The following is a 121017-nucleotide window of genomic DNA, read 5'->3' as shown; positions in this document are numbered from 1 at the left end:
ACAGGTGCGCCGCACAGACCGGGGACGGAATCGTTGTCGCCACGGTATACGTCCTTTCGGAAACATCGAATAGCGACATCGAGCACTTAATGAGCGACAAATTTGGGTGGATCACCACGGTTGACCGCACTCCCGTCGTCATTGTGGGTGATTTCAACGTCGACGAGTCACACCCTGATGGAGAGTGGTTAGTGGCGTTTCTCTGGGGATGGCTCGGTCTTCATTGTTACACGAACATCGACGTTGGCCAAGAACCTTTCCAGTGCCATCGCAGAGTCCATGGCCGTCTATCATGGTGACTACAAATCCATAGTCACGTGCGTCACGAAATAAAAAGGATAATGTTAAAAGAGTACGTTGTGTTACATAGATGTGTGTATTTCGTTCTCTTCATTGTCTGTAAATAGAACCTACGATGCTCATGCAGATTTCCTGGACAGCCACCTTCGTGGAGTGGAAAGGCTGAATATTTTTGTATCTTATTTGCGAAATATGAATACCGTAAGAACGATTGCATGAGATAACTTTATCGCGCAGTGCGTACGTCGTTCTCTTGAAATGTCGTGTGGCGGTAAGAGCGGAGCAAGAGGTCGTGGCAGGGGTGTTTGTGAGCCGGAAAAACTGTGAGACGACGCGGCGGCTTTTGGCTACCTCGAAGTGGCGGGATTCTTTGACGACGGCGTCGACTGTAGAAACGTCGTTATCACCATCATCATCATCATCATCAGCCTGGTTACGCCCACTGCAGGGCAAAGGCCTCTCCCATACTTCTCCAACAACCCCGGTCATGTACTAATTGTGGCCATGCCGTCCCTGAAAACTTCTTAATCTCATCCGCCCACCTAACTTTCTGCCGCCCCCTGCTACACTTCCCTTCCCTTGGGATCCAGTCCGTAACCCTTAATGACCATCGGTTATCCTCCCTCCTCATTACATGTCCTGTCCAGGCCCATTTCTTTTTCTTGATTTCAACTAAGATGTCATTAACTCGCGTTTGTTACCTCAACCAATCTGCTCTTTTCTAATCCCTTAACGTTACACCTATCATTCTTCTTTCCATAGCTCGTTGCGTCGTCCTCAATTCGAGTAGAACCCTTTTCGTAAGCCTCCAGGTTTCTGCCCCGTACGTGAGTACTGGTAAGACACAGCTATTATACACTTTCCTCTTGAGGGATAATGGCAACCTGCTGTTCATGATCTGAGAATGCCTGTCAAACGCACCCCAGCCCATTCTTATTCTTCTGATTATTTCCGTCTCATGATCCGGATCCGCCGTCACTACCTGCCCTAAGTAGATGTATTCCCTTACTACTTCCAGCGCCTCGCTGCCTATAGTAAATTGCTGTTCTCTTCCGAGACTGTTAAACATTACTTTAGTTTTGTGCAGATGAATTTTCTGCAGATTAATAGACGTCGTTATAGACGAGCAAATTGAAGGCTTCTTCCGCGATGCCTTTTAGGATATGGCCCAACTTGTCAACTTCTGTCGGGGGCTCGTCGTCTCCGGCAAAACGCGAGCGCTTCCTGTATGCAGGCGACATACGATTCGGTGGACGATTGGACACGGGTGGCAAACTTTTTTCGCGCAGCCTGTTGGCGACTTGACGGATTGCCAAATAAGTCGCGTAGCCGGTCTTTGAAAATTTCCAGGATGGAGAGCTCGATCTCATGGGGGCGAAACCAGACACGCGGTGTCCCGTACAGATAAAAGATCACATTGGCAAGCATGATGGTAGGGTCCCAGTGGTTGCTTTGGCTAACACGCTCATACATGCTGAGGCAGTCGTGGATGTCAACGTCATTTCGGGTGGAGAATGTCCCATGATTAGGGAGACTAGGAACCGTAACGCACTTTGTGGCTGGCGCCGCAGGTGTAGGTGGCGCGGGGTGGTTCAATCGGAAGCCATGGCTAAGAAGACGACTGCGCGGCCTCTGCTACGTGGCGAGAACGAGGAACGTTCCACCTCCACTATAATATTACGCGAAGGACGAGTCAGTAAGACGAGTAATTATTCACAGGTTAAATTTACAACAGCGGCTGCAGCGCTGACCGGTTAGATTCAGAGCGCGAGCCCAGTTGGTTCTTCCTCCTCTTTTCTCGAGAGATGGTGCCCACGCGCTTCTTTCAAACAATGAAATACCACACGTGTGTAGCACACACACACACACACACACACACACACACATATATATATATATATATATATATATATATATATATATATATATATATATATATATATATATATATATATATATATATATATATATATATATATATATATATATATATATATATACGTGGCTACTACAGAATAGCGACCTTCATAATATTATTGTTCATAACATGGCGGAGCAAGCGCCTAAATGCTGGAAACTATGTTAAAACTCACTCGTTACCACCAGAATAAATTTCGGTGTGTTTGTGTTTTAACAATTTCTTTCAAGACGTGGTATCGCAGCGTATACCGCGGTACCTGAAGTTACAGCCTGACCAGTGCTATCTCTACTGCAAATAAAGCGGTGAGAGTTTGTCAGACATCTTTGCAAATTCTTATCTGAAACTTCGAAGAAGCAGCTCAAGCAAGACGAACGAATGTAATAATTTACTGTTCCTGATATAAGTGCTGATACTCTATATACAAAAATATGGAATCTCCAAGAAATTACCTGGTTCCTTGTCTCCAACTTTTGTAAGTGCGATTAGGAAAAAATAATATTGTTACAAGCACGGCGAAAAGGGGTTTATTTAGGCGTGCGAGAGCAGGAACGGCAGGCTACGAACAACAGGAATGGCCGCTGCACAGTCTTCGTTCTCCTCTTCCCCTCTCTTCTTGATCCCCGCGTCCCTTTGACGCGCTTGGACGTAACATACCTCCCCTCGCAGACAAAGCCCCCTGGGCGAGTCAAGTAGCTTGTCGTGGCGTGCATGATTTCAACCGTGCGACATGCGCGACGTGTGTCCTAGCAGAACGTCTACCAGTGTTCGTGAGGCGCGCGAGAGTATAGTTCACTTCGCTGACTTTGTCGATGACAACATACGGTCCATCGTAGTTTGCCAGCAGCTTTTGAGACAAACCGCGCTTCCTTGTGGGAGTCCAAAGCCAAACGAGATCACCAGGGTTATATGTAACTGGCCGATGTCGTGCGTCGTAGCGGGCTTTGGAGTTTTCTTGTGATGCCAAAGTCCGAAGACGTGCAAGTCTCCGAGCCTCTTCAGCGAGGCACAGCGTATCGGCGACCGTAGGATTGTCGTGGTGGTAAAAAGGGAGGACAGTGTCGAGCGTATACCGGGGCGGCCGAGCATATAGAAGGAAGAAGGGGCTGCAGCCGGTTGTCTCGTGCTTGGCGGTGTTATATGCGTAAGTAATAAACGGTAGAACTTCATCCCAATTCTTGTGATCGGACGCAACATACATGGAAAGCATATTTGTGATCGTTCGATTAGTGCGCTCAGTGAGGCCGTTCGTTTGCGGATGATATGGCGTCGAGTGCCTGAGGTGCGAGTGACACAAACGCGCAAGCTCTTCCACTATATCCGCCGTGAATTGACGTCCCCGGTCGCTTATGATAACACCAGGTGGTCCATGTCGTAGAACAATAGCGTGAAGTAAGAAAAGTAACACTTCGGTGGCAGTTGCTGATGGTATAGCCGCCGTCTCGCAATAGCGTGTGAAATAGTCGGCGCAGACAATTATCCAGCGGTTCCCCTTAGATGACTTTGGAAAAGGGCCTAACAGATCAATTCCAACTTGCCGAAAGGGTGAGCTGGAAGGCGGCACACGTTGAAGGAGACCTGATGGGGCAGTGGTTGGGCGTTTCCGACGTTGGCACTGTATGCAGCTGGCGACATAAAACTCAACCGAATGTCGCATCCGGGGCCAGTAAAAGCGTTCTTGAATGCGATAAAGTGTGCGCACAGTGCCTAAGTGCCCGGAGGTAGGGTCATCGTGCATAGCCTGAAGGATTGCTGGCCGGAGACGCTCCGGCACCACTAGAAGGAAGCGTGCACCCGTGCTTGAGTAGTTCCTTTTGTACAGGAGCCCGTCACGTACACTCTAAAAACAAAGGGAGTGCCGGGCACTCTCTTTGAGGGAGTAGCGGCTTGTCCCATATTTCACTCTCTTTTCGAGAGTAGATCGACCCTCTTTGAGAGAGAGTAGGTCAACTCCTGTTGACAGAGTTTTGTTACTCCATCGCCAGGGATTGCTAGTACTCTTCCGCAGAGTGATAATACTCTTCCCACAGGGAGTGCTAGTACTCTTCCGCAGAGTGCTAATACTCTCACCGCAGGGGTAATGGCACTCCACCAGACCGAGTACTTCTACTCCCCCAAACAGAGTGCTAGTACTCTTCCCAATACCCTCTTAGCGAAGTCCTGGCCACACATGCAGGCAGGAAATCAGATCAAATTAGGGTCGCTGATATACCGTTCCCTAGGCGGCTCCCCAGAGTCAGTAGCCCAATTCCAAGCGGCCTACAGAATAGGCGTGAGCAAAGTTATGCAGGATTTTAAAGTCATTTTTCCTGTCTATTTGCTGCCTACCATGAGGCGTGACTGCTCGGAATCAGCCTATGCGTATGCGTCGCGAACGCCACTGCGGACGAAAAAAAGCTAATTAACATTTAATCCGCAATTATCTCCGCACATTTCACAATCAGGAGACACATAGTCTAATTAGAACACAATAGTCGAGGGAATCACATAGTTATGGAGAACCACATTGCTCTATACATCACGTGGATTCGAACCCGCGTACACTCGCATCTATACAATTCAAAGCACACATCCTAACCATTACACCACAGAGCCACCACGCTCAGTCGTGTTGTTTTAGAGGTTATATATATAACAAATGTATTTGAGGAATCGGCTGCGGTGGGTGGAGTTTCTCAGCAGTGTGCTGTGCTGTTGTGTACTGGAATACGTTTGCGTTTGCATCATTTCCATTCCTTGCTACGACTAACGAAGGAATACAACGTAGACGACGACGTGAGAACTATTCACGGCTTGTCGTCACCCCAGGAAAATAACAAATGTGCCGTTCAGCTCACGATCGAGTGCTTTTTCAGTCCATGCATTATATGTTCTCCGAAAATACGCGCATACAAAGTATCGTGCCAACCATCCACGTATGTGAATTTAAGTCACGCGTATACTGGTGAGCATGTCTGTTTATTTTTTCCGCCAGTTCCATTCGTATGTGGTTAACTGCGACGCCAGTACCAGGCATATCGACGAGCCTCACGCTGCCGTGTAGGCGTTCTTTTCAAGTGCATTAGTTTAAAGTTCGGTTCAGTCCGCTGTAAGCTATTGTCCTGCATTAGCAGCGGATCGTTAGCGTTTTGAAGAGCATGCATTCCAGCATTTGGAGACTGCTTATGCCGATAGCCGCGTCACATGCATTGGCACGCATGTTTAGATGACTAATGTGTCCACTTGTTACGCGTGCACTGCTCGTATCCTGTGGCAGTGCTCGTTCTAAAAGCTTCGAAGACCATCTACATTCATACGTGTGTTGAATATATATGCACAGGATGGACTTGTCGGCTAGTTGGTTGAGCATTTTAGATGAAACAGCACAACGCAAGGACGACGCAAAAACATGGACCACACCACGAAGCACTGGTGTGGTTGATGCTTTTTTTCGTCCTGGTGTTTGCGCTGTTCCTTCTTGCACGATACACGCACACCACAGGTAGGCAAAAGTTTAGGAGCATAGGGCGTTAACTTTGTTAACCCGTTTCCTCTCAGTGTCAATGGCACAATGCGTTGCCCGGAATTGCGCACGCTTACCCTCATATTCAGAAATGCATCATAACTTGAAGCCCATGCTTGACTTGATCTAAATGACGCAAGCCGTGAACGCACCAAAAGAAAGGCAGTGAGCGTCTAGGGGACGTTCGCACCAGGCGTCGTTTATATGAAGTCAAGCATGAGCTTTGTATTAAGATACATTTCTGAATATGGGGGTTAGTCATCTACTTCTCACAGAAAATGTCGAAGAAACGCCCACCAAAACCAGGCACATTCGTAAACTTAACTAGGCAATACGAAGCTCCATAGAAAAAGAGTGGTATTAAAAGCTTTCAGTATTTTGCTTTACTCCAAAATGGTTGCGCTCTCGTGGCTTCAATGTACAGAGATAGTGCAGCGTTAGCTAAAAAGCATGAATTTCCAAACTCCACGCCAAAATAAGCTTGTAAAATTATTTAGGTGCTAGAATCCAGGGTTTGTAGCGATCCTTGAAAACCCTTTATTTCTAAAATGCCATTTTCAAGGCATTGAAAACCCTGGAATTTTTAGAAGTACTGGAAAGTCCTTAAATTTGTACACTTGGCTAGACTTAGCAGACATTGCCAAGCGTTTTTTTTCCCCTTCTGTGACACTCTTCGCATGTCACAGAGAATTTTCTGTGGAGGTAATAGAAAGAAAGCGACATCGTTAAAGTTGAAATTACAAAGGAGCTGCAGATACCAGTTTTAGGCACACGGAACCGGCGACAAATGTACCTGGAGGAGCAGAAGCAGGAAGCTCAACAGTTGAGGCATTCAAAGAAAAGCCGTGATGAGTAAATCGAGAGCTACAGACACAATAAAAGGAAATTACAAACGACTTGCTTATTTGGTGGTGAAAAGCTGAGGCAACAGATGACATCACATACACTGTCAAACCAGACAGTATTCAAAAACTGCAAATGTTGCAGGCCCAAGTAGTTAATTGTGCTATTGCAGAAAAACTTTGAGCGCTTTTTTGAAATGCTTCCTTGTGTGCGTTTAGTGTGAAAGGCAAATTAGCAGTCTTTCAAATGTTTGAAATCAGTGAAATGCGATTTGTTTTGTTTTCTTTTGTTTGCATTAAAGTTAACGATGCTGTTGAACAAGTTATTGCCTGTCCAAACTACTAAAAAAATTGCACGAGGTCCTTGAAGTTACTGTGTTGGGGCCTCGAAAGTTCTTGAAAACCATTGCATTTTTTTCTTCAATAGTGCTACGAACCCAGTAGAACAACTGTCATGGAGTAAAAACCTTGGCTGAACAGGGGCTTATACGAAGAGCACAGGAAGACTAGAAATGCAGTAGTAGGCATGGAGGGCCCTGAAAAAAATGTGCCACATCTGCTCGTCTGCCTTATGTTTCTGCATTGACTATCCCATTTTTAATAGAAGTGCACTTACTGTTCTACTCCAATAAACGCAACATTACCAACTCCAGTGTGGGGCAGTCCTTCAGCCAGTGCAGAACTCTTTTTGTATATCCCTGTCAGCTCTGTCATTTTTCCAGCATTGTAGTACAAGATTTGTTAAACTGGTTTCGCAGAATATGAGCAGTATACTCTTAAATTAGCTGTTTATTTGTATGCACAAGTTCAGGTCCTCAGTTTGGTTGCATGACAAATTGCCATACCTCAATAGATACAAGAAAAAATGTTATTAGAGTTTAATAACATCCAAACAGTAATAATCACAACAATATAATGACATACATTTCTTTTGGTACGTATACAGCCCATGTCTTGGCACTGTGTAAATTCAACTATACATCGCAAGTACTGTGTCCTGACCACTGTTATTCACATGTGTAAAACCAATACTGCAATTCTTCAACAAATATCACAGTGATTAGTGACATACACTTTGTAACTGCTTTACATGAGCATAATGTATACAAATGGTCCCTGTGTACCTACACACGACTAGTGCCACCCGAGTACTATTACTCACAGGTGTAAAACCAACAAAGCAGTTCTTTAAAAATATCACAGCGCTTAGTGACGTACATGCTGTAACTCCCTTGTAAAAGCTTAATACAAACACGTGAGCACACAGAAAGCTAGCAGTGCGCCTACATGGAAATACCACCGCCTCAATACTAATTCACAAGTGTACAACCAACCAAGCAGTTCTTTAAAGAATATCACAATGCTTAGTGACATACAATTTGTAACTTGCTCATATAAGATTTATACAAACATGAGAACATACCCAAAGCTATCGGTGCACCTACATGGAAGTGCGGCCATCTGAACACTATTATTTGCAAGTGTAAGCTCAACAGAAAAGTTCGTTATAGTGACGCCCATTTTGTAACTGCCTTATACAAGCTTAGTGCAAGCACAAGAATGCGGAAAAAATAAATTAAAATTAAAAACTTGCTCTATGAATACACAAACAGATCAACACAAATGGTAAACACCGCTTTGAAGACACGTGACCGTGACAAAGCGCAGTGCTGTGCCGGTTGAAACTGCCATCCACAAAAGTATTGAGCAATGCTTAAACCACACGCAATAAAGTGCTGAAAGACTGCATCTGTAACGTACCTATTTTAATTCAAATTTCTTGAATATAGGGCTCTCTTGCAGATAAGGCATCTGATCCAACTGACCTGATTTTACACCTGCTAAATGCATACAATGCACTCAGGTATAACTGGTAATAATAATTATAAAAGGCATTTAAAAACTTGATAGTATGATGAAGATGCATGACTAGAAAAGTTCTGTCCCCCTCGTACTTGATAAAAAGGTGTAAGTACGACACATGTTCTTTTTTTCCGCAATTTTTGCATTAATGGACACCCGGGAACCTCGAACCCACAAAAAAAGAAGATACTGCTGTGTTAATAGTGTTGTGAATAATTTTTTGTGAAAGTTTTTTACAGACAAGTTGCAGTCGTTTCTGGAGGTTGAGCTGTATCATGCAAAATAACATGGAAAGTCGTCACATGGGAGCATGACACTACGCCATAATGTTCGTTTCAGTTGGCTCTCTTGCCCTACAAGTCAGTGCTCACTGTGACCAGTGATGGAACAGCAGTGTCTGTGTGATTTTCATCACACTTCTGTCCTATCCCATCTTTACCAGAGTTGGTGGCACATAGATACCCAAATTTCGACAGTGTTGCTTTCTCAGAAGGTTGTTTTTGATTTGCTCAATATCAGTTGGCACTTCAGCTGCATCAAACTTCTTTTTTACCTCTTCAACAACAACATAAACAACAATCTCATGACACCTGTGTTGTCCTTCTAGTTGCCTACAAAGAAAAGTTAATCTAGCAACAACACTGACAGTCTCTACTATCTTCTAATGGAGAAGAGGTGTGTCCCACCATGTGTTCCACGTTGTTGTCGCTATGTGGGCTGGCTGGGGAGGCAACAACTGTAATATGTTTGCATATTTTAAAGTGATGCTTGTACTGTGTTATAACAGCTAACTTAGTCTTGCACTTGCTGCACAAGAACACTGGCTTACAGTCGTGGTGAAAAGCTTTTGTATGTTGAGCAAATGAGCTGTATGCACTACAAAAAAAGTCACAGTGATAGCACACATGTTGCTCTACCAGGCCTGGTGCGGTTCCTTCTGACACTGCTGCTGATGCTGACACACTGCTGCTTGCCTCGTACACTGTTGCAGCTGCAGTAGACATGGCCCTCTCTGTATCTATTGCTGCCGTGCCACCTGTCATGGTAACTTCAGGTGGTATCGGGCTCACTTCTGCAACAGAGATGTCGTTTGCCCCTTGAGGGCTCTCGTCATCAGGGCCAATAATTTCGTAGGCATTGTCTCCTGCATCGAAGAACCAATAAGAAAAGCCTGAATTAATAAACATAGCTCTAAAAAGTACGGACATCAAAACTTAACCACAAGCTTTGCACATCAGTGACCAGGCTTAAGGAATAATACTTGCAGGAGGAGTTACACAATTGTGTGCATACATTACAGTTAAGCCTCATTAGAAGAGATACTCAAGAGGCACGGGAAACATGTCTCTCGAAACCAAAAATTTTAAAACACTGAGGAGCCAGACTAGATCACCTTATTATGCATCATCACTAAAGTATGTTTAAATATATCTGAAGGAATAATTGCTCAGGGTGGCTTAAAGGGCCCCTAAACCACTTCTTGATTCATATGACATAACTCTGACACGCCAACTCATATTAGCAAATGCACAGGCATGTCCAAAACAATAAGCGTATGCAAAGAAGCGCCCTTGCAATTGTAATTCCACACAGCGGCCGTTATATTCGATGCCGATGCACAACTAGCTGCTCGACAATTCACCGAGTTCGTAGACATAAGCATCCTTTCAGTTTCGCACCATGCACGAAAACTGCAACAGGAGACAAAACCAGACCTACCTATAATTACACCATTTCAATACATGAGCAAAAACAGTTCAGTCTTAGGGATAAACACTGTGAGAGCGATTTAGTGCGCGACGGCGACGAGCGACAAAACGGGCCGTCGCTTGAACAGATGTCTCGGTTCTGGAAATCTAGAAATCATCGCTCGTCGCCCAAAAGTGCTATGAGCGACTAGCCAATAGCACGAAGCCGGAACTAGATGTATATCGCTCAAATACTACCGATTGTAGCGCGGAACGAGCAAATGATTCAATTTTTATACGTGCAAGGATAAGAACCAACGGCAAGACCTCCGGAAATATTTTATGCTACTTTTTTAGTAAAATACATCAACGTAAATTACTAAAGCACGCGTCACGCGTGATCGCAGCCCTCATGCCGGCAACAGCGGGGAGGCGTCGCTCAATATCGTCGCTCGCACGAAGTACGACTTGTAGGCGACGAGCGAAAGCGACAGCCATCTCCATCGCGTCGCTTGTAGCTGCCGCGCGCAAGATCGCTTATATGGGGTTCATACTATTTTCAGCATAAAACATGGATTCCTCATGCGTTTTCAGTAAGTTCAAGATAACGCGCCCAACTGACCTCTTGCAGCATGCAGCTGAATGCCTGCGGCAAAGTTTCTAACTAGCACTGGTGCTGCACGTAACTTCAGTGGTCGCAGATTCCCCCTGCACGAGACACCGTCAAGCGCGCGGTTTATTTATAAAAAAAGCATGCTGCCAGCAAAATGACGCCTTCTGTTATGTGATTCCTTAGTTCAACAGCGTTCCGTGCACAGTAGACTGCTAAACTGAATAAATTCAAACACACAAAACGCACGCTAATCACGCTCCGCATAGGCTCGGAATCACGGGCTGGTGAACGAACCATTTTAAGCGTCCTCTCGCCTGGAGTCTTATTGAACATACCATAGTTCTGGCAGCGTTTGCGATCTTTAAAGCTCTTACGGACAACGGCAACGTGATAAAATCACATGCAGTTATCGCGACGACTGGCTTTTTCGATTGACATGGAGAGACACAGCGCGTATGCCTAGTCCTTTGTCAATCGCGTCGGCTAAGCGCAGCGACGACTTCCTGGCGATAGCATGACATATACGGAGAATGTGCACCTAAGTTAGAATTCACTTACCGTGTAGGATTTGCTGTTATATCCAAGGCATGGCGAACGACTGTCGTGTTTTCGTAGCGACACGAGATGGCTGACATACGATCTCCGTTGGCTGGCCTTCGCGGCGGCGGTGCAGCTCGCTGTACGGATCACCTTTCTCCGGTGCTGTGCTGTTCCGCGATCCTGAGCGCGCGCGCGCGGTGGAGCAAATCCGAGTGAAAAAGTAGAGCGCTCGCTACGCGTTCCTTTGAACTGCGGCGGCCTGTTCTCTTAGAAGCAACTGCATGTAATAAAGCCACAATTAGGTTTCTGGCCTCCTGTAACAAAATCCCGCCGGACAGATGTCCTATTCTGCCGTCTAAGAATAGGACACACTTTTGGCACACATAACTTCTTACACACGGGAAACGAGCCTCCAACCTGTGGTAGATGCGGGGAGAGGCTGACCGTCCTCCACGTCCTACTGGAGTGTCGGGAAGCCGAATCCGAAAGAAAAAAACATTTTCTCTTAGCATACCGGCACCACATCCCCCTTCATCCTGTTATGTTACTTGGCCCAGAACCACTCTTTGACACCAACGCCGTCCTAGGTTTTTCGAAAGATGTTGTGTTGCATATTATTAGCCCCACACGTTCGTAGCGCTTCCTCTCTTCAGAGGATGCCGCTGCGATAATTATTTTGAATAGCACGTGCCTCTAGGCCCTTGTGATTCAAGGACTCTGGCGAGGCAGTAGTACTGTAAGCAATTTAACATCTCGCATATTTTAAACAATGCATCATTCCTTTACGATGGATTTTAATGTTCATAGTATTCGTCATTAGTCATCGCCATAATTTTATAGCACGTAGATTTTACGCACTTTACAGCGACTATTTTTAGGCCACTTTACAGCCAAGTCACATCTTCCATAATACATCGTTAACATTACCACTTGTCATGGCGCTCTTTGGCCAAACCTGGCCCTTGGGCCACAAAACACCACACAGCATCATCATCTTAGAAGCAAAACGATGTGTTCTTTGCTCAGCGTGTATGAATGATACATTGCCATGTTCGGGGCCAGCCACCTACAGTTGAAGCAGAAGATTACGCTACGTTTTGTTCTCTATTGCCGCAAGAGTAGTTCTACTCTCTCTCTCTTAAGGGGAGAGTGAAAAGCACATTTCACTCTCTCCTTGGTGACAGAGTGAACAATGCATTTCACTCTCCTCGACATTTTGCGAGAGTAAAACGACGCTTTGAAGAGTGAACCGGCCGCTTCACTCCCGCGATACCCTTCCTAGTTTTTATAGTGTACACAGTAGCTGCTTGTTGCACTTGAATGGGCAGAAGTAAAGAGTGGCTTCAATTTAGTGTCTGTCCGTTGTTCTGTTTTGAACGCATCGATATCTGGGAAGGCGGGTGTCACAGAAGCGACGAGATGATCAAAATCGTCTGCGTCGCAGTCCGTCGTGGCAAGCGGCATACGGGAAAGGCAGTCTGCGTCAGCGTGTTTTCGGCCACTCTTGTAGGAGACAGTGAAGTTATATTCCTGCAACCTCAAAGCCCAGCGCGCAAGGCGACCACAAGGGTCGCGAAGGTTCACGAGCCAGCACAGGGAATGGTGGTCTGTGACGACTTGGAATGGGCGTCCGTACAAGTACGAGCGAAATCGCTGAACCGCAAAGATTACAGCGAGGCATTCTTGCTCTGTCACCGTGTAATTCCGTTCAGGTTTGCTTAATGAGCGACTTGCATAAGCAATCACGTGCTGACGGTCGTCATAGCGTTGGACCAATACGGCACCCAGACCAACGCCACTAGCATCTGTGTGGATTTCTGTCGGCGCAGTAGGATTGAAGTGGCGAAGGATAGGTCGAGAGGTTAACAGGAACTTCAGCTGACGAAATGCAGAATCGCACTCGGGTGTCCACTCAAACCGTGCGTCTTTATGTAGCAGATTTGTCAGAGGATAAGCGACGTCAGAAAAACCAGGAATAAATCGGCGAAAGTAAGAGCAAAGACCCAGAAAACTACGAAGTTGCTTCACTGACTGCGATGCACTGAATGCCTCGACAGCTGCCGTCTTGAGGGGATCAGGCCGGATACCGTCTTTGTCAACAAGATGACCCAGCACAAGGGTTTGACGGTCACCAAATTTACATTTCTTGGAGTTCAGAACCAGGCCGGCGTTTTTGATGCAGTCGAGCACAATATCCAGGCGCGTATTGTGCTCATTGAATGTGCGCCCGAATATAACAACGTCGTCAAGATAGCACATACAGATGTTCCATTTTAACCCACGCAGAATGGTGTCCATGAACCTTTCAAAGGTTGCTGGAGCATTGCACAACCCAAATGGCATCACATTGAATTCGAATAATCCATCCGGTGTTATGAAGGCTGTTTTCTCTCTGTCTGTCGGGTGTATCGGGATTTGCCAATATCCTGAGCGCAGGTCCACTGAAGAAAAATAAGAGGCCGAATGAAGGCAATCGATTGCATCATCAATCCGGGGCAGCGGGTAGACATCCTTCTTAGTCACGGCGTTTAATCTTCGATAATCGACGCAAAATCTCCAGTTACCGTCTTTCTTTCTGACGAGTATGACCGGAGCTGCCCAAGGACTCGAGGACTCTTGTATTATCCCATTTTTCATCATGTCACTCACTTGTTCCCCGATTATCTTGCGCTCGTTAGGCGACACGCGATAAGGCTTTTGCCTGATCGGGCGCGCAGATCCCGTATCGATAGTATGGCGTGTTCGTGACTCGGGAATCGAGAACGCTTTGTCCGGCTGCGCAAAGTCAAACATTGACAGATGCTTAGAAAGCGTATCCACCAAGGTATGGCGCTCCCTTGTGCTGAGCGACTTGTTTATCATAGACAGAAGCTTTTTGTTTGAGACTTGGCGAAGGTCATCAGGTTCACACGGCGAGTCTGTTAGTACGGCTACGGACGAAGACGTGTATTCTGTAAAGTAGGCGAGTTTCAAGCCGTCTGGAAGCAGGACGGGTTCTGCCGAGCAGTAGGCCGTCCACAAGCCAGCACGCCCGTTGCCGATGGATACCACACAATGAAGGACAAAAACGTTCTTCTTCACACAATTTAGATGCATTGGCTCTACCGAGGCATCGAAACTGTCTCGAACTTCACCGCGACATACAACCGGCACGCACACCGAACTGGACGCAGGCACAACAGTATCTGCACACACACAAAGTTCACCTTGACTGCAAGTCTCCTCTAAGAGCCCGGACGAAACATGACCATCTACGCAAACTTCCCCCGTGCGACAATCAACGGTCGCACCACACTGCCGCAAAAAGTCGATGCCCAAAATCACTTCGTGCGTCGATCGGGGAATAACTACAAACTCCGTCGCGAAAACTCCACCAGCCAGGGACACTTCAGCAGTGCACACACAAACAGGGCGCAACGACTCGCCGCTCACTCCACAAAACGTTGCAGCCTGGTCCCACGGAAATACAACTTTGCGCCCCAACCGACCTTTAAAACCGAGACTCATTACGGATACAGTTGCCCCGGTATCCACTAAAGCCATTGTAGGAACACCATCCACAAGTACATGCACTTTGTTCTTAATCATAGCAACTGCAGGGGGCATTTCTGTCGATAGCACGTGTCGAGCGACCTCACCCCCATCGGCCGCGCTAGATATAGTTTTCCGGTTGTGAAGGCGAGGCTGAGCGGCGCACTGGCGATGGAGATTGACGTAAACGCGGTGCACGAGAAGTTGGCGGTGGCGTCAAACTCCTGTCAGATGCCGGCGAGCGGCTCCGGAAGCTTCTCTGCCAGTAATCGTTGCCAGGAGGGACGCCAGCTGACCAAGAGGTGGTGTATGGATGTTGAATTGTCCTCGTAGGAGGTGTGGTCCTTGTTGAAGGCCCCGATCGACGATTCCGCGTTGTTGGGCGACGATTGCAAAATCTCGCTATGTGGCCCACGACACCGCATTGGAAACACACCGGCAGATGCCGCAAATTTCGATGTTCCTGCACGTAGTCACGCATGTTGCTGTCGACTGCATAGCCAGCAGGTGGGTCCCATTCATCGTGGCTAGGCATCTGCCGCCCGGAGGCGTGCGTGCGGCGAGGGCGTTGGTCGTAGTCATGATCTTGATAGCTTAGGGTCCCTCTCGTTTGAGGGGTAGACCTATACTCGACGGTCGCTGAGTGAACCGTGGGTTGCCATGCGGTCGAAACGGCCGTGTTTCGCATCTCGTGTGGTAAGTACGCACCAGCGATGCCGGGTGTGCTACGATACATTTCTTCCCGATGGAGCAACTCTTCGCGAACAATCTGCCGTATTGTTGATGGAAGGTCAACACACGAACTCGGGTCTGCACTTGTCACCGTTGTGACATTAGCCAGGCGACCAAACTTCGGTATTATCCGTCGCATCTTCAGCGTCTCAAAGGTCCTGCAGTGGCGAATGACGTCAGACACGGAATCCAAGCTTTCTTTGCTGATCAAAAAATTGTAGACGTCTTCGGCTATCCCTTTCAACAAATGTCCAACTTTGTCCTCTTCAGACATTTGAGAGTTCATTATTTTGCACAGTTTCAGCACTTCTTCGATATAAGTCGTACAGATCTCGCCGGGAATCTGAGCTCTTTGCGAAAGCGTCTGTTCGGCGCGTTTCTTTTTTGCGCTGGAGTCTCCAAAACACGCTCTGAGCTCCTCTACGAAAAGCTCCCATGAAGTGAGCGTGTCTTCGTGATTCTGATACCAGACGAGTGCTGTGTCGGTAAGAGAAAACACAACATTTGACAACTGTGCGGTCGAGTTCCAACCGTTAGATCGGCTCACCCTTCGGTAGTTTGTGAGCCACTCGTCGACATCTTCTCCGGCTTTTCCTCCGAAAGTGAGTGGCACCCGGTAGTATTGCCACGGAACGCCAGGTGCTGGCCTTGAAGCCGCGTCAGAACCTTCGGGAATCTGGCAGGCGTATTCAGTCATGTCAGGCGATGGTGGCGGAAGTCCGGCAAGTCGACGGCTTCGGCGAAGTTGTAGCAGCGTAGGCTCCGTGGTTACGAGGTGTACCCCGCACCTCCACCAATTTGGTACAAGCACGGGGAAAAGGGCTTTATTTAGGCGTGCGAGAGCAGGAATGGCAGGCTACGAACAACAGGAATGGCCGCTGCACAGTCTTCGTTCTCCTCTTCCCCTCTCTTCTTGATCCCCGCGTCCCTTTGACGCGCTTGGACGTAACAATATTATGAAGATTTGTTGTCAATTCTTACCATGCTAGTTAGTACGCGGGAGAGCAGTAGCTTCGCAAATGGTTACTCATCGCAGTAGTGAGCTAGTTTGTGCTTTACTGCATTCTCTAATCGTGGCGAGCAAACGTTGTCAGGTGACGGAGCATGCAGAAGCCTCCTCATACTTGATTATTGCACTAGATTACATTTTTTGCACTACATAATTGGTTTAGTGTGCATGACACTGGAGCTCTTGCCTCCTAATGCTAGGTTCAGTTGCTTTACAGTGCGAAACGATAATGTGGAGGTTTTCACATAATGGCAGAGTAATGCAGAGGGGCACTTGCACGGGTTGTGTTAACAATCTAAGAGAATGTAACGCTTCTCATGTCTTGGTCGAAGGTAAGTTATAAATCAAACTCTTGCTCTTGTGGAATCGAAAAACTCTATGCGACAGAAAGGAGTGCTTGTAGTAACTGGTACATACGCGGTTGGTGTAAACAATACATGTTTAAACACATAATGTAGCACTTGATTAGTCGAACAAAACTATAAAAATAACACGAATTCATGATCATCTGCCCTTATTTCAGGCGATGTTAAGGCGTCCTGGTCATCGGATAAGAAAATAACACAATCCGAGCGAAAGTTAGGTGTTCTTTTAGGTGTAGAAGCTTAGGTTTCTTTTTTCCACACTCCCAAATCTGTAAATATGCTCGAATCTGACATACCGTTAAAATTTAGCCGCCATTTAAGACGGTGCATGTTATTGCTAGTAGAAGAAAGGCAACGGAAATAATTCCAATGGAAACTCAGTGAACGGAAATTATTAGAATGCCAACTGAAATACAGAGAGTAGATACACTGTCAAATTCACCGGTTTCTATAGGTGCTGTGAGGAAAGAGATAAGCAGGGGTTACGTAATATTCATTGGAAGTGCACAATAAGAACCCAAATTGGACAACATGTGTTTGCGTTAAGCGCCGCTTTCCGTTGTGCACAATCACGTCAGTCATTATGACAACTAAATTTTATTACAATAGCCATTGCAGCATACAAATAGTCAACAATAAGGCGTTTCCTTAAACGAATAGACATTGCTCGTGACTTCGGCTAACACACACGGTAAAGTCTACGGCAACATTATGAAAGTTGCAGTTCCGAATAAGTGACGAAAAGAAAAAGGAAACCCATTTTTTTAAAAACGTTTGCGAAAATGCTTGGTAACATTGCGTTGCACTGCTAGGCCGTGCAAACATGTGCGAGAAGTTTGTTATCAGCTCTTGAAAATGCTTAATTTAGATTACCATCAAACAAACATCAAGCTATACCCAAAGCAGTCTTCTCGGTGGTAAATCACGCCATGTATTCGAGGCACCACGTTCCGACACAATAGACATTGTGATGTTCAGTAGCTCACACGATTACTCCGCCAACAGACAACATTACGACTTTAGTCTCAGCCGCCAGCCACTGTTAAGCTCAGCCCGCTGATTCATCTTCGCTGCAATATATCTGGCACAGCCTGAGATCGCGCACTTGCTGTCAGCTGCAACTGCGCCTGCTTGCAAAATCGCAAGCGCGTTTGTTCACCTCTCTCTTGCAACTCGGCCACAATTCGTTTGACAGCCCATCTGGTGCACTTCGGCCCGAATTCCAGCTACTGGGTCTACACGTGGAATACCCACGCAAGGCATCTTTGTTGGTTCTCTTCCGGTGATTCTACGCATCCGTTACAAAAGATTCGATAGCATTGCAAATAAAAAAAAACTCTCAGTTGCGACTAGAAGAACTATAGGACATAGGCGCTGTCCAGGACGTAATATCGCTTAACTGCGAAGCTATGCATTGATTAGTGTAGAGTGAAGTATTATGCAACTTCTTCCTTGACCCCCGATTTTGTTATGAAAACACAAAGCAAATTCGTTGCGGCTATAACAAAACCCCTCGCGCAATTCAGGCGCAATTGCATTTCCGGGACCATGGAAGAAGACAGAGCGCCACGTCTCGGTGCGAATGCACGCGGTGCGCAAAAATTAAAAAGGAATATGCACGTGTGATGGTAACATGTCAGACCAAGCGTTCTCCAACTCTATCATTGCCCGCTTGCCTATTCTTGTTCTCGCATTTGCAGAGCGCTCTATGCCTCTTGTTTTTCTTTTCGCTAGCTGTTTGTGCAATACACGTACGATAACCTCATTGATGAAAGAAGTGAAAATGGCGATGGCGTGAGAAGAGCAGTGGCCGCCGAGGTCAAATCCATGTCTGAATAGGGAAATATGATGGTGGTTTTGCTAACGACGTGTTATTGAAATGCATTGGTCACTCGTGCACTGCAGCAAAAAGTGCATCATATTGAACTTTGACTGTGCGAGAGGTTCTCGAGCGCTTCCGGAACACGGCAACTCGTGTATTTCTTTATATTTTAAACACAGGTGCAAAATCATAACGCGAACAGTGTATTGATAAATACCACTGAAATGAATGCTGATTTATTTGAATTATTATGAATGCAGCTCATCCTCCTGTGTCCCTTTTCGAAAGCTTTGCAAGTTTAGAAGAGGGCTGGGGAAGAGTTTGATTTTCTCAACATGCTCAACGCGCATGGCGAGTGGAAAGGGCCAGAAAAAGGTATAATTAGAAAAACCAGACAGTGAGCCCATCCAGATAAGTAAGAGGCCGTATTCTCATCATCATCATCAGCCTGATTACGCCCACTGCAGGGCAAAGGCCTCTCCCATACTTCTCGAACTACCCCGGTCATGTACCAATTGTGGCCACGTTGGCCCTGCAAACTTCTTAATCTCATCCGCCCACCTAACTATCTGCCGCCCCCTGATGCGCTTCCCTTCTCTTGGAATCCAGTCCGTAACCCTTAATGACCATCGGTTATCTTCCGTCCTCATTACATGTCCTGCCCATGCCCATTTCTTTTTCTTCATTTCAGATAAGATGTCAGTAACTCGCGTTTGTTCCCTCACCCAATCTGCTCTTTCCTTTTCCTTTAACGTTACACCCATCATTTTTCTTTCCATAGCTCGTTGCGTCGTCCACAATTTAAGTAGAACCATCTTCGTAAGCCTTCCGGTTTCTGCCCCGTAGGTGAGTACTGATTCCCGTTTAATATGTCATTTCTTCTAGGTTGTAACATCAATCGTAGTACTGAATATGCCCTTCAATTAAAAATATATTGCGAGCTTCCATACGGAAGAGGCAACACTTCGCACACGTCACGTCCGCCACGTCTGAAGCCTATGCAGGCACCACTTATTCGCCGTGGTGGCGTAGTGAATTTGGTGTTGCATTACTACGCGCGAGGGTGCGGGAACAAATTTCGGCCGCGTCGGCCGCATTTCTGCGGAGGCTAAACGCGAAAGATGCGCGTGTACCGTGCATTGGGCGCACGCTGTAGAAACCCGGGTGATCAAAATTATTTCTGAGTCTCCCACTACGGCGTGCCTCATAATAATGCCGTGGTTTTGGCACGTAAAACGCCAGAAATACATTCTACAAGCACTGTGAAGCTAGTATTCCTGTGTCGGTAATATATAACCACCCTTAAATATCAGTCAATACCAACCATCTATAATGTCGCAATAGGCTCAATGAACTGGAAACGGAAGATATCACACACGTGCGTAATTATTGCGTTTCTTGGAGGCCATATAGTTATGTCAACCGCTGTATATTGGTGTTGTATATGGCGCCATTGATTGCATGAACATCTACTTTCTTTATGAATACAAAACATTTCTTAGCACGAGCTGACACGAAAGGGCGTAATGTTAACAAAATATTCAATAAACAGCACGTCGGGAGAACTTCGGGTAAAGGCATATTTCAAGGACAGGGTCCAGCACTGAATCTAGCTTAATTAGGGGCTGTGATATGCCGTATTTATGAGAGTTATTTGGGACGCCTAATTCAATTATATAGTTGCTGTTTTAAGTTCATTCAAGTTTTCGCTGAGATGTACTTTTATTGTTTATGACGACCTGCCTTTCTGCAGCGCAACGGCATTTGCATTGAGTCCTGCGTGACCACAATTCTTTTTTTATGTATTTTTAGCAAAAGTGGATGAACTTTTAGATACGTCTTCTTTCTCTTTTTTTGGGTGGGGGATGGTTTAAAGATATTTGGGTAAGTTGATGATTTTTAGTACTTTTAAAAAGCAGACGGCCTTCACTACCTCTCTGCACTAGGGGCAGTTATAAACACATTTGATAAAGATGGACTTGGGCTCAATTTTACCCATGAACAACCTAACGCAGATGTTTTTAAAATGTTTTGACCTGTGACTAACCTTTCGTAAAAAGCACGTTTGTTGGGGCTACTTCCCTCTAGCAAAAAAGCATTTGTTACCACATGATTCGGCTAATTTCCAAAACTGTAAAAAGATCTATAGCGTCGCACTGTTTGCAATCGTCTCTTCAAAAATCGTGCCCGCGTCTAATGCAGAAAAGTTACGAGAATCAGACCAGCCGAATTTAGGCGGCGGGGTTCCCCTATTCGGTCTTGACTGCTGCGTCTGAGACCCTCCTTCAAAAGCTAAAACTATGAGCACGAAGAAAAGATGATTGTCGCAAGACCGACAAGCTTTTGGTGGTGCCGCACCTGCACAATACTTCGCAAAATCTCAAGAAGGTCGCCAACAGGCGTGGTGTGTCCGTTGTTTTTTCGGCACCCAACAAGCTGGCAGAGTTATGCCCAAGCATCTGCAACTCTAAAAAAAGAGATTGTCAGCTAAAACATGACAAGTCGTTCATCAAGTGTTCCACAGGAGGGGTTTACGCCATTCCCTTGAAGTGTGGAAACGTTTGTGGCGGCCAAACCGGCCGTTGCATTAATGAACACTTTGGGGAACTGGCCCGAAATAAGGATTTAAAGGACCAGTACGCACCTTTGGGCGCTCATGGTATCAAATGCAGAGGTTTGAGAGGCTCGAGTGGGTGACACAAAGAGTCTCGGTAAGAGTGCCGACACGAAGGCGCACGTCAGTTTCGAAGCGTTCCACATAAAGAAATGTGGCAGCAAGTGCGTAAGCACTCCCTCTGTATCACTTCCTCCTGCAGAGCTTCAATTTTTGGAAGCGACCGCCTACTGATTTGATTGTATGTTAGTATCCCTCGCCTTTTTCAGTTTTGTCAAGGTGTTCATTGACAGGCTGTGCAAGGAGAGAGAGGTCGAACACGGTGTGGTAGTCAAGACCTTGCGAGCAGTCAGAGCCAGCCCCGTACGTCAAGCGCTGGTGATGCGCCTGACTGACCGGCACTTCTTCGTCACACTTCATATGCTGGAGATGCGCCGAGCTAAACGGCGCTTCTTCGTTACAGTTTCCTTTTATGCGTCTATTTCCGTTGATTCCCGGCACGTACGTTCATCGATTCGCAATGTCATTTTTTTCCGATTGTATCGCTCCCTTCCACTTCATATCTGGATTTGCCTTTATATAAGGTATCCGTCTTCCGTCAATAAAATTCAGCGCTTGTGTCTCGTTCTTGTTACTTTGCGGATGCATGCGTTAGCGCTTTTATAATTTTCCAAATAAATATACACAGCCGCCTGCATACTTCACCGAGCAGCTTAGAAAAGAGCAACTGCATGCCTCGCACAACTAACAAAAATTTTAAGAATACATGGATCGAGTAAGTGTTTTGAAAGCACAGAATTATTGCACACACATTAAACTTTCGGTACACATCAACAATGCAGTGTCCTCTATTAACTTTAAGTACGCAATGACCGCTATGTACGGTCCTCCCAAGAAGATGGCGTACTTTTTCAGCGTTCTATAGAAGGCCCCTAAGCGGGCCAAAGACTACGGCTTGGCAATTTTAATTTGACCCGTAAATGAGAGACCCACACTGAAAGTTCGGCTGTGCATAGCTTCCAAATTTTTACATTTTTCTTTAATTTATACACCACTTGGTGACTAATTTAGGCTTTTCGGAAAACTGCAAATTGGCATACAAATATTTTGGCCGCTTCTTGTCGCATAAATAGCTTCACTGTAAATTTAGGTGTCCAACGCAGTTCTCTCAGAGTACCAAAATAACTTCTAGAGACGTTGTTGAATGCATGAAATGTGAAGGAAAAGTGCATTCTATAACTCTTTGCGAAGCCTATAATTAGTGAATAAAACATAACTTTATATACTTTACCCTTCGTAAGGCCCTCAATTACATCAAATGGGAAGAAAACATCACGCATTGTTATTTTACGGCACTGGAATATAATATGGGTAACTTTGAAGCACTTGATAGGCAAAAGGATATGGGTAAGATATGGGTAACTTTGAAGCACTTGATAGGCAAAATTGTGGCAGCTTGAGGATTTTTAAGACATTGGTGAAACGCCTCTGTGGTTCGTAAATTATGGTTCAGACACTCCGGAACGCCGTAATTAATAGTCACAAATATACACGCAAGGCAACTCATTTAGTATATGGAAGAAACAAGGAGTACGAACAGCGCACATTGCATGACGAACGAAAATAGGAATATAAAACGAGTCATGTCCAAGTGTTCTTAGTTGTCATAATTCACCAATGCCCACTTGAAACGTTCGCCACACGTCCTCCGTAACGCTGCCCCCGTTCCCTTCAAATAAAATACTGCCACCTTTGATTTTCCCACGGCAACGGGTAAATTGCGCTAGCGTTTCGTGCAACTTCTTTAAGCTGGCAAAAAAAACTGCACTGGCGAATTGAACAGTGAGGTGCAGCACCTTGTGAACTAATCCAGTGAGCATAGGCGAATCGAATTCCCGTCGTGTAGCTTCTGGAAAAGAAGCAGGCCAAAAAGGAAAGTGAGCCGTGTTGAAACACATCTTACCGCTTGTTCGATTCCATTGAGCCCATAGAATCTAGCAATCAGTGAAGTGGGTCGGATATTTTTTTTTGAACAGTGAGTGACATTGCATATGCTCTTCCCTTTTTTACAGACACGCGTTATCTTCAACGTCAACAGGAAAGCGAATCGAAGTGAGGAACGTGAGAGACTCGCTTTCTCATTTGAACACGGAGCGCACCTTCGGCGTGTGAATCGATTCAGCGATGAGTACCTACAGTCCATTCATGGCAGCTCCTTTAGATGTCTTGGCGCAGCGACTCGAAGTCCTGGAATGTGTCGGGTACCACTGTGTTTATAAGGTAAGTTGCAAACGTGCTGAAGAATTGTCGCACAGCTAATCACGCCTCTATAAATGAAAGGCGATGTTGAGCTGCAGATTGTTGCGTTACGCAGCTGCAAGAGTAAATGCCTAGGCTTACGTGGCGTGAGCATAAGCTTGGCAAAAGAAAAGTTAGAAACAGCAAAAACGTTTCGCAAAGTCTATTAAAAAATGTGATATTGTTTTCAGGTTCATTTAGCGATTGGTGCCGCTTATATTGCGGGTTGACGAAGTCATGCAAGCAACGCGAAAGCACTGAGTGTTCCTCGGAAGCCCTTATTTGTGCTTCGGATTTGTAGCCATATGCAATTACGTTGTCGAGTGTAAGATGTCGCCGAGAAAAGGGTCGCACAGCTTTGCAGCATGAATCGAGCACTGTGCGCCAGCTCAAATCTAGTAGCACTTCCGACAGCTGATCGCGCAGAAACTGTGCAGTAGCAGCAAACCTTTCGTATTCGTGCGCTTTCGATGAGGCAACGTGCAACGCGCCGCCGAAAGCGCCATCTCGTATCTCGAGAACGAACAACTCCGTGAAAAGAGTCAATAGATGCATTGAACCGGATGTGTTAATGGCGTGCTCTCTCTCTGATCAGATTTTGTAACAGGTTCTTTAGGTAACAATCTTTTTGAAAGCTTGGTATATTTCCTCAATAGATAGGCTTATTATTTATGTTTACTATTCTGTTTCTTCATTTAGCTGTTTTTATTTTTTTGTTTCTGTGACCGATCTCCCTGGCGCGTATTTGGGACGTTGAAGATGAACCAACATCGACATGCTTGATTCAAGGTTACTTGGTGACCGAGTCGGACCCGTGAAAATCGAATTAGTGTTTTCTTTTTGTAAAGGCGTCGATTCCTTTCTCTCCGTTCACAATTTACATAGGTTCTAATGCTGCAGCGACAGCGCCTCCCTCCCCCTTCCTCCTTACCCCCGCCGTATTTTCTTAAAGAGCATTACAGCCGGTTCCTTGTTGCTGCTGGCAACACAACACGTTCAGCGCGGAGCTCTTTATCTGTTCCGCACAAAAGTCAGCAGAGTACTGCGATTCTTTTGGCTATGAAATCATTTACAGTGACGGCAGCAGTTTTCCGCAGTGATCCCTGCCGTTTTAATTTCGCTTGCCTACTTTTTCTTCGTACTTTCACCGACTGCGGTGAACGGTACAAGAATGCAGCTCTTATACGCGGCTTGTTGTGGGGGAGGCGTTCCATCGTATAAAATCAATAAGTAATAATAAATATTTCACATAATAAATCATTATTATTAAAGAAAACGTTTCTGATTACTTAAAATATTGTTACGTAAGAAGACGCAGATGAAAAGCTCTATACAAGTATATTTACAACGTAATACGCCGCACTTGACCAAGAGGCAACAGCCCGCGCTAGCCTCCAATCGTCGTCGTCGTCCTCTTACTGCTCGCCTCTTCGTCATTGGAAATACTATTCCGCAGCAACACGCCCGGCGGCAAAAGCGCCGTCCCGGAGCGAATAAAGCCCGGACTCGGAAGCAGTGTAGTAGGTCTTGAGCCTACTGACGTGCACGACATCACTATATGCCCGAGTAGATGACGAGGTTGAGCTCACGGGAGCAATTTCCTACGTCACAGGCGTTACCTGGCGCAGCACGCGGTAGGGCCCTGTGTATCGCGAAAGGAGCTGTTCTTAAAGTCCGACGTGACGACAGGGTGACCGCAGGAGCACGAGCGCACCAGGCGGAAACTGTACGTCACGGTGGCAGGCGTTGTACTGACGCTGCTGCGTGGTTTGCGAGTCCGTCAGTCGAGCACGGGCAAGCTGGCGTGCATGGTCGGCGAGGGCGATGGCTTCGCGCGCATACTCGCTTGTTGAGATCGCAGCAGGAGGAAGTGCAGTGTCAAGGGGCAAGGTCGGTTCGCGACCGTAGAGTAGATAAAATTGAGAAAATCCGGCGGTGTCGTGCCGGGAAGAATTATATGAAAATGTGACATAAGGAAGGGCAATGTCCCAGTCGTGGTGGTCCTCGGAAACGTACTTGGACAGCATATCGGTAATAGTACGGTTCAGCCGCTCTGTCAGGCCATTGGTTTGAGGATGGTATGAGATAGTCAGCTTGTGTTGAATGCAGCAGGAACTCGCAATGTCGGCGATAACTTTCGAAAGGAAGTTACGACCACAGACAGTAAGCAGCTGTCGCGGGGCGCGATGAAGTAAGATAATGTCACGCAAGAGAAAGTCCGCGACGTCAGTGGCGCAACTGGTAGGGAGAGTGCGCGAGTCCCCCGTAAGGATGCTATCGACTTAAGTAATGTTAAAAAAAACTTTTTGATATGAAAGACAAATTCGTATGGCGGCTATTACCGTAGTGAAAATATGCATACTACACGTTTATGCTGCAAGAAATGTAATGTACAAGAAATGCATGGTATCCCTTCTACGGGGATAGTAAGAAATGAAGAAAAGTGTTCCTACCACTAGGACCCACTCACAAATCTGCAGTATAGCAATAAGTACAGCGTGCGCATTGCACCGTTTATGCTGCCAGAAATCCCCCCATTTGAAGGACACTACTTACGCCCTATTTACCTAACAAACATGCAAGGAAAGACTTTTGGCTTTAAGAGCCGAATTCGCATGGGAGGGTTGAAACCTCTGTAGACAGTAACCCAAGGCAGAACGCTACTTGGAAATATTGTCACGTGGTAGTGACGGCGAAGAAAGAAGCAGTACGGTGGAATACAAAACTAGCTTTTATTGGGCGAACCTGTGCCCACAAAACAGGCTACACTTATAGCACAACGAAAGCGGCGAACACAGTCGGCGATTGTCGAAAATCTGATCAGCGGGTCAAGCGCGTCGGCTTTTATAGAGCAGTCGTCGAATGTTCCAGACTAATCGTTCGGACCCGCGTGCCTTCCACAAAGTTCTACACCATTCGCGTTACGCGATGAAATCAGATAACACAAGGTTCGGCGACAACAGACAGCCGGGTAGAAGCATCGATAACTTTGCAGAAACATCGGATACATTCAGGCGCGTCCCTCGCTGTGCGATTACAGTTGTTAAGTGGCGAAACGTGGTCGCCCGATAAAGATAAGTACACGTGTCAATGCCCCCCTCTTAAAAAGCATCGACCCGATGCTACATACAAGCGAAATAAAAACACCCGTAGCAAAGAAAACAACAACAAAAGAAAATAAGGAATTTCGTCAGCGTCCGTAAAACGGTTTAAGGCGCACCACGTGGACCACTTCAGATCCTGCGCGGCGCCGCTGTGAATGCGAAATGCCGTCTGGCACGACCTCATAGTCCAGAGCGCCAATACGTCGGATGACCTTGTAAGGTCCGAAATAGCGTCGGAGTAGTTTCTCACTGAGTCCTCGTCGGCGTATCGGTGTCCAAACCCAAACACGGTCGCCGGGCTGGTACTCAACAAAGCGTCGTCGGAGGTTGTAGTGTCGGCTGTCGGTCCTCTGTTGGTTCTTGATCCGTAGGCGGGCGAGCTGTCGGGCTTCTTCGGCGCGCTGGAGATAGCTAGCGACGTCAACATTCTCTTCGTCAGTGACGTGGGGCAGCATGGCGTCGAGCGTCGTCGTCGGGTTCCTGCCGTAAACCAGCTTAAATGGCGTGATCTGTGTTGTTTCTTGCACCGCCGTGTTATAAGCGAATGTTACGTACGGCAGGACGGCATCCCAGGTCTTGTGTTCGACGTCGACATACATCGCTAGCATGTCGGCGAGGGTCTTATTCAGCCGCTCCGTAAGACCATTCGTCTGCGGGTGGTAAGCCGTTGTCCTCCTGTGCCTTGTCTGACTGTATTTCAGAATGGCTTGGGTGAGCTCTGCTGTAAAGGCCGTTCCTCGGTCGGTGATGAGGACTTCTGGGGCGCCATGTCGCAGCAGGATGTTTTCGACAAAGAATTTCGCCACTTCGGCTGCGCTACCTTTCGGCAGTGCTTTTGTTTCAGCGAAGCGGGTGAGGTAGTCCGTCGCCACGACGATCCACTTATTTCCGGTTATTGACGTCGGAAAGGGTCCCAGCAAGTCCATCCCGATCTGCTGGAATGGTCGGCAAGGAGGCTCGATTGGCTGTAGTAATCCGGCTGGCCTTGTCGGCAGTGTCTTGCGTCGCTGACAGTCTCGGCATGTTCTGACATAACGGGCGACGTCGGCGGTCAGGCGCGGCCAATAGTACTTTTCTTGTATCCTCGATAGTGTCCGGGAAAATCCGAGGTGTCCAGCGGTCGGATCGTCATGTAGGGCATGCAATACTGACGGGACAACAAGAAGGTAATTGGCGCGGACTGGCGAGAAGTTCTTCACGAGTAGACTGTCTTGAAGCGTGAAGGAAGATAATCCGCGCTTAAATGCCCTGGGGACAACGTCGGTGTGCCCTTCCAAATAATCGACGAGGCCTTTAAGTTCCGGGTCCGCTCGTTGTTGTTCGGCGAAGTCTTCCGCGCTTATTATTCCAAGGAAGGCGTCGTCATCCTCGTCATCTTGCGGCGGCGGGTCAATGGGGGCGCGGGATAGGCAATCGGCGTCTGAGTGTTTTCGTCCGGACTTGTATGTTACGGTGATGTCGTATTCTTGTAGTCTGAGGCTCCACCGTGCCAGCCGTCCTGAGGGATCCTTTAAATTCGCTAGCCAACACAAGGCGTGATGGTCGCTGACGACTTTGAATGGCCTGCCATATAAGTAAGGGCGAAATTTCGCTGTAGCCCAAACGATGGCGAGGCATTCCTTTTCGGTTGTAGAATAATTGCCTTCCGCTTTTGACAACGACCGGCTAGCGTAAGCTATGACGTGATCATGTCCATCTTTTCTCTGGACCAGGACGGCGCCGAGGCCTAGGCTACTGGCGTAAGTGGATTTCGGTATCGGCGTGATCGTCGAAGTGCGCAAGTACGGGCGGCGACTGCATGCGTCGTTTGAGTCCTTGAAATGCCTCGGCCTGCGGCGTTTCCCACTTGAACTCGACGTCACATTTAGTTAGCTGCGTCAGCGGCTCAGCGATGCGTGAAAAGTTCTTGACAAATCGCCTGTAGTAGGCACACATGCCAAGAAATCTACGCACTGCCTTCTTGTCGATGGGCTGTGGGAACTTTGCTATGGCAGCTGTCTTCTGCGGGTCGGGGCGGACTCCAGATTTGCTGATGACATGGCCTAAAAATAGAAGCTCCTCGTAAGCGAAGCGGCACTTTTCCGGCTTCAGAGTAAGTCCTGATGACCTGATGGCCTCTAGTACTGTTGCCAGCCGCCTAAGGTGAACGTCGAAATTTCCGGCGAAGACGACGACGTCATCCAAGTATACGAGACAGGTCTGCCACTTCAATCCTCCTAAAACCGTGTCCATCACGCGCTGGAACGTTGCAGGCGCCGAGCACAGTCCGAATGGCATAACCTTGAACTCGTAGAGGCCGTCTGGGGTGATGAAGGCGGTCTTTTCGCGATCTCTTTCGTCGACTTCTATTTGCCAATAGCCAGACTTTAGGTCCATGGACGAGAAGTATTTAGCGTTGCAGAGCCGATCCAATGCGTCGTCTATCCGTGGGAGGGGGTATACGTCCTTCTTCGTGATCTTGTTCAGACGACGATAATCGACGCAGAAACGTAGGGTTCCGTCCTTTTTCTTTACCAGAACAACAGGTGATGCCCATGGGCTTTTGGACGGCTGGATGATGTCGTCGCGCAGCATTTCGTCGACTTGTTCTCTTATAGCTTCACGTTCTCGCGCCGAAACTCGGTAAGGGCTCTGACGGAGTAGGCGAGCGCATTCCTCGGTGATTATGCGATGCTTGGCGACTGGTGTTTGTCGAATCCTCGATGACGTCGAAAAGCAGCCTTTGTATCGTCGGAGCAGACTTCTGAGCTGCTGTTGCTTAATCATAGGGAGATTTGGATTAATGTCGTAGTCTGGTTCGGGAACCATGGTCGTCGGCGTAGATGCGGCGGAATCCGAGAGGACAAACGCATTACTTGTTTCCAGAATTTCCTCGGTGTACGCGATCGTCGTGCCCTTGTTGATGTGCTTGAACTCCTGGCTGAAGTTTGTCAGCAACACTTCAGTTTTCCCTCCATGCAGTCGAGCGATCTCTCTTGCAACGCAAATTTCATGGTCTAGCAGTAGACGTTGGTCGCCTTAAATGACGCCTTCCACGTCAGCGGGTTTTTCGGTGCTGACCGAAATAACGATGCTGCAGCGAGGCGGGACGCTCACTTGATCTTCGAGCACACTCAAGGCGGGGTGACTACGAGGGCTCTCCGGCGGCATTGCTTTATCTTCCGACAGCGTTACTGACTTCGACTTCAGGTTGATGATTGCGCCGTGTTGGTCCAGGAAGTCCATACCGAGAATGACGTCTCGTGAACACTGTTGGAGCATAACGAAGGTGGCAGGATAAGTCCGGTCATGAATTGTTATTCTTACCGTGCAGATCCCAGTCGGCGTGATGAGGTGTCCTCCAGCGGTGCGAATCTGAGGGCCTTCCCATGCGGTCTTAACTTTCTTCAACTGGGCGGCGATGTGTCCACTCATTACGGAGTAATCGGCCCCTGTGTCGACTAAGGCAGCGACTGCGTGGCCGTCGAGAAGCACGTCGAGGTCGGTTGTTCTTTGTCTGGCATTGCAGTTAGGTCTTGGCGTTGGATCACGGCTGCGTCGTGTTGAACTGAGGTTGGAACGTCGCGTCGTCAAGTCGTCTTTCGTCGGTGTAGTTTTGGCTTCCAGACTTCGTCGGGACGGCGGCGTGTCGTTATGTCGTCGAGATGGTCTCTTCGTCGTCTTCGTCGGCGGCGGAGGATCTTCGTCAGTTCGACGAACAGCAACCGCACCTCCATCGGTTGCTGCTTTTAGTTTTCCGGGTATGGGCTCGCAGAGCGGCCCCGGGCTGGGCCAGTGTATGGACGGCGCTGCGGCGACAGGTAGCGGCCTGGTGACGGCGAACGGGACGGTCGTCGAGAGTTTCACTGAGTGGCGGCTAGGTAATCGGCAATGTCACGTGGGCGCTCCCCAAGCTGTGGACGCGGCGCGTTGACGGCGAACCCTCTCAGTCCCATGTCGCGGTATGGGCATCGGCGGTACACATGGCCGGCTTCTCCGCAGTGATAGCAGAGCGGGCGGTGGTCGGGGGCTCGCCAAATGTCCGTCTTCCTCGTATAGGTGCGCTGGGTGACGGGTGGGCGCGCTGGCGGCGGCGGCGGTGGACGACGGAATTGCGGTGTTGCAGGACCTTGGCGCGGTCGCGCAGGGGGGCCTTGACGGCGGGCGACGGCGGCGGCGTAGGTCATTGCTTCAGGCTGCGGTGGTTCTGGATGCACCTCAGGAACTCCAAGGGATCGGTGCACCTCTTCCTTCACGATGTCGGCGATAGAGGCCACTTGAGGCTGCGACGAAGGCAGGACCTTGCGCAGTTCTTCGCGCACAATGGCCCTGATGGTCTCTTGAAGGTCGTCCGAACCTAGTCCTTGGATGGCATACTGCGGCGTGTGCCCCTGGCGGTTATATTGCCGGGTGCGCATCTCGAGAGTTTTCTCGATCGTCGATGCCTCTGCAGAAAACTGAGCCACAGTCTTCGGTGGGTTACGAATAAGTCCGGCGAAAAGGTCTTGCTTGACGCCGCGCATCAGGAAGCGAACTTTTTTCTCCTCCGACATTTCCGGGTCGGCGTGCCGGAAAAGACGGGCCATCTCCTCCGTGAAGATTGCGATCGTCTCGTTTGGCAGCTGCACTCTGGTTTCTAGTAGAGCTTGGGCTCGCTCTTTTCGCACGACGCTTGTAAACGTATGCAAGAAGCCGCTTCGGAAAAGGCCCCACGTCGTTAAGGTGGCTTCCCGATTCTCGAACCACGTCCTGGCGGCGTCTTCCAATGCGAAATAGACATGCCGCAGCTTGTCGTCGCTGTCCCAACTGTTAAACTTAGCGACCCTCTCATACGTTTCGAGCCAGGTTTCCGGGTCCTCGAATGTTGATCCGCGGAACGTCGGAGGTTCCCTGGGCTGCTGCAGCACGATGGGGGATGCTGGGGCTGCCATTGGGGTTGCCTTGTCCACAATCTTCTTGGTCTTCTCAGGTAAAAGTCCGTGCTCCGGGGGCAGCTGTTGAAGACGGCGGCTTGCTCGATGTTCCGGGACGGCGCTGGTGTTGTCTTTGCGGTCCGGGCTTGTATTACGGCTTGTCGGGGGCGTCCGGTACATGGACGTAAAGCACCTCCACCAGATGTCACGTGGTAGTGACGGCGAAGAAAGAAGCAGTACGGTGGAATACAAAACTAGCTTTTATTGGGCGAACCTGTGCCCACAAAACAGGCTACACTTATAGCACAACGAAAGCGGCGAACACAGTCGGCGATCGTCGAAAATCTGATCAGCGGGTCAAGCGCGTCGGCTTTTATAGAGCAGTCGTCGAATGTTCCAGACTAATCATTCGGATCCGCGTGCCTTCCACAAAGTTCTACACCATTCGCGTTACGCGATGAAATCAGATAACACAAGGTTCGGCGACAACAGACAGCCGGGTAGAAGCATCGATAACTTTGCAGAAACATCGGATACATTCAGGCGCGTCCCTCGCTGTGCGATTACAGTTGTTAAGTGGCGAAACGTGGTCGCCCGATAAAGATAAGTACACGTGTCAATATAATCCCTATACCGTTCCGGAGGTTGTCTATGGCGTGTAGACCTAAGGAGGACTGGTTCAGGTTGAAGAAGAGGAACAGCGGAAGTGTTACTCGTACAGGGACTGGAAGGTGTGTCAGTGTCGTGAGTGCCTTCAGCGTTAGTGTCTTGGGGAGGAATGTCGCACGGACGTTCAGGAGACTTTTCTGTACGGGGTGAACCCGGTGGTGGTGAGACAGGTGGTTGCGAAGAAATGGCTGCAGCAGGAAAATGGGTACCAGTAGGAACTGGAAGGTGTAAAACTATCGTCAAAGAATGTGTCGTCATTGAAATGACTCCTTTCATTTGTTGCACTTCTCCAGTTTACACGCATTCCAACGCTTGCCGTTTTCAGGCTGAAAAGTACTTCGACCTACTTTGCAATAAATCTTGAACGGACCGGAGTATTTAGTACCCGATTTCCGTGAAGTACGCACCCTAACCAGATCGCCTGGCTGAAACTGAGGACATTTGGTTGCGCGACGACGATCCACCTACTTTTTAGTATTTTCTTGTTTTTCACGCACTCTACTCTGCATTCATGGAGCAACTTTGGGGAAGCAAATTCAGGATGAATTGGAGGCATGTTTGCAACGTCCGGTCGAGTTCGTGGTTGTCGACTATGGAGCAGCATAGCTGGAGACACACCGGTAGTCATATGTGGAGTAAACCTGGAAATTGCTAAGTATTCTAAGACCGCAAGCCTGAGGCCTCGCTGTTCCAAAATAGCAATCTCTGTGAATTCTTTAAGGACACGGTCAAATCTTTCTGCCTGGCCATTGGCTTAATTTTGGCTAGTAAAGAGAAGATAAAAAAATGCTTAATGCCTCTTTCCTTCAGGAAGTTTTCGAACTGTGTAGAAACAAACTGTGGTCCATTGTCGGACACCATAGCATCAGGAAATCCTTCTCTACTTATTATGGACATGAGACTGCGCATGATGGCTTCGGATGTGACCGGAGGCATAAAGGCAACTTCGGGCCACTTGGAATGATAGTCAACCATGACCAATGCAAAGTGTGCGTAATGTGGAGCATGATCAATAGGGCCTATTATGTCTATGGCTAACTTCTCCCACGGTCTTAATGGCCATTCGACAGGTTGTAATGGAGCAAAAGACGGTTTGGCAGATTTATCTACTTGTTGGCACACAAAGCATTTTCCCACAAGTTCCTCAGCTTTCCTATCCATGTGAGGCCACCAGTAGGTGCCTCTGAGCCTGAGCTTGGTTTTCGTGATGCCTAAGTGACCGTCATGAGCAAAAGACAGGAGTGTCTCACGCAAGGAAGCAAGAGGAACGATACGTTCGCCTCGGAGAAGCAGATTATCCATGTAGGACAATTCGCACTGTACAGCAGCATATGCCGGTAACTTTGGCGGACGGTCCGCCGCAGCTCTCCATGCCTTTACTATTTCTTCTTTTAATGCTTGGTACACTGGATCTGCTTGTGTGGCTGCTTGGAATTCATCCTTTGTAATACAAGATGAAACTAAAGACACTATTTCCTCATCTAGTGCTGGTTCACATTCGGGAGGGACAGGTAGGCGTGACAATGCGACCGCAATGACATTTTGCTCACCTTTACAGTACTCAATGGTGAAATTGTAATGTAGCAATCTTGCATTCCACCTTGAAATTCCTAATGGTCGCTGTCCAGGACCCTTTGAAGATAGCAATGCGACTAGAGCTTGGTGATCAGTTCGTACAGTGAACTGTCAACCCCAGAAGTGAACATGCTAGTGTTCACAGGCAAACAGATATGCCAATGCTTCCCGTTCGTCTACGGGGTACCGTAGTTCTTCAGAAGATAACGCACGAGAAGCAACAGCTACTGTAAAGAGTTCATTTCCGCATTTTTGCTGTAGGACGGCTGCTATGCCAACGTCAGAAGCATCAACCGTCACAAGAATAGGCACATGCGGTTGAAACATGCGTACCACCGGGTGTGATGCAAGTACGTCTTTAATCGCCTGAAAGCTGCATTCAGTATCCCGATTCCAGAAAAAGGCTTGTCTTTGCCTTAGGGCTTTCCTTAGCGGTTCCACTACGTCCGCATACCGCGGGATAAATTTAGCATAATTTTCCGTGAGGCCCAGAAATTAATGTAGAGCCTTTTTGTCCTTAGGCTGTGGTGCCTTCACGATTGCCTGAATTTTACTATCCATCGGCGGAATGCCGTTTGCGGAAATTTTATGTCTGAAGAAAGTTAATTCTGGGACACTGAATACGCACTTGTGGTTAAGCTGCATGCCTGCATTACTTATCCTAGACAGGACGGCTTGCAATTTCTGTCGTGGTCACGTTGAGTTTTACGCCATACAAGAACATCATCAAGGCAGCACAAGGTGCCTGGACAGTCTTTTATAACAGATGACATGATCTGCTGGAAAGCGGATGGCGGAGATGCGAAACCGAAACGCACACGCTTGAAGCGAAAGAGACCGTCATGAGTTATAAAAAGCAGTAACTTCACGGCTTTTCTCGGACAATAAAGCCTGATGATAAGCAGACTGCAAGCCCAACTTACTAAAGACAGTAGCACCAGCGAGTCGATGCAACAGTTCATCAGCTCTCGGTAGTGGAAAGGCGTCGATGATGATAGCCTTGTTGGGGCCTCGAAGATCGACGCAAAGTCGAATGGAATTGTCCTTCTTTCGAACGACGACGAGCGGAGAACTACACTCGGACGCAGTGACTCGTTCGATGACATCCGCTGATTCCAGCCGTTGCAGCTCGGCGGAGACTTGCTCACGGAGAACCAGAGGTAGAAGACGCAGTTTCACCAAGACTGGTTGCACTGAAGCTCGGGGACGAACGTCGTGGATGAAGCTTTTACAAGTCCCAGTTTTCCTGAGAACAGATGGGCGAACTCTGTTGAAGCGTTGTGGGGAAGAGACGGAGGCTGAACGCTTGGGTCAGCTGGAAGTCCTGATACTTCATGACATGTTTAGCGAAGACCCTTGAATGTCAATGCCCAACGCTTGAAGGGCGTCTAAACCCAGAAGTACCTTGGTTCGTGACGTGAAATGTCGAAAGAAAAGCCGGACTGCTTCAGTCGGGGAGCAGACCAATAATGATTTTATTTCCGCGAGGGGAAACGCTGCAGGCAACTTACAGCGTTTGGCGCTGAGTGGCGCACTGACGTAAACTACCCAAAACCGAAACCAGAAGTCAACACAGGATACCAAAGTAATACCCCTGTCACACTGGGAGTTTTAATGTCATTCGAATCGAATGGCATTCGATGCAACGAATGTCATTCGCCCCCCGGAGCTGCTACACTCGAAAAATTAATGTCATTCGGTGGCGATATCAATGGCGATGATTCCGAAAAAAACGTCGTAACTAAAGTAGAACAAGGTAGGTATAAAGTGCTTGCATAAGGATTCCATAACTTTAAATACATTTTTGGAACGTCACTTCACTGAAAAAAAATATTTTAGTAATGCGTATAAAAAAAGTTGTTCTATTTCAGACTATGTGGCCACTATAAGCCAAAACAAGGCTTAGCCACCTGAGTACCCGATAAATTGAAAACAAACAAAATGGCTGACATGTCGACGCTGGACGACGACGCTAAGTTGCAGGAGGTGAATCGATAAGTTGCTGCGTACTTTGCATTACGAGCAAGGCGTAATACTCAGAGGAAGCGATTAGACGTTCTATGACCGACGAGCAGAGTGGCGGCGGCATGGACGGCGGCATGGACGGCGGCCAGACGCTACTGAGCTGGAGAGTAACAACATTTTGCGACAGCCTGCCGCACAGATTTTGTCTCTTTAGAGTAACAAGTCCATTAAAACACGCAAACGTTATTGTTTCTATACGAGTACGGTTTTCAATTTGCAAATACTATGTCCTGTTTTGCTTTGTTTCTGGGGTTGAGAGTACACATTCGCTCCGAGTGCGAAGCCGAATGAGTTTCTCGAACTCATTCGATTGCCGAAGTCATTCGGTGCTAATGACATTAAATATCGCTGTGTAGCAACCGAATAATGTCATTCGATGCTAATGCCATTCGGTTCGAATGACATTAAAACTCCCAGTGTGACAGGGGTATAACTATGTCGGTCGTCCGTACATTTATATACAAAATACTCATATTTGGGCGCCTTTAGCACTCCTAGCGGAAAGAATACGAATAAAGTATATAAAAACTAAATTATGAGGTTTTATGAGCGAAAACCACGATTTGATTATGAGGCACGCTGTAGTGGGAGACTCCTGAAGATTGGACTACCTGGCGTTCTTTAACGTGCACCTAAATTTAAGTACACGGGTGTTTTTGCATTTCGCCCCATCGAGTCGCGGCCGCCATGGCCGAGATTCAATCCCGCGACCTCGCGCTTAGCAGCCCAAAACCATAGCCAGTAAGTAACCACGGCGGCTAAAGTATACCACCAAATTACAGTAGCTCCACTTATGCGCTTCATATTAGATTGCGCCGCACTTAATTTTGCCCTCTGTGGCAATCGCTGTAACTTGACAGTGTGCGGGGCCTGGTGACGTTCGAAATTTGCCATCCTTCTGGGCCTCGACTCTTGGGCATAGCTAAAGGAAAGTTTTCAACGCCATCCAGCATGTTCTTTCAGGGTCACTAAGATTCAGACTAGAAAATGAGACCCTAAAGTTTCTATTGCTTTACACCGCATTGTATCTGATTGCTTTTATTTCGAATTTAATTTATTCCTTCATTTTAGTGTATTAAGCACTACATCCTACCGCTTGGTTATTATTTACGGATTTTCAAGCTTTTTTTCATTCTTTGATACTCATTACTACACTTACGCTTGCAGGGGCACGAAAGCTTGCGCTGACGCGCTTCGCGCATGCGCAGATACTGCATGACAGATAGTACGTGCCGATGCTCGGCGCGCACACAGATATCTTCTTCAGACAAATATCGATGTTCTGCATGTCTCACAAAAGTACGAAACAATGTCTGCAAAAATGGAAACAGTGAGCCCAGTGGGCGTGTGCTGGTGCGCGTCATCTAGGTTCAAACCATTAGTCCTCGCGAGGTGCGGCCAACGCGAGGCGCGTGGCCCCGAGCTTTCTCGTGCCGGAAAACGTACCTGTAGTTAGGCAGCTACATTATGTTAAACTATGTGGTCGGCTAGTTGATACAAAGAGAGTCTGTGCGTCCAATAATCTCTGAGCTTTGCATTAGTGCCTAAATTGCGCAGTAGGTGCTTGAAAAACGTGTGTGACGTCCACCGCAGCTGCGGGCAGCTTGGTTTGTTTTCGAACAAAATGTACGGTAGTTAGCAAATGATGTGATTATTGAATGGAATAGATTTGAGTGGGCTTCGCAATGCTACTCCCCAAAAACCGATATTGCTGAGGTATGTATGGTTGCGAAACGCGCATGATATTGTTCAGAAATATAGGCTGGAGATGTAGATCAATACTTTCTAGGAATCCAAATACATCTGCGAAATCATTTCAAACTGCACATGTTTCCTTTCTAGAATTTGTTACTTTGTTACATTATCGAAAAATGATGAAAAAGTATTTCAGAACCAGTCTAAATGAACATTCGATAACATTCGCCTAAACCACTCTTTTTTTTTACACCGCTCACAACGTGCTTTCCAAGTATGGCCGAGTCAATTCAATGGAAATGACTTCCGACTTTGATCCCCCATTCACCAGCGGCATCACCTTTCGAGTGTTCTTCTACAGGCCAGATGACAAGTAAGCATATTGTTGATATTTATATGAAAATAAGTGTATCAGGAATGATCGAATGGCTTCTGGAATGATTGATGATCATTCGATCAGTGCAAGACGCCTGCACATGCTGCGCAACCATGCTATTGTTCCAAGGTTTTGTGCCTATTTGTTATATCCTGGAGCAAGGGCCAGGTAGGGCCAAAACGAGCCACGCTACTAGATACGATTTATCAGTGAAGTTTTGTTCAGATGGAACGATGTTTGATAGGCGGATCAAATACGGTCGTAAAAAGGCCTAAATACGAGTCACACAAAGTTTGTGAAATTTGTAAGTATTAAAATATTGACAATGGAAGCGGGCTGCACTATGACTATGAAATACATGTTTACAAAGGGACGCTGCACGAAAATGAGTTAGTCGCAGTACCACCAACGCCTCTCCAGAGCCGTCACACTCAAAGGCCCGGAGCCAGTGCTCTACAAGAACGATTATGTGAGAGGGTGTACTAAGAGCATATTGGACTGACATGTAGCACAACATCATTAAAATGTACAACTTTCTTTCATTTCCAAAAATGGTTCTGAGCCAAAGAACAATGGCGCATGAAGGGGTACATAGTGCTGGTACGCGAGCGGAAAGTGCTTTTTCCTTTCTGCTTCTGAGTGCCTACACCCCACAAGGAAGACGGGGAGGGCGCTCTGCTTTTCACCACATCTAACGCAAAACGGAGCTTGGCCACCAGGAAAAAACTAATTGTGTGTGCCTGTGATGTGTGAAGTGCGCAATACAAAGTCGTGGTAGGAGAAGAAAAGAAGAGAAGCAGAAAGAGTGCAAACGCGGTGGCCAATCCCGTGCTGAATGGAAGACGAACGACGTCGACGAGCGTCAAAGACGAGAACGCGCAGCGCAAAAAATAAAACAAAATCACAGCCCCTTCCACTCCGTAAAGATGATCGAACACTGAACCTGTGTTAGTTCAACGAGGGGCGCTGAACCCGCAATTGAACGAGGGGCGCCGAAAGGCGAGGGCTCGAGCACTGCTAAAATCGACCCCAACTGCCCGGGACTGGTGGCATTTGTAGACGCGGCCCAGTACGGGCGCAGTGACCCGTACACGGCCATCTCGATACACTGGGATGGTACGATCATCAACGCAGCATCGGTCAAGGGGATAACGTCCGAGGTGGCTGAACAAGTGGCAATAGCCATGGCAATGAGGGACCCCGAACGTCCTTACGTGTACACGGATTCGCGATCGGCGGCCAGAGCATTCGCCTCGGGCTCGATATCGCGGGAAGCGGCGGCCGTGCTCGGCAGCGAGGGAGCCGTGGGTCAGCACATCGTCAAATGGTTTCCAGCCCACATGGGGGCCGATGTGCACCCCGACTTTCCCAACACCAACGAGCTGGCGCACGGACGCGCACGAGGACTCACGCACCGTGGCGATCGTGGCGAGCGAAGTGGCGGGGAGGTAGGGGAGCACCGAGACCCGCTGCTCACCTTCAACGAAATAACAACGCACTATCAGCTGTCGAGGAGGACCTTCCTGCTCCCCCACGCTAAACTCACTAGACCACCGTCGTCTATATTCAGAATGCTTCAGACAGGGTCGTTCCCCTCGAGAGGCAGACTGAGCCTTTATTCACGAGAAGTAGAGCGGCATTGTCCGGATTGTGGCGAATCGTACCGTGTTAAGCGGCACGGCGTTCAGTAAAGAAGAATACTGGGTTGACGCCCTGCGAAGCGACGGCCACCAGAGCCAGCTCCGGGCAGTCCAGGTGGCTCACGAAAGGTCGCAGGCTCACGGGCTTCCCGTCCCAACGTGGGTGCGTGCGGTCCGCGACCCGTGCCGACCACTATACCAAGAGTGGGTGGGGACGGGTCTCTCAGGACACAATAAAATTATTTCCTGCATTATTGCTATCTTGGGAACCGGCGTATCGTCAAATTTCAGCGGCTCAACAACGGTCACATGACGGAATGACAGAAAACCCTCGGCCGTAACGAACATCTGCTCGTTGAGGCTTTAAAAATTACATAGCACACCGTTTTTTTATAATGTAACGAATTTCTTAAGGGCTAACAAGAAATTGAATAAGCAGTGCAGTATAACAGTAAAATATGGGGCTCAAGAAAATTAAAAAAAAAATAGCATAAACTCAACGACACGTTGCGAATTCAGGCGAGTTAGTAATTGCCAATAGAACTACAAAAGCGCAATAGAGGCCACACGAAAGCTGTTGTTGTTTTCCTAAGTGTCTGTGGCGCATACCCACAGTGGGGGATTTGCCCTGAATCGGGTGGATAAGTTATGTGTATGAAAAGAAAACAAGGGAGTTAACAATTTCAACGTTGGAGCTTCGAAAGTAAACTTTTTTCGTTAGGGAAAAAACCAATCAGAAGAAAATTGTGGATAAGAAAGTTCTAATGATAAACCAATAAAAATTAAATGGTAATTAGTCAGTGATCATTAAGACGGACGTATTTGATGGTCCTAATTTGACAAATGACAGCACCGCTGCCAAGAATTCAGCTAAAAAAGATCGGTATAAAATCTGGCAGCCGTAGTGAAAATGTCCAATTAATAATAAGGGAAAATATCCTACACCTGACTTTTCTTCACGTTCTGAAGCATCTATCGCATTTACGATGTTTATTTGAAGGTTCTTCAGACGTTCTTGTATTGTACTGTCTAGACTATGATTTGGAAGTAATTCTGCATTACTAGGAGAAATGTCAGTGAATTGAATATCTATAGTAACAGCCCTTGCTGAAATTGGAAGTACATTGCATATGTGCTCGTCCAAAGAGTGAAGTAATTTTTAATTTTTGCACGAATGCGATTTGCGGAGTACGTAATCGCGTCCAGATGACACAGAAATACAGCGCACGCTGTGAAATAAATATTGTTTAATGTCGCAGCAGTGATTCATAAATTCTCAAGAACATCTGTACTGTCAAATACTAGAAACTGCACGAAGGAGGACGAACACAGGATTCTAGATAAAGAACAGAATTTGCGACAAATTTAAGAAGACTTAAGCAAAAACGTAATGCTTCTCTTTCTAAGAGGATTAAATGACGGGACTTGCAGGCTGTAACTCCAGAGAAGAACACACAACTAAATTCAAATTCAGAATGGGCGTACATACGACATATCATTACGAGGCTATCCCTTCTCACTCTTATTCGACGATTGCTCAGCCTACTCAATATGCCAATTGCACGGGTTCCTTTTCCAGTTACACCATCTATGTGTGGGCGCCAGTTGACAGGGTCGTGTTAAGAATGGCCAGCTGCCGTGCAGGATTGCCAGCCACTTACGACAATGACGGCAACCTCCCGGCGCTGTTAAGAATGGCCAGCTGCAGTGCCAGATTGCCAACCGCGTACGACTATGACGGCAACATACCGGGAGCTTCGCCGCCAACTTCTATCCACAGCGTGACTAAATCGACTTTGTGACGGAATGAGTTCGGCGGGCCAACTATTGTTCTCAAACTTCCCAACGCGCTACCCGGAACGCCTCCGAGTTCTACGGGGCCCCTCTGACGTCGGCTCCGGACCTTGGAACGTGTGCGCCTTTGCGTGCGTAGGCCATCCTGCGAGAGGCGGCTAGTTTGCACCGACGAAACGAACGTTCACCGCCTTGTATGGCCGGAGGACCGAATGTTTAAAAACTGCTGTTGTGCGGATGCTCGACACACCTCTCTTGAGCAGTCATGCTGGACTGACACTCCCTCTCAAGCAGTCATGTTAGACTGATGTACTTTCTCAAACAGTCTTGTTAGACTGATATAAATATTGTAAATAAACCCATGTTACTCGTTCTCGATGAGAAGCAGTCCTTCCCTTCATCAACGTCCTCAGCGTGGATAAGTTGGACGACGGCATGGGCCAGCTACCTTCTAATTCATGCCCGACTCCAATCGTGACAACGGATCACGCGCGGCGGGATTGAGCCCCAATGCTGACAGTCGTTACAAATAATTCAAGGTATTTAGCACACTCTACCTGTAGTATGTCTTGAAAGTAGCAATATAATAAGATGCGCACTAGTTCATGTACCGTAAAAACGAGAATATCACATTTGCTAGCACTAAGTAAAAAGTAATTAACATCTAATTATCCCTCGAGTGCACTGAGGTGAGTTTGCAGTCATTCGTATAGCATGTCGATGTGTTTGCAGATGCGAAAAACGGAATATCGTCTACTTAAACATGACTACTTACTTCTTGATGACATGGCAATGTGTTCATGAGAATATTAAAGAGCACCGGGAAAGGACTGATCTTTGCGATGCGCATGTCGTTCGTTTATACATAGAAGAAGAAAAGCCACTTTTCTAGAAATAGAATTCTCTTTCACCTAAACATTAGTCAATCCACTCTACTATGTACCCAGGAACACCAAAGGATGTTAACCGATTGATCGGTACAATATGCTCCACGGTATCGTATGCTTCAGCGATATCGAGCGTCATTGCTGCTTACGTCGTCGACGTAAGTCGACGCGACCACACCAGATGGAGCAGCCGGCCCTGAAAACAATTTGACAAGGACTAACGATGGAATAGTCATTATTAAATTTCATGATACGAAAGTAAAGAAGCCTCGCAGGTAAATTTACTACGTTTGATGTAAGCGCAGCGGGCCTACTGTTCTCCAATATATATCCTACCTTTGTTTTTTAAGCAACATTACTACATTGGTAAGCTTCCATTTCAATGGAACCCAAGCATCTTTAATCGAATAATTTACCAGGTTTAAGGGAACGTTAGGCGATTCCTGTAACAATATTTTTAACATTGCATTTGTTACTCTGTCAGGGCCAGGGTCTGTATTCGGCAAGTGAAGTGCAGTCTCATTTAGCTCAGATAGGAAAATTCCAGTGAAGCCATCCGAATGATCTATTTCAGAATAAACAGCCAGAAGCCGGTGTTTAAATCGATTTTCTAAGCCTTTGGAAATCTCTTCTAGGGAGGCGCTCAATTCATGCGTGGTAAAAATGATCGAGTCTAATGCTAAGGGTTGGTAGCACCTTCCCAGCATGAAGAAATGCGAAGCAGCACGCTTATTTTTTGAATTTGATAGATAATCGTAATGCCTAATATCGTATTCATATTTGGCACGATTAACAGTACGCTTAAATACGCCAGCTGTTAATTTTTCCAATTCGGCGGGCCCTGATTATGCAGAAGCATTTTCCAAGCGGCTTTTATTTTTTTATATTCCTGTGTACGCTCATCTTTTCGCCAACGAGAAGCGGGGCCTTTAGCCGAATGGATGACAAATTCAGCTTGCTTCCGGGAACCCTCTAGAATTGAGCAAATGGTTGAAGCGATTTCCTTATCATTAGCATTGCCAAGTTTGGAAACGTCTGAATACAAGGAAGTCCTAATTTTAATGAGGTTCACAAATGTACGTGCCTGGTATTCTAAAGATGTTATTGGACAAATGGCTTCGAAGGACACAGGAAGATGATCATTGTCGGTTGCTGAGTCAACCTCTACCAATGACGAATAATTCAGGCCTGCGCTACAAAATGTTAAATCTAACACCGAATAAAATTGACATCTAGCAAATATTAGTTGTGTGTTTTCAGATAAAAGGTGACTATCAATAGTCGCTTACCACACAAATCTCTTTTTAGCCCCAACGACACGTGATGCGAATTAAAGTCCCCTGCAAACAAAGTTTCTTTTCTACAGGCAGCCACAGAGCTATGAAGTTGACGCGTACTTTGCACACCAGTGCAAAGCATTTATAAGTGAAAATTGATGATACACTGAGACACATAAATCTATTGCCAAAATTGCCCAGTTGGAGTCCATGATTTCAAAAGAAATTTCATTGGAAAGAAGTATCAGTAATCCTCCACTTCGAGAGTGTCGACATAATCCCAAGGACAGAAAACCTTTCGAAAGAAAATTTTTAGAAGAACAAGAAGAAACTTGAATAGAGAATAGTCCGGCAGTTCTTGCTGTGGTGGCCTCAGGTGACGGCTCGAAGTCCTTGGACTCGAGCGGCATCTTCGGCTTGCCGGACGGCCCAGAGCTGGTCTGCCAGCTCTGAACTTCTGATAGCCGCCTCCCAGCGGTGGCGAAAAATTTTTATGCGTTGCATATTGCAATAACTAAGTTGAGCCCTTGGGCGCGGCCGGGCAGCCACCATTGAGGGTATGAGCCATTGTTGATTGCTGCGCGTCTCATATGTGGGTCTATACTCTTTTAAGTTTGCTATGTTTGTTATTAGGTTCCTTTTTATTTTTATGCGTTGCATATTGCAATCACTCAGTTCAGCCCTTGGGCGCGACCGGGCAGCCACCATTAACCTTTAGCGCAACCACGTGACGTGACGTCAGGACCGCCGGAGGAAAAGCTGGGCCCCAACTCGCGCAATATGCAACGCATTCTTGGCTTAACCAAGCTAAGCCTGGCAATTTTTTCGTGTTGAAAGCCAAGTTTCTTGAAGAAGTATGACATCTGGGTTAAATTGATTAGATAGGCAAGATAAATCTGTTAAAGCTGAGAATATAGAACGACAGTTCTGCTGCAGTACTTTCAGCTGTCCAATCGTGTCGATGAAACAGCAGCGGCAACTGCCGTCTTTAGAATACTTTCTGTAATCATAGGAGATGCTTGACTCTTTTTCTAATTTTGGTTTTATCATCTTCAAGATTGGGTATCCAGTGCATTTGGTAGCTCAGATGTCATGTTCCCTATCTGTGACACTAATGGTGTCTGAATAAGAGGTCTCATCTTCGCCTGGTTGGACTAGCGGAGTAGTGTCTGTCGACGGATCTAAAAATATAGAACGCGTCTCTACCTCGTTGCTCGGAATTCGACGTGCGGCCTTAGATACTGAGAACTGCATTGGAGTCTTAGTAGCCTGCATTGTTTGTATCACCTGACTGGAAATGTTTTGCGATGCGCAGTCTGATACGATGATATCACTTTATCCGTAGCTTTAGCCATACTTTTTCCACAGTAGAGTTAATTGCTTCCGAGAGATTAAGGTTCATGCTCGGAGCGTTGCACGCTGTAACACCAGAGCATCTGAATTCCCTGTATTTATTAGCTGCAATTGCATCTGTTCGCGAGCAGCGATGACGGGCGATCATTTTGAGACTGTATTTCTTGAGCCCGAGCTGAGCAGTTCGAATAGTCTGCTGGGTGCCTTCCCCTACAGCGGCAGCACGTTTGAGATTGTGCAGAGCGTTAACTTGAAGGATGACTATCTCCACAGCTGCGGCGACGCAAGCTCGACTTACATGATCTTGCGCTGTGACTAAATCTACAACAATTCTGACATTGGATTGGACGTGAGGCGTGTGGTTCTACAAGGAACACACCTTTACTTTTGACGGACGTGATGTTCCCACAAACATTGCACTTACTGAATCCGTCGGAATGTTCTGGTTAGTTACCAGACGAGTGCAACGGTAAATAGCAATGACGCCAGCTGTGGAGAGCTTGTCCAGGGCTGCTGTTGGACTTAAGCGGGAGCCTGCACCCTCTACGAGACACTTGGTGCACGCAAGATGAGGCCAAATAAAAGCATTCACCGTGGTGGAAGCGAATCAAATGCATTTCAGTCGGCCTTCAGCAAAAGTCTGGTAGGGTGGCTGACAAACTATACCTCCCCGTCCGAACGCTCGCACGTCAGTGATGCTCTCGAAGTGAGTGGACATGGTATTAAGTTCATTCTGGACAGCTTCTGGGTTCCTGCGCCTGATGGAATCTCTATTGGTAGGTACAAGCACAAAAGGAATGGTGCTGACGCGACTGCAAAAAAATTATTAATTAATTTGATCTGCGTCGCCATTAATTTGATCTGCGTCGTTAGATGGCAGGATGTTGAGGGACCTGTCGCAACTACATGAGGCGCAGAATATGCAAAACTGCCCTTAGGATCCTCAGAGGGAGTAAACCCTCGGAGGAGGCCTAAGGGGTATAAGGGCATAAGGGTTACCCCTTATGCCCTCGGAGGAGGGCATAAGGGGTAACGAGGCGGCGGACGGTCTAGCTCGAGCTAATAGATTCCAAAGTGGGCAGCAGCAGGAGTACCGCGCTAGTTACGCCGGGATCCTCAGTGACAGTTATTCGGAATTACTGCAACACTACAGGGGCACTAGACTCAAGTACCCACCGCCCCATAAAGTGCTGACGAAGGAGGAAGCAACGGGCTGGCGTAGGCTCCAGACAAACACCTTCCCCAACCTTTTCATATTCAACAAGATGTTCCCAACGCAGTATAGGGACACCTGCCCCTGGTGCGGGGCTACACCCACACTCTATCACATAACTTGGGAGTGTGAACGAAACGACGCATTCCGCGATCATAAACTCCCGAGTGCGGAGCATTGGGAGAGCCGGCTCGTCAGCTGCGAGCTCGCCGTCCAAAGAAGGATGGTGGAGCACGCTAGGGATGTGGCCAAACTCGGTGGAGCCCTGGACTGAGGGACCACCCGTGCTGAAGAGGCTTCCCTTCGACGAGAAGACAGCGTGAAGAAGAGAAGACCTCGATCCGCGAGAATTCCATTTTATGATTCAATAAATGTTTTTCTCTCTCTCTCTGGCCGACATAAGCCCAAGACGGCTGATGCCAGGAATGCTAACAAAATCAGGGACTAAAATAAGGTTAGTGAGACACTTGAAGCCACCCTATATTTAGCCAAAGCACCACTGCAGGTCAACAAAGCTTCAAGACGCATTGAACAGCTCTCGGTCCACCGCGGCCAGTCTGATCTGCGTCGTTCGAAAGGCTTTGTTCAAACTTCCTTTTTTTCCAAAAATCCCTAAAATTTCTACAGTGTGACGAGCCGGAAGGATTCACTTGCCAGTAACATTATTCAGCAGGTGAAAATGATGATCAATTGGCATCCCCTTTGAAACGGGGCAGTGACAAATGGTCACCTAGCCTGCTTCAGATGCACAAATGTGTAATACAGGCTTATTGTGAAATTTTTGTATACACCTCTTTATCTTTTTCTCTTCCTTGAAACTTCTCTATCTACCTTGTACCACTGCCTATGGATGGATGAAAAACTTTATTAGGGTCCTTTAGGGCGCGCACTAGCGCGCAGCGGGCCGCTCCCACGTCGGGACAGAGAGGCCGAGTCTCTCCGCCGCGTCGCGGGCCCGTTGGACAGCCCATAACTGTTCTTCGAGGTTGGGGCTGTGTAGGACCGCATCCCAACGTGAAGAAGTGTTGTTTTTATCGCTGTGTAACGCGGGACATCGCCAGAGCATGTGAGGTAAACTCGCTAAATCATTGCAAAGTGCACATGCATTTGTTGTTTGAATTTCGGGGTACACCTTGTGAAGAAGTAGGGGGTTTGGGTAAACCCCCGTCTGTAGAAGCCTGAGTGTCAAAGCTTGAGGTCTATTGAGTTTGCAATGTGGGAGGGGGTAGATCCTCCGAGCCAAATAAAAGTGCTGAGTAATTTCGGTGTAGGATGAAGGAGAGTCCCGATTGTCAGTACCCCCAGCGTCAGGCTGCCCGGTAGCTACGCGGTTGATGATCCCTCGCGCAGCTCCGTGTGCCGACTCGTTGAGGTTGGGCGGGGCACCCTCGATCTGTCCCATGTGGGCTGGAAACCAGATTAATGTGTGTGGCTTGATCTCCTTGCTTCCTAGTATCCTTAGGGCCAGCTCGGATATGGTACCTTTGGCAAATGCCCTAACAGCTGATATGGAGTCACTGTAGACTGATTTCCTCTTGTCGTCCAATAAGGCCATCGCTATTGCAGCCTGCTCTGCGATCTCAGAGGACGTCGTCCGAATCGAGATTGCGTTTGTTATTTGCCTTTCATGATCTACGCTAACTACAGCGAAGGCCTGTCCGTCGGCGTAGCGCGCTGCGTCTACGAAACTGTTCTCCGAAGCCCGTTCACGAGCCTTTTCCAGGAGAGCCTTCGCGCGCGCCCGACGTCTTCCCACGTTGTGCTCTGGATGGACGTTTCGTGGGATCGGGGCGACAATGATGCGGTCCCGCTGCTCTCGAGGGATGCTACAGAACTTTGTTTTGATTACTGTGGGGGGAACGCCCAGCTCCTGTAAGATGTGTCTTCCAGCTTGTGTGGTAGATAACCTGACGAACTGGGCCCTCTCCTGTGCTTCCGCTATTTCCTCTAGCGTGTTATGCATGCCAAGTTGAAGTAAGCGTTCCGTGTGAGTGTATATGGGGAGGCCGAGAGCTCTCTTGATTGCCTTCCTGATTAATGCGTTGAGCTTATCCCGCTCCGATCTTTGCCAGTTGTGCATAGCCGCGACGTAAGTGAAATGACACATTACGAACGCATGTACCAATCTCACGAGGTTATCTTCTCCGAGGCCTTGCTGCCGGTTGGCCACTCTTCTGATTAGTCTGATGGCATTGTCCGTCTTCTTAGTGAGTCGCAGCACTGTCTGGTTGTTTGAACCATTCGACTCTACCATCATGCCGAGAATCCGGATAGCATCCACCCTCGGAATATATCCTCCGTCGTTTGTGCGCAGTTTTATGTCGCAATCGGCGAGTGGTTTCCACCCCTTTGGTTTCGGGCCTCTGCGCTTGGGTCGATAAAGTAGCAGTTCCGACTTGTGCGGTGAGCACCGAAGGCCCGTGGACTCAAGGTATCTCTCGGTAGCATCAATCGCCTCTTGCAGGGCCGTCTCTACCTGTCCGTCACTACCTCCCGTACACCACATGGTAACGTCATCTGCGTATATGGTATGACTGATACCATCGATAGCAGAGAGTGTCCGGGATAGTCCAATCATGACGAGGTTAAAGAGGGTTGGGGATATGACTGCCCCTTGTGGCGTCCCCTTAGACCCCAGCTTGACCATGTCTGAAGTCAGGTCCCCAATCTTAAGTGTGGCTTCTCTATTTGACAGGAAAGATCTCGTGTAGGAATGAAAGTGCTTCCCCAGGTTAAGACTCGAGATTGTGTTCAAAACGAACGAGTGAAGAACGTTATCGAAGGCCTTTTCCAGATCTAGACCTAGTATGGCTCTCGTGTCCCGCGTATTACAGTCAATAATGTGATGCTTGATGAGCTTCATCGCGTCCTGCGTCGAGAGTCCGACCCTGAAGCCGATCATGTTGTGTGGGTAAATGTCGTGGTCCTCCAGGTAGCGTGAAAGCCTGTTTAGGATTGCGTGCTCAGCAACCTTCCCCACGCACGATGTGAGCGAAATTGGGCGGAGGTTATCGAGGCTGGGCGGCTTGCCTGGCTTGGGAATGAGAATGGTGTTGGCCGATTTCCACATTTCCGGGACTTTACCGCTGCTCCATGTTTGGTTAATGATGTCCGTTAGGTATTCGATGGACTTCTCGTCCAGGTTCCGTAAAGCTTTGTTTGTGATCTTGTCTGGACCCGGAGCCGATCTGCCGTTGAGGGCATGGAGCGCCTGCCTGATCTCCTCAATCCCAAAATCTGCGTCGAGCTCAGGGTTGTCGGAGCCTTCGTAGTCAGGGCAAGGTGGTGTAGGGCCCGATGCGACTGACAGGTACTTCTTCACTAGTTGGGATAAAATTTCATTGCTCGAATATTCTCGCTTTGCTATGTGTAGGATGCGCGCCAGTGTGTTGCGTTGGTTGGTTTTAGTGTTTGTCTCGTCGAGGAGATGCTTTAGGAGGTTCCAGGTGCCCCCGTTGCGCAGCTGCCCGTCGATCGAGTTACACACCTCATCCCATTGTTGTTTAGAGAGGGCTCTGCAGTGTTCCTCTATAGTTCTGTTGACTTCCGATATCTTTTTTGTTAGCCGGGGGTTGAGCCGTTGTCCTTTCCACCTGGCGAGGAGCGACTGCTTGGCCTCCAACAGGTGAGCCAGACGGCTGTCCATCTTTTCCACTGGAAGATCGGTACAAACCTCTTTGGTGGTAGCTTTGATGTCCTGCCTAACCTGTACAACCCATTGTTCGAGGCTAGGCTTCTCCACACTCTCCGTTCGCTCTTCCCTAATTTTGCGAAATTTGTCCCAGTCTGTGTACTGGAACATACGCTGTCTCTTCTGCTCGACTTGGAGGTGCGTGGCCAAGATATAATGGTCGCTACCAAAGTCTACCCCGAGGTTCGTCCACTTGACGGCTGCATTGCTCCTGACAAAGGTGAGATCCGGTGTCGTATCACGGCTCGACGATGTTCCGCATCTGGTGGGGAACGCTGGGTCCGTGACTAGCATCAAGTTTAGGTTTATAGCCTCACGCCAGAGTTCCTCCCCCTTGTTAGTGTTATATGGGTAGCCCCAGGTGTGGTACGGTGCGTTGAAATCACCAGCTATGATCAAAGGGGAGTCGCGCGCTAGTTGCGTGGCCTTGGTGATTAGGGCTTTGAAGCGTTGTCTTGGAGCTTTGGGACTACTGTAGACATTCAGGATGAATATACTTTCGCGGTTAGTTGGGCTAGGAATTATCTCTATCATCATGTATTCGACTTTACTTGCGGTCATGTTAAGGTCGTGAGTGATGTGGGTCAGCTTGTTGCTAATCAGTACGGCGATCCCCCGTCCTTCTTCGTGTTTTGCTACGGGCTTGTAGCCAGACAGCGTGACGTTAGATGTTAATGTTTCTTGTAAAACGATAAAATTTGGCTTCTCTGCGTGTGAGCGAATATATTGTTGCAGGGGAGCCCTCTTGGGAAGGAAACCCCTGCAATTCCATTGCCACATTCTGAATGAGCTAGTTTGAGTGGCCATCGTATTGCTCTTGAGGTGCTGTGCTAACCTTTGGAGGGCCGATCGCCCCCGAGCTGTTACTAGTCGATGCTGTTGCTGGGAGTGTAGGAGCTTTAGGTACCAGCACAGGTGTTACAACGTTTTTTAGGAAGGATTCAATTTTGCTGATCCGCTGATTAGTGCGCTCCTCCATGGACGCCATGTTGCTGTGGAAGAGCGAGAACTTTTCATTTATCTGCTTTATGCTGTCACTTAGAGCGGAGAGCAACTCGCGAATCTCCGATTTGGCCCTGCCTGGTGCTCTTTCTTGCTCGTTAGCGATTGCCCTCTTCTTAGCGGGCCTCTCTGTATCGATCACCTCAACCATGGGGACTTCCATTGGCTGAGGAGCTGCCGGTTGCTTATCCGTAGCGCTCTTCTCAACCATGGGGACTTCCATTGGCTGAGGAGCTGCCAGTTGCTTATCCGTAGCGCTCTTCTCAACCATGGGGACTTCCATTGGCTGGGGAGTGGCTGGCTGCTTGTCAGCCATGACGGGTTGACTGCGCTTCTTAATTTCGGCAATTTCTGTCATCAGTCGAGCTATCGTGTTCTTCATCATCTCGTTTTCACGCTCAAGTTGCGCTAGTCTGTTGTTACCTCTATCATGCTCTGGCGGTGAGCCCCGCGTTACCTTTCCCGGCGTTCCTCGAACTCGGTCGGCCCAAGTTGGGTAGCACTCGGGTCGGCGATCCCTGGAGCAGGACCTCGAGCAGGACCTGAACCGGACTTGACTGCCTCGGCGCCGGGATCCGGAGCGACCCCTGGAGCGTGATCTGGTCCTGGTTCTGGAACAAGAGCGCCCTCTGGATCGAGAGCGACTCCGTGGGTTCTCTCTGGAGCCAGAGCGTCCCCTGGATCGGGAGCGCCCCCTAGGCTCTTGCGGTGGAAGTTGCTCGAAGTGATTTTTGATGTCGCTGCTATGTGGTGTTGATGAAGCCCCACTTGTTGAAGCTTCCACCGTCGCACTCTCCCATCGCCTCCTTCTGACGATGTACGGGATCCGGAATCGCTCCTTGCACGTTTTGTCCGCCGTATGGTGTGGGCCCCCGCACAACCCACACTTTGGCGTGCACTGGTGTTGATCGTCCGGGTTGACTGCCCCACATCCTCTGCAGGTGGACTCTTCGGGAGTCGGACAAACGTCGGCACGATGGCCGAGTTTGCCGCACGCGTAGCAAATATCAACTTGCTTGCGATAAAGAAAGCATTTCACAAGGACTGGGCCATAGCGTACGAAGTTCGGAACCTTGAGTCCGTCGAAAGCAATGATGACTGTGCCTGTGTTCTTAATTCTCTTGACCGCCAAGGCCAGCGGGTTTCTCTCGTTGATGATGTTACGTTCCAGGTCCGATGGACTGTCGTTGAGGTCGATGTGTCTGATTACCCCTTTACACGTGGTGTGGGGGGCGGCCTCGTATGCACTGACTTCAAACATTCTTCCAGCCACATGAATTGCCCTGATTCTTGTGTATTTTGAAGCGTTGTCTCGGTTGGGCGTGCTGGCCACCAGAATGTTTTGTAGTATGTTAGGACAAATGATGTCCGAGCTTATTTGCGTAGGGGTAAGACCCGCCGCTTCCACGATCGCCTTGCCGATCACGGTCGGTCCTGTCTTGGCAATATTCAGCCCTCCGCGGGGCCGTATGATAATTTTGGCATGTTCCTTGGGCATGGGAGGCATCCGTGACGCCCTGATGATTTTGCTTTTGAGCTTATCTCCATTTTCCTGACTTCTGAATGACGCGCCAGCGTTACGCCTATTCCCCCATATGCCGCCGCTAGGCCGGTTGGCAGAGTCCGCCTTGGCGGACATACGCTTCGAAACTGCCGACTGCCATCCAAATTCTGCTGAAAATTCTTCAGGAGGAAGATCCTCCCCGTCAACCGTCATTTGCATAGTTACTGAGATCTCACAATTCTTGCTCCAGCTACACCTGGTGACGCCAATGGGCGCTACGCCGGGCTAGGCTTGTCGTTAGGGCCAGAAAGGCGGTGACGTAGGCCGAGCACAAAAACGTTCATAAAATGGAAGAGGCCACCCACCGGAGAAAGTCCGATATCGATGTGATCCTCTTCCCCATAGACGTGCGTTGGTCACAACATGATGGAGATTGGAGGCGAAAATCTTGCCAAAATCAGTCAAGAGAGCAGGAGCCGAGATGGAACCCTAGCGCTTGCGACCGTCGTCTTCTTCTTCCCCTTCTACCACTGCCTATGCCTGCAGCGGATCCAGTCATATCAATCTTTTGCCTGCTTTTTTTCTACCAATACTCTAAACGTCTTTTGCTTATCTCGACTGCTGAACAGTTGATGATTCCGTCTACTTTCAGTCTAAGCGCTTCTCGAAGCTGTAGGTTACCTCGGGGTCTCCCTGCGTGAATCTCTTCGTATATGCCATCGCCTTCGCTGTCGCCGTCGCCGTGAGGTACCACATGAGTGAAAGCGTGTGAGCGTGAGCCGGCGAACGCGGTTCAATGTGGCGTGCACGAGCAAGGAACGCGGCCCTGATGCGTGCCCTCTCATGTGGCCCGCGAGAGAGGGGGGTGAGGTGAGGGATTCTTCTTCGGTGGATGCTATGGTGCCTCGATGTGCTTCTTGCTCGCCGCTCCATACAAAATGGACACAACCGCGGCGTCTACTGCGGCGTCTACTACGGCGTTGGCCACACCAATCGCGGACGCCGTAGTGAACGCCTTTGACGGAGGCCGTAGGGATGTGTCGCCCGCGCTCGTGTATCTTGAAAGCGTTTTGCGACGTGGCTAACGTGTGCGCCCGCGCGGGCCCCATCTTAAAATCGATCTGCGATGTTTGCAAAGTGCGCGTGTTATCGGTAGCTTCGCATGCGCTGTGCTTTCGACGTTTCGTACACGTTGCAGCAACAGACGCACGAAGGTCAATTGGCTCACTGCTGCTGCCGCGATTCCTAGGTCTTACGTTTTCAGAGACAGTATCCGCTGTCATCGAGCGATGTGTGCTCATTTTTACCTGTGTGCGTGTGACATCGTGCTGGTTAATTTAGTTAAAACGCGTTGACGGGCAAGCTGGCTCGAATCCATGATATAATGTGTAAGCGCGACTGAACAAGGATGTAGAAAGAACAACACACTCAAAGACAACGCAATCTAAATGTCTCTGTTTCTTTCTACGTCCTAATTGAGTGACGCTTATACGTTCTACGATTGTTAATTTAGGTATTAAGCGAATGCTTACAAGTTTATACGGCCAAAAAAACTACGATCCTTACTTCATATAGCTATCTACTAACTTGTTTTCGCGAACGGTGCTTCGCCTTTCCGGCGGAACTGCGAATTTACTCATTGGCAGATTGAATCTTGGTTCTTGTTCGTGGATAGGCGGCTCATATGCAGAGCGTATGTGGTATGTATACTCCTGTACCCGAGGGCGGAACTTCAGAACTAACTTTACGCTACGTGCGCCGCAGTGGCCAAACATTGATGGCAAATAAGTGCCGCTTTGCCATTACGCGCTGTGTATCGCCGGTTATGACTGCGTTCGGACGGAAGCCTAAGTGGCACTTACACGGTGCATGAAACTGCTCTGGCCTACGTAGCACCTAGGAAAACGCACATTAGGAGCGAGGGTTCCTCATGAAGGCTTTTTTCTCAGATTTTTCCCAACCAGAAAGTCCCCAGAGAGAAATCTGGGGGATTTCTGCTAGCAAACCTTGCTTCAACGGGCCTTTGTCTAGTTACTACGTAGGACGACACGCTTCGCTCCATCGGCCTTCTAAACCTTTAACTAAAGCTTATCATAGCGGCCGGCACAGAGCCTGTAATTGCGAAGTGTATAACTGTAATTTCTGGGCGTAGAATAAAAGGCCTACATAAGGCACAATCACAAACAAGTACGTTTCGTATATCAACAACACTTTCTTCAACACCCGCTTGCTGCTTGCTATGATGGCGAATTCAATGCAAAACGAACCACAATGCTTACAGATGAGTGAAACAAAAAGGAGTACCATTGGTTTGTTTCTTTTCGGTCTAAAGCACACTAACAGCACACCTGGGGTGCTGACTGCCATTCAACTTTTTTGGTAGGAGAATCTGTATGTAAACGCTCACATTTCTTGCTTATTTGCCTTAGAAGCACGGAAACATGGTTGGGCATTTTGTGCAATAAATTTCAATGGTGTTTTACACAGCTGTCAGATGTCGCACCAGGCCGAAACAATTTAAGAAAAGTGCATCACAAAAATGTATATTGTGCGATCATAACGTGGTTTAGTCTTTACAAAAAAAAAAAAAAAACTTTAAGCAGCTCGTACTAATGGCGTTGCGTTGTTCAAGAACTATTTGCATCACGTAACAGGTAAACGGTATACTTGAAAGATTGATAAATTAGCTTTGTTTTAGCGACGGCTACAACCAATTATAAATTATCATTTTGCATGCCACTGGCGAAGGCATGCAAAAACAAAGTGCGCATTTCCTAATCGTGTAAGGTACTAGAGCTGTCGTTCTATAACAGCGATGACGCAGCGGGACACAAGGGGAGTTATCTGATTGCGAAAAGAAAAGAGATCTCTCAGGGCTTCGACGAAACGCAGAGGACGTCACACTTTTAATTCAGGGCCACGAAAGAAAGAAGAAAGAACAGCCGGGGAGCTTATTCAAACTTCCCTTCGGTTTCGACTTCTGCTTTCTGGAAAAATATCAGAACGGCGAAACAGAAAGAAGTAAGAGAAAGCACTCGAGGCTGTAAGTTGATTGAGAGGCGCACACTCAGTATAGCAATGGTTGCACGGAGCAGGTTGCTCGTCAGACATGCGCGCAGTGAGGGCGAGCGTCCACGAATAGCAGACAAGGAACTTATCAACGATATGGAATTTCACGTTTCCCAGGAAAAATAACGTTTTACTGATGCACCTGCCACAATTTCAAGCGAACGCGGTTTCTGTCTAACATCTCGCTTGCAACAAATTATTGCTCTCTCCAAGTAGCCTGAGATGATTGAACGATGGGCTGCAAGACAAGTGCTCGCATCGCAGAGGCATAGGTGATGGTGCCATTTGTAACAACCGGTACTGTGTTCTTGCAAAACAAGTGATTTGTTAGCCTGCTTCCATCGACCAGATATGTACTATCTCGACCAAGAACATTAACAGTTATTTTGAAGAATTGCTCTAGCACCCTCGCGGCTCATGGGCAGCGAGATGCACGGCAATAATATAAGCATTTTCCCCCTCCACGCTCCCTCGGTATGGCACGCTATCATAAGAAAACACATAATTTATGTAAGTGTTTTTCCCCTCCCTCACTCCCGCTCCTCGAAAGATTTACATCGGCATGACGCCCGCTCCAAAGAGTAACCAGAGAGCCTTCGTAAAAGCTAACCCTTGCCACAAGTGGTACAGCCACGGCGTATCAGACAAGGAAATTGGCGAGGACATTTGCAGGATAAGAAAGTGACTAGATGGCGTACTGGCTTTAAGGAATCAGTGAAAGCAATGCACGCAGCTAGAACGCTCAGCCTTTGTGTGAGTGCCCCATGAGACCTGTATTGAAGGAAAAGTATCCACTCGGCCTGGGTGCAAATGAACCTCGTTCTCATAATCTTCCCCTTTTTTTTCCTTGCAGGATGAAGGAAGAAGAAGTCGCCGAAGGGAGCGAACGCACTTCACGTCGGCTCCGTTTTCCAAGAATTTCGCTGTTATTATCGCTCATTCACCTCATGAATGTAACACCAGCGTGTGCAGGAAGTCACCAAGATTCTACTGGCACCATATTCAAGGTGGGAAACGACTTCCTTCCCAATCACAGAGGCTTTTCACCAGCTCCACGCTAACCCTCACCGGAGCTCGCTTCGCCGGAGCGGTGATGGAAGTTCAAGTGAACGGGGAGGACATCTCCCCTGAAGAGTTTCTCCAAGGCAACGGTTGGTGCACCATTCGATACAAGACCCAATTCAACCGCGAGGCCGCGCAAAGCAACACCCAGAACGGAACCCACTCCCGCACCGGCGAGGGAGCGAACGGCGACCGACAGCGTTCGCGTCAAAGACAGCGTAACGTCAAGCAGCAAGTCATCAGGAACAGTAAAATGCCACTACTCCCACGAAATGATTTCAAGGTCGTGATACGACCAAGAGGAGGCCTCGACGTTGCCGCCACCGGAACCGTGCTCCTCGCGTCGGCCATTTACCGGGCGGCCAACGTACCGGGGCAAGAAGCAGGGGAGGACACGGTGTGCACCAACAACCGCCAAAACATCATAGTCGTGAGTACACCTCACGCTACTCACGCCGCTAAGTACAGACAACTAGAAGCCATCACCATCGGTGATCGCCGCCACGAGGTCAGTGCCTATGAGACGGCCCCCGACTACACGGTGAAGGGAATCATCAGGGGAATCTCGTTGGAGGAGGACGCCAAGTCCATTCACACCAACATCGTTCACGCCCGCAACCCCGACGCCCTGGCAGCCAAACGGCTCAGTAACACCAAGACGGTCATAGTGGCCTTTCAAGGACCGCGAGTGCCCTCCTACGTCAGGTACGGCGGCGCCCTACTTCGCTGCAACCTGTATCGCAAGCAAGTCGACATGTGTCACTGCTGCGGGAGACTCGGTCACCGCATGGACGTGTGCCCCAATCCTCAGGACAAAGTGTGCCGTGGTTGTGACGCCCTCAACCCAGGCCCCGACCACCAGTGCTCCCCACGTTGCAAGCTGTGCGGGGGAACACACATGACAGCGGATCGCAACTGCCGCGCAAGGTACAAGACCCCCTACGTCGTGACAAAGAGGCAATGGGAACGACACAGGGCCAATGAGGAAGCGGAGGCGGCCGCCAAAGCCACCAGCCCCGCCGGCAAGCCACGCTCGAGATCCAGGACCCGCAGCCGAGGCCGCTCCCGGTCCCGGAGCCGCACCCCAAACCCACGGCAGCAGCAGCAGCAACGTCGGTCTCGCAGCCGCACTCCCAGAAGGACCTCAACAAGAGACACCGAAACCACCGAGAAGGTGAGCTGGGCAGATGCGGTCACGGGAAAACGAGCACCAACCACGAAGGCTGGCGACAAAGCACCCGCTAAAACAGAGACGGAGGTAACTAAATTAACACAGGCGATACAAACGCTGCAGAAGCAAATAGAACACATGCAGACACAGATTCGCGAAAAAGACGACCTCATACAACAACTCCAGCATGCCGTGAAGAGCGGTACCGATACAGAGGCCATGCATGAGACTCAAGAACAACCAATAGACGACGACGAAGTCGTATACCCCGACACTAAACGCAGGCCCGCTCCCTCACAGACCACTCAGGCCACGCAGGGAACAGAAGAGGAACCCATAGAGGACGACGAGGTCGAGTTCCCCGATACCAAACGAAGACCCACTCCCACCCTTACAGAGGCAACACGACCCAAACGCACGCGCGCAGCGATACGCGACGCGCGAATAGATGCACTCGAGGCTCGCTTCAGCAATCTCGAGGAAACTATCATCGCGTCCATCACGCGTACCATCCAGCGGAGCCTGGAGAGTGTTCACCTCAGACTGTCGAGATTAGAAGCCGCAAACAGCACGATCGTACCGTCGCATAGGGAAGCGGCGCAACACATGTAACAAGATATAAGCATGGCCCGACACACATCGAAACAAAAACACACGATATGGCAGTGGAACTGCAGAAGTTACCAAAACAAACGAGCGCACTTACAACAATACCTGAAAACGATCCCCGAACGCCCAGACGTCATCATACTGCAGGAAACGAATGGTCCCGCCAAACTCGCGGGGTACCAGTCTATAACAGGCAAGGCGGAGAAACCAAACGTCACCACACTGGTCAAGCGAGCGCACACAGTTATTGAACACGATACCAAAATCAGAGACATCGAAAACGTTCTCGTAGAATTAATTAAACCACGCAAGACCTGCAATAGCATCTTCGTACTCAACGTCTACAGCAGTCCCAGATGCCGCCAGCACCGCTTCCATGTCCTCTTCAAACGGGCAATCGACATCGCCAAGGGGCAACAGCTGTTCATTGGGGGGGGACTTTAACGCAGCGCACACGGCGTGGGGTTACAAGCACGATCACCCCAAAGGCACCAATCTATGGGCAACGGCGCAATACGCCGGACTCGAGCTGGTCACCGACCCCGCGGCACCAACAAGGCAGGGCAACAGCGTAAGCACTGACACGACGCCGGACCTTACTTTCACGCGCAACACACGCAAAGTCACTTGGACAAACACCATGCAAGACTTGGGGAGCGATCACTACATTATTTCCATAGAAGCAGAAGGCGGTCCGCAGGAACACAATGCCGGTCGTCAAATGAAGATCACCAACTGGAATCGGCTACGCAAACATCGTGATGAGCAACAGATGGAAGACATCACAGATATAGAACAGTGGACCGACCAACTGCGGTGGGATATCGAGCGCATGACGCAAACGATCCCGTCGACAGCTGGGCTCGAGACAAGACTCCCGGTTGCTGCACATGTGGGAAGCCAAAACTAACCTGCAGCACCGATGGAAACAACAGAGACACAACAGGAGACTGCGTAAACGGATAGCACAGCTCAACAAAGAAATAGAAAAGCACGCGCTTAACCTGCAACATCAACAATGGGAAGAGAAATGCACGGAGATGGATGGTCAACTCACCACGCGTCGCACGTGGCAGATACTGCGGTACCTGATCGATCCCGCCAACACCAAGACCACACACATGCAAGGCATATACAAAATCATACACGCTTACGGGGGAACGGAAGAACAATTCCTACGGGATACGGAACGCCTTTACATATCCCAAACGCCACCGCAAATATATCCAGACTACTCAGGAGAAAGCAACGCCACCCTAGACGAGGAATTCTCCGTAGCCGAAATCCAGGCGGCCCTCGTAAAGCTGAACACCAAGTCGGCCCCTGGCCCCGATCGAATACCCAATCGGGCACTACGCAATCTCGATTACGGATCGATCGAGAAACTAACAAAATACATTAATGAGTGCTGGGCGCACGGCAAGCTACCCCGACAATGGAAAGAAGCAAATATCACACTGATACCGAAACCCGGAAAGAAATTACAGCTGGAAAACCTGCGCCCCATCTCCCTCACGTCCTGCGTGGGCAAGTTAATGGAGCACGCGTTTCTCAATAGACTCACGGATTACCTCGAGGACAACGACTTATTTCCACACACCATGATTGGGTTCAGAAGACATCTCTCCACGCAAGACGCCCTTCTGCAACTAAAACACCAAATCATAGACAATCCGGGGCGTTCGACGAAAGCCATCCTCGGGCTGGACCTGAAGAGGGCCTTCGATAACGTTCGCCACGATGCCATATTGCGACAAATAGACAATCTAAATCTCGGCCTGCGCACGTACAACTACGTCCGAGACTTCCTCACGGGAAGAACCGCTCGCATGCGAGTGGGGCAACTACAGTCAGAGCAAATCAACATCGGCAGCTCGGGCACCCCGCAAGGCTCGGTGATCTCGCCAATGCTCTTCAACCTCGTCCTGCTGGGGTTGCCCGACCAACTGTTTCAAATCGAAGGACTGCATCACACGCTATACGCGGATGATATTACGATCTGGACGACAACGGGCAGCGACGGAGCGATCGAGCAACGTTTACAACAGGCCATCCAATGCGTAGAAAACTACCTCGTGGGCACGGGACTCGCCTGCTCGGCCGAAAAATCCGAACTGCTGCTGTATAGACCAGTCAGAAAGGGGCGCCCACCTAAATGCTACACCCCCCAGGAAAAGCAAAAGATCCAATTAACGGCATCAAATGGCCTACCCATCCCGATAGTAGAGAAAATCCGGGTACTAGGAATGATGATAGAGCATAAGGGTGGCAATGGCGAAGCACTTCGCAAGATAACGGCAAAGGCCACCAGCACGATGCAGCTCATTCGACGCATCACCAACAAACACGCGGGCATGCGCGAAGGCAGCGTCATCCGACTCATCCAAGCCTTCGTCATTTCCCAGATAAGGTACACGGCAGCGTTTCACAACTGGACGGTTGCGGAAAAAAACAAGCTCAACGCGCTCATACGCAAGGCGTACAAATGTGCGTTGGGACTTGCGCCTGGAGTCAGCACCACCAAGCTCTTAGAACTAGGCCTACACAATACGCTCGAAGAACTCGTGGAGGCGCAACAAGTGTCCCAACTTGAACGCCTATCCAAGACCCGCCCGGGCAGACACGTGCTTGAAAATCTCGGCATCACATACCACTCGCAACATGGCGTCAAAGTAGACATTCCAAGACCCATACGCGAGCAACTATACGTACCCCCATTGCCTCGCAACATGCACCCCCAACACCACACGGGGAGGCGTAAAGCCAGGGCACAACAAATGAACAAAAGTTACTCTAACGACAAGGATGCGGTCTTCACCGACGCAGCCCGCTATCGAGACAGGAAGAGTTTCGTGGCAGCAGTTACTAACCACCGAGGCAACCACCTCACGAGCGTCACCGTGTCACCGCTTCAAGCGTCACCGCTTCCTCTTCCTCACGGCAGAGGAAGCGGCCATAGCACTGGCCCTCACACAAACCAAAGCTACATACGTGATCTGTGACTCGCAAACAGCAATTCGCAATTTTGCAAATGGGCGCATCTCGCAAGAGGCATATCAGATACTCCAGCGACATCCCATACACCAGGGAGAGGCCGACATTGATACCCGAAGGCATTTGCTGTGGATCCCGGCACACACTGGAATGAGCACCCCCAACGAAGCGGCTCACGGCGTTGCTCGAGGCCTGACTCACCGAGCAGCATCGGAGGAAGAGCCCCCGCGGGGTACTGCAAACGTCTGGGCATGGGAGGATCGTATGACCACTTTTCACGACATCACGGCACACTACCAATTACAAAGACGCATATACCCATTCCCTCACGCTATGTTAGACAGGACGCAAGCAGTACACTTCAGACAATTACAAACAGACTCTTACAGAAACCCCAGACTCATGCACGCCATGTATCCAGACATGTACACTACAAACAGATGCACATCGTGTGGCGAGGTTGCCACACTAAATCACATGCTATGGGAGTGTCGGGACCTAACAAACAAGTCCGGCAGTGCCGACCCCTCCGTCTCTTCCACCGCCAGCCTCCAGTCACGCTGGATGACCGCACTGCTCAGCTCTGACCTGACAGAACAACTCTGGGCCGTCCAGCGAGCCGAGGAAGCCGCTTCGAGACAAGGTCTCGGAACCGCGTCCGCGGCGGGTGCCCAGACCCACTAAAAGACGCCGGACTCAAATCTTGCTGATTTGAAATTAAAGTTTACGCTCTCTCTCTCTTTTCCTTGCAGGATATTGGCCCAGAAGCCACTTAAAGATCCGGAAAATTTATTCTTAATTGCTGGACGACTATTTTCATTTCCAAATCAAATCATTTCGGTAAGTAAAATTCAATACCGCAGGTGAGCGTGTTTTGTGTTCTTTGCGACGTAAAGGTAACACAAATTGGATATTATTTGTCGTGTTCAGAGATCGTTTCTAATGCTCAATTTGTAAACAGGCTAGAAGAACTTGTTGTTGGGCGAGTTGGTAAATATTAGCGAACATTGTTTAACTGCGCGAACATACGAACCACAAAGACAGCATGGGACATGTACGGGCGCAGACAGCATGGACATGGACTGCGCTCGTCCATGTCCCATGCTGTCTTTGTGGTTCGTTTGTTCGCGCAATTAAACAATGTTCGCGTTTAAACAGGCGTTGCGTCTACGCAATGTAGTGCATTGAAAGTGCGTATTTATCTACTACTGGTTAACGGATGACAGCTGGATGTCCACCTTTCATATTTATTTTGGCGCCGATGCCGGTCCACAGAATGCTTTGGTGAGATGGAGTATACCTGCATGGATATAACAAAGAGTGCATACGCAATAAAAGCGTAAGTGATTATTCGAGCAACCACTTTGAGGTGTTTTAAATATGCCTTAAGCGTTACCTTACAATGAGTTTTGTGCATAGGAAATAAATTCGTTCCCTACGCTCTCCCATGCCGCAGCTGGACGGTCGCGTGACGCTTGCGTCACATGCTTCGTCTTCTCCTTTCTTTTTGTCGCTTTTTTTTTTGCTGCGAGGCCAACTTCCGGTGACGGCCTCCAGCACGAGGTGTTGTCTTTGTCTCGTTACGTGCGGGGCATGATTTTGAGCGCTGTGTACGAGAACACCTCACTAGCGGTATAAGTCGGTGCTACGTGAACACTGAGGCAGACGCAAAGGGTGACAGCATGATCGCGTGCTGCAACACAGTAGAAAATGACAGTTTCTTTATCCGCGTGCGCGACTATATGACCTGGAAGCAAGCTCACGAATAGGAAGTACTTCTCTCCTGCTACAGTACAAAATAAAACAAAAGCACGCAGATGTTCGGTTTGTACGTTTCATTATTTCTCTGAACTTCAGTTCGTCAAATTAAGCGATGGGTTAAACAAATAACTGATGTTGCCCGGAATAGTTGTCGAAATCACGTGCAACTGAGAGACGTCACTGCACGGCTGACTAGCGTTGCGCTTCCAGTCAGTCTCCAGCTGGGAGAGCGTGGCACCCGCGAGGAGAAGGGTAAGCTGCGTTTGGTTTGAAATTACAGCTCTTTATGCGGCGCGTAGCGAAGGAATACATAGCAAACACGACCGTTAGTGCGTATTGCATTCACTGCGCTTGTCAGCTCAAAATGGCCAAACCTGATGAGGGGCCCTTTATGGACCTCTGACTCTTTCTCCGAATAATTGCTTTCGCATAACTTCCTAGCAACAGCAATTCTCTAAGTTTCTTTACTTATGCCCCATAATTTTACGCATACTCTGCGTTTTCGCCATCTCGTCCCAATTGACGACGATCAACAGATTGACCGAGTTGCTTACAGCACAGTTTAAGGCAGATGCTAGGTTAGAATCGATGTGCATGTCTGCAGCATGACAACAATCAGTGATCAGATACGTGTATATTCCCTCACGTGGTTTAACCTTCCACTGCTTCCGAAGCTTCTTGTCGTACTGCATAGTTACTCTTAAGAGGAGCACTTTGCTTGGCGAACCTCCGCCGTACATTTCTGTTGCGCTAATATGCTGCGCAGTAATGAAAGGGTGTTCGATGATTTGACAACTGTCTTTTGTAGCTATTTAACGCATTCCTGCTAAATTTTGTTTCTAAGCTATACTTTAAGCAAGCAAGTCGTATTTTCCACTCTCCGTATATGCTATAACTGCGTGTACTTTATTAGGGAAGGGATAGTTAATTCGTAGATGGGTGGCCGAAGAAATGTTCGGAAGTGAATGTGAGCCAATACACTTCTGGTGAAAGCCAGAGGCTATGTCTAGCACCCCACAAAGCAGACACATTGCGGCTGTTCTCATGATGGTAACTGTACATATAATTGGCCCCGAAATTTGCGCGATGTTTGGCATCAACTTCTGGGCAACGGAAGTCCATCGAGACTTCTGGTCGCACTAATATTGTGATCGTTGTCATGCGGATTAGTTATTCCTGCACGAAAAGATTTCCTTTCATCAAGCTTCGTACAATAAAGGTAATCTGTCGGTACACATCATGCATCTCGGAAAATTTATTAACTACGTTTAACGCCTATAAGTGCAGAAATGTATGGCTGACATCCTCTCGCGTGTGACGGCAGTGCAGGGGGCCCTGTAGTGCTCCTGCGGTTCCCCGATGTCGGCGCGGAGATTTAGGTTGAAGACACCCTTTAAACTGCTGCACACCGCCTATTTCTTGGTATAGAAAGCAGAAATGTTTTCGAGATCAAGTTTCACGGCAACTGACTCATCAGTTATTAGAATGTCGTGGCAAATCATGCAGTCCTCAGCAAATAACTTTATTGGGTAAGAAACGCTATTAGGTAATCGTTAAGTAGATAAAGGATACCAGGGGTCCCGAAATCGAACATTGTAGAACACTACATGATAGGCGAGACAAAGGTGAATTGGAAGTGTTAGCGGAACAAGTTGCATGCGGTTAGACAAGAGACTTACGATGGATTTTACCATGTTTTCTAGAAAAAAAATGCTTAGCTGTAAAAAAATGTGTTTGACAAATAGAGTCGACTGCTTTGGCAAGATCGATTAATATCCTATCAGTGAAGGCTGTGTGGAGAATAGCTGAAGACAAATCATTTGTAAATGTGAGCAGACGAGTTCCACAGCAGTGATATTTTTCTCTAAAGCCGTATTGATCAGAGCAGCACAACGACTTGATTTCTAAGAAACCTAAATCGTTGTGTGCAAGGTATACTCCATTGTCGAACACATTAGTTCTCAAGGAAAACTGGTAAACATCGAGTTTTACGGCTTTCTAGCGCTTTCGAGCGCGTGCACAAGGAATCTTCTTAAAAAGCAGCATTTGATCCACGCATATGATTTAACATCGCCATTCGCAGCTCGAACTAAATTCTCGACCACTAGAATCCGCGCACAGACCTAGCTAACGTATGTTCCGCTGCAGGATCTGAGATTACAGCGTGTGCTGCAACGTTGCATCGTAGTTCTCAAATTGTCGTAATGCCGCCGCGCACATCCGTGTTCGAAAATGTTAGAATGGCAGAATTTTTTTTATTAAATGCGTACAAACTCATTCTCCCTGGCAGCGCCGTGTAGCCATTGCCAGAGCTATTGGAAGAGCGATATTCTTTTCTTTTCGAATGGGATAGTCTCCGGTCATTCTAAAAAAAACATTTTCTTTTAGACATTAATGCAATTTAAGCTGCACGTTACTTTAACGTTTGAGTGTTTGCTGTTTTGCGACTTCACGTGGCAGACGTTTGAAGTGGTCGCAGCCAGAAAAATTTTTGCCAATAGCCCTCGGATAATGGTGAAACAGACACACAATTAGAAATGACTTTTTTCTTGTGCTAAACCTAATCATGCATCAATAATTGGGACGCTCATATCAGCTGCAAGTTCTTGCTATTTTCATGGCGTTGGGTGAGAGACAGGCGAAATAGGTGCGCCTTGAAATTTTTTCATCAGTTGCGCAGGGCTAATTTCAGGAATGGCAAAGAAACGCATTGGAATAGCTTTACCACATAGCAGCCGCTGTTTACAGGGCTGAATCTACCCTTACAGCCACTCTGTTGCTCTGTTGGATTTTTTTCGACCCAAAAAAAGGCTGCCATTCCTTGTGCAAGTGTGGGCGCAAGAAATATGTGCCAGGAATAATCTCACTTTATCTGACTGTGCCATATGTTTGCAAGGCTGTTTATGTTAAGTGCTGCTATGTGAACTTGCACATACCAGCACTTACATGCTCACCAACAATTGATGAGCATTTCATTGTCTTAGCGCTTTTACATAAAGGAAAGACCACAAATTTTCGCATAACAGGCACAACAACCTGCGTTCATATCAGTCTCGTTCAGAACGAAGCAGGTGGCCTAGTCGGCGCTTACTGTCGCTTGTTATTATATTCAACGTTTTGAACGTAACGAATTCAAATTTTTTTCTCTAATATTCTTGAATGCGACGATGCTGCGCCGCCATGTGTTTCTCTTCCTGCATCGCCGAACATCTGTATTTTAGTGCGCATGCAAGCAGAGAGGAATGTAATGGAACGATTAAAAACAAAGGAAAGACAAAAATATGGCCTCTAATTCTGTATGTCTAGCCATATGCGATGGGGCTCAAGCCGTGTATCGCGTTGAACAGCTTTCACGCCGCACTCGGTTATTGGCATTTGAAAAATATCAACTAGATAGAAGTACACCACACATGCATCGCTAAATATCGCAGTTTCAAGACAACCAGGCAGTCTTCGATGTGCGCTTATTTCTGATAACCAATGCCTTTGTCTGTTATGTACTTACAACAATGAAATAAAAATAAACCTACAGTATGATACAATGTACATACGTTTTTCTATACAAACTGGGGCTCATACTTTATTTATCCTTCTTCGCAAGACCCAACGTTAAATTTTCATACACTGAGGTCAATTCTCCAGAATTCTCATTCAAAACACACGAAACGTAATGCACCGCCTATAATAGCGTTCTTGATAAGCTGGAGGATAGCTTAAGTTCATGATAGGTAAGACACCTATTAGCAAAAAATAATTATTATAATATTATTTCTATCTCACTAAGCGTATTACGGTTTTCCTTAGACACAAACGTACTTTGTATGGGCATGAATTCAGGTGTACAAGGTGTCCTAGTTTTTCTTTTGGCCTCGTGGTTCCTGATCCGATCTCAAGATAACTTTGACTATATAAAGCAATTTTTCTTTTTAAATTCAAATGTTTAATGTGAATCTAGAGCTAAAGCCCATGCCATATTCAGCATTTTTATCTACGTTTCATGTTTCAGGTGAAAATTAGCATTGTTCGAAATTATTCGAAGTGAACCCGTTCTAGGACCTATAACGTGCAAAAAGAAAAGGACTTTTTCACGGTTACAAGAAGTCACGGTACTTAGCAGGTCTGTGCCACTTATAGTTTGAAAACCATTCAACATTCCTGCTGCGCTATTGCTGTTTTCATCCCTTCTGCATATTACGTGATACGGGAAGGAAACAAGGGGCGAAGTGCAAGAGAAGCGCCGATATCATATTATATAAGAGATAGGCAGACTGCAACAAAAAAGCTTCAAGAAAACATTTTTTTTTGCGTCATGTCTCAATTCCTGTGTAGCCCGGATAAGAATATAAAGCGCCTACAGGCGAAGTACCTTCTCCCAAATCCGTTTACCCAATCAATTAGAGCATTGGCTGAGCCAAAACTGTATCGCTGGTCGTTGAAACAAAGAATGTCATTGATTTAAAAAACTTCGTGATCTTGACTACTGAAATACATTCTGCAGAGTAACGGATTCAATAAATTTCTTCAACTTTGAGCGAACGCCTTATTTTAGCAACCGTAGATTCGTAAGGTTATAGAGTTCTTCAGAGTGGACACTATTTTTGTGTAAAACGTTGCCTAGAAGAAAAATGATAAAAGATCACCATTCCGAAACAAGAAATTACAGAAAGTACAACAGGTATGCGCATGTCACACGGGCAAACTAAAGTGCATTTTGAGCAAGAGAGAGATGCAAATGAGAGAAAGGCAGGGAGGTTAACCAGAGTTAAAACCTCCCATTTGCTACCCTGCACTAGGGGAAGGGAAAGGGGAAGCAAAGACGGGAAAAGAGCGTGACAGAAATAAAAGCGTGAAAAAAATGAAAAGGAACGGAATGGGATCCTTATTGTCTTTATATAGGCTTCTGCCATGTAAAAAGGTCAACAAAACCTTGACCGACTTTTAGCGCGACGACAGTTCGTGTCGGCGTTCCAAGACGGACTGTTCTGAAAGTGGCCTATCGTCAAGGCGTGCCAACGCGGTCGCTAGTGACGGCCAGTACGCGCTGTATCGAGGACAGTGGCAAAGCGAATGTTCTATGGTCTTCTCGCCGCCGCAGTGACTGCAAGCCGCGCTGTCGTCCATAACGACTCGGAAGGCGAAAGGGCTTGTGTAAGCTTGGTGTGTTCCATAAAGTTCTGATGGCTTCATTTGCAAGCACACGAATTTTCATTGCAGCCTATGTTCTCTAGAATGGAATGGAGTCTTGCAGGCCCTCCTCATATGCCGATCATGCTGCTGCGTCGGAATGATCATTGCCCATTATACCTAAGTGGCTTGCAGTCCACTGTAACATGATGTCGTGTCCTTGGTCGACGAGGAGGTGAAGCAGCAGTATGATTTCTAGAACTAGTTACTCGTGGGGACCGCGGCGTACAGCAGAAATCAACAATGAAGAGCAGCCTCGGAGTCACTGAACACGCTCCATTTCTTGGGTAGTTCAGAAATTACACGAAGTGCACAAGGAATAGCAGTGAGCTCCGCGGCAGTCAATGTAGTCTAGTGAGCCTTGAGACGCGTCTGATCGAGGATTTCCTACTGTCGTTACAGTGTGCAGTCGACGCATCATGTTCAACTTATCAGCAGCCCGGAACTCCACTACGCCACATGCTGCACGTGTGCACATTGGATTTCCAGCGTACCAATGCCTGCCCTACCTACCAATCTTGCTGCCGGTATCTGCTTACTGAAGACAGCCACGCCACAACAACGGAAGTGGAAGGCGCCACCGTCGTCTATAAATATGGGCGTCGCTGCAATGACCTCCTCATTTGGCAGCAATAGTGCCGGCGGGCGGACACGCGTCTAATCTAGGATTTTCTACGCTCGGTACAGGTTGGTGCGTGCCGTCCCTGTTTTAGTTAGCCGCCTAAGCATAGTCGGCCACTGATGCTGCTTATTGTTCAAGTTTCTTGTCGATATTGTTCACTTGTTGCCGCATCACTTGAACCAACTACCCGCCAGTTCGTCCGACAGAATGCCTAACTCTGTGACGAATGTGATGTGTCTAATAAGGTAAATGATGACTAACTGCTTTGCTGCGAAGGCTCGGGGCATTTTCACATCAGTCATAATTGTTCGGGAGTAACCAAGAAAAAATTTCGGTCCAATGATGTTGAATTTAAGAAGTCCTGGCGCTGCCATTTGTGCCGCTCTATTAAAGCCAGCTCCATCGTTAGTAAGGTGCAGGATGTTTCAATCGTCACCATGCTCCTGGAAATCAACAAAAAATTCCATGAGCTGCTCCCACTCAAGCAAACTGTTGGTGTAATCGAGGCATCAGTAAAGGTGCTATCGGAGAAGTACGATAATGTCTTCCTGAACATTGTCAAGCATGATGGCGAAATAAAGACGCTCGCTGCCAAAGTGACTAAAATTGAGGCATCTTGCGCTAGCACTGAAGTGCAGGCCTTCGGCGCCACGGTTAACGACCTGGAATATCATAGTTGAAAGCTTAACTTCGAAATTCATGGCATCAAGCAAGACAAAGACGAATCGCTCATGGACAAGCTAAACATCATAGCGTCTAAACTGGAACTTGCTGCCCTAACCGAGGAAACTGTCTCCGCCATCCATAGACTAAGATGAAACACGACACCGAGCATAGTCATTCGTTTTAGTTGCCAGTCAAAAAAGGACAAATGGCTTGCCAAAAAGAAACTACTTCCAGGTATCGTGCCTGATGCATTCATGCTGGAAAATCTGACGACGCAGGATCGAATGCTTCTGAAGACGGCAAAGGAAGGGGCCGGTGTCAATAATTTTAGCTTTGCACGGTACCGTAATGGCAAAGTCTTCGTGTGGAAAGAAGAGGGTCAGATTGCTTGCCTAATAGAGTGCGCGGCTGACATTGATAAGCTGGTCTTTTAGGTCCAAGTAACAACACATATTTTTCTTTCATATCATAATGACATCGTTGTGTGAACCTTATATTTTTCCTTCCAAATTAAAGGCGTTCATTGGACCTGGGCACAATGAATCAGTTCGTTGTATTCGTGTAAACTGTCAGTCGGCGAGAAAGAAGACAGCTGAACTTGACGCCATGTTTAGCGGCCTGGATCTGGAGTTTCATTTTATTATGCTGCCCGAACTATGATTATTTTATTCGATGCAGAAATGCTTAACGTGGCGATGGTGTCTGCATGCTAATGCGAAGCTGCCTCAACGTGAAGTGTGCTGAGGAATTTTCGTATGTCAGTAATGATTATGAAGTGCTGTCAATCATTCCCGTGCGTACCGTTCACAGGGTTTTTTATCGTCCATCAAATGGAAATTCCAATTGCTTTTTGCTCTTCATTCAAAGGCTTCTCGAATACACTTCCGATTTCCAGCACAAAATCATAATCGGCGGTGACTTTAATATAGATCTTTAGTTTAACATTGTCCTGAGGCGTGATTTTGAGCTATTGTTGCACTCTTTTGCCTGCCGTAATGTCATACGCTCTCCTACTGGAGTCGCTTTTGATTCTTCAACGTGCCTGGATTTGTTCATCACGAACTGCGTACAGGCTGATATCAAATCTGGTGTTCTTTCATATCACATCAGCGACCACATGCCAATTCTTTTTAGCTGGAAACGTAAATCGAAAAATAGAAATGAATGTATTCCTATATTTCAAAGCACCACCAGCGATAACGTCGACCGTTTTGGCAAAGAACGGTGTAAAGTTGACTGGAGTTGTGTTTATGATTCTCAGTGAGCTGACAGCACGTATGAGCTGCTCATTGACACCTTTACCATGTGTTAGCAGAAACATTTTCCGTACCGCTCACGAAAGCCTCGCGCTTCCCGAATTCGCAAACCGTGGGTCACGAATGACCTATTTAAAAGAATTCTAGAAAAAATAGGCTTTTTAATCCGTTTAATTATTCCAAAGATCCTGTTGATTTGCAAACCTTTAGGTCCTTTCGTGACCGGCTTACAAAACAGCTACATACGACTCGTGCCTCATATTTTGAAAATAACTTTTTAACATGTCAATGACAGCCGTAAACTCTGGCACAAAGTTAAACCCATTAACAAACAGGGAACCGTGTCACACCCCAGAAGCACAATGACATTACCGGTATGGAAACCAGTAGTGATGCGCTTCACGGTTGTTTTAATGATTATTTCAGCGGTACATGTCACCAACCTGCCAGCCTGAGTGCCTGTAAATTTATAAATGCTCACTGCACGGAATCAATATTTTTGAACCCTACAAATGAACATGAAATAACACTGCTTTTCCGTGGCCTGCGTAACAGTACTGCCTGTGATGCTGATGGCCTGCAAATCAGGCCTGTCAGCTATGTGCTTGATATTAATGTATCTGTTCTTGCTCATAGCTACAATATCTGTCTCTCCCAAGGCCAATTCCGAAAAAGAATGCCGGTGGCAAAGGTACTCCCCATTTTCAAAAAAGGTGATAAAACACATATTTCTAACTACAGACCCATTTCCGTATCCCGAGTTTTTCCAAAGGACAAGAGAAGATTATAGTTTGTAGGTTATCCTGTTTTCTTGACAAGCATAACATATTAACCCCACATCAACACGCTTTCCACAGATTCATGTCGACTGAACTAGCACTGTTTAAGCATAAAAACTAATCCTTGAAAATTTTGAGGTATGTTTATTAACCTTAGGTGTTTTTGTCGACTTATCTAAAGTTTGGCTCGTAAACTAACTTATTATGGCATCCGAGGCATTGCCCTCAGCATATTTTATACTTACTTGAGTCACAGAAAGCAATTTGGGCCTGTAAATGGGTTATCATCCAGTGTCCTTCCTGTTCATGTAGGTGTCCCACAAGGAAGCATCTTGGGCCCTCTTTTGTTCAATATTTTCGTCAACGACTTTATTACCATTGATTCTGGCACAATGTACATTATGTGTGCCGATGACACCACGCTTCTTTTTTCATCCCAATCACGGGATGACCTGGCATTAGTGCTAAAAGTGTGCTTTCTGAAGTACACCAGTGGTTCCTCGAAAACGGTCTAACAGTCAACTCCGCAAAAACCAAAGCCTTGCTCTTTCATCCAATAAATATGAATGTCATGCTGGGAGATATTGTGCTTAACTCCAGTACTAGTGAAGTTGTACAATCTATCAAATATCTGGGTGTGCACTTTGATCATGATGTGACATGGCGCTCTCATCTAGATATCCTCACCGCCAAACTGTCACAAGTGTTGGGTGTTCGCCGTTCCTTTAGGTACCTGCAGCAATCCGTGAAATTGCTGATTTATAACTCACTTTTTTTCAGTCACCTAAATTACTGCTGCCTCGTATGGCGGACAACTTCAGCCACAAATATTCATAAGCTGTTTGTTATCCAGAAGAAATTTCTTTGTGTCCTTTGTAACAAGCAACCTTATTTTCATTCCGCTCCTCTTTTCAGCGCGCTTAGAACCCTTAAATTGGCTGTCGTAATAAACCTGCGCTTGTTATCAACCTACACAAGATATGATAAAAATAGTGGCGCCATCAGCTCTCTCACTAATCTCACAGAACTAGAAACCCCTTACACAACTCGAGCTCCTCAGACTTGGTGTGTTCCTCGACTTCGTACTAATTATGGCCAGCAAATGTTATGCTTACTGGCTGCCCTATATACTCAATGTTCTCACCGGATGCAATATCGATGTGCTCATTTGTTCCGCGAAAAATCTGCGTGAAGTGTTTCTGCGATCTTGACTGTGTACGGTTGTACTTTGTGAATTTCGCCCGTGGTGTTTTTGCTCTTTTTTTTTCTTTTTTACTCCTCTTTTTTCCTTAACACGTTTCCCACCTGCCCTGCTGCTGCCATTGTAAACGGAACCTGGGCCAGTCAAGCTGCTTTCTGTGCAGCTTATTTCCCCTTGTTTTTTCGCCACAACCATGTACCTGCTTGCTTGCGGAAACAAATTAATAAAAAAAATAGTCGAATCTTCACGGTGGAGGTTTTTGCAGGAAAAATCACCAATCCTGCAGACCCATTCATCGTGGTTGAAGCGTCAGCATATAGATGATGATGCATGTTGTATGTCGCGTACAGCAAGAGCAGTGAAAGCTGCTTGAGTGCTGGAGACGAAAGTTGGGCTTTTTTGTATTCGTGGTACCATTAGTCGAACTTTTGCTTGAGCCAAGCACCATGAGGGCAAGGGAAATCTCGCTGGAGCTGTGTAACCAGATGGAAGGAATGCACAATAGGGCAGGACTGTTTCACAAAAGGAGGCACGTGGTTGATCCTCTGGCAGTGAGATCTTGAGCAAGTTCACTACCCGCTAGTTTCATTCGCACACTCCCACACGGGAACGCTTAGTGGCACTTGCAGAGCCCACTCGTCGGTGAGTGTGTTCGGCCAAGACACATCGTGGTGACGAAGTGTGTAGCCTTATAAGCAATGAGTGAAAATTGGGTACTCTAATAATCAAAGCAGAGTCAACAGTAATTTTTAATAACCCTTTTTAGTTGCTTAGGTTACAAGGTAATAAAATGTGTCAAAATTAAACAAGAAACACCTCTTGCTCTCGGGTTGTTTGCGGCCGCACCGGTTAATGGCCGCCCAGTTCTGTGGTAGAACGCGTCGCTTGGACTGGTACTGGTCAAGACGTGTTGTCTTGTCGTGCCTCGTGATGAATATTCTTGTTATTGAAGTTGCACTAAATTACTTCGCTAGCACTATGTTGACTGTGAGTGCTGTATCGAATAATAACAAACTGTTTTTGTGCACGCATTCTTATGTTAGCAATTGTATGCTGAGGCTTCTGACTCCAGATTGTTATCGCTACCAATTTGAATTAACACTTTTCTTTCTCGTGCAGCAGCGTGCTGCAAGAACGACACTCAACGCGCAAAAGTGCGCTTGCTCAAAGAGCAATTAAGTTTGCCCGCATGACAGGAGCACAATGCACCACGTCAGGCTAATACAGCAGTGCGCTATTTTACTGCGGGGCAACATCTGGCGGCTGCTCGTTACAAATAACGTTCAAATCCATGTAGTGATGAAGCAAAAACCTTGTTCCTTATGGTGTATGCAATGGACTACATGTGAACAATACAAGAAAAAAAAGAAGAGGGGCTTCCCGTCAGAGTATAACCACTATTATGTTCAATGCAACATGCGTAAGAAATGTACTTCTACGCCACAAGACGCCGACAGGATGTAACACAACTGTAGCGAGAAATAACAGTATGGATATGCGGCAAAAAGGCACGGTATGTTCACGCCGAGTGGATATGCTGTCAAGACGCTATTTCCGAACGTCGAACGTCATTAGAAACAAAAAATTGCATGCTATTACAGACAGAATTGACTATTTGGCGCTTGTATTCTACGAAACAGCGCAGGACAGCAAATTACAGAAAGAACGCGAGGAATAAATCACGTAATGCTGATGCAGCTGTGTGATTTTTTGATACTGGATAACGTTTGGCGGTTGTTCGTTACAGGTGACATTGAAGCTCAATTAGTGATTAACAAAATGCCCTGTTCCTTATGGCGTACAAGCCCACGCCGCGATGGCCGCAATTCGATACGGGCGAGATTACAAAAGAAAGGTCATGTACCGTGCATTGCGTGTACGTTAAGGAACCGCACGTGGTCAAAACTAATCCCTAGTCCCTCGTTTCGATGTCCCTTACATTCGTGGTTTGGTTTTCACATATAATATCACCGACTTTTGAATACGTTGGCCGCTAGATTCATTCAACGCTAAAGTCCTACCGTAAACAGTAATAGCGGGATGAATTCTGTCGCAATAATAAAATGAGCGGCCGAACCTATGTTACGATGAATGTAGACATTAATGCGATTAGAATGTGGCAAACCAGCGACATAACGTATTTCCAATAGAGAGACGATTGGCATTTCAGGCGTGTGCGTAACTGGGTTACCTCACTCGCACTTGCCTCCAGACATGCTGGCTCATTGAGCAGTGACCGCCTTTCCTCGCCCCTGCCCCGGAAGTCCACTCGCGGTGCTTGTTTGGATATCCATTGAAATGGTTTCTCTGAATACATAAATCGCGTGTTCAAGCACCAGATAAATCATGAGTGATTTCAATGCGTCGAAATTCTGAGGGTACTTCACGCACTTTCCGGTGGCTATATATCTATTGATTTATGTGTCTTCCTTGGTTTGTGTCTAACCATTTTGCCGCTTACTTCTGTTTCTGGATAGCCAGTGATCGAATGGGTAGCTCATCGGGGAAAATTGTCGCTAACTTGGCTCAATGAGTATGGATCACTGAGTGTCCGGCATAAAGAAGGGAAAATTTTAAGCGTTCAGATGTGCTGTTTCACGGACCTCCGGAGCAGACACCGACGTAGTTTCTCGGAAATCACCTTTGATGCAAGATATGCACTGCTATTGGAAGTGAAATGCTGCATGAACTTTCTCTCATTCTACCATGTTATAAATTTTCGCGTGATCCATTTTTAACGCATAAAAGTAATTGCAGTGCCGTGAAAGCATTGTTAAAATGTTCGCCGTCTCGTCGTCCGATAACACTCGAGAAAAATTTGAATGCTGTGGTTGCAATTTATTCCGAGTTGCTCATTTGCTAACAGCAAATTTCTGTGCAGTGTGTTGCAATACATCAAGCTTTGCTGTTGCAGGACATATACTGCTTTTGTTACCCATAATAGATTTGAATAAAACTCAGTTTTATGTCATACGCATGAGTACAAAAGAACAATGCATGAAAACGAAGAGGTCACTGCCGTCAGAATACAACCACTGTTATGGCATGGTGCAAAGTAATACGCGTACGTAATGTAGTTCGACGCCACCACACTCCGACAGGATGCCACAAAAATGTCGCGACAAACAGTATGAACATGCGGCAATAAAGGCATGCTTTGTTTACGGTGACTTGGGCTTCCGTCACGAAGTTCTTTCAGGTCATATTTAGAAAAGGTACTTACTAGAGCGAGGCGAATAAGCTGTTTTCAGAGACAGAAAGAACTATTCAGTTTTATGTTCTACGAAACGGCGCGGGACAACAAATTACAAAAAGAACTTGAGGTATACATCAAGCCATGCTGATACAGCAGTGTGCTATATTGTGACGGGACATCTGCCGGGTGTTCGTTACAGATAAGCTTCAAATTCATTTTGTGATGACGCAAACACTTTGTACCGTATGGTGTACACGTGGCTACCACGTGGCCCTTATTTCATATTGAAGGTCGGCCCACACTGCACGAAGGCGAACTCTTTCCTAATTATGACATAGTGTTTGTGGAAAAAAAAAAGAATATAGTTTATTGAACGCACGGCAAGAATTGAATTCACCAAAGGCAGACCGGCAATGTACATCGTAGCCTGTCAGTGTGGCGGCAGACGACCAAAGTGGTAGCGCGTTCCTTCGAGTGCTAATATATCGAAAGGCTTGAGGGTGACCACTTCAGCTGCGATTCCATTTAGTGCGACAAGTTTTACTTCTTCGTCCGCCCGAACATTGTGTAGGAGGAGGAGGAGGAAGTAAACTTTATTGCCCTAGAAAGAGTAATTAAGCGGTCGGGCCGGATGTCTTCATCTTCTAATGGTTGATGCCGATCTCCGGCCTGCATGGTTAGCGCCTCTATTCCAGGGCACCACTGAGCGTGGCTGCTCGTCGGGCATGATCCACCTCCCTCCGTTGGAGGCTAGGGTCGCCGCTGGAGAGCACGCTCTCCCACTGCTCCGCACTCGGATTTTCTATTTTGTGGAATGCCTTATTCGTATTGCACTCCCATGCGATGTGATAAAGTGTGGGTATTGCGCCAAACCACGGGCATGTGTGTAAAGCTATAGCAAGCCTGCTGATAATCTTTTAGCAGTACACGACGACGAGAAAAAGCGATGACAACGGCGGAATTCGGTCTACGCCACCACAACAAAAACTAGTCTTACAACGACTAGGCAGCTTATTGACGACGACGGCCGCACGGTGAAGAAGACACCACAAAGGTGGCATCGCGCTGACATAAATGTAATCGTAGTAAAGCCTTGCCTATCGTGTCAGTATGATGTACTAAAAAAACAAGACATGGTTCACCCCACAGTGATGAAGGCCGCATTGCAACGGAACGAATGGCCGGACAGAGCAAAACCTGTTTAGAGCCTTTATTCGCTATTGCAGTTCAGGATATGAAACTGACAGTAGTGTATTTCTAGGTAGTTTTTCCCGCCTCATTGACACTATCTTCCAGTAAATATCTTACTAAAGCCCAACCACATTCGCTTCCGTATCACTGCTCTTTCTTTCAAATTTCTGAGAAACGCTAGGCACACTCCTTACATTGCATTATATCCACACGTGCCACAATACCTAACACGGTCCTCATTATTGTCGAAGTAAGCTATTTCTTGTACACGTACAAATCACGGAGCATTTTACTTAAGATACACTTCAACTATTATTTGCACAACTTTTCTTGCTGACATTACTTAATTATCAGTGATTGGATATTTTTTTTACCCATTACCTCAATATTTCTTTTACATTTTGAGAATTCAATAAAGAGGTATGCAACAGTGTTTTTCATGTACGCTTGACTAAAAATTTAGATAATGTGACGTGTTTCTATTCTTTGGGACTATTTGTGTTTTTTTGTTACACACACCGGCTGTGCAGGCCACTATTGTTATCTCTCAATCATATTCTGCATGCGTTATGTTTGCCTAAGTGTTGTTTGATACCGAAGTGTATACTCAGCCCGAGGTCGCGGGATCCAATCCAGGCCACGGCGCCCGCATTTTGGTGGGGACCAAATACGATAACACCTGTGTAGGTGTAAAATAAAGAACTCCATGGCGTTAAAATTAGTCCAGTGTTTTCCACTACGGCGTGCCGCATAATCAGATCGTGGTTTTGGCACGTAAAACCCCATGATTCTAAATTTTGAAATGTTAATGTGTATGCACGTCCTTACGCGATATTGTGAAGTGTATTTACGCAACGCCTTGTAACAGGGACACCCGCAACAACTCACTTTCTGTTCTCGGGTGCCAGCTGTGTAATCGATTTGTGTTGTATACTGTTCGGTCATGAATAATAATGTGTTCTGTTCTGATTTAATGAGCTGATGCTCCACCGAGCGGAGAAATTGAACACCGTTTTCCTGCTTCATATAGAGCACATACGTTATGCCGATTTCGATGAAGAATGAGGCAAAGTATTATTGCTCTTAAATACAAAAAATTGCACATAGAAGAAGTAGGAGATTGAATATTTTGTCTTTATAATAATTTCTCTCCACTTTTGGGCTTACTCCGTGTTTAAATGCTACGCCTACGGCTACGATTACGTTCACTCCTAAGATTATCGTTTTCGTCGACGGTAGTATGGAGCTCGGACTGGGTTTGCTCTGTTTTTCCTTGCCGTTACACCGACGACGACCACGGTCGTAGACATCATCGTAAAATTATCATCCATATCGTGTCATCAGGCCACCACTTCATTGACCGATGCACCATATAGAGCGAAGAAAAATAAGAACTTCCCATCACCCCCATTGCATTGCTACAGGATGCAGGAAATTGCATCTGTAGCAGCTCAGACCGTGTGGCGCAAGCACTAGGGGATAACCTTTCTGCTGTTAACTCGGGCTTATCGGTTGATATTGAAGAGCTGTTCTATTCCCTTCCCCACGAAGACCTGTTCTGCGCAGTCCGGAACTGTATTGAACGATCGGGTGCTGTGTCTTTCCAGAATGCGTGTGGTATTTCTGTGGAAGGTTTTCTAGAGTTGCTTAAGGCATATCTTTCTTCAACCATTGTGAGTTTTCAGGATAAATTTTATGTGCAAAAACGCGGCATTTGTATCGGGTCGTGTGTAGCCCCTGTTTTGTCTGAGATCCTTTTAGCCGACCTTGACCGCCCGCTATCGCGGGTACTTTCTGACGACCGCATCGTTCGTGTGTTCCGATACGTTGATGATTTTTTAATTCTTTTAAATTTAGACCACAATGATAACTTGACACAGGTGGCATCGGAGGTTTTAGCATCCTTTAAGTCTGCTTTTGCCAGTTTTAATTTTACTATTGAACTTCCTGAAAACTCTTGCTTGCAATTCCTAGACTTAAAATTATTTTTTAACGATCCTGACCACCTCTGCTGGGCGTACATGCCTAGGTCGAAAAAAGCACTTCTACCCTTCAACTCGAGCCATTCGAAGCTGGTCAAGAGGGGGATTGCGTCAACGTGCCTCAGGGCTTCGTTAGTGAAGTCCTGCCCACATAAGGTTCAGTCTAGTTTTGATGCCCAAGCTGATCGCCTTCGGTCAGCCGGTTTTCCATTGGCCCTTCTTCGGGCTGTTGCCGAGTCCCTGCTGAAGTCCTTCCGACCAAGTTCAAAGCCTCGTGGGGTGGATCCACAGGAGAGGAGGAAGTATGAAGTTATGCCCTATGTCCACAGGGTCTCGCACGGCCTGAAGAGGGTCGCGGGTAAATTCGGCATACAGGTTCTCTTTTCGGCACCTTGTAAGCTGTCCAGTCTGTGCAATTTAGTTAGACCTGATAGGAAAAAGAAAATCGAGTGCAGCACTAACCACAGGAACAAGTTTGTGCCCTGTAGTGCGAATGTTATCTATGAGATTCCGCTGAGTCGTGGCAACGTGTACGTTGGACAAACAGGCCGCTGCATTAATATTAGATTATTAGAACATGCCAATTCCCTAGATGATTCTAGAGGACAGCATCTTCCTAAGCATTGCAAGACCTGCAGGCATGACGGCAATGTACCCCACTTTTCGGCGGGACTAAGATTGTCGGACGCGCAAGGGATAAGAAAGAGCGTGAAGTAATCGAAGCTTTAGAAATCGCGAGATTAGGGCCAGATAAATGTGTTAGTGAGGCTTCCATACATTTGTACCGCAAGGAGTTGGCGTTTCTGGGCTCGACTACATGATAGCGGCATTGGTCTTTGCGATTGGTGCGCATACGTTCTGTTGCTGGTAGGAAATAGGTGTTGGAGCATTAAACCAGTTGTTAGTCTGCGCCTGTGTCGTGTGGTTCTTTCTCTGTCTTGTCCTTTTTTTGCGCAGTTTTTCTTTGTTCCCATAATGTCATACCAACTAGCCCCTCACCGTACGCTTCTAGAATTACATTGGCACAGGTTCTCGAGGGTGATTGCCAATCACAAATTATATTCGCCTTGCCATGACATTGAACGCTACATGACTCTTCCTCTATATTACTCTTCAAAATAACTCTGGTATTTGAAATAATAGTATTGAATTATTATGCTGTATTTGAATTAGCATTGATATTATGGTTTACATTGCAAAAAAGGTGGGCTAAGAGTACGCTTAACTTTTTTTATAGGTACGTTAGACATATCCTGCAGTTTACTTTTCATAGGAGTACATCCAACATGAGTAATTTGTTACGGCATATGTCATGTTAGGGCACGTCGGACATATCAACGGCGAAGAGCGAAATTCGCAGTTTTCTCTCGCCAACATTCCTGCTACCTGTGTGGCACTATATAGCAGCCTTAGTCATTGCACAGCAGCGTGCTCATCACTGATGCAACTGCCATATCTGCTCCCGTGGCATCTATGCGCACTTTCACAGAAAGGAAAAGTGCATTTTATTCGCTGCCTCTTGAAGCGGTAATGTAAGAACCTGCGCTACTCTCCAATTGAGCAAGTACACGTTTACGCTCGGCCACCGATCCGCTTGAGCGGTTTGTGCCAATTCATCAGTGCTGCCGCTTTTGTTCGCATGTGTCCCAATTACGAGCATGTACAAATCGAAACAGCGAATGAAAAATCAGGAAAAGCGTCAAATAGCCTGAAGCAGCGACCACAACCATTCACCCACTGGTTAACTCCGCTGAGGGTTCTTCAAGTCGCTGTCAGTTTTTCGTTCGCAAACAGGCGAGCGGCATCCTTGTTGTACACAAGTACTTCCTTCTTAACGTATATTCTGAAAGCTGTATTCTAATGGTATCCCCATGGAGAACTCTAATCATGCCCATGATGATGATGATGATGATGAAATTGTTTTTCTTAGGGGATGCCTGATAAAAACTTGGAAATTCGTAGCTCGTGTACCCGGCGTCCTATGATGCGTCGTGCATCTGCATCCGTCTGAAAGCATACTAGGCTGTGTCCGTACACACAGGCTGTTTCGTGTATTTAAAGCAGTGACTGCTGTCCACGTGAGAGTTCATTTGCAGTAACTCACTCCTATGGCATTCAGTGCCACTGCAGCTAAGTGCTCGCTTTGCAAACAGACAAGAGACCGTAAAGTAAACACGAATTAGCCTTCATAAACCCCGAAATCGTCAAAAACCTGGCAGCAACAAACTTAACACTTTGCTTGTAGGGCTTAATATCGTTACAAGCCACTCCTTGGACTAACGAAGAAGAAGATCACCGGGACGTTGCACGTGCTCAGCCATCCGGGCCATCTCCTTAAATAGTGGGTTTATAAATCCTGTTTTGCGTTTCACCTATTCGATGGCACGTAGAGAAAATAACAGCAACTTCTCTATTCTTGGCCTGGCCTGAAAATTTACTATTACCACTCTAGAATACCCCAGTTTGGTTCCATACCAGCTGAGTACATTTTTAAGTAGTTTTTTTTTCTGTATACCTCTGCCTGACGTGTCAAAAGCGTTTTTCGTCATTTGCATCTTAAAACGGGAATCTGACAGGAAGCAGTGTGTCCTCACTGCTGTTCGACAAACATTTCCCCCAAAGTATGTGTTTAGGTAAGTTTATTGCGCTGCTCTTAGATGTGCTAATAGCTCATGTAAAAGTTGCGCATTAAATGTGCGTAAATGCATGACCACACGGTCTAATACATGTGGCTGGTGAATGTTACTGAGGACGCACTGTTTGCTGTGATCTTACCGTTGTTGGGTCTATGTGGCAAAAAGGTTTTAGCTGCATCACACAAGGTGTCGTGTACCAAAACAAAGGAAATAAAGAAAGAAAGAGCACGTTGAAAAATTAGGTGCTTCGTATCACATCCGGGTACTCTAACGTAGCTACCACAGATTCTGACCCAACGCCACTAAGGTAGTGCGCTCACGGAGTTCTGTACTTGAAAATCTAGCAACTGATAGACATTTCTGCCACTTGATCTTTTGTTGATATTTACGACTCTGAAGTATCATTTTTTGACAGATTATGTACGCCTTACTACAAGCGCTTATCTCTTATTTAACGCCTACAGCAGCTTCTAAATACGTAATTCATTAGAAAAGCGAGCCGTAAGCCACGCTGGCACTGATTGCCATCGAAATCAGGCATAGCACGTAGATTATCCCTCCTGTTAGCGATGAACATGTGATGACGGCGAGGTATTCGTGTATGATGGACATCTCTGTAGGTATTCTGACCGGTGTACTGTGAAAGCAGTTTGACGCTTTGCAGTTCAGTTTTACGTATGAATCCGACTTTGATACTTCACCCATGTAAGTTGGACGTAACTTTAGAATGGCGACAAGAAAAAAGCAGCGGAGACAAGGAAAACGTAGGAAGGACCCGAGCAGTGTATTTCAAATGAAGGTTATTGGGAACACATGCAAGATAGGCTAAATTATAGTTAAGGGAACTGAGCCACGCTCTGTTTCCATAATGGTTCGACACACTACATTTTGCTACCAGTGCGCGAGCTAAGGCGTTGGAAAAAGTTGACAGTCGCTTGAGCGTACGCTAGAGACAATCAAGGCGAAAGCCTGCACGATCATGAGACGTTCATTAAACTATTTTCAGATTCTCATTTGAAGGCATTGTTACTTGCTATTACTTGTTTTGTCTTTACTTATTCTCATTTTCGGTCACCTCGACACAGCCACTGGTTCTGCGCGGTTAATGACGCGTCAGAACGGTCATGGGAAGTACGTGAAGACGATTAAGGCACATACGGAGGTTCACTGAATGACCACCTTTTCTTTAAATTAACACACTAATCGACGAGGGCTGATACATCGGCTTGTATACGTGGCACCGTCTAGTTTCTTGCAGTGCAGGCAGAATGAGAGGCACGCGGAAAGGCAAATTCAACAAACAGCGCTAACGTTCAGCAACAGATTTATTTGGAGGTCCCGCTGGCGAACTCAGATTTTCAAAACGTGATAAGGCAGGTGTACATTCCTTCCTCGGCAAGTATGAACAAAAAAGGGAATACCACACGCAGACACTTTTGTCGCCACACTGATTATTTAGAAGGGTGTACAATCAAAGCGAACCAAGATAATTGAGCTCTATTGATAAATGAGCGGACGGCTTACTGACGCAAGCGCTTTGGTGCCATTGCGCAGGACGGTCATCGGATTGTCCGACCCATGAGCCATTTAAAGCTTTCACCTTAATATAGTCTGGGCACATGATGCCTAGGCTAGGCCTCAACGTACGTTCTTTTTCTTTTCATATTTGGCACACCTTCTCGTAAAATAACGATTGCAATATTTTTTTTTTGCTCAGTATCATCAATGGCGAAAGCTACGCCACAGACTGAAGTGAAGGAAACGTTTCCTGCTATGCGCGGCGTATGCAAGGTCATGCGCATGCGCCATTAAGTTGCAGTTTTGCAGAAAGTCCGATTAAGATATCTGCTCCCTAACGCGTAGAAAAAGACCGAAAAAAAAAACGAAATGGAGGTGCCGGGGTTTGAACCCGGGACTTCTCACATGCGAAGCGAGCGCTCTACCACTGAGCTACACCCCCACTTTTTTTTTCTTTATTGCATGGAATTATCGGTACTGTCAGACCAACGCAGTTACATTATATATGAACATACAAGAGAAACAAATTCACAGATAGTATACAGTCCAATGTCAGTTCAAAATTCTGGCAAACAAACACAAGCGTCCAGACGTGAAATCCATTCAGGGACGGGATCATATGTAGCCACCACACTTCGGACTTGAGCAGTCTCTTCACGGAAGATAGACCTTGTCGAGCGAGGTGGCTCGGCATGTCTACACCCCCACGACGAACACCGTCGTCTACGCTTCTCATTATAGACTGACAGCGACTAAAGGGTGTACGTTGTATGTTCAATGTATGTATGCATGTATATCGCATCTTGTCTGAATGAATGGGCGTGCCGACTTTCTCGCGTTGTCATCATTGCTTTAACCTATCCTTCAGATTCGATGGAAATTACTGCGCGACGGAAATTACTGCTCCCAGAACGGGAAATGGCGAGCGGCTACGAGTAAACTCGATGTAGTGCTCTCTAAGGTGTCGTCCCCGCTGACATCGGTAGGGCTAGTAGTACGATTTAGCCGCGACCAATACCGCTCTCGTCATTGGTGCAAGGAAATCGTGCAAAGAGAAGTGCAGTGTCGCGCAAGGCGGGCTGTGCAGCGACGATGGTTACGATAGGGCGTCAGAGTAGCGCGCGGCTTATGTATCAAAGAAATTGCTGCATGGCGGCTGCATGGCCGCTGCAGTGAAGCGCGCCTACACGTCACCCACCAGCTGCTTCTCGCGACCTCGCCCGAGCAGCGAGACAGTCGTACCACACATCGGTCAGTTAGCGATGTGCAGCACATTTTCCGCGCCAGCTACGCTAGCCGAAGCGTTCTCTTCCATACATAAACCGTGTGCCCACATAAACATATTACGAAATAGTGGCAGTAAAAATGAGAATACGTACAGAGCTGCGCTCAAATTTAGCATCACAGAATATCGTAATCGTCGGTTAATTTTTTTTTACCATCACTTCAACGTGACCATATCATAATGAATACTGCATACCTGGAATGTTGCTATTACTTTTTTATAGCGGTTACATGCGCTCTCAGTGGGTGCTTTGACACATAGAATAAGTGCTGTAGACCAGCTGCGCGAGCAAGCGGATCACACGTGACATCGAGTTTAAAATAGGATCCCGCCGCAGCAAACACATTCTTGACGGTCGCCCAGAACTGCGCGCAGATCGACGCCGTGTCGGGTGCTGTTTTGAAACGGTGAGATTTTCATGTGTTCTTAGCAGCGTTTTCAGCATTATTCAGCATTGTTCAGCATTTTCAGCATTCACAGATTTCCCGGGGCTAACTCTCTATCTGTCTAGTATATTTCTATGAATGTTTGTTTGTATCTAAACATTTTGCCGCCTACCTGAGTCAATTGGTAGTTCATGGTAGAATGAGTGGCACAACAGGCTGCTGTGCTGAGAGAACAGTGTTCCAAGCCAACAATGGCACCAACTTAGGCGGCTGTATTATTGTGATATGTCCATATGGCGCCGCTTTTTAACGAATTTTTTCAATGCCATGATGGGTCAATATAGACGAAGAACTGGCTATTACTGCTCTCCAGAGAAACTTTTTGACGCGGACAAGGAGCGCTGGTCATGTACCACTCTCTCTGTGCTGCTGTAGAGGGAACCTCTGTTATCACAACTTTGGTCACTGAGAAAGTACCGATATATGTGTGCCGTAGTAAAATGACCTAAACAATCCTTTAAATTTATCCGATGCGGACCGGGACCGAACTCGCCTCACAACGATTTTGCGAGAACAACAACTTGACGCTTCAGCATGCTGCGCAAAATTCTACTGAATTTGTGCCACTTTTCACTGAACGTTTTTCACGCCCATGCTTTAGCGAGCCGATGCTGCTCTTCAATTAACCTCTCGCCAGCTTTGGTTGCTGTTTATGTGGCACTGGGCGTGCAGAAAGCGAACTATCAGCGTTCGCCGTAAGTGGCACGCATCGGAGTGCACGTGCGCATTTATTGACAGCGCCACTACACGGCGCAGCGTGTCCGGAAAGAAGAGCGAGAGAGGAGCTCGGGCTGTCACATGACGCATTTCACAGCCTTGGCATCCACCAGGACGCCATGCAATTCGTTATATAGCCATGCGCCCGCTTCGTGGCGCCGCCGCTAGAGGGCGCCGAGTCTTAGAGCAGCGTGAGGGATGAGTGCCGCAGCATTACTCACCTCACCTCAACTCCAGGCGGTCGAAATTTCCGGAGTCCCCCACTACGGCGTGCCTCATAATCAGGAGGTGGTTTTGGCACCTAAAACCCCATTATTTAATTTTATTTGAGCTCATATACAACGCCCCTTCATTCACTGTGACGTGTGCGTGACATTGCATGCTCTTTTACTAGGAGCCCCCTCAACCTTCCCTCGAGCACGTGGGCAGATGATTGATAACTTGCGCGGAAAGACGCCGACGTCACATCCCGTCCCGATATTCTTTAAAGCGCATCACATTTAGGCGGTGTTTTCTGCACCTGTAAAGTTGGCTAGCATATTCCCATGTGCTCGAGACAATGTTTACGGTGCCCTCAGCAAAGATTGTATACAAGCTCCGCTTTTCGTCTGAACGATGCTACGCAGGTCAATCAGAAAGATATATAAATGTCAGAAAAAAGTGACACGAAAATAGAAGAAAGAATAACGAACCGACTCGCCTTAACTTACACTGCCATGCATGCGGCTGTATGCCATATGTAGGTAAGACTAACATCATCGCATGACATAAAGGTAGTGTATGCAGCATGATAATTGAACCTTACCAGATTCAAAACGAACAAAACAGATGCATGAGTCATCCATCATTCGTATTGACCAAATATGAAATGCAGTACCTCGACAAAATGCAAGCGAGTTCGTTGTAAGTACACGCGGAATAGCGTGGCACGCGCAAAAGGAAGCTTTTGTGCTGTTGCACTTGAGATGTTAATCTTTTTATTATCGCACTGTGATAATTATTCCGCATTCATGTCACTGTGCTTTCCGCGAAAAATCCCGTTGAGAGTTAAGCGCTTGTGTGTCTTGCTTTCCTATGGTTTGCGTAAATGTTTCGCTGCTCATTTTCATCATGTTTCTGTATGAACTAGCCGAAATGTGTGCACTTATGAACCTCTTTGACGCCTATATGGACCACCGTAGACGCGGGACTGGGTAGGTACCTCAGTTAGAAGATTTTTGACGTCGAGTTGGAGCCCTGGGTATGCGCTTAACGGTATTCGCTGGCCTCCAGTAGACCTCTTTGACGCCAACCTTGGTCACTGGGTATGCTTTAGTAGCTATGTGCCGCACTTCGATTACGAACAAAATTCCTTAATTTTCTCTGGTGCTGAGCGGAATCAAATCGATGTCACAAGAGTTCCGAAAGGACAGCAACCGGACGCGTTACAAACCAGCTACACAAATTCACTGGGTGTCTGCCCTTCTCAGTGAATGCCTTTCATGTCAATGCTTTAGAAAGATGCGCCTTGAATTAACTCGATATGTACCACTCTTCAACGAACCTCTGGTCAACTTTGTTCACTGATTATGTTTCACGCAGTGTGCGATAGCCAAGGAGGAAGTTTCAGCGTTTCCCGATGCCGGCCTGCCTGATTTATCGGCAGCGCCGGTAGGCGGCACTGCGTGACTGAATCAGCGGCTATAGAGGAGCTCGGCCGTCGCATGATGTGTTTCCCGGTCTTCGCACAAACCGGCGCGCAATGCATTTCGGTGACCATGCGCAAGCATAGCGGCGGCGGTCCTAGATGGCGCCGAGCGTTTTTAGGGAAGTGCGAAAGAGCACTCATGCTGCAGTATACGCCTCATATATAACCCGTTCCGACGGCATGCCTGTCTACATTTCAATGCTAACGCATTGCCGTCGAGAGACATCGTGAGATGTGTACTGCCGCAATTTTTTTCCATAAGCGCACTAGTTTATAGCAACGCACACGTGTCAGCGTGTTTTTGACTTAGAAAATGTTTTAGCAATGTGAAACTTTTGTAATTCGCAACTATCGCAGTCTCCGATAGCCACTTTTAGCCTTTCTCTCACGATAAACATGACTGATTCTGTAGCGCAATTGGCCATCCCTGGCCCTTGCGCTAATAAATCTCATATATCATCGTCGTCTGATTCTGTAATCGAGCAGAGGCATAAAAGACGCAGTAAGCGCAATATGAAGATTTGCAATTTCTGTAATTTATTTCGTTGATGTACCAAACACACGTTGGAGGCTACGAAAGCACAAAAGTTAAAAATAAGCTATCAATGGCTGCTGGTACGGAGTATAGCCGGAAAACGTTCAACCGTACTTAGCGGCGAGTGTGTAGCTAACGCCGAAGGTATCAAACAAGCATTGTTCTGAGGGAATTCCTTTGTGCCATGCACCATCAAAATTGTCATTTTCGGATGCTTGTATGCGATACGGATGGTCCAGGGCCCACGGCCGTTAAATGGAAACAGCTCTACTGCGTATTGATGGAGTTGTCTAAGTGCACTTGTTGCCAGCGCAGCCTGAAATGCACGTTAGCGTGAAACCAAGAAGTATTTTGCTGGTGAGTTTTATTTCGTCTCAGGCCGTGTCAGCAATTACGCCTTTACAGCCTGTATTTCAAGAGACCTTCAACAACTGCTGTTTATTCGCTCAGGATGTCCTTACTGTTAACGCCTGTTTTCGAAATCAACTTCAGATTTCAGTTTCACCAGGCTAAATCAAGGTAGACCTGCGTGACTTATCTATTCGTGGGCGTCTATACATTAGTATTCGTTGTCTCCACCTAAGCGCTCCAACATCGTCATATTGACACACACTTGTAAAGGCGTTTTTTTTTATTATGAGTGATGAAGGTAGCACTGTTCGTGAGGCTTTTAGTTTGAGTAGAACAATATTACGCAGAGTAATTCAAAACCATTTTCCTTGTTTCAGTTCCTCGACGTACCCTACCATGAAGCTGAAAGCCATTCTGCTTGCCGTGGCTGTTGCCGTCCTATGGACATCAGGTAATCAAGCCTGGCGGGCCAATATAGTATCTTTTAGCAAATGGGATACTACTGTTTAAACAACTATGTTCTGTGTTATAGTTGTATCGGAAATAAGAAGACAGTGCCGCAAGTGCATGGCAGTTTTGACACGAACTAAGGAAGGCAATATAAAATGTGTGTGCATTCAGCCGCGTACACTTTTTGGTAACATCTAGTTGCACATGCATGTCCACCTGAAGCAAAATGACTTCGCCGCGTTGAAAACAAGGCGCTGCAAACTTGGATCCTCCTCATTACAGCTTCATTCAACTTAGGTCAATTATATTCTCTCGGAGACCATGCATGACACAATGGAACTGGTGGTATGTAAACAGAACAATCACAATAGGCAAAACACATTTTACAGTGTAGTGAAGTTACAATTATTTATTGTTTAAGGGTTCCTTAAGCTTGTTGCATTAACGATCGAAACAATAGCAGCGGAAAGGTGGTTGCAACGAATGCTCGTTGTGAAAAAGATAAGAAGTTGTATGTCAATATGCCAATGTTCCTCGAAATAGTGAACATTTCTGGCAGCTACGTATAATTGTGGCCACAAAGAACAGTCGCCTAAAATTGGTAAAGAGAAAGATTTCAGCAAAGTAAACTGCAGGATGGAGAAGCCGGTGAGCAGTACGCTACTCGCTTGTGCAGCTACTTCTACCGTTGGGTGGAATCGGCAATCCGAGCGAATGAGAAAAACGAGAACAAGGTAAAAGCGGGAGCCAACATTTCTACAAGTGTATTTCAATGCGGTTCGCGAATTTGATAGTCGCAAAACAATCCTTGAACAACTTCCATAGTTGTTTGGCGCTTTTCTTTCGCAAAAGAAATGCGAGACCGTGGATGACGCCTCGGAAGTAGCACAGCGCAGTTTGGAGGCTCAGTAGCAGCGTAATTTGCTGGCGTTCAAGGAGCAACTTGAACAAAGCCACGGAAAAGGAACGGATGATAAACAAGCGAAGTCGCAAGTCTGTTGCTTGAGATGGGACAATGTATTACATAGGACGTAGGATAGCCATACGAAGGTAAAAAAAGCCGTATTGCGAATATTGCCGCAAGTATGGACGCAACGTGCAATCTTGCAACCAGTATGAACCTGCTGCCGAGGGCTCATCATAATGCTGCATAATACTTCCCGGCCAGCGTAAAGATGCACGGCTTTGAAAGTGTGGCCGAGGAAATCTTCAGACATGCCGGTGTTAAAAGGCAAGCTTTTTGGACCGTACGTGTGGGTGCTGAGAGATACAGGATACAACAGCATAGTTCTTCTATGACCTCTTCTACTGGACGCAACAACGCTAGGCACAGAATCTATGATACCTCTGGCTGATGGTAGCCCCATTAAAGCTACGGAAGCAGAAGTCAACCTTTAATCACCGTACTTCCCCAGTGTTTCGTTCGCAAAGTGCCTAAAAAGACTGCATCATGTAACCGCGCAATCAACAAAGGACAAAGAAGGAAACACACAGGACATACGCGGACGTTTCTTCTTTGTCCTTTGTTATTCGCGCGGTTACATGATGCATTCTAATATCGAACACCAACTAGCCCGGCTCTCCCTGTTAAGCATCAAAAGATGACTGTATGATATGATCATTGGTAACGTTTCTTGATCACGCCAGCCAATGGAACCAGATCTCAACTGGAAAGCGTCCTCGTTTACTTCTGTTGCAAGTGCACCACGTGAAATGAACTCATCGAAATTAGATAGGGTTTCTCTGCAAGTTATAGCGGGTACCGAGACCTCGAAGCCATGTTTCCAGTTGAAGGTGGAGGTTTGAAATTGTCGAGAGAATTGTGTTTCGGACAAAACAGCAGGAAGACACGACAATTCGTCTTCGCAGAAACAGAGTAGGAAAAGAATTAAATTATGAGGTTTTACGTGCCAAAGCCACTTTCTGAATTTGGACCACCTGGGGTTCTTTAACGTGCACCTAAATCTAAGTACACAGGTGTTTTCGCATTTCGCCCCCATCGAAATGCGACCGCCGTGGCCGGGATTCGATACCACGACCTCGACCACGACCTTAGCAGCCCAACACCATAGCCACTAAGCAACCATAGCGCGTAAAGTTGGCAAAAATATTCCAGGAAAAAGTGTAAAGGCCGATTCGTTCCACCTGAATTAGATCCTATTGTACCAATCCTAGCAAATGTGCCAGGGAAAGTAATCGAACAAGCAGTGTTACCGTAATGTCTGCGCCTCGAAGTCCTTATTGTGCGATGACTCAAAGAACTTCTCCAAAGGGTAGAGTGGGCAAGGCTCCACTTGGATGAATGACGTCTAATGATACCCCATTCGAACGGGTTGCGGTAGATATCACCGGCCCTTTGAGTCCAACATCAAGTAAGGGCAACCAATACACACTCACTCTTGTGGATTTTACACCATGATTTCCGGACGCCATCCCTTTACCTTCAATCGACTCAGCGACCATAGTCGAAGGGCTGGTTGGGATCTTCTCAAGGAGAGGTTTCCCATGCGAGATTCTTTGCGAACAGGCATCTTGTTTAACATAAGACTTTTTGAGATAAATAAATGATTTACTCGCGATCAGGCATCTGAGCTCAACGCCTTATCATCCGTTGTGTAATCGAATGGTAAAGCGCTTCAAAGGCACCTCTAAGGTGATGCTGCAGAAGCTATGCCAAGAAAAACCAAAAGCCCGGGATCGATATCTTGTCCCTCTTCCTTTATCTTACCGTGAGGTTCTACAAACGAGCCTCGGTTTTTCACCATTCGAACGGACATGAAGCGCGATTACCTGTGGCTCTACTCAAGAATGTCTGGACAACAGACGGGCTCAAGGAAGATGTTAAAACTACATACGCATATGTCCTGTACCCCAGAAACCGACTAGAAGAGACCCTGAAGGTACCTCAGCAGAACTTGTGCAAAGAGGACTTAAAAGGAGCACAACGACTGGAACAGTTGCCGCGTTGACGCGTGCTCATACTTCTCTCAACCGGTGATAACGAACTCATGATACAATGGAAGGGACCATATGTTGTCATTGGAAAGAAAAATAACTTTAACTACTGCTTGGATGCTGGCCATACCACCAAACTATTCCACATCAACATGCTGAAGCAGTATGAAACGCGCCAACCACCGGCCGTGTTCCAAACTAATCCATTTGTTGTTGTACAACTAGAAATGGATGCATCCGTAGAGGCTTCAGAGAAGGAGCAGGAAATGCTGTAACTGATTATTTGAGTAGGTCAGGATCATTCGTTTAACCTACGGTTTAGGAAGTTCATGACTGTATGCTTTGATGTGTTTTTCATTCATTGTGTGAATTCGTTATATTGCTCAATTTGTTTAGCAGATAAACTGTTTGAAGTCTCGCGAGTCCACGCGCATCGGCTCAATTTTTTACCTTCATTAAAAACATTTTTCGAAAAGGGGTACTTCTGTCATGTATTAAGACTAATGTGCGCGTGTCTTGTGCGGCGGATGACCAGTGACTTGAAAAGAAAAGAAAGAACAGTGGTATTCGGTGCGAGCTAGCAGGACGCGTCACCTCCGCCGACAGCCAATAAAGACACACGAGTTCTGGAAGAGGGAGGAGAAGAGGAGGGGAACAAAAACGGCGTGGATTAAGCGAGGCTGGCGGTCTGCGGGTCGTAACCTGAAGACTTCAGTGGCACCAGGCTGAGCAAGCGAGGCTGTTGGGCTGTGAGTCTGAACCTCAAGACGTCAGGAGCGCCGGGCGGAGTAGCGAAACTGGCCGGCTGCAGGTCCGAGCTTCAAGACTTCAGCAACAGTCCGACCTCGGTCCTATCTCCAGCCTGTGGTATTCGTGGATTCTGGTGACATGACGCGAAGGCTAGGAACTTCCTACCACTCTAAATCTGGTACAGCGCAACATACAAATAGGAAACAAGCTGAGCTGGCCTGAGGAGGGGAACGAGGAGCTCTCTGTTGCTTTATCTGGCCGGCTCGGCTTCTTTCTTCCTCTGTACGTTGCACCGCACGACTTTTAGAATGCAATACCAACTCGCCCAATCCTCAAACCTAGTTTCCTACCACTCCCTTCCTGTGACTGCTTGGCCGAGCTGCGGCTGATTCTAAAGAAGCAAGCAGCGACTGATCCTTACGCGGCCGACGCCCTGCAGCTGCGCCGCGAAGCATGTGAAGTAATTGTGACCAGTCACGCACTTCACTGTTTTACACAATTGTTTATGCCTGTGAGAACATCTAGAGCTACATGAACGCTTTTGTTAGTCTTGGCATCTTCTTTAGTTGGTTTATGTGTGTGATGGTTTTTTCTAATTATATACATGTTTTGTTTACAATCGGCTTCGTTGTTTCTCTTCCGCACTGTGGACTCGCCTCAGTGGTGGTCAGAAAAAGTCGAATTCGACATATTTAAATACATTACCGGGCAAACAACCCCGCGTTAGCATAAGCCAACCATATCATAGCAGGGCCGTTTCGCATTTTTCTGCACACAGACAAGTTTGCTGCGATTCTTCACAATAGTCGTGTGAAAGTCGTCAGTGTGAATCGCGTAAACCTCGTCTACGAAGAGACAAAGAGCGGAATTAGCACGCATAAAAGCAGAAAGAGAGGCGTGGTCCGTGGTTTGCGCACGAGAAAGACACGAATGGTAGAATAATTTCGCATCACAAATGAACTGGACGGGTCATTCTGGTGTGGCGGTCCATTAAGGCTCGGAATAACAATTGTTGCGGACACCATCGAAGATGATTGTCAGGAGAGAGAGAAACCTTACTGAAAGAAATGAGGAGAAGTCGGCCTGGTAATCTGTGTTCAGAAAGGGGTTTTGGGGAAAGACAGGGACAGGGTGGGAAGATGAAGGCAACATCAATGACGCAATGATCAGATCTGCTGAAAAGTCTACTGCTTTGGTGCCACATGCATGATGATGCTGCATGTTATATCCACTTTGGCCGAGCGATCGAGCTTACTGTATGGGAGCCAGGAGACTGTCTAGGCAATGCATAATTTCTACAGCTGTTCTCGCGACTAGTATATTTGAGCGATGCAGCAGCTGCCGCAAGGAATCAATTATTCGCCGCAGCATCGTCCTGATGATCGGGTCCGACGGAGTCGGCCCGAAGCTCTCTTGCCGTTCACGCTGATATTCCGATCGCAGTGTAAAGCATGTATTGAGCATGAAATGTTGCCGAAGTAAGCAAATAGCTTACGGGGATCCTCGGTCAATGGACACAAAAGAAATGCTTCGGGAGTATACTGCTGCCATCAAAAATGCTTGATCAAGGCGACACGAAGTATTTTCGGCAGCTTTTTGAAGTGGGCATGTCTGTGTCACGAAAACGGTAGCACGACCGAGATGGCGTAGAGACAACGGGCTGACCACAGCTTCATACTGATGGCATGACAATGGTTGCGGACCTGGTCTTCTCCGCTCGTTTACTGCACGGAGCGAGACGCTTCACTGGTGATTTGCCTTAAAACCATACAAACTCCTTGCACTGCGGGAGTCGCTCTAAGTGAAGCTGTGGTGACAAATCTCGGCAAGACACGTGCAGTGGACATCTGCAACAAACGTGCTTCATAACTGTCAGTCCAAGTAGTGAACATAGCTGCACCTGGGAGACAGCGTCAGCACTGAGTAGAACATCTAAATGTTCCGTAGCAACAAGGGGCTCGCGCGACAGCGCGTGCGTATCAAAGAGCTGTAATCCCCTTTATCTTAGTGCCCTACACAGAGAAGTTCAGTCAATATATTGCATCGTACAGCACGTATCGCGATTAATACATTTTTTCGAAGAAGACGTTTTGACTGGCAAAATTTTCAAACGTAACTTGAAGAACATTTTTATGAAAGCAGATAGGGCCATTTTACTTGCTACTGCAAGCGCAGTACATCCTGGTAGTCGTATGCATATTGAGTGCTTGTATGGCGGGGGGAACATCAGCGATATTACCACATTGCAACAAACTTTTGTGACCGAGAGCGCAAAACGGATATGAAAATCAAATGAAAAACGAATTTTACCCTAAGATTCCAATCAAGAACATCGAGAAAGTAAACTACAAGATACTACCATTTGTGACCAAACATGGACATGGTTAACATGCAGCAAAGCCCGCAACATCGGATCAAAGCTGTCCCGAAAAAAATTAAGAAGCTTGAGAATAACTGTAAAACATGCAAAGAACCTGCGCCTGTTACTCCAGCACCAGTTTTTCGGTTGCAACGGCCGCGTTTCATAGGGCCACAAAACAACACCATGCAAACAACGAAAAAATTCTACGATAGTGTAGAATGTAAAGCCTTGTGCAGTTGAAAACCTGAAACACAGAAACATTCTGAGTCTGCTATACCAAGGAGTCGAAGGTCAAGCACAACTGTTTGCGTGTAGTGCTCAATAGCCAGTAATACCTACAAAAAGATAAAAACACCACCATTCAACGCCGGCATATTGTGAAGATGAAATAGCCTACAATCCAAACCGCATGAATCAAAACCACATGAAACCTGAATTCCTAAAGTTATTTATTTGTACACCAGAGACTGCATCAAAGGGGTCTATGATGGAATGAGCTTATCCGTGCAAAATAAAATACGTTCGTCAGCATATGCTAACACATCTATGTAATTACGAAGAACATTATATTCACGAACATGACTGCACTTAAAAATGCTGAGACATAAGCGGCTCCAAGTGTAGGGCAACGAGAAGTGAGAACATTTATTTGTTCACAAAAGAGTCCATGTGTATAGGATGTTCGACTTATAAGTTTGTAGCAAGTGTTTGATCTATACTATTACAACATCTGGTATGTCGCTGCACCATGTGATCACGTTTTATTTGGAATATCTTTGCAGGTTGTGCTGCACAACCTTGTGGAACCCTCATATGGAAGGCAGAACTGCAGAAATAATAGCTTTCTGAAGGGTGCATTTCACTAAGATAATTATGCCATTTAAGGCCATTTGAGCTAATAATTTTCTCAGCAGAATTCGTGTGCCTTTTTCAGTAGACGATTAGCTGCTTCTTTATGTTTTTAGGGTCATGGAGTGCTGCTTTCCATGATGTTATTTTCGTTATACGTACTGCTCAGTTTCCATGTACTGGTTGTTACATTATCATCTGGGTCTCGTGATAGGCTATATATGTCCTGTATATACATCAATTTATTTAATTATATTAAACATCAAACAATAAAAATTAACATTGCCTGATCGATTGGCCTTGTAAATCCGCTATAAATAAGAAATGAGTGGTTTACACTTCTTCCTCGTTGCATTATTTCCTACGGCCAATCTAAAGTGCAGTTCCTTTTGACCGTCATACCTGATAAGTGCGATTATCTGCGCCCCGCAAAACAACTGGCCAGTCTATGCATCACGACGCGCCAGCAGCGTGTATGTATATATATATATATATATATATATATATATATATATATATATATATATATATATATATATATATATATATATATATATATATATATATATACATATATATATAATAAGAAGGCGTTTATTAGTCGCGGGCGTTTGGGACCACCAGTCAGAGCTTGGCACAGACTCCCAGCACGAGCGGGGTCCCTGGAGCAAACGCGCTGGAGACATTGAGCCGCTAAACAGCGCTGGAAAGGCAGGCCCGGCCACTATAGCGTCCCTATTCTTCGCTACAATGACCCCAGGAACGAAAAGGGAGCCGTCCGGCGACTTAACAGCTCCTCACTCTTAGTGGATACCAGCACGGCTTGCGGCCCTTGACGGTGACAATGTCTCGTCCGCGACAGCGCATGTCCGAAGACGGTTCAACGAGTTCGATCACGTAGTTAAGGGGATGCGCGTTCGACGACGTGGCAGGGCCCTTCAAACTGGAGTAGTAATATTGAAGAAAAACCAGGTGCAGTGGAAGGAACCGAGAGCCCCACCAGTGCTCCAGGAAGGATGGTGGGCCCAGGAGTGGTGTCACCGCGAGTGCTCTTCTGGCGCTCTTGGTCATTGGAGGTAAAGGCCCGAGCGAGATCGCGGCGCTCTTCAGTGTGTCTTGCCATGGCAGAAATTTGCGCACATTAAGATGTATCCGGCCGGTATGGTAGAATTGTGTTGATGATGTGCGAAGGGTGCCGACTGTACAGTAAGAAAAATTCTTAAAAGCCGGTGATGCTCTGAGCAGCGGGTTTGTACGCGTAGGTCACGAAGGGCAGAATGACGTCCCAATTTGTGTGGTCGGAGTCGACTTACACGGCAAGCATGTCGCCGAGGATACGGTTGAAGCGTTGCGTAAGACCATTGGATTTTGGATGGCACGCCGCCTTTGTACGATCGACAACGTGGCACTCTTTAAGAATGGCTTCAACTATCTTGCACAGGAAAGCACGTCCGCGATCACTGAGCAGGTCCTGAGGTGGCCGATGGCGCAGGATGAATCAACAAAGCAGGAAGGATGCAACATCGCGCGCTGTCACTGACATCGACTGTAAACCACTGGGTCATTGTGGCAGTCGACCAGCTCACGCGATACGCCGAAACTGGCGCCCTCCCGTCAGCCACTGTCAGTGACAGGGGCCCATACAAATAAATGCCGACGTGTCCCAACGGCCAAGTAGGGCAAGGTAAAGGTTGCAAAATGGGTGGCTACAGGCGGGGAAAGAGATTTCCGGCGCTGACAATTGGGGTAGGAGCGCAGGAACTTGTGAACGTAGCTGTACATCCCTCGCAAGTAATACCGCTGTCAAATGCGCTGGTAAGTTTTGAATACTCCAGAGACTGTACACTATGAATAAGAGTGGAAAGCTGCGCATATGTCGCAAGGGAGACTGCGAGATGCTACTAATAACCACTGCCACCCGTTGGGGTTATAACTGCGTCGGTGAATTGCAAGTTGTCGCGAATGGTGAAATGATGAGCTTCCCGACGCAGCGTACAAGTAGTTGGTGGTGCTGATGAACCAGAAAGCAAGTCTATAAGAGAGGTAATCCAACGGTCCTTGCGCTGCTCAGACGCGATGATGGTAAGGTCGAGCGAACAAACGGTAAATTGATATAGTGAGCAGGAGACATTGTCAGGTAAGGGAGAGCGCGAGAAGGCGTCGGCGTCAGGATGCTGGAGCAGCAGGTGAAGTTCCCGTCGGGCTAGACGGCCTGATCGAGCTTTAAAGGACAACAGCCAACATAGGGCACGGTGTCCGTGACTAGGTCAAATGGATGGCCATGCAAATAAGGCCAGCACTTACTAAGAGCCCACATGATTACCAGGCATGCTTTTTTTCCGTCACAGTGTAATTGGTCTCAGCCTTCATAAGATTACGACTCACATAAGCGAGGAGAGATTTGCAGCGGTGGCGTAGAGGTAGAACACCCGCCTCGCGTGCAAGAGGTCCATGGTTCGGATCCCGGTGCCAGCAATTTTTCACCGGACTTAAAAAAAAACCGCGTGTTGATAAAATTGCATAAACAGGCCTAAAGTGTGGCCTGATCCCAGTGACCAGAACCGGTAACGCACTCCCTCACCAGAGCAGGATTGGCCACCCTGGTGCAGTACTTGGCCACAACCTCCTATATGAACAACACACTCAAACCCCGGCCCTCAGTCCCCAGCAGCTGCGAAGCAACTGACCACGGCGGCGGTCAGACGTGCGACGCTGCAGAGGGTGCTAAGAATTACTGGCTCCGGACAGGCCGCCATTGGAATATGAACCTGGCAACGTTTAACGCTAGAACGTTATCTAGTGAGGCGAGTCTAGCAGTGCTATTGGAGGAATTAGAGGGTAGTAAATGGGATATAATAGGGCTCAGTGAAGTTAGGAGGCCAAAAGAAGCATATACAGTGCTAAAAAGCGGGCACGTCCTGTGCTACCGGGGCTTAGCAGAGAGAAGGGAACTAGGCGTCGGATTCCTGATTAATAAGAATATAGCTGGTAACATACAGGAATTCTATAGCATTAACGAGAGGGTAGCAGGTCTTGTTGTGAAACTTAATAAGAGGTACAAAATGAAAATTGTACAGGCCTACGCCCCTACATTCAGTCATGATGACCAGGAAGTCGAAAGCTTCTATGAAGACGTGGAATCGGCGATGGGTAGAGTGAAAACTAAATGCACTATACTAATGGGTGACTTTAATGGCAAGGTAGGCAAAAAGCACGCTGGAGACAAGGCAGTGGGGGAATATGGCATAGGCACTAGGAATATCAGGGGGGAATTATTAGTAGAGTTTGCGGAACAGAATAATATCAGGATAATGAATACCTTCTTCCGCAAGCGGGATAGCCGAAAGTGGACGTGGAGGGGCCCGAACGGCGAGACTAGAAATGAAATAGAACTCATACTCTGCGCTAACCCTGGCATCATACGAGATGTGGACGTGCTCGGCAAGGCGCGCTGCAGTGACCACAGGATGGTAAGAACTCGAATTAGCCTAGACCTGAGAAGGGAACGGAAGAAACTGGTACATAAGAAGCCGATCAATGAGTTAGCGGTAAGAGGGAAAATAGAGGAATTCCAGATCAAGCTTCAGAACAGGTATTCGTCTTTAACTCAGGAAGAGGACCTTAGTGTTGAAGCAATGAACGACAATCTTGTGGACATCATTAGGGAGTGTGCAATGGAAGTCGGTGGTAACTCCGTTAGGCAGGATACCAGTAAACTATCGCAGGAGACGAAAGATCTCATCAAGAAACGCCAATGTATGAAAGCCTCTAACCCTACAGCTAGAATAGAACTGGCAGAACTTTCGAAGTTAATCAACAAACGTAAGACAGCTGACATAAGGAAGTACAATATGGATAGAATTGAACATGCTCTCAGGAACGGAGGAAGCCTAAAAACAGTGAAGAAGAAACTAGGAATTGGCAGGAATCAGATGTCTGCGTTAAGAGACAAAGCCGGCAATATCATTACTAATATGGATGAGATAGTACAAGTGGCTAGAGGAGTTCTATAGAGATTTATACAGTACCAGTGCCACCCACGACAATAATGAAAGAGAAAATAGTCTAGAGGAATTCGAAATCCCACAGGTAACGCCGGAAGAAGTAAAGAAAGCCTTGGGAGATATGCAAAGGGGTAGGCAGCTGGGGAGGATCAGGTAACAGCAGATTTACTGAAGGATGGTGGGCAGATTGTGCTAGAGAAACTAGCCACCCTGTATACGCAATGCCTCATAACGTCGAGCGTACCGGAATCTTGGAAAAACGCTAATATAATCCTAATCCATAAGAAAGGGGACGCCAAAGACTTGAAAAATTATAGACCGATCAGCTTACTGTCCGTTGCCTACAAACTATTTACTAAGGTAATCGCAAATAGAATCAGGAACACCTTAGACTTCTGTCAAGCAAAGGACCAGGCAGGATTCCGTAAAGGCTACTCAACAATAGATCATATTCACACTATCAATCAGGTGATAGAGAAATGTGCGGAATACAACCAACCCTTATATATAGCTTTCATTCATTACGAGAAAGCATTTGATTCTGTCGAAACCTCAGCAGTCATGGAGGCATTACGGAATCAGGGTGTAGACGAGCCATATGTAAAAATACTGAAAAATATCTATAGCGGCTCCACAGCGACCGTAGTCCTCCATAAAGAAAGCAACAAAATCCCAATAAAGAAAGGCGTCAGGCAGGGTGATACGATCTCTCCAATGCTATTCACAGCGTGTTTACAGGAGGTGTTCAGAGACCTGGATTGGGAAGAAATGGGGATAAAAGTTAATGGAGAATACCTTAGTGACTTGCGATTCGCTGATGATATTGCCTTGCTTAGTAACTCAGGGGACCAACTGCAATGCATGCTCACTGACCTGGAGAGGCAAAGCAGAAGAGTGGGTCTAAAAATTAATCTGCAGAAAACTAAAGTAATGTTTAACAGTCTCGGAAGAGAACAGCAGTTTACAATAGGCAGCGAGGCACTGGAAGTCTTAAGGGAATGCATCTACTTAGGGCAGGTAGTGACTGCGGATCCGGATCATGAGACAGAAATAATCAGAAGAATAAGAATGGGCTGGGGTGCGTTTGGCAGGCATTCTCAGATCATGAACAGCAGGTTGTCATTATCCCTGAAAAGAAAAGTGTTTAATAGCTGTGTCTTACCAGTACTCACCTACGGGGCAGAAACCTGGAGGCTTACGAAAAGGGTTCTACTCAAATTGAGGACGACGCAACGAGCTATGGAAAGAAGAATGATAGGTGTAACGTTAAGGGATAAGAAAAGAGCAGATTGGGTGAGGGAACAAACACGAGTTAATGACATCTTAGTTGAAATCAAGAAAAAGAAATGGGCATGGGCCGGACATGTAATGAGGAGGGAAGATAACCGATGGTCATTAAGGGTTACGGACTGGATTCCAAGGGAAGGGAAGCGTAGCAGGGGACGGCAGAAAGTTAGGTGGGCGGATGAGATTAAGAAATTTGCAGGGATGGCATGGCCACAATTAGTACATGACCGGGGTTGTTGGAGAAATATGGGAGAGGCCTTTGCCCTGCAGTGGGCGTAACCAGGCTGATGATGATGATGATGAAGCGAGGACATGCTTAGGAAACATTTGTTTGCGCTGGGCAAGCACAGCACTGTGGCCAACACCGCTGGAATCCGTGTGCACCTCGGTAGAGGCTGTCGCGTCGTAACGGCGCAGAATTTCCGGAGGCGTGAGCAAATAACGAAGGCCTTTTTGAAGGCCTCGTCGCTCTCAGACAACAACGAAGTGAGGGGTCCGTTGCTTCTAAGTAGATTCGTCCGAGGCCATATGATGGCGGCGAAATTGCGAATGAAGCGTTTGAAGTAAAAGCAGAGACCTATGAAATTGCAGAATCCTTTGACGTACGTTGGTTTAGGCAATGCGGCAGCGGCCCAAAGTTTGGCTCGATCGAGGAGTAGTCCATTCATGGATACAACGTAACCTAGAATTGTCAGCTGCAGAACTGCAAATGGGCACTTCCTTAGGTTTAGTTACAGGCCTGCGTTTGTTAAAGACGTCAAAACACACCGGAGTCTTTGAAGGTGCGTGGTGAAGTCAGGAACGAAAACTACAACGTCGTGTGTTACAACAAGCACGTGTGCCACTTTAAGCCGTGTAGAACTGTGTAGATCATGCGCTTGAATGTTGCCGGCGCAATACAAAGTTCAAAAAGCAATATATCAAATTGGTATAAGTCGTCAGGTGTGACGAAATCGGTCTTCGGCCGATCGGCATCTGTCATATTCGCCAGTGCCCTGAGCGCAAATCTAGAGGTAAAAATAATTCTGCACCCTGTAGACTGTCATTCGCGTCGTGTCATTCGCGTCGTCTATGCGCAGTAGAGGGTAGACTTCTTTGTGAGTGATCTTGTTGAGGCACCGGCAGTCCACGCAGAACCGCACCGAGCCATCTTTCTTCATAAGAGGTGCGACAGGAGATGCCCATGGACTGAGGGAAGGTCGTATCACCTCGAGAAGAAGCATGATGTCGACTTGTTCGTTCATTACACGACATTCTACAGGAGATACATGGCGGTTGCGAGCCAGTCTCAATCCGATGCCTAAGAGCTGGCGTCTGGATCTTGGAAGATTGCTCTACATCGAGAGAAAAGTGAAATCTTTCCAAGATGCACAAAACTGAGACCGCTGGAGCGATGTATGGTCTTCGGCAATAGAAGAACCGAGCACATTACCGGGCGATAGCTCACACGTAGAAACAGCACTGAGCGCACTGGAACTAATACAGTAATGGTCATGGGGCACGTCCATAACTCTCATGTCGTGGATCGCTTCTACACTGCCAAAACATTCCCCTCGGAGCAGCATCACAGGGTATGGGAACGGGTTGAAATCGAAAATGCTACTGGAGTCCCGTGTGATGTCCACTGTAACAAAAAGTAGCAGCAGACCTTTCCGAGCGAGAAAGCGGTTAGATGGATACAGCAATGCAACAGCGTCTGAGATTCATCTGCAGTACGTCGCCACGACCGTTGGCGAGTTCAAAGGTACGTGGGAGTCGGCTTGTACAAGTACTTTCTTGGAAAGCGAACAAATGTCGGTAAACGGCAAATGTAACAGCGGCGAGAGTTCTGTTTCGTCCCATGCGCAGTGGATGTCCGTATTGTAGCGCAAGAGGAAATCCCAGCTGAAGATAACGTCATGAGAGCACGACGAAAGGATTATGAATTCTATGGCGTGTAGAACGTAGGCAATGAGAACATGAGCAGTGCAAGCCGCTAAGAGGTGAATATTCTAAGCACTGGGTGTGCGGATGGACAGCCCAGAAAGGGGCGTGTGACTTTCTGAAGCATAAGACAATGCTTATGGTCCATAATACATACGGCGGCTCCTATGTACACGAGTGCAGATGTGCGAACATCATCAAGATCGGGAGCTGTTGGGGCGGTGCGACGACTGCAGTTTAACTTAGTTGAGCAGCCACAGAAAAATGATTGCGCTCGTCTGGTCAGACCTCGCCGATTTCCTGCGCGATCGCGCGACGCAGATGCCGCAAAAGAAGCTCGAGGGAGGCTGTTGTAAATGCGGCGGCAGAGCGAAGGTCCTCAAGGAGAGCTGGCGTGCAACTTCCTTCCGGAAGAACACCTTCATTTCAACAAGCAGCTCTGACTGGTCGGAGAAGATATCGAAACCAGCAACGTGTTCGTCGTGCGATGAAGGGCGACGTCTCAACAAGCGATGGCCACGTAGCTCCTAGAGTGACGATGTCGGTCGTGAACTGATGATTCTTTGCAAGAAGCATGTTGAAAGTATGGTCCTCTATCCCTTTCAGGACGTATTGGATTTTGTTGGAATCCAGCATCATCGCGTTGACTCTCTTACACTAGTCCAGGACATCCTCAATGCAGCTGGTAAATGATTCATCCGGTTGCTGTCCACGTTCTCGCAAACGCAACGCCGCACGCAGCTTTCGCACAGCCGCGCGATCAAACACAGCAAATAAGGAGGTATTGAACGAGGACAACGTTGGAAAATCAGACTCATGGTAGTAACAGAGACTTTGAAACAGAACAGCGCGGTATTCAGGGGGACAAAAAAGGAGAAACGGTACGGAAAAACGCTGACTTACAACTGAACGGCCGACTTCTTGTGGCAACAAACCCTCTCCCAGCTCCGAGCATCACAGCCCAGCAAGAAGCACAAGACAGACAACGTCGTCCATACCGCAGGGGAAAAAGAGAGTCGTAAGTCAGCACTCGTCCCTGCCGTTTCTCCCTTCTTGTCCCCGTGAATACCAAATGTCTGTTTTAACAGAGACTGGCCACATGAGTATATGTCGTCACTAGAATTCAACTTCTCCCAGAAGCAACAAATGTCAATAAATTGGGCCGTGGGTGATCTCTGAAGATCATTTCTTCGGTTAACAGGTGGCAGCGGAGCTGGGTCCGAGCTTATAATTCCTCTTAATGCAGCATTTTTTACTCGGTGCACTGCTTGCTCCAACTTGAAGTTTGGGCATAATATGAAATTTCACGTCGTGCAATCATTCATCTCATGTGGTCCCGTTTTCTCATGACAAAGTTTACTGCTGTTTATTCAGTCATGTAAGTACACGAAAATAGGCCGGGCGAATGTCACGCCATACCTTACCAACCCAAACATAAACCAGTGAACTAAACATTTATATGCTTCCAGCACCATCTGAGACACCGCTATGAAGTACCGATCATAAAGAGATAAAGAAACACTAGGCAACATGGGTGAAACATAGAGGTGCTTTTTTGTTCTGAGCGAGTGGCTACTTTTATATTAACATGTGGATATTGAGTGTGCCGTCGAACTCAGAAATTTCTGCAACACTCTTCTTTTGTAAATTTATTTATTTATTTATTTATTTATTTATTTATTTATCTTTTACTCATTTATTCAATTCCGAGAAAGCCAGCATTTCAGAGGTGCTCAAAGCTAACAGGAGAAAGAAAAGGAGTCGTCGTAAAACTGGCTCACTATCTGGGTATATTCCCAATGTGATATTTACATTGTTTTTCTTTATGTGTATTTGCAGCAAGTGCAGCCACGTCGGTGGAGTCGATGAAGGAGCCGCAAGCAAGAGCAAATACAGAAGAAGGAAGAATTGCTGAAATTTGTTTTCACGATATATGTGGGTAGTCATCAGCCGGGACCGCACAATACTGGCCCCAGAAGTGCGGTGCTCGTGGCCTGTTCCCTGACCATGCTTGGTAAATGAAGAAAATAAAGCGTTTTATGGAGGACATAGTCTGCTGTATATAATGAATATCTGATCAATACCTAATATGAAGTGGAATACTTGAGGCTGTAAAGTTTTTGAGTGTAATGACGCCGCCTGTCGCATTTACATAGTTTAGTATTATTCAAAAAATTACGGTAGAACCGATTTGACGCTGACTGTCGACGGTAAACTGATTGAATTTTATGATGACCTGGCGTCAGTGGTTGATATGGGTGGACAAATAGACTGCATATTTCTGGACTTCCGCAAAGCATTTGATACTGTCTGCCATTCTTTACTACTTCATAAACTTCGAATGCTAAGTATAGATTCTAGTGTTTTTAGCTGGATAAAGAACTATTTGTCAAGTCGCCGTCAACGTGTGGTCCTAAATGGTACTACTTCAGATTATCTTGAGGTCACATCAGGCGTCCCGCAAGGATCAGTTCTGGGGCCTCTTCTTTTTCTTATATATATTAATGATATTAACTTAGGTATTGACTCTAACATGCGGCTCTTCGCAGATGACTGTATTGTGTATAGAAAAATCGATAATGAAGACGATGTTCTCAAACTGCAGGCCGACCTAGATCGTATTTGCGAATGGTGCTCAAAGTGGAAAATGAATTTGAATACCGGAAAGTGCGTCCATGTGCGGTTTACAAAGAAGAAAAAAGTAATCGATGCCAGCTACAGTCTAATGAATAATATATTAAGTACTAAATCCAAGGCTAAATATTTGGGCGTAATGCTGTCGGGCGACTGCTCTTGGCGGGCACACGTGGACTATGTAGTTGGCAAAGCGGCAGTTGCTCTGAATTACATTCAAAGAAATTTAAAATGTGCAAATTCCAACCTTAGAAGCACGGCGTACCTAACTTGTATACGACCTATTTTGGAATATGCTAGTACCTTATGGGACCCGTCACAGATATGTCTGATAAATAAACTAGAAAAACTACAAAACAGAGCAGCCAGGTTCGTCTTGAATAGGTACGGGAGGAGGCACAGTTGCACAGCAATGAAAACATAGCTCAACTGGGAGTCTCTGTCGTCTCGCCGAAAGAGGCTGCGGCTAAAGCTTCTATATGAAATCTATCATAACAAAACGGGAATTGATAGGGAAATGTACTTAAAACCGCCACACTATATATCGGCTCGCACTGACCACCAGTGCAAAATTAGAGAATACCGGGCTAGGACGGGCCTGTATGCCAACTCTTTTTTTGTAAAAACTATCGCTCAGTGGAATAGACTGTCATGTGAACAGGTGTGCAGTGAGAATCAAGATGTATTCTTTTCATGCTTGTAACCCCCCTGCTGTAACGCTTTCGGGCAAAGCGGGGATATGTCTGAATAAAGAAAGAATAGAACCAATATAGCGGCACAACGTGTTGCCACTGTGGAACTGAGTTACGTACGATGGGTTCACTGCAGCGGCATTCCTCTCAAGCGCTTTTCTGGTAGCCCTCGGTCCTATGTAGCGCCGCCGCCGCGAAGCCTGCGCAGGGTCTCCCAAATGCCTGCTGCACCAGTGCGTGCAAGCGCCCTCAAACGCGTGATGCGTAAAGCAGGCTGCTCTTGCGCATTTTCTAGACACGTCATCAACTGTGCCTCTGTCTGGACGACGGACCCCGAGCAAGTTGTCGTTGCCACCGCTATGCAAGGCGGTCGGAGAGATGGTCTACAGAAATTCGAAAGCGGCTGTCAGGGCATCCCAGAAAGGCCTGTTAGCGCGGCAGGTAAGTCAAATTCTGAAAGGCGCCAAACATGGCGACAGCTCCACACTCTCCAACCTTTGGTTCCCTGCCCACGTCGGGACGATCGAGGGGGTTCCTCTGAACCTTAACGAAACTGCACACGAGGCTGCGCGTGGATTTACCGACCGCGCTGCCCTCGGATCGGGTGACTGTCTCCCCGGAAACAGAGACGCTCCGATCACGCTCAATGAAATTACTAAATTCTTTGACTTAGAGAAAAGGGTTTTCCGGTCTTATCGTTCTATGCTAAGCAGGCCACAGGCGGTCGCGCTCAGACCCCTCTTACCTAAATCCGGCGTCTATTAACAGCATATATCCTGATTTTTACCCAAATTGTTCTCGCGCGACTTGTGGTGAGGCTGCTACTTTGACTCACATGCTCTGGGAGTGCAGGTCGTTGGGCCCGAAGTTCACCAAGAAAGAGTGGAATGCGCTACTGGCTCCTGCGCAGTCCCGTCTTTGAAGACCAAATCCTGGCGGTTCAGCGCGCCCGCGATCGCGTTTTGCTGGATGCACTAAAAGTTTATTCATTCACTCATTCACTCACCCACTCGCTCGCTCGCTCGCTCGCTCGCTCGCTCGCTCACTCACTCACTCACTCACTCACTCACTCACTCACTCACTCATTCACTCACTCACTCACTCACTCACTCACTCACTCACTCACTCACTCACTCACTCACTCACTCACTCACTCACTCACTCACTCACTCACTCACTCACTCAGTCACTCGCTCAGTCACTCTGGACACGCGACCCATCTAGTGGCACTGCCGAGAATTCCACCTGTAGCCTCCGAGAAGAGTGGCTGAGAAGCCGAAAAGCTGCGAACACCCAAAATTGTTCGCTCGTTTGCCACCGCACACTGAGCGTCGCATACTCTACGACTGAAGTTGTCGACAGCTTCAGTCAAGAGTGGCATGTAACCAGTGCATCTACGGTGCCACTCGCTAAGGTGCTGCTGTTCACACGTCCATTGAAACGGGCAGCATTCACTGTGAATTTGCTGCGCAGCCTGCAAATGCTTCCGGATGCGGTCCTATAGGAACGCTTGAGACGAGGGTTCTATTCCGGTCAGCATCGGATAAATATATGAGGAGTATTCATCTTTGTAGAGTTACACATTTCCAGTGGCACGTACTCTGCTACCCAAGTTAGCTACAAAGGCGCTCAATGTAGAGTGGCACGCACCTACTGGCCAATACCCAGTGTTTCAAATTGGCGTCGAAGAGTTTCTTCGACCAGTGGTACTTAACGAGTCCCTCATCTACAATGTCCGATGTCAGCGTGAAAGAGGTTCGATGAATAGCGCCACGTATGGGCCCATTCAAGATACTCCGTGATTCAAGTTGGTCCGACTGGTGGTCAGAAACTGTTCCCTCCGCAGATCAGCACTATGCGCTACCCTTTCGACCACGGACTACTCAATGACCCCTGTAGGCGGGAATACGGTTACGTACGTACATACATACATACATACATACATACATACATACATACATACATACATACAAACATACATACATACATACATACATACATACATACATACATACATACATACATACATACACACGCACACATACGGCCCCCACAAAAAGCCTATAACGCTAACGCTACAATGGGTGGAAATAACAAAGCAAGCAAACATGACAATAGCAAGACGAAAGTCGCAGAGAGAATACATGCCATAAGATGATGCATTCATTACAGTAGCATCTACCCAACCTGGTTGGATTGTCGGGTTGCTTCGCGCACTTTCTGGCGGCTATGTATGTATGTATGTATGTATGTATGTATGTATGTATGTATGTATGTATGTATGTATGTATGTATGTATGTATGTATGTATGTATGTATGTATGTATGTATGTATGTATGCGCATGTGTGCATGTACGTATGTTTGTATGTTTGTACATACGTACTACGTATGTATGTATATATGCGTGTAAGTTTGTAGTCTACCATTTTCCCGCCTACATGGGTCAAGTGATCGAATGGCCAGGGCATCGGGCTGATAAGCTGAGCTAAGACGGTTCGAAAAGAACCATCGGGCCGGAATCGCTGACTGCGTATGTGGCAATGTGCACATACGTGCCGCTCTTCAAACTACACCTTTGGAACCGACATGGGTGACTCGAGACTCCAGCCTGGGTAGGTATCGCTGTCCGACAAAATGTGCAGATGCCGCGCAGCGCAGCAATCGACGTTATGCCAAGCATTTTGCGTGCAGCTTGCTATGTATCATTGTTTGGGGCTTTGCAAATCGTAACCAGGTTGACCAATGCGTGCGTCTGGATCCAGTACTTTAGTATGGGACACTAGTACTGAGGACTACAATTAACAGTAGTGCATGTGTGGGACCACAGCATCAAGACGACGACAACGGTAACGACGATTGCATGATGTTTAAATGATGTGTAGCAGCGGTATTGGTGTTGGTTACGGGTAACAAACGCAAAAAACTAAATGTTCATTGGAGGGAGCACGTGGTATCCACTTGGAGGACAGAAATAGGTGACTCAACGACATTACTGTAGTGCAGCCTCATACGTGTGTCCTCTTACAGCCATTTGGACGAGTTGCGTGGTGGCGCTGCTCGCCGTGACCGCGCCGTATTGATGCTGCCATTGTGGCAGCGGATATATCATTGCCATACTCAGACACTATGTGCACCAGGAAAGAACTAGCCCCTCACCGTACGCTTCTAAAGAGCAGGCCTTGTTTCAATAAGCGGTCAGGTAACGATAAGAATGGCCGTGAATGTCAAGTACAGGCTTCAGGAGGAGCGAGGAGGCGGCGCGCTGGGGCACCGAAATCGACGATCATGAAAAGCCTACTTTTCGATCGCTTGGCTTTTGTTCTTGAAGAAAATTTAAAAGCAAAAAATTGCTAAATTGCACTTCAAACACCGCCCAGTGCCCTGTTGCCGGAGATGCCGCCTTTCGCGTGTCACTTGCTTCAAGCGCAGATGGCAGGTATTACATTTTCAGTTCCATTTTACAACGTGATATCAATGGCGTGAGGTAAATGACATGACATGCGGCTCATGACTGATATGACATGCATGTCATCACTTGATTGTCACGGATGACGTGAATGGTATGGAGTGATGGCGTCGTTGTCATTCTTTTTTCAGTGGACATGTATCAGGACATGTGTGTCGAGAAATACGAGCCCGACATGGCAAGGATAACATCGAGTGGCACGCTCATGAATTTCTGGTCAATAATATGATGTGATGCAATTTATTGCATTTATAGCCAAGACATGCATTTCATTCATACGATTCCAATTATGTCTTGTAACTGATATCAGGTGGTGCGTGCATTTCGTTCATATACTTATATATGGGTTATAGAAATGCCACCGTGATTTCATATCCGTCTTACCGTTAGAATCATGATATACATATCATGCAAAATATTTATAGACATATTACTCATATTTCTGCATGCATAATAATAATAATATTATAAATAATAATAATAATAATAATAATAATAATAATAATAAGGAAATAGAATATGTGGTATAGCCGGCCACGTTTCTTATGGAAATGGGTCTCATGATTCAGCTAACGTGGCGGTCTTTAGAAGCGCGACAATATTTACTGAATACGAGCGCTAAGCACTGAGTGTAATAAGGAAATAATTATGTTGGAGGCTGTGAATAAAAGTGAGGGGACGACACTTTAGCATTGCTACCATGTTTAGTCAAATATCGTGAAAACAGCGGCCTTTTATTCTGCCAAGTGCAAGGCTGCAACCAATGTAACACGTGGAAAAACAAGCCATGGTCCTAAACATGAGAGCCAGTAACAGCCAGTTTAGTTGAATGTAATCATGCTTCCTGATTTTCCGGTGCATTGTTCTCAAAAATAAAGTCCGCCTTCTCACACTGGCCTCCCATTGTATCGTTCTAAAAGCCGAGGTACCTTGAAATTGCCTTTAAATTGCACTTCAAATAGTATCTCACGGTTATATAAATAGTACATTCCACTGCTGTCACCATCCACGCGTGAAGTATTCATTTGCATCTAGTTGTGAAGAAGCAGCACAGTTTCTCAGCAAAAATATTCTCTTCCTTTGAATCAGGCTCCGTAATGAACATACGATGACGCAATTGCACCGACAGGACTGTCAGAGTAGTTACCAGAGCATTTTAAAGAGACAGATGGAAAAAGGAATGTGTGAACTTCAAATTATGTGCAATGCAGTACTAATTCTATCCGCCCAACCATGTGTGGAGCCACAAATGTGTTGAGAGTTGTACAGTTGAGAGCAGTAGCGTGCGACAGAAAACGGTTGACTGACAGACCCATGATGTTATCCACCAGGCGACAGCGGCTCATGTCCACGAGCAGATGAAAATGGCTCAATAAATCAGCCCTACACTGGCTTAACGGATGTATGCTATCCATAACAGCCATAACAACCTTCTCTTAAACCCGAGATCGAGGGTAAGAGACTTCCGTCTGTAAGTTGCGATGACAAAAGAATTGATAGCTTGTAGGGGGTTTACTTTGTGCGGAGACGCCGGTCAGCTCTGGAAGCAGGAATTCTGCTGGCCTCCACACCAGTGTCTAACAACAAACGCAGTAATCTTATTAGGTCGGTTAAATGAAAAGGTAGTTTGTCGTATGGCGAGAATCGCCCGCTGTTCATTAACGAGTGACCTGAGCGCTTGCGGTATGCCACGAATAGGGTGACACACATCGACGAGCCGTGGTGCAAGAAGGTCGGTGGTAGTAGCACAGGCCCTCTGAAGAAAAACTGTGCTAAGGATGTTGAAACGGCCGCTGCATAGAAGTCGGCCTGAGAGGCTGATGAGTTGGATAGGGTCGGCCACTGAAGTTGCGAGTGCTGCGAAATTACTGATGCAAATCGACGACTTGAGATGTGAGCTCTTTATTGTTTCCCGAAGGGACTCAGGAAGTAGAGAGCCACGGACAGCATTTATGACTGCCGTAACGACATCCATCATATCTATGGCCACTACGGCAGTTTCGACAAAGGCTTATGCTTAGCTGTGCCGAGCCTTGAAGACATTTGCTGGAAGACGTTATAGAACTAATTCAAGTAATACGGCCGTTTGCAAGGAGCTTAGTTTGTCACCTATAAGCTGTTGCAGGCAGGGCTGGGCGAAGATACCTTTAGATTGTATCATGATACCATGCAAGACACTCGCGCAACAAGTATTTGAAATACAAATACAAGAGTGTGGTAGTATACTACCGCAGTTATCGTGTCCGGTTCGATACTTTCCAATTTTATGTTCAGATACTTCGTTACATTAGAAATTTTTTAAAGTTTATATCTATGTAATGTAGCAGAACACGTGTATGATGAAAGTGCTTGGAAATTTCTTGACTACGACGAACTTTGTTTCGTTGGAATAAAATGCGTGTTAGTATCTCAACAATTTTGTCTTTCTTGCTCAGGTACAATAGTTTCATTCCAAAACAATGTGTTAAAGCCACTAGAGGCAAGGCAACCCCATTCTCGCATTGTTCAGACATTGTAACCGAACATCCCGATATATAAACTTCCATAACAACACTACAGCGGCATCCAAATTTCCGTGAAAGACACCACACGCACTGGGGTACGTAGCACCGTACGGTGGCTACGAGCAAGCGTCGTGGCACCGACGCAACTAAAAACAGGAAATCAAGAAAACATAAGGTCGGCTGCGCGCAGACGTTCTAGCGCATGGTATTGTCAAGGCGGTGTGACCGCCGCTATGTAACTCTCCTCCACCATTAGGGACGCGGATACCTGATCACCTGCCGTCACTAAAGGGCTCTTGCGGAAAGATGAAGGAATGTCGCTGCCTATATTTTCTGTAAGGTGGCCTAGGGACAGAAGTGCCAGCTTGGGAAGCGCTGTTTAGCCGGCCTTTATAGTTTCGCACGCTCAACTTACGATAGCCAGTACCTTGTACCTTAAGATAAACGATACATTCTTTCATATATCGGGAATACAGATGCCGATACGCGTCTTGACAGACGTATCATGATACAGATACAAGGTATGCAAACGTTATCTAAGATAGTGTCTAATATACATGTATTTTTGATACTTCCCAGCACTGGTTGTAGGTGACGTAGAAACTGACTTGGACATCGGTCACCAAGCTGTTTGTTGTACAGTAGCTGCTGCAGACGCCGACGTGCAGGCCTGACAAGGCGTCCAAGAAGAGCCTCTTTGTTTGTCCTATATGGCGCTTCCTGGGGTGATTGGATGAGGATGTCATGTATCTTGCCCCTAGCGTGTAGCGGCAAAGCTTCAAGGATGAGTTCATATTTCCGAAACTCCGACGTAGCGCGATGACTGCAGAACTTGTTCTCAGCCTATATGAACCATAACCGGAGGTCGGCCAGCTACAGCTATTGTAGTGCCATGGCAGCTGTAACTACTATAACACCCGTAGAATGTACCTGCGCGGTTGCCGAGGCGGTAGGAACTTAGTTGAGGTCGTCTGGAGCCTTGGTTTGACCCATTCAAGGTCCCCTTCGTAGTGCAGGTCACTAGTAACTGTGGAATCACCAAGCACAGTTAAGAGCACAGGGGTTTTATTTCTACGTTCCTTCACTTAGCCTACTCCATCGTTTCTTACTCTTCTTTGTCATCTTTTAAGCCATACCCCACTACTCGCTCATGTCTAAAACCAGCGACGCGCCAGAAGGAGAAAAAGCTTGCCACACCATGTTTTGCAATCATAACATGGAAGTCAAAGTTAAGGTAGATCGAAAGAAAATCTGTATTGCATTTATGTAAAAAAGTATTCGTACTACTTTCCAGGGGTGCAGAAAGTTCACATCATTTAAACGTACATTCGTGAACTTCCCATAGGTGCATGGATTGCCGATTGCGCTGGACTGTTGCTGATCAAAAGTGGTCATATGAGCAATGAATGTCTGAAACTAGCAGAAACGTTTCTATAGAGGATCTTGTCCAGTCGAAGTAAAATGTTTCAGGCAGAATCCATTTCGTCTAATTGCAAAAGTATCAGCTCCCACCACATGCATTCCTTGTCAGGCTACTCTTGACCATCCATGTCCACATCTTTCTCTTCTATATTATTCAGCCTATGGTTGCAAGCAGAAGCTGCATTGCCATTAAAGAAACATTACTGAACTCAAGGGCTTTGCGCAGTACTGTTTTTGCAAGTAGAAAAATGTGTTTTCAGTTAGGTTTGGTGCCTTTCCCGGGTACTCAATGGCCAAGAACAAAAATGATGTAAACAGACGGGCTACGCCAGCAGGTAAGCATAAACCGGATAAAATCAAGCCCCACATAAATATGGAATTTCAGCTCTGCCCCCTCCCTCCCCCCCTCTCGAGCCACCCTGGGTCGGCACGTTATCTTCCGAATATTCAGGAACTGAGAAGAAAAATACAGACCAATACGTATTTTAAGTCCTCCGTTCATATTAGGAAATACAGTTATGCTTGAAAACTCCGTGGACATTGTCTAAGAGATTGGAATAATGACATGCTGCGCTGACTGAAAAGACATGCATTTTTGCGACGAACGAACACGCGAACACGCTTCATCGAAGCAAAGTAATCATACTGAAGAAAACAAAGGCGTGCAAAAGCTTAGCAGCGGTAGGCAGGTTCCAGAAGGTGCGCGTGGCACTGCTCGGAGTCGTTCGGATCGCAACAGTGAGCTTTCGGGGTTTTGGCTAAGTGTCGGGCGGATTTAATCCAACTTTGTAGATACCAAGCAGGGTTTTAAGATAAATTTACATTGTCTGCTACGGAGATAGAGCCACAAATGTCTAAATGTTCTCCAGGGGACGGCACGGGGCGATCTCTGCACTGGTCGGCCTCGCTACCACCGGATCAAATGCCTCTTGAAGCTTTCTTTCGTAGTGGGGTGCGCAGCATTCCTGTGGCGCTGGTGTCTGCATGGAAGAGCCATCTGGCTCAACAACCCGAAGGCAGTGCAGGCGGAACTTCAGGCGGCAACGCATCACTACTTGCACATCACTGATGTGCGACAGTTTGGCAGAGGTGGGATTGTTCGCCGTTCGTCAGACCAGGCGTGTGTGTACGACTTACTTAAGTGCTCATCATTTGGATCGATGCAAGTGAGTGCCTTCATTCCCCCGCATCTTGCCTGCACTAAGGGAATAGTTCGTGGTGTAGACTCCTCCTTAAGTCCGACAGAGACCCTAGGAAAGCTCTCCGCGGCTGGAGTTTTTGCTGTTTACCGGTGCAACAGAATGGTGGACAATACACGCGTCCCTACTGAATCAGTAATTACCACGTTTGCAGGTACGTCTTGCCCTACAGAGATAATAGTCTGGCCTCTAATATTCAGAGTGGACCCGATTGCCTCGCGCCCATTACAATGCCGAAATTGTTGGCGCTATGGTCACAGCATGGGTGGTTGCAAATCCAGCCTTCGTTGTTGCGTCTGCGGCGGGAGCCATTCCGCAAGTAATTGCTCGGCCGAGTCGGACTCTTGCTGCCTCTGCGGTGGAGCCCACAAAGCTGATTGCTCAAACTGCCCTGCGAGAACGCAAGAAGCCCAAATAATGGAGGTTATGGACAAAAGGCGCTGCTCACGTCAAGAGGCGATTTCGGCGGTAAAGGAAAGAGCCGATGGTTATGCGAGTGTGACAGCACGAACCCAAGCTGTCGTTGATGGAAGCCTGTCAGAAGTAATCGCACAAGCTATTGAAAAGTCTACGGCTAAAATTATGGAGCGCATAGTAGAAAGCGTCACGCAATGCTTCAATGGACTGGTTACCTCAAAGTTAGAAAAATTATTACCGAATGGTACTGCCCTGCCATCATGCTCTGACATGAATGCTTGTTTAACCCACTCTCAGGAAAATGGAGCAATCGCTTCCGCAACCCATATAGGGCAAGTCAGGTTTGTCGCAGGTACCTCAACCAAGGCAACTCATAGTCCAGACAAGCCTGATTACCCAGATACCTCAAACATGGAAATTGACGTGAGGGCACATAAAAGGAGGTGTTCTCCCCTTGAGACTACCACTTCATACTCAGTTAGTAAATCCAAGAAAATCCTCCCTGAAGTCAACCCGAAAGGTAATATACTGGAGGAGGCTGTGGCCTCTGCGGTGCTCTCATCACTGGAAGGCAGATGAGGGTATTGCAGTGGATCTGCAAATCAGTATTAGCTGCTTCTACAGAGTTAAACGTTCTATCGTCTCAAATTTCTCCGGATGTAATTTTACTGCAAGAAACCTGGTTATCCCCTGAAAAACAATTTTCTCTGCGCAATTTTAGGTCCTTTCGCCTAGATCGCCCATCGAGAGGTGGAGGACTGTTAATTATGGTCTCAAGCAAGTTTTGCCACAGGGCAAATATATCATTCCAGCTGATGTCTCCAGAATGTGAAATTCTAGCGGTAGAAATTACTCTCCCTGGCAGTAGGCCTTTCTCATTAGTCAATATATACTTTCCCTCGGGTGTGCAGGACACATGCCCACTAGACTCGGTTATGGCGAAATGCGGTAAAGATATAATTTTGGCAGGTGACTTCAACTCTCATCATGTATCATGGGGATCCAGGACAGACCCGTGCGGAAAGCGTCTATGGGACTGGGCAATCACAAATAACGTTTCGTGTCAAAATTCGGCATCTGTTACGTTTCTTCGCGGACAGTTCATATCTGTGCTGGACCTTACATTTTCAGGTCCAGGTATTGCCACATCCGCATGGGAAACGGTGAATGTCGGGACGACAAGCGATCATTTGCCTGTTGTGTTTGAAGTGGTAGGTCCGCAGTCCACCGCGCAGGCTCGAATCCATTCTTTTCTGGATTACCGTACATTTAAAGATTACTTGCGGACTACTTTCAAATCAATGGAAACGTCTCCATTGAAAGCCGAGGATATTTGCGCAATCATTGATACTTCGCGCAAAAGATCAGAGTTCCAGTTAAAGACATTTAAAAACACTGCTTCTACAAATTGGTGGAATGACGATTGCTCGCGGGACTACAAGCGACGCAAGGCTGCATGGAAACAACTCATGCATAACCAATCTCCCAAAAACTGGAAAAACTATAAATTTATTGCTGGAACATTTAAAAGAACGGTAGGTAAGGCAAAAGACGATTACAAGGTCCGACATTTCGAATTCCTTTCGAAAGCAAATAATAAAGCGTGCATTATTTCGGTTTTTAAGATCATAAAAAATGATTGCACGCCCCTTGAACTGGGAGTCGGTAGTTTTAACCAGTAGTGAAAAAGCTGACTCCCTAAATGTAATCGCGAAAGGGTTAGAGACCCGCTTCGCTACCTCTCGTCCCTTCTCTCCTTACGCGCAGGGCACTTCAGAAGATTTCGAAGAGTTTTCCATGGAAGAATTGTCCCAAGCCGTTTCCTGTTTACCAGCTGCAGCCCAAGGTCCCGATGGAGTCACTACAAAAATGATTAAACTTCTCTTTGAAGTCGCTCCTAACGGCTTGTTAGATACCATAAATTACTCAGTACAATATGCATGGTTCCCTCCTGTGTGGAGAATTGCGAAGGTGATTCCTCTGCTGAAAGACCAAACCAAAGGGTATGTCCTAGACAATATTCGGCCTATTTCTCTAACGTCAAATTTCGTAAAATTAATAGAAAGATTATTAAACGAATGTATGGTCCAGTTTGTGACCACAAGATAATTATTGAGCCCCTGCCAAATTGGATTTAGACCAGGGATGTCCATTTGGTGCGCACATTTCGACCTAGAAAGCCGAATTCAGTTGGCTCGTTACCAAAAACAATATGCTGCCCTAGTCACACTAGACATTTCTAAAGCATACGATAGTGTGGAATACCCTTTATTAATAAAGAGGATGCAGGATATTGGATTGCCAGACTACTTCGTGACGTGGACTGCAGAGTTCTTGCAGGGCAGGGAGTTTTACTGTGCACAAAGCGCAATTTCATCGGGAAAATACAGACAAACACGCGGGGTTCCTTAAGGGGCAGTTTTGTCCCCGCTGCTGTTTAACATCCTACTCAGCTCCATTCCTCATCATCAAAATGTAAGCACGTACGTTTACGCTGATGATATAGCGTTTTTTGCATCAGCAAGTGATATTCAGTCACTATACGAATGCTTACAGGAATACTTATGCGAGCTAGAAGCATGGCTGGACAATATTCGCTTGTCCCTTAATGTAAATAAGAGTGCCGTTCTTGTCTTTCCCCTACAAGACCCAGTTACTATATCCCTTTCATAGCGTCACTCCACTATCCCACAAGTGGAAAAGGTGAAGTACCTTGGAATTATTTATGATGGTAATCTTGATTGGCGTCAGCATATTGAACATATAACTTCAATAGCTTCTCGTGCAATGGGGATATTACGAAGGATAATTAATTATCAATGGGGCATACGCAGAGACACACTCATAATGATTTACCCCATGTATATTCGACCTATACTAGAGTTCGGTTGTGTGTTATTCGCCGGGGCCGCGGCTTACAAGCTACGCCCACTAGTTTTGCTGGAACGGGAAGCGCTTCGCTTATGTCTGGGGCTACCAAAGTTTGTAGCCAACGCTGTGCTCTACAAGGAAGCACGATTACCTTCTCTTGAAATGAGATTTAAAATACTTACCGTTCAAACATTTATAAGGCTCTATGAATCCCCACTAAGAAGATCCCAGTCCGTCTTCATCAAACAACGAGTCTAATTTTTTGGAGTCAGATGGCCACGGTTTCACACGCCACAAGTCATTGTATCGCAATCGTTATTGAATCCGTTAGACGTAAGTATAAATGATATAATCACGGAAAACAGCATCTCAAATTCACTAGTTATTACTTATGATGACCTATACCCAAATAATCCAAAGCAGCTTCCCTCGCATATTCTTAACGGCTTACTCTAGGATCACTTCAATCAACTCCACACTAACGTAATTATAGCAACGGATGCTTCGCAGAGTGAAGAAAGGCAGGAGTTGGAATCTTCTCATCATCATTGGACTGGTCTTTTTCTATTCGGCTTCCCGACTTCACTGCAATATACCTAGCGGAATTCCTAGCTGTTGTCCTAGCTTAACGAAAGCTACAATATTCCAGGTCAACGGCGGTAATAATCACAGATTATTTGTCGCTGTGCACCTCACTTACCGGTCCGAGCGAGACACACATATTGAAAACTTTGTACTCACTGGCTCCAAGTCATTTGAGAAGTTTACGATTATTATGGGTACCTGGGCACAAAGGCATATTTATTAATGAGGTGGCAGACAGCTTGGCAAAGGCTTCTATCAGCGACCCAGTGCTTCCCCTTCTTCCAACGATGGGCTTTATCACGTCCGCCAGGTTCAGAAGATACATCCTTTTAACATGTCAATCGAACCTCAAATCATCCTTGGAACTACGCCACTTACAATTCCCTTGGAGCAGGAAGTTTTGCAAAACAAGACAAACGGAAGTTACATTAACGAGACTACGTTGTCGAGTCCCATCTCTAAATTTTTACATGCACCGATCTGGTCTGGCAATATCCCCATTGTGTCATTTTTGCAATGCATTAGAGACGATTGAGCACTACCTGCTGGAATGCCGGCGTTTCTCCTCCATGAGGAAAATGACATTAGAAATTACAGTGCGACAGCTTGGCCTGCCATTGAACACTTCGGTACTACTGTCTTTCGGAGCGTCTGTGCTTGGGCACTCACACAGGAATGTGTGCTTCGCCTTAGAAATATTTATTATTGAATCAAACCTATTTTATTGATGACCATATTATTCTATTCATTCCTCCTCTATTGCCTCATTGATATATTATAGACGATTATTTTTTTTTCCTCTACGTAGCATGACAATCTACTGAACCGTTTCGATTTTCCCTCGCCTAAATTCATGTAACAAAATTTTAGATTTTTACCTCCATTTTCTGAACACATAGGCAAAGCCTGCCCGACTCATGGCCAATCCCCGCGAGTGGGTAAGCGCCAAACGCATCAAGGACATCATCATCATCATCAATTTCATCTTCCTTTGTGCGCCCTTTCTGTATTTATATGCGATATTATTTTAACTATAGTATTTCTGTCATTACTGTGAGATATGCCTTCGCGATCGAGCCGGAAAACGGCGCTCGGTTTCATCGCTCGATGGAATTGAAGCTCACTAGTTAAACTACTCGAAGTTCCAAAACTTTCACAGCGATAGCAGTTGAAGACTGTAAAGAGGATGTGTGGAGTCCGCATGTTTTTTTTTTCGTTGTTCCGCGGCGTTCGGCGCTGTGCTATGATTTGCACAGCAATAATTGTTTATTTGGCACCGGATACGGATACTACATGCAAGGCTTTATTATGACTGCACTGATCCATTAATGATGTCGCCTTGCTCGTATCCTCGCCACCGCCTTGCCGTCGTCATCATCGTCGGTTCGTCTAGCGGTCGTCGTCATCGCTCTACCTAGTCGTCGGTAGAGTAGCTTTCGTTGCTGAGGCGGGGTCGACATGCTACCGCATTCATCACTTTTCGGCTGTCCTCGTGAACAGTTGTGCGAGTTTCAGTGGCATATTAAAGTTTGTGCACCAAGTTCGGGCGTTGACGAAGGAATAACATTGTCGCAGCAAATTAAATGTCAACTGAAATAATTGATGAACTTCGCTAATATTTTGGCAACCGAAAGGCCACGCTCACAAATACGGTCGGCTACGACAGTAGCGACAAACTATGTAGTGTTATTACATGGTGTCTTTGCTTTAGTAAATTGCAATCATAAATGAGATGGCGCGTTTTCGCAGAACGGTGCTCATTAGTTTAAAAGAAAGTTACCACCATCATGCGATCGTGGACGTTCTTTACAATTAATATATGGGACGCATGGCAGCCACTTGTACGTCATAAGGGAGAAGGTATTGGCTTCATTAATTATAAAAATTGAACGTTCTCTGCAACAGACAATAACTACAAGTTATTATCCCGTGCTAAAGCAACCCAGTGCTGTATCACCATGGCGTGACCTATTCCTCTCATCCTTTTTTGTAATTTAAGTGTCTCGTCTGGTTTCGTGTAATGTCTATCAAGACAGACTATCTGTCTGTCAAAACAGACTTCAGTCTGTCAAAACAAGCTATGTACATTTTTCAGCGTCCGGACTGCAATCCCACTCGCATCAACAGATCATGCCTTTATTGAAGTAATTCTATAATAGCTATTTCCTCTCGGTAAAGCTGTGTTCACATTTTCCTTGTGGCCCAGAATTACATGTTTTAAGCGGGCCACATTGAACCACGTCATGATAGCAGTTGTACACTAAGTTCATCCGCCTCCCTCTTTTTTGTATTGTTCATGGGTACACGTGTGCTTGTCATAAAACTTATTTTTATTCCACTTGATTGTGAACAAGTTAAGTACTACATGTTTCGACGCATGGATACTTGTGATT

General features: G+C 46.9%; 1 protein-coding gene and 1 non-coding gene across 4 annotated transcripts; one reads left to right on the top strand and one right to left on the bottom strand.

Annotated features, from left to right (window-relative positions):
* Nucleotides 1-19506: 19506 nt before the first annotated feature.
* LOC135909021 (uncharacterized) lies at nt 19507-104879 on the top strand. 3 transcript variants are annotated; one of them, XM_065440881.1, is made up of 6 exons: nt 19507-19571; nt 23412-23619; nt 37873-37970; nt 61992-62079; nt 88630-88703; nt 104672-104879. In XM_065440881.1, exons 2-6 carry the CDS (start codon nt 23524-23526, stop codon nt 104745-104747), a joined length of 432 nt encoding a protein of 143 aa, XP_065296953.1. In that variant the 5' UTR covers nt 19507-19571; nt 23412-23523; the 3' UTR covers nt 104748-104879. The 3 variants fall into 3 exon arrangements, 2 of the variants coding, with proteins under 2 accessions (XP_065296953.1, XP_065296954.1); XM_065440882.1 differs by lacking the exon at nt 61992-62079; XR_010566531.2 differs by lacking the exons at nt 19507-19571; nt 23412-23619; nt 37873-37970; nt 61992-62079 and adding an exon at nt 84778-84923.
* TRNAA-CGC (transfer RNA alanine (anticodon CGC)) lies at nt 83602-83673 on the bottom strand. Its single transcript has one exon. It is a non-coding gene; the product is annotated as a tRNA-Ala (tRNA).
* Nucleotides 104880-121017: the final 16138 nt, after the last annotated feature.

Source organism: Dermacentor albipictus, chromosome 2, assembly GCF_038994185.2.
Source record: "Dermacentor albipictus isolate Rhodes 1998 colony chromosome 2, USDA_Dalb.pri_finalv2, whole genome shotgun sequence".
NCBI lineage: Eukaryota > Metazoa > Arthropoda > Arachnida > Ixodida > Ixodidae > Dermacentor > Dermacentor albipictus.
The sequence above is the reverse complement of the archived record's forward strand: the minus strand, read 5'-3'. Positions and strand labels throughout refer to the sequence as shown.

Coding starts and splice junctions, on each gene's coding strand:
- LOC135909021 (XM_065440881.1), top strand. CDS start 23,524: ATGAGTACCTACAGTCCATTCATGGCAGCTCCTTTAGATGTCTTGGCG. Junction 23,620..37,872: donor GGTACCACTGTGTTTATAAG/GTAAGTTGCAAA, acceptor GTGCTTTCCAAG/TATGGCCGAGTCAATTCAAT. Junction 62,080..88,629: donor TTCCAAATCAAATCATTTCG/GTAAGTAAAATT, acceptor TCCTTGTTTCAG/TTCCTCGACGTACCCTACCA.